Source organism: Vanessa atalanta, chromosome 8 (genome assembly GCF_905147765.1).
Source record: "Vanessa atalanta chromosome 8, ilVanAtal1.2, whole genome shotgun sequence".
NCBI lineage: Eukaryota > Metazoa > Arthropoda > Insecta > Lepidoptera > Nymphalidae > Vanessa > Vanessa atalanta.
In genome coordinates, this window is record NC_061878.1 from 7,846,607 (window position 1) to 7,954,640 (window position 108,034).

Below are 108,034 nucleotides of genomic sequence, written 5' to 3' on the forward strand. Positions count from 1 at the left end.
GATGGTAGGTGGAGTTTTAATGTTAAATTAATCTGTTGATTCAGCTTGATTGTGCAGTCGGAAAAATGTGGATTGAAATTGTTTATATCAATAAATAACATAGGTTATTGTTTCATCAAACAAATTTTATTATTCACTTGTGCTACATTGTACCCATATTTTTGTCGTGTTTTATAATATATTTTTCCTGTTTCTTGATACCTGTTTTTTATTTAACCGACTGACCCACAGGCACACTTAACGAAATTGTTTCCAAGATTGGTGGTGCATTGGAGATTGAAGGAATCCTTAGAATTTCTTACGACGTCAATATCTTAGGGTGGTGGAAAACGAGCCACGTTTTTTGTTTCTTTCATCATTGACTTGACATTAGAAAGATGTAGAACACGATTTTAGCAAAAGTTGCCCATACGTAATTTTTAAATAATGACGATAATTTCCAAGTATGGTTACTTGCACGTTACCGTCATAATTGCCAGACAACCATTAATTACTAAACTGTAAAATTTAGTTACTGGAATGTTGTCTAATAATTTGGTAGATAAGAGAAATGACAGTGTACACTGACATATAGGAATTATATACATGTTTAATGGGTCATATAAAAATAAGATAGGAAACAACTAGTTTGGTAAAATATTTTGGTATTGTTAGCGATTTTAGTGTCATTTTAGTTCAAATATCTGTCAAAACCAGCTTAATAACGTCATATTCTTATAGTCTAAGAGCTAGTGTTCCACATACTTACAATTTAGTAAACTCCATATTTATGCCAATTCTAGTGATTTTGATATTTATTTTTTTACAATAAAAAGTACAACTCGAAATTGAAATGTAGAATAAATAAATTTTACATTGGCTAAATATAATCAAAATGATTCACTGTTCTTTATTAGGTCTGCCGACTTCCGTTGATACAATGCAGCACTCTAAATCTTCCAAGTTTTGGAGATCTTCATCGCCCTCGTTTAACAGGGTTACCACATTCTGTACGAAAATAAAATCATTATACATAATGCCAAGTGTGATTGTATTATTAATAACAGAATATTTTATTGTATTTCATTGATTTACCTGATGGACATTGGACCGAATCGACTGGAAAAGCTGGCAGTTGATCCTCATCAAGAAATATGTGTCTTGATGATTAATTCCCCGTATTCTTAAAATTGTTCGTTGATAGCAACAGCCTTATATGTATCAAGGAACAGCTGAAATCTGGCGTCATTTACGTATTTCTTTAAATTATACATTTCACAAGTAAATTTCTGAATAATATTGAAGATTTCATTCATTCTATTCTCTGTTTAATTATGATCACAATTGCTTGCAACGATGCAGAAGCTTCTTAATAACTAGTGTTTTTCTTTAATCATCTTAGTTTCCAAGGTTGGTGGCGCATTGGCGATGTAAAGAATACTTAATATTTCTTACAGCGCCAATGTCTATGAGCGGTGGTGAGTACTTAAAATCAGGTGACCCATTTGCCAGTTCCCTTATCGAGAGACCAGAACGCATGTGTTCTTGAAAGGAGGCGCACCGCGTCTCTCGTCAATTCTGCCAATGTACTCCGTCTTCGCCTTAGCAATAACTTATTTGAAGGACCTGAGGGCAGGGTTATATTCCTTTCTGAATGCGCTGGTATTTACATCACCAGACGCCGATGCGTTAGCGAAACACCAACTCGAGCACCACCTAAATTAAAAATGATGTCTGATATTTTAATCAAAAGTGTTGATCACACAACTATTTTGAATCCGTCTCTATCTCTTGTAGCTTTGACTAAAAGATCCATTTTTTGTATTAGATTTACCATCTGAATTACAAAGAAGCTCCTTAGATCAAATATTAGAAGATGAAGATAGGGAAAACGTTCCGGATAATATTAAGGACGATAGTGACAGCAGTGACAGCTAGAAGATATTTTCGAAATTGAAAAAATAGAATTGGAATCCTTCTTATTATGTTGTTAATAATCATAACGATTATAAATATTTATATTATAATGGTAAGATTCGCTAAAGTTCTTAGCTTGTGCGTGCGTACGTGCGTGTTAGTTTTTTTTATTATAAGAGACGATAAGCACTGTGCTCGTTTATTACTAAGCTATCTATTAAGTGTTTAATTGCTTATTAAGATTATGAGTGAGGCTGTGCTTCAGTTTATTCAAGAGTAAGATTATGATTATTTCAGAATTATATTTATGTTCCACAATTTCACCGCTTTTTTCCTTATTTTTCAAATTATATCAATTTTATTTAAAAATATTTTCTACGAAAATAATAGCATGTTTTAATGTAATACGACCATTTTTGCATATATTTCCTCATCTGCCTGTAAGTATCTACTTAAGCGGGCACAGTTTTCTAAAAAACCTGGACGCATCTAATTAACCTGACAGCCTTTTCTCATTAGGCTGATCAACAATTTTTTCTGCGTTAGTTTTTTCAAAAAATTATTTCTAGATCATACCTTCCTTTCCCTATATTATCAATCAGGAGATTGTTCTCTATCAATTTGAAAAACTTATTTAAGCAATATCGGAAGTTCGCACTTTTTTTGGCAAATTGGCACTATTTTTGCGGTGCATTTGAATTTTTATTTACTGGTGTTTGTTGACTAAATACAACTGAAAATATACAAAATATTAATCATAAATATGTCCTTTTCCACAACTTAGGCCCCGTTCAATTTCATTATTTGTATAATTCCGGTTTCCGCGCAGGTCAAAGTACGGTCTCTGATTTGGTTAAGGTTACGGATGACATTCGAGCAGCCATGGGTAATAAACAACTCACAATTTTGATTCTTTTGGATTTTAGCAACGCATTTAACTGTGTTGATCATGACCATCAAGGGCCGACTACATAGTATTCGCCATAATGATACTTTCTCCTCATGGTGTGATGTTCAGACAGGGGTTCCTCAAGGTGGCGTCTTATCTCCTTTACTCTTTTCACTTTTCATTAATTTTATCCCTTTAGGCATTTCTTCTCTCTACCATATGTATGCAGACGATATCCATATTTATCGACATGCAACGGTTAAAGATTTTCCTGCAGCGATTGATGCTATTAATGACGATCTTGTTTAAATCTCTGAGTGGAGTAAACAATACGGACTTAACATCAACCCAAGTAAATCGCAGGCAATTATAATTGGTAGTCCAGGCATGATTTCAAAGGCAGATTTATTAAATTTACCAGCTGTTGAATACAGAGGCACTACAATACCCTACTACTCCAACGTTAAAAATCTTGGTGTATTTAGATCAGACATTATCATGGTCAGTACAAAGAAGTCAGTAGGAAAATATTCGCTGCGTTGAGCTCATTACGGCGACTCCAATCTGTACTCCCAGTTCCTACCAAAATTATGCTAGCAAACTCTCTCCTTTTATCAATTCTAGATTACGCAGATGCAAGCTATCCTGATCTGACCGAGGACCAACTGAATAAACTTGAGCGACTTCAAAATATTGCTATTCGATTCATATTTTGCCTGCGAAAATATGACCATGTCTCCGAATATCGTTCGAGACTCAAGTGGCTTCCTATTCGTATTCGCCGGAACCTGCATATTCTTTCCCTTCTGTACTGTGCGCTATTTCAAAAGTCAAAGTCAAAAATCTTTATTCAATATAGAAGTGTTTGCACTTGCTTATTGATTGTCAAAAATCTACCACCGGTTCGGAATTTAGCACCTCGGACCTGAGAAGAAAATTAAACTATAAAATTAATTTAACTATAAAATATGAATTTCTTGGGGATCCTTTTTTATTAAGATCTAAGCGGTACCTAACACTCAAAATGCCTGTTCACAAAACAATATTCCTAAACAATTCGTTTACTGTACAGGTCATAAAGTTATGGAATGCCCTTCCGGTAGATGTAATAAAGCTCCATCAATTTCAGCTTTTAAAAAAGCCGTTAAAAACTAATACCTAAACAATAATTTAGACGACTTTAATTAATTTCCTTTATAAAATATTTTATTATCTTAAATATGTATTAGTGTATAATAGAGACATATATTATATATACATATTTTTATATGTAGTAAGTATAAGTAGTAGTGTGTAAATATTTATATGTAAGCTTAAGACTGCACCGCCTGCGCCGATGGTTTTAAAAATCTCTCTCAGATTGGGTTGTCTGAAAGAGATGGCTATTTAGCCATAAGTCCGCCCATTGTACAATACTCGTAATCAACATTTATTTTTTATTTTTAGTTTTTGTATTTTACTAACTTTGTTTTACTTTTTTTTCTGTGTGTTTCTTTATTTCTGTTTGTGGTGTACAATAAAGTATATTTCATTCATTTCATTCAATTCCAGTGCATAGTTGAGACTTTTTATCATTATATTGCACGAGCTGTTTTATCTGCTTTTTTTAGACTACCTTCAGATATTGTGCTCTAATCATTGATACTATCATCTCGTTACTGTTGCGTATTTTAGTGAACTTCAGTTTTTGCCATGTGATTCAGATAATATAACTAAAACGTGGATTATTATTAAACACATATAGTTATCTCAATCATTTAATATTTTTACAATTGCATAAGATATATTTCGTAGCTAGACATTTTTTATTTTATAAGTTCGGCGTTGTGACGAGTGCTCAGTTTTAGTTCGATTATATTTTGAACGGAGAGTTTGATACAACAAATATAATAATAAAAGGTGACATGACGCTCAAAGGATGGCGGCTAGTATTAAACAAAGGTAGGACACTTAAGGGTATTAAATATATTTGTCAATAATTAAATTAAAGTATGGGAAAGGGAACATCCCATTGCTGCCAAGTTGTCGCCTCATGTTCAATCAGAAGGAGGAAGGCTATGGTACCACTACATTGCGCTTGTATACGTGTTCATTTCTGTTCCATATATAGATCCACCTGGGACAATTGTTGGAGTTTAAAAGAGTTTAGATCCTGTGCTTTCCGTATTTTTAACATATTTTATTGATAGTTCAAATTAACATAATTAATTCATTAATTAACATTGGCAAATTACTTTCTCGAAACCGTATGTAAATTTAACAAACAAACACGACTAGGCAAACTGTGAGATAGGTATATGTCATGTTGTCAGGCAGGAAATGAACACAAATTAAACCCATGAAAGCCTCAGTGTTGTTTGATCAGATTCGAATCTTCAACCTTCCATTGAAACCTACGAACCATACGTGTACTGAATTATTTGGCCTTGTATGCTGTCATAAAATAATAAAAATTCTTATAATATATATATATATATATATAATTAACAATTTACAATTAGCTCTAGTTTAATAAAAAACTAGAGCTAATTGTTAATTTTTTATAGTATGGGTAGGCGGACCAACAAATGGGCGAATAGCTAGTGGTTACTACTGGCAATAAATGTTGCTACTGTAAGAATTTGGGATCTAAGATGTTATGTCACTTGTGCTTGTAGTTGCACAAGAACACAAAAATATGCGAAGTATTGCTTTTTGGCGGTAGAAATTATGAATGAGTGACAAATGTATGGTAATACCTAAGTAATGCCTTCCTTATTTGGCAGATATTATTATTAACTCACTCGATACTTAGATAATAATTAAAGGTCCAGTATCATAGTACAAGTACATTTTATGAACTAATGTCTATCTATATCGTTTGTTTTCGTGCATGTGTTTTAGTTTTATTTGTACCACAGCGATATATTTTTGGTTTGCTCGGCCTATTTGCATTAGCAAATACATATACGATGAGGATTTGTTTGAGTGTAGCCATCGTTAAGATGGTCAAAAAAGTTTCGTCAGGAGGACATATTGTTGGCAAAACTTGTCCAGATCCAACAAACTATAATATAACGGATTCGGTACTGACAACAAATCCATCAGACCTTTATACGGTAAGAAGTACTTGTCTTTATACAAATATAGTTAATAATAATTATTTGCAAGCCCCAATCCTTCTAATTTGGGCAGCAGTTGGCAAAGTTTTCTCTTTTATTCATCTCTATTCAATCTCATCTCGTTTTATCCTTTCTTGCAATGCAATAGATAATACCCAACGTTTAATGAAAAGTTTGTTATCGGATTTTCAGACTTAAATTGAGAGTATGACATTTTATTTATTTAAATTTACGCCACTTAAATAAGAACTACTTATAAGTTATCATTTTTCTTTATTTTATATGATTAGAAAAAAAATCTATCATCCGAAAATGCACATTTGGTTGAATTGTGTGTTTTTTAATTCCGGTATGACTTGCAGTATTTAAATGTGGAATTCAGTTATTTAGTAATCTCTAATGAAGAACATTGTATACAGACTAATTTGAGATTTACTAGATCCCATAGAGATGATAAGATTTGTCGCACCATCTTACCGGGGGAGTTGTTACATAGTTAATTTTTCTGACCTAGTACCATATCTTTTTTATTATTATATTTGTACCTCCACAGACACCTTGTCCATGCATTTAGTGTATCTATCTTTGATTTGTATTTTTATTTATTCTTGTTTACCTGTATATTTTTATTACCAAGAAGCATCAAAATTTTACCTAGTACCAATGGCAGTTATTGTTTTTTCTTCCTTTTGAAAAAAATTGCTAACAACATTTTGTACACTGGCTCACTGTATAATGCTTAACGATAATGTCAACCTCCAAAACCCTCAACCGCAAAATGAACTATTTTCCTGTAAAATCGACTACCTAACTGGCGGGCTCTGCAGTTATTAATATCCATACGTATAGAACTACTAAGGGAGTCTATGTACAATTTTTTATAGAACATGTCACAAGAAAAATATTTATATTGCTTAAAGTCGAAGAACTCGATCTTTCATCGAGAAGGATTTGTATTTTGTGTACATGATTCACGCACGCCGTTTCTTTTTGGGTTGTATTTATCTCTCGGGATTATAATTCTGTGTATGTTTTACGAAATATCCATCATATGTCTCTTTCCTCACATTTTCCTTGAACCAATGAGCACGAGATGAATTCAAAACAAATATAGGACACCCTTCACTTTTTTTACTTTAGCAAATCACGTCTTGCTATAAAAATCATTTTGCTCTTTAAGACATCGAGACTCGGAATCCAATCACAATGATAGTTTCTGTTTATTATATAATTACAATAAATGATAGGTTCTTTAGACCTTTCTCATAAAAAAAAAAACCATGAAAGAGATGTATTTTATTTTTATTGTATTTACTGTTTGTTAAAAACCTAAAAAGCTACGCTCTTGATTGATTTTGGTTTTGTTGTAGTAAAAATATAAAACATTCCATTTAAATAACATAACGTTCTGTTTTTTTTAATGGCTAGGATATTTTTAGCTTACCATTGAACAATAGAAATAAAGCTAATGAAGTTATCTAATAAAAATGGGCTTAAAATGAAATAGGTATCTTACTTTATTAAAAATATTATAATTATCTTTTAAGATGCCATATTTTAACAATATTATATAAAATGAATATATAAAGATATTATACGGATACTTTGTCCGTATACTTCGACTTTCGAAGTGATTGTATTGCGACATTACATATATTTATGTGTGTAATGTAATGTCATAGTCACACTATCGCACCCGATTAATGTGTAATAGCCGAAAAAGTATAAACGCAATGCGTTCGTTTCCGCTTCACTTCTTATCTCAAGCATTTTATCTCACGTCAAGGACATTTTCTTAAGAGGTAAATTGACAGATTACATGGTCATTATTTAGCATATTTTCTTGCGACAAGTTGCGGTTGGAAAATAAAAAAAAACATTCATCCTTACAATGAATAGAAGTACTGGCTATCAATAAGAGTTTGTGGTTACTTTAATTTATATAACGTGACTGTATGTGAATATATAATGCATTTATATATTCTGCCATTACAAAATCTTATGCTATATATAACAAAATAGTGCTATAATAATGCCACAAACGTTAAGTATAAATTAAATCAATTATTAATAGTAAATATATCTCCTAAGACGTGTACAACGTTAACTGGTGTCATGATTATATTATTGCAAGATTTTTTGCAGTGAAAATTTCCTTACATTAAATAATAAAAAAGTTGATAACTAGATTAATTAAACAAAGACCAGCTTAATATTAATAAATTTAGTCGAGATTTCTTTCTCAAGTGAGCGTTGTATAAAATAAAATACATTAGGCAACCTATACCATTATTCTCATAAGCTTATTATTCGCATATATGCTATGTATACTTACTTGACTCATATATTACTCGATAATATATAATAACAGCAAAAACTACAGATATAATTAGCAATTATGTTAAGAAAATAATCTTGTGCTTTGGTTTTTGCACACAAAGATTGTGACATATTTCCTTTCAATCTAAATGAATATATTGTCGAATATAGATACATATATAGTACATAGTAACATGATGTCGAAGAAAAATATAGACCTATCGATATGCAGTTATTAATGGACATCAATGAGGTTTTTATCAAACAAACGACAAAAATACAATAATTATAAGTGTAGTGTGTATGTGTATTCTAATATCTTAATTGTAGAAAGGTAAATTAAAAATTATTTCAGGGTCGAGATCGATACGACTGGGACGAAAAGACGCAAGGTCTACTGCTAAGTGCGTTTTATTATGGATATGTTGTAACTCACTTGCCTGGTGGACTTCTGGCGGAAAGATTCGGCGGAAAATGGACTATAGGACTTAGTCTTCTGGCTACTTCGATATCTACGTTGCTTACACCATTAATAGTTGGCATGTGGGGAGCTATTGGATTATTCGTAATGAGAGTTATCAGTGGAATGGGAGAGGTAGGTGTAATTTATGATGTGGTTATTTTTTTATGGCGTACTGACAAATGGACCACCTGATCGTAAGTGATCTCCACTGCTTGTAGAATTCACCGTAAATTAAGCATACCTTACATCGCACCAACGTTGGAAACTGAGATGTTATGCGTGAAGATGCAATAACAACATATCTTATAAACATAATCCCTTGTAATCAGTAATCAGTTCTTCTACTGCCAAATAGTAGTTTGGTAAAGTATTGTTGTATTACAGTTTGAATAGTGATAGAGCTAGTGTTATACTAGACATTCTGGGCATAACTTCTTGTGTGCAGTATTTTTCAGCTTATTGACAAAGTAATGGTTATATATGTGTCTTACATTAAAATGTCAAAGCAGTAAAGAGATATAACACCCGTTTACTTTGATGGATTTGTACTATAAGTAAAATATATTGAATGCAATAAAAAATAAATATCTCAACGTGATACTTCTATAAGAATTTCAATATTAAAACTTTCCATTCGGTGCTTTTGTAAAGTCCTCATGGATATACAATTCAACAATATTCACAAAAGTTTCCAATTGCTAAAGATTGAGTTTATTTAAAGAGAATTTTATCGTATGCTTAAAATAAGATCGTTATATTTAGCTTATATTTAAAAGTTCATGAAATAAATAGGTATGACATTATAATTGTATATACAAATATATGAAATGGAATTTTATTTTTATCATGTAATAAATATATTAAATAACAAATCTCAGTACTGTTAATTTCTGCCATTGATATAAATGTATCGAGAAGGTAGTATACTGTATTATGAATATCACTCGAAGTGTGAACTAATTGTCATTGGAAACACTTAAGTTCATTACTGTGTTTTGTAATTATGTTATGGAAAATTTACAAATATAATAAAAAGGGGCTCCCCCTAACAAAAATACATTGAACATTAACGGACTTAACCAACACCTACGGATTATGTCATTATCATTTCGCAATTCCTCAGACGAGCTGACAAACTAGCACAGGCTCTTTACTTGTATTTCACAGTTCCTCCAAATATCAAGCGGAACTCCACACATTGGACAGCAATTGAATTTAATTAATTACATTATACATGATATTTATCAATTTATTGTTTCACGAAACAAGCATCCTTGATACTACTATTCTTAGATACTCCTTATGAAAGTTGAAATATTCCTGGTACAAACTATTTTAAAACAAAGTAGGTTTTATATTTCTAACCACTTCGTTAAATAATTGGTGCAAATTATCCTCGACAGAGTTTCTTCATTTCGTTTAGCTAAAAGGAAAACCGCATGTAAATTGTCTCTATGAGATTATTGTACTTTTATTATTTTTGTAATTACACTAGAAAATATAATAGTGGACACGTTTAAATACATTTACTAAGGAGTATATAAAAATAAGAAACATATAGTATTTGTTAAGGATAGACGTAGAGATATATGATTTGTTGCTGCCCGCAGCTTCGCGTGTGATGTAGGGGGCGGGAAGTAGTTGGATACTATAAGACCTTTTCTATACTCGGTTAAGTATTTAAGTCGTGCAACCGTAACAAACAAATAAACAAAAAAATCTTTTGTATTTATAATATTAGTTAGGATTTACTTGCCATCAAAAATATTACGAAAGATTTTAACGTATGATATAAATGAAATAGATACCATATTAAAAAAAACTTTACAACATAATAATTGTCTATACAAATAAATATGAATGTTATCATTTCAGGGTCCGGTGACTCCAGGATTTGTTCTATTAATGGCACGTTGGGTGCCGCCGGCAGAGCGTTCTCGTTTTGGGGCAATGATCTTTGGAGGGTCCCAAATCGGTAATATCGCGGGTCCCTTCATTACAGGATTGCTCTTGGCAAATGACGGCGACTGGGCCAATGTATTTTATGTGTTCGGTGGAATGGGCATCATTTGGTTTATATTTTTTGTAAGTTACTTATTATATTTCAAAATATAAAATTTATTAAAACTGGCTATAGGTACTCGTATTTAATAGAGCAATTAGGGAATCATGTACCTATATAGCGTTTAACAGTATATATATGTTTCAAGTTGTCGCTAAGGAAATTAAGAAAATAAAATTGGAATGTATGTAATATACTTTATAAATTATTGTTGCTATTCCAATTTATTCCAATTTCTAAATCAACATAAAATATATTTCTGTGCGGAGAAATGAGATGTTTCAGTAATATAATAAAAAAATGATCTCCATGTTCGATATTCACGTCTACGGAATTGCGTGCACGTCTATTTACCATACGTTATTGTACACGTTTGGAATATGTTTTTCGCAATTGTAGACATTTTGATAAAGTTACATATTTGTAATTTTCCCGAATATGGAATTTTTATCGATTTTAATCCATATAATAATAACTTTTTTTTATCGTTATAGTCACTTCTATGCTACAGTTCCCCTAATTCGCATCCATTCATATCGGACGAAGAGAAACTTTACTTAAACACTACTGTCGTTGCCTCGGGCCTGCATAAGAAGCTGGATCCTGTACCGTTCAAAGCTATTTTCAGATCAGCACCAGTCTGGTCCCTAGTGATAGCAGCGGTAAGTCTATTTTGACATTTAGTAAATTCAATACATAAATAATGACACTATGAATTCTTTAAAATGATAATCTAACTTGTATAATGTATTTGAGAGTTTTTTTACTCAACATCCGGCTTAAGATTTTTAAATGAAAAAAGTGTAGACAGTTTGTATCTCATTTGAAATTGATTGTTTTGGCAAATCAAATATATACTTAATAATAAATAAAAAATATACTTACAATTTTCCGAACTCGTGAGTACATTTTATGAACTAACGTATTTTTTCTAAGAAGAGCGAAATACATCCGGCAACTACAAAAATATTGACTTAATAATATAAATACGAACACTTTTATTTATATTGGAGTGACGCCATGTCAATTATTACTTTAGCAAATAATCTAACTGCAGGAAGTTAAAGGAATTGTTTTGATCTAACTGGTTCACTTCCCTGATTTGCACTTTTGACTTAATAAACTGTTTTTCAGATCGGTCACGATTGGGGTTACTTCACAATGATTACTGATTTGCCGAAGTATTTCTCTGATGTCTTAAAGTTTAATATTAAGGAAACTGGACTGATGGCTGCTCTACCTTATGTCGCTATGTATATTTTTTCATTCATATTTGCCAGTATTTGTGATTTTTGCATTCGTAATAAATGGCACAGCATTGCTACTGGCAGGAAGATTTATACAACACTATGTAAGTATATAATATCTATAATTGTAGATTTTATCGTAAACGAATATAAAAAGTAATTACATAGTTATACAAATGAACGAATCAAGGCATTTTTAATTCAATTAATTCATAGTTATTTTATTGAAACTTTGAATATAATAACTTTTGATTTCGAATACAAGCTTATAGAAAGTCACAATTTATAAAATCAATATCAAAATTTTCAATAGAAAAAAAAATAGCAATCTAATTCATTTTTCAAAAAAATCTGAATGTATATTTTGTTTGTTTTAAAATTCTCTCAGATAGACAAATATGTAAATATTTATCGCTTCATCATCATAAATGAATATTTAAACAATATATTTAATATCATTAAATATGTATTAATATAATTGTTAAATTATCAAATAATTTCATATCAAAAAGCACCTTTATCAGCAATTTAGTGCACAAAAAGCGTTAATCAACGTTTTGGAAACCCGACGTCGGTTGATTACGTTAATTACTTTATGTTAATCGAATAATTATTTCCCTAACAAATTTTGAAATTCATTAATTATTGCGCTGAAACCTTAGTATATACTTAGATAATTTTTTTATTATAATTCTTATTGCACGATGAACGTTTGTTTTGAGTTGTTTTTGTTAAGACGTGGCACTCGATATGTGTTTTTGTAAATTAAGATTGTCTTGTAAATAAATATGCAATGAAGTTGTGCTCCAGTGTACCTTCAGGCATAAGGGACATAACATCTTAGTGCCCAATATTGGTGGCGCATTAGTGTTGTAAAATATTTCTTACAACACCCATGTTTTTTATTGTATAGTAGGCATTATAAATGTGGATTTAAATTGCAATGTTTATTTTTTGAATCAACAACAAACAGGAGCAACATACATTTTTTCCTCATAATTTCATTCATTTTTACGACTTACTGCATTAGTAAAATATGTCCCTGAATTAATCACGTTCACGGAAGATGATTTTTTTCCCAGCCTCCGCTGTGCCTGCGATATTTATTATTCTCGCTTCGTACTCGGGTTGTGACCGTATTCAGGCGGTTGGACTTTTCGTGGCATACATGGCTTTTATGGCGGCTTTCTTTAGTAGTGTGATGATCAATGCCATGGACATTGCCCCTAACTACGCCGGGACATGCTCCGCTATTGTTAACGGATTGGCTGCTGTGTCAGGGATGATAACTCCATACATGATTGGTCTATTGACACCTGATGTGAGTATGAATTGCATCTATACAATTTATATCAATATGAGAAATTTAAATGGACTTTTTGATGGTTTATTTATTCCACATTTTTATGAAGTCACTTTGGTCAGTGTCTGTGCAGGTAGAATTGATTTTTAATTAAATTCCTGTGTTAAAGTATAGCTCAGAAATTACAATGCAAGAAAACGGAAAGGAATTTTTGAACTAACTTGAAACTACTACTAACTTGAAATTTAAATATGTATATGAAATAAATATGTATATGAAATAAATATACATTAGCATTAGCATTAGCAGCCCGTAAATGTCCCACTGCAGGGATAAAGGCCTCCTCTCCCTTTGAGGAGAAGGTTTGGAGCATATTCCACCACGCTGCTCCAATGCGGGTTGGCGGAATACACATGTGGCAGAATTTCGTTGAAATGAGACACATGCAGGTTTCCTCACGATGTTTTCCTTCACCGCCAAGCACGAGATGAATTATAAACACAAATTAAGCACATGAAATTTCAGTGGTGGCTGCCTGGGTTTGAACCCGAAATCATCGGTTAAGATGCACGCGTTCTAGCCACTGGGCCATCTCGGCTCTGTAATGTTAAATGTCTGAAATAAATATGTTGACAAGGATATTTTTTTGCATGTATTTTAGTGATATAATCGCGTCTATCAAACATTATGTAAATTTTCATATAACAATTATCTAACTCTTGCTTTTTAATATTTAATGCTCCGTGATTTGACCAAAAATAATGTAGAAAAAACTAGGCATCATTGTGTTTTTGTTGGTATTTGAAGTGGAGGCCAAAAATTCATGCTTGAATGAATTTTGTTTGGTTAAAGGTGAAAATTAAATAAATCAAGCGTTAATTTCATTTAGACGCGTTTTTAAACGAAACAAACTAACATAAAATCTTACTTCCTTCTATCTTTCCTGGTACTCTAATATTATAATATCTAGTACCTAAAGTCCGGCACATACTGAAATGTCGCGTTTATTTTCTTTGTCAACAATTATTCGTGGCCACTCACACGTCATCTTTTGAACTCTGATGTTACTGTGCCAGAAACTTTCATAAAACTATCAGCAGTACAAAGTTTTTTTATAAAGCTTAAAGGTGCTTCTGGAGTTTCCAAAAGCAAGGAGAGGCAAATCTGTTTACGAATACTGACTGCAAAATTAACTAAAATAATGTTTTAAGGTCACGTGTACATGTAGGCATATATTTGAAGTTTATTTTGATTTTATTATCGAAATTATATTTATTTACAAATAAGATCAATTTAAATGTCTAAACCGGAAGTTACAAAAAACTAATTAATAACAGTATACACAGTCATAATTATGTATTATGTAAAGTTTTATCGGACCTAGGATTAAACCAAATCTTATGTTTATGTTGTTAATATACCGATGTTATTTCTTATATCAATAATTATAATAAGCACTCTTGATTTCAGCAAACGATTCAACAATGGCGCCTAGCTTTCTGGACAATATTTGTTGTTCTAATCGCAACAAACATCATATATTTGATATGGGGGTCTGGTGAGCCACAGTGGTGGGACGATGTTGACAAGTATGGCTATCCTCCGAATTGGAAACATGGACCTCTTAGGAAAAGATCAGAAGACTCGGAGAAAAACGCAGTATATCCAAAACACGACCATTCGCCATCTAAAGACTAAAATAAAATAATATCGAACCACTGTGTTTTTTTTTCAATAATATTAGAATTTAAAATTATAATAAGATAACTAGCAGTTTTATATAGCATAGTATAGCACCCAGGTTGTAAGAGGAGGGGAACACGTGCGCTCGTAAGGAGTTCCATTTTTAGGCGGTACGACAAAGAAAACAGTTGCCAAATTTCTTTGTGCGCGATGGGATCGATGTTAGGCGGTTACATAGCGAGCCATCACGCGTAGACCTGTGAAGGAAAGGGGAAGCAGGAATTAGAGAGAATAATTACTCAGAGCATATACATATATTTAGCGTACAGAAGTGAAATAGATTAAAAAAAGACAAGAATATAAACAACAACAAGAAAGGTGTATAATCGTATGATCACCTTCCCTGTTGAATTTCACGTCCGGTATTCGCGTTTGTCCAGTTGTGTCAAATCAAATGTTAAAGCGAAGTCGAGAACAGATCTGCCTGCATGATTGGTAGTGCGTGATCCAAACCATTCGGCATGGTTGGCATAAAATTTACGATCTCTGCGGACGGGATCTGCTGGAGCACGGAATCTGTAGTGATTTGGACGTGCTCAACAGTCGGTCAGTTTTGCCATTACCGCTATGAGATCTATAAAGACACGTGGAGATTCGCGGAAGGTCATCATCGCAGTCTAAACGCAGCTAGATAATCGATAGCATCAGGGTTGCCAAGGCGTCGAGATCAGATATCATCTCTGACGTAAACGCACACCCCAGCTCGTGGTACAAAAAAATGTTCCAATTTGTACCTTGGTTAAGAAAGAGAAGTGGTACAGGCAGGCTGCCGTCTCAAGGTGCAAGTGAACGGCGTTCAAGTTAGAGTTGGGTCCCGTTATGTTGCAGAAGTCCACAGCGAAGGAAGCAAGATGAGCGCAAAATTGCCCCCCACCCAGAATTCGGAGGTTACTCAACTATAGCTTTGGAGAGATCCAGCATGTTTTTTTATGTTATCAAGCAATGTTTAAGTAACAGAAAAAAATTAAATAATATTTGTAATAATTTGGAAAACAAAATTATAAGTAGCAATTTTTTAAATTGCACAATATATTTAATTATTCTAGATAGTAGTTTATTTTCTTATAGATAGTAGTTTCTTTCTTGTACTGATATAATTTACGCTGGCCAACTAATTACTGACTACGTAATGAGTAAATATGAATAAATTTATATGGTCCTCCAAATATGTCTACGAGAGATAAAAATTGTATTGAAATATACAATTGTATGTTTTAAATAATTACTGTAATAAAATTAAAGAGTTGTACCAAAAACACCTAAAAGTTAATCGATTATTTTGAATATGGAAAAGCGTCTGATAAGTGTATAGACGTGTAGTAGTGAAGTGTATTTTATTGGCAATATCCGAATTATTCAAGATAAGTGGGCGTATATTCAAACGATTTTATTTATGAACAATTCACAAATTCAGTAAGTTTTTAATTAAACAAATCAATTACACAGATATATCCACAATAATCATCAATATCGATTCGTTAATAAATCATATACACACATAAATCACTGAACCTATTGCAAAAGAATAAAGATAATGTTGGAAATTAGCGATTCGTCGCATACGTGGTGCGCGGGAAATCTTGAATGTAACTGTCGATCCAAGATGGCTGCCACGCTACCATCGACGCGACGCTTCACTAGAGCGCCGTTCAACTCCCTTTGACACTCTTTTCCAACCAGTATGAATAAACAAGATGGCGCACCATGCGCCGTCAAATGCATTTGAATTTTTATTTACTGTTGTTTGTTTACGAAATGTAACTACAAATATACAAAATATTAATCATAAATATGTCCTTTTCCTCAACTTAGATCCCGTTCAATTTCATTATTTGGAAAATACCATTGGTTAATAGTCGAGACTTTTTATCATTATATTGCACGAACTGTTTTATCTGCTTTTTTTCAGACCACCGTAAGATATTGTGCTCTAATCATTGATAATGTCATCTCGTTACTATTGCGTATTTTAGTACACTTCAATTTTTACCATGTGATTCAGATAATATAACAAAAACGTGGATTATTATTAAACACATATAGTTATCTCAATCATTCAACATATTTACAATTGGATAAGAATATATTTCGTAGATACTTTTATTTTTTATTTTATAAGTTCGGCGTTGTGACGAGTGCTCAGTTTTAGTTCGATTATATTTTGAACGGAGAGTTTGATACAACAAATATAATAATAAAAGGTGACATGACGCTCAAAGGATGGCGGCTAGTATTAAACAAAGGTAGGTACACTTAAGGGTATTAAATATATATGTCAATCATTAAATTAAAGTAGGTGAATGGGATATCCCATTGCTGCCAAGTTGTCGCCTCCTGTTCAATCAGAAGAAAGAAGGCTCATGGTACCATTACATAGTGCTTGTATATGTGTTCATTTCCGTTCAATGTAATTCAAAGCAAATTCATTCAGGGCAATTTGTATTGCCATGTTCGGGCTAAAAGGAGTTTAGATATTATGCTTGGCGTATTATATATTTCTTTCATTGCTAGTTCATATATTAATGAATTGGTCCATTGGCAAACTGCTTCTTCAAAATAATTTAAAAAGAAATAGCATATTAATGAAAATAAACATGCACGACTAGTCAGACTGCGAGATATATAGGTCATATCAGGCAAGAGAAATAAACACAAATTAAACCCATGAAAGCCTCAGTGTTGTTTGATCAGATTTGAATCTTCGACCTTCCATTGAAACCTACGTGTACTGAATCATTTGGCCTTGTCTGTTGTCATAAAATAATAAAAATGCTTATAATAAAAATAAAAAATATTCATTTACACATTTAGAAATGTATTTTTTAGTAGCACTAAAAAGTTATAATGGAGTTAATTGTTTATTTTTTATACTATGGTTAGGTGCACTAACAGATGGGCCTCCTGGTGGCTAGTGGTTACTACTGCCCGTAGAAGTTGCTACTGTAAAAAATGTTAATCATTTCTCTTATCCCTAATATTGCACCACCATTGGGAACTAAGACGTTATGTCACTTGTGCTTATTGTTGCATCAGAACACAACAACTGAAGTACTGCTTTTTGGCGGTAGAAATAATGAGTGAGTGGCACCTTATTTGGCAGATAATATTATTAACTAAATCGACACTTAGATAATAATTAACTGTCAAGTTTCATGGTACAAGTACATTTCATGAAATAATGTCATGACTATAACATTAATTTTCGTGAATGTGTTTTAGTATTATTTATACCACAGCGATATGTTTTTGGTTTGCTCGGCCTATTTGCATTAGCAAATTCATTTACGATGAGAGTTTGTTTGAGTGTAGCCATCGTTAAGATGGTCAAGCAAGTTTCGTCAGAAGGACATATTGTTGGCGAAACTTGTCCAGATCCAACAAACTATAATACAACGGATTCGATACTGACAACAAATTCATCAGACCTTTATACGGTAAGAAGTACTTGTCTGTATACAAATATAGTTAATAATTATTTGCTAGTTCCAATCCTTCTTATTTGGGCAGCAATTGGCAAAGTTTTCTCTTTCATTCATCTCTATTCTATCTAATCTCGCTTTATCCTTTCTTGCAACGTAAAAGATAATACCCAAATATCGATTAGATAGAATCGGATTCAGACTTTGAGAGTATGATATTTTATTTATTTAAATTTACGTCACTAAAATGATAATCACTTATGAGTTAGCATTTTTCTTATTGTAACTGAAAAAATGCTATCATCCGAAGATGCACATTTGGTTGAACTGTAGTTTTTTTATCTTATATTGTTTTTAAGTCCGTTATGACGTGCAATATTTAAATGTGAGTTCAGTTAATTAGTAATCTCTAAGGAAGAACATCGTATACAGAGTATTTTTGAGACCTACTAGATCCCATGGAGATACTAAAATTTGTACCCCACCTTTACCGAGGGAGTTGCTACACTGTAATTTTTTTGACCTAGTACCATCTTTTTTTTATTATCATATTTGTACCTCCACAGACACCTTGTCTATGCATCTAGTGTATATATCTTTGATTGAAATTATTTACTGTGCTTGTAATATTGGAGATAAGTAATCGTAAAAAAAACCCAAAAAAACTACGCTCTTGATTGATTTTGGACAGTATTTTTTTATTAAAAATTTTGTTACGTAGTAAGTATGACTACTGTAAATTTGTCTAAAACGTCGATTCTAAACAAAATAGTGCTCTAATAGCCACGAACGTTAAGTATAAATTAAATCAATTATTAATTGGAAATATATATCTCAAGATGTACACGTTAACTGATGTCATGTTTATAGTATTGCAAGTTTTTTGCAGAGGAAATTCTTTACATTCAATAATAAAAATAGAGAATGAAATGAAATGAGAGTAAATTAACCAAGACCAGAACACAGATTAATATATTTAGTGGAGATTTCGTCTGTTTCTTTCCCAAGTGAGCGTTGTATAAAATAAAGTCCATTAGGGGACCTATACCATTATCCTCGTAAACTTATTATTCGTATATAGGCTATGCATACTTACTTGTCTCTATGTAGGCTATAGTATATAGGCTATGTATACATTATTCCATATTATGTGAAAACAGCAAAAACTGTAGATATCATTAGTAATTCTGTTAAGAAAAACTATTTATCATCTCAAAATTATTGTACCAGTTAGACAATAATCTTGTGTTAGACAATAATCTTGGTTTTTGCACACAAAGATTGTGACACATTTCCTTCCAATCTGAATGAAGTACATAGATTTAACATAATATCAAAGAAAAATATAAACCTATTCATATGCAGTTATTGATAGGCATCAATAACGTTTTTATGAAACAAACGATAAAAATCGAATAATTATAAGTGTAAGTGTTTTAATATCTAAATTGTAGAAACGTAAATTAAAAATTCTTTCAGGGTCGAGATCGATACGACTGGGATGAGAAGACACAAGGTTTACTGCTCAGTGCATTTTATTATGGATATGTTGTAACTCACTTGCCTGGTGGACTTCTTGCGGAAAGATTCGGCGGAAAATGGACTATAGGACTTAGTCTTCTGGCTACTTCAATATCTACGTTGCTTACACCGTTAATAGTTGGAATGTGGGGTGCTTTTGGGTTATTCATAATGAGAGTTATCAGTGGATTGGGAGAGGTAGGTGTGATTTTGATTTTTTTTTAATATTTCTAAAATTTATTTATTTTATGGTATAGGTTTACGGACTGGCAAATGGGTCACCTTAAGGTAAATGATCTTCATTGCCTGTAAACATTGTCGTAAAATAAATTGAGCATACCTTACATCGCCAATGAGCTACCAACGTTGGGAACTGAGATGTTATGTGGGAGATGCAATAACAACATATCTTAAGCATAAAATCCCTTGTATTCAGTAAAATTGCAAAGTGACCATTTTTGATTTATCACTTTTTTTAGTTTTTTTCAAAAAAAGTCAAAAATGCAGCGTTAAAAATGTATTTAAAAAACGTATTATTTTAAATCTCATGTTTTCTTCTGATTTATAAAAACGATTAAACACTGGTTATTTACCAATATTAAATCAATAATTATAGGTCCAAATTTAAAAGTGCGAGATTGAAAACGATATTATTTCAATATTTATTTGTTTTTTTTTTCCACAAAAATGCTTTCAAAACCAAAGAAAACTGTTATGAAACTTGTCTTGCAGATTTTAAAAACATGACATTTGCTTATCTCTTCAAAAATGTATAACAACTAGGAACTTATTTTAAAATAACTGAAAAAAAAAAATGACCACAAAGGACGCTGGTGGGAATGTGTATTTTTTTTTTTTTGAGTTTTTAATGGAGTGTATAGGCGAATCCGGGAAACTAGCAGTGTTCAGAGACGACAAATTAATGTCGGAAGACCCCAGTCCATATTTTTAATTACTAAAAGGAAAAGAATTTATCGATGAACCAACCAATTCGACCAACAACTTTGCCGCACGACTCTCTGTAACACAATGTAAAGCATGGTCCACAGCTCATAATTTAGAATTCCATCCTTACCATTATACTCCTGTGCAAGTTATTCACGAAAAGGTCTCTGAAAGGAGAGTTATTTTTGACCTATTTTGAAAAAGTGATAACTCAAAAATGGTTCACTTTTGGATTAAAATTATCGCAAATAGTCACCCCTATCACCTCCTAAAGGGAATACGTCGAATTACCAATAACCCTGTATATAATTCCTATAAAATAAAAGTTGAAATATTACTGGTACAAACTATTTTATAACAAAGTAGGTTTTATATCTCTAACCACTTCGTTAAATAATTGGTGCAAATTATCCTCGGCAGAGTTTCTTCATTTCGTTTAGCTAAAAGGAAAACCGCATGTAAATTATCTCTATGAGATTATTGTGCTTTTATTATTTTTGTAATTACACTAGAAAATATAATAGTGGACACGTTTAAACACATTTACAAAGGAGTATATAAAAATAAAAAACATACAGTATTTGTTAAGGATAGACGTAGAGAGAAATGTGTATATGAGTAGTACTTTCCCGCAGCTTCGCGTGTGTGATGGGGGCGGGTAGGTGTTGGATATTATGTGACCTTTTCGTTACTCGGTTAAGTAGTTAATAGGCGACACCGAAACAAACAAACAAATGAACAAAAAATACTAAAAAAATATATTAGTATTTATAATATTAGTTAGGATTTACTAGTTTACCATCAATAATATTATGAAAGATTTTAAAGTATTATGATGTAAATGAAATAGGTACAATTTATAAAATACTTTACAACATAATTGTAAATACAAATAAATATGAATATTATCATTTCAGGGTCCAGTGACTCCAGGATTTGTTCTATTAATGGCACGTTGGGTGCCGCCGGCAGAGCGGTCTCGTTTTGGGGCAATGATCTTTGGAGGGGCCCAAATCGGTAATATCGCGGGTCCCTACATTTCAGGATTGCTCTTGGCAAATGACGGCGACTGGGCCAATGTATTTTATGTGTTCGGTGGAATGGGCATCATTTGGTTTATATTTTTTGTAAGTTACTTATTATATTTCAAAATATAAAATTTATTAAAACTGGCTATAGGTACTCGTATTTAATAGAGCAATTAGGGAATCATGTACCTATATAGCGTTTAACAGTAAATGTATGTTTCAAGTTGTTGCTAAGGAAATTAAGAAAATAAAATTGGAATGTATGTAATATACTCTATAAATGATTGTTGCTATTCCAATTTATTCCAATTTCTAAGTCAACATAAAATATATTTCTGTGCGGAGAAATTAGATGTTTCAGTAATATAATAAAAAAATGATCTCCATATTCGATATTCACGTCTACGGAATTGCGTGCACGTCTATTTACCATACGTTATTGTACACGTTTGGAATATATTTTTCGCAATTGTAGACATTTTGATAAAGTTACATATTTGTAATTTTCCCGAAATGGAATTTTTATCGATTTTAATCCATATAATAATAACTTTTTTTATCGTTATAGTCACTTCTATGCTACAGTTCCCCAAATTCGCATCCATTCATATCGGACGAAGAGAAACTTTACTTAAACACTACTGTCGTTGCCTCCGGCCTACATAAGAAGCTGGATCCTGTACCGTTTAAAGCTATTTTCAGATCAGCACCAGTCTGGTCCCTGGTGATAGCTGCAGTAAGTTCTATTTTACCATTTAGTACCTAACTTGTATAATGTCTATGAGAGTTTTGTTTAATCAACATTCGGTTTTAGTTTTTAAATTATAAAAGTGTGGACAGTTTGTATCTAATTTAAAATTGATTGTTCTGTTAAATCAAAGCGAACATAAAAAAATATACTTACAATTTTCCGAATTCATGAGTACAATTTGTCAACTAACGTAATTTTTCTAAGAAGAGCGAAATACATCCGGCAACTACAAAAATATTGACTTAATAATATAAATACGAACACTTTTATTTATATTAGAGCGACGCCATGTCAATTATTACTTTAGCAAATAATCTAACTGCAGGAAGTTAAAGGAATTGTTTTGATTTAACTGGTTCACTCCCCTGATTTGCACTTTTCACTTAATAAACTGTTTTTCAGATCGGTCACGATTGGGGTTACTTCACAATGATCACTGATTTGCCGAAGTATTTCTCTGATGTCTTAAAGTTTAATATTAAGGAAACTGGACTGATGGCTGCTCTACCTTATGTCGCTATGTATATTTGTTCATTCATATTTGCCAGTTTTTGTGATTTTTGCGTTCGTAAAAAATGGCACAGCATTGCTACTGGAAGGAAGATTTATACAACAGTATGTAAGTATATAATATTTGCAATTGAGGATTTTAAAACGAATATGAAAATTAATTCCATTTTAAACGTTATAGTTATACAAATTAACGAATCACGGCATTTTTAATTCAATTAATTAACAGTTATTTTATTGAAAACTTTGAATTTAATAACTTTTGATTTTGATTACAAAAATATATAAAGAAATATAGAAAGTCATAATTTATAAAACCAATAAATTTTTTTTCACAAATATGTAAATATTCATCGCTTCATTATTATAAATGAATATTTTATAATAGTTAGATTAACAAATAATTTCCTATTAAAAAGCATCTTTATCAGCAATTTAGTGCACAAAAAGCGTTATTCAACGTTTTGGAAACCCGACGTCGGTTGATTACGTTAATTACTTTATGTTAATCGAATAATTATTTCCTAAACAAATTTTGAAATTCATGAATTATTGCGTTGTAACTATATACTGTTGTATATATATACTGAGCCGAGATGGCCCAGTGGTTAGAACGCGTGCATCTTAACCGATGATTTCGGGTTCAAACCCAGGCAGGCACCACTGAAATTTCATGTGCTTAATTTGTGTTTATAATTCATCTCGTGCTCGGCGGTGAAGGAAAACATCGTGAGGAAACCTGCATGTGTCTAATTTCAACGAAATTCAGCCACATGTGTATTCCGCCAACCCGCATTGGAGCAGCGTGGTGGAATATGCTCCAAACCTTCTCCTCAAAGGGAGAGGAGGCCTTTATCCCAGCAGTGGGACATTTACGGGCTGCTTATGTTTTATGTTAACTATATACTTAGATAAAATTTCTATCTTAATCCGTATTGCATGCTGAATGTTTGTTTTGATTAATGAAAATAGTTTTCTTGTTTAAAATGCGGCACTCGATATGTGTTTTTGTAAATTGAGATTGTCTTGAAAATAAATATGCAATGAAGGGTTGGAGTAGAGGTTAAGTTATAGATTCAAAGAGATCTGGTCATTAGAAAGATATTGAGATTTTCTGTTGAGTTATACTTCTTACCAGAATGAGATTAAAAGGGTTATGATAGAAGGGGACTAGAGAGTGTACATGGATTTTAAGATGGCACCAAATTTGAGGGTTGTTAAAGAAGAAAACTAATTAGTCGATTTAAAGCACATTATTTACCTAGTGGGATGGCAAGCCCGCCTCGCCAAAAAGCAATACTTAGTATTGTTGTGCTCCGGCTTAAAGCGTGAGCCAATGTAACTACAGGAACAAGGGATATAAAATCTTAGTCCCCCAAGATAAGTGGCGCATTAGCGATATTAGATATGGTTAATATTTGTTGCAACGCCAATGTGTATGGGTTGTGGTCCACGTACCATCAGGCGCCTCGTCAGTGAACGTTTATTAAAAAAATCTTTTAGATTATTATTAAATATGCTGAATTTTCATTTTAATCGATTATATCGATAATTTATATCGATGAGATAGTTTGTCGAAAAATAAACTTTGTGGTTTGATATTCTGTTAACATAATTATGGCATAAATTTATGATTCAGGATTTTATTAAGCCTATAAAATAAAATAAATACATATTTCAAGTTCTTATTCAATATCATTCTTTACTTACATAACGTAATTTAGGAAAAATGTATCAATTTGTATAGGAAAGAAAATAAAGTATTTATTCACTCTAAATTATAAAGAAAAACTTTCATACTTAAAATAGAAAAACTATAAGTGATTGGTCTTACTAAGAAACTTTTCATAAATATTAAATCATTTTTTTTATTTCTCTTGTGTCTTTACTCTTATGTTAGCCATTTTGTAAGCACGTGCGTCACACATACAAATGCACTCTGATAATTTATCATGGAGGGGCACGACTTCGTGAGAGAATATATCACTATTGATTTGATTATCGAAAAAGACAACTTAGCTTAACTAATAACCACATATTGATTTAGCCGTATATATATGAAATAAATAGTTATATAAAGCACATAAAAAAACAACAAATAATTTAAGTCTTTTCTTTTATTGCTTATACTTAGTCGACATTATATTTATGTTTTTAAAATGCAATGTTTATTTTTTTTATCGGAAGCATCAAACATTTTTTCCTCACAATGTCATTCATTTTCACAACTTATTGCATTAGTAAAATATGTCCCTGAATTCATCACGCTCACGGAAGATTATTTTTTCCTCAGCCTCCGCTGTGCCTGCGATATTTATTATTCTCGCTTCGTACTCGGGTTGTGACCGTATTAAGGCGGTCGGATTTTTCGTGGCATCCATGGCCTTTATGGCAGGTTTCTATAGTAGTGTGAAGATCAATGCCATGGACATTGCCCCTAACTACGCCGGGACATGCTCCGCTATTGTTAACGGATTGGCTGCTGTGTCAGGGATGATAACTCCATACATGATTGGTCTATTGACACCTGATGTGAGTATGAATTGAATGTATCTAATTTGTAGCAATAATAAGAAATTTAAATGGTCGTTTTGATCTTTTACTACGTTTTATTCCACATTTTTATCGATATATAAGTCGATTCGAGAAGCCTCCGAGTAGGTGGAATTTTGTAATTATTTTTTAACTTAATTCCTGTTGTGTTCGAAATTTGAAACTTAAAGTATGACTCAGAATTTACAATGCAAAAAAAACGAAAAGGAATTTTTGAACTAAGGAAAAATTAAAAAAAATATATGAAAGAATTATATATATTACGGATATATTTTAGTTCTATATTCAAATATATGACTCATAAAGATAATTTTGCATACAATAAATACATAACTCTTGCATGATAGATAAATAATAATTAATGCTCTATAATTTGATCACAAATAATGTAGAAAAAACTAGCCATCATTGTGTTTTTGCTAGTATTTGAAGTAGAGGCCAAAAATTCATGCTTGAATGAATTTTGTTTGGTTAAAGGTGAAAATGAAATAAATCAAGCGTTGAATACGATTAATTTCCTTTAGTCGGGTTTTTATACGAAACAAACTAAAATAAAATCTTACTTCCTTCTAGCTTACCTGTTGCTCAAATATTATAACATCATAAATTTTATCATATTACAATTATTCGTGGCAACTCGCACGTCATCTTTTGAACTCTGATGTCACTGGGCCAGAAACTTTCATAAAACTATCAGCAGCACAAAGTTTCTTCATAAAGTTTAAAGTTGCTTCTAAAGTTACCCGAAGCAAGGAAAAGCAAATCTGTTTATGAATACTGACTCCAAAATTAACTAAAATGTTTTAAGGTCACGTGTATGTAGGCATATATCTGAAGATTTGATTTTATTATTGAATTTACATTTAATTAAAAATAATATCAAACACAGTATGGTATTTAAAGGCCTGAACCGATAATTCAAAAAAAAAAAATAATAACCGTGTAATTCGATATATACTAATATTTATTGTGTAAAATTTTATCGGACATAGGATTGTACCAAATTATATTTTTATTTTTTTAATATATCGATATTATTTCTTATATCAATAATTATAATAAATATTCTTGATTTCAGCAAACGATTCAGCAATGGCGCCTAGCTTTCTGGACAATATTCGTTGTCCTTGTGGGAACAAACATCATATATTTGATATGGGGATCTGGTGAGCCACAGTGGTGGGACGATGTTGACAAGTATGGCTATCCTCCTAATTGGAAACATGGACCTCTTAGGAAGAGATCAGAAAACTCGGAGAAAAACGTAGTATATCCAAAACACGACCATTCGCCAATTGCTAAAGACTAAATTAAAATAATATCGAACCACTGTGTTTTTTTAAATAATATTACTAGTTATAATTATAATAACTAAGTAGACTTGTCATGTTTAGTTATGCATTAATGTTATATACAATTAGTCGTAACAATGTATATGTTACTGTAAAAGCTCGAACTAAGGTACATCTTAAGACTTTCCAGTAAAACCTAAGATTTACCGACATGAGTTGGTAAATGTAAGAATTTATTATAAAGGGACTAAATTTTTATCGACATCTACCGTTAACTTTTACCATTCACAACCATAATCGGTAAATCTAAGGTTTTACTGGAAAATCTTAAGATTTACCGTAGTTGGACACACACACACACACACACACACACACATACATATATATATATATATATTCATATATTATAGAAATGTTCTGACGGTGAAAGCCTCTTTGGTGTACTGCCTAGTTTATAAGGCTGCATATCTTGAGATCTTGGTTTCCAACCCCGAAAGCCTATTTATTAATCGAAATTGGGACTGTCAAAATTCTCGCGTCCTGGAAAGCAGACAAACCTGTCGGTTCTATGTTACGAATGTTACGCTTAAGAATAACATTTCAGTGGCTCGGAAAATATTTAAAGCAATGCATTTGAATTTATTTTCTCTGGTCGTGTTAGATCTCCGTCCCATCGGATTATGAAAGTTAACCTTGTTTGCGCATACATAATTTAATAAATCATCCACGACTGAAAAGGGCTTGATTGACTTTAATTAGTGAGAAGGCATCATTATACGTGTATATTTTGATAATATATGTTCTGGTCAACAGACTATATAAATAAACAAAAATAAACCGACAAAGAAGGCTCATCATTATTGTTAAATTTAACAGTATTTCTGATACTGTAGTACAAATCGACATCATGTTATTATATTTTCTACAATTTTGAAATTTAGTTAGATTGACTATAATATAACTGTTATAAAGTTTTTTAAATATATTTATTTTTAGTGTTCAACAATAACGCGATAAAATTATCTTTTCTAAGAAAATTAAGGATCGATTAATAAAAGATTTTAATCTAATCGTAATCGATGTACTTCCAATTATGTTAAATTTATTTTTGAAATTAAATACTTGCTAATGTTTTACCAGTCCAGCAGAGATACCCGGTGGAATGTTAAATAAGAATGGTAGCTCGTCTGATGCTGGCCTGCTGCATTTAGGTACAATCATTTCGAGTGATATTTTTATTTACCTTAAAATGACGATAGTAAACAACTGTTTACAACTTATATATTTTAGATTCGTATCATATATATCGTATTTTACGTAGTTTCGTAGGTTATGCACCTGGCGAAAAATAAAAGCAAATACACATCGACTAGAATGGAATTAAATTTTAGAAATAAAATCAGGGGCGAAGATACAAATATGATAACCAATTTTTTTATAACAATCTCTTACAGAAGAAGTAAACTTCTTTGTTTCATTCAACTGATTGAGCTGAAATTTTGCGCATACTTAGATAACAATACACTCTAGTATTTTGTATGTTAGATAATATAATTTGTTCAAAATGCGCGCTTTTACAAATATTATTACAAAAAGTTTTCAATAGTAGATAACCTGTAATTGCTATTTATTATTATCTTATTCATTAAATCGGACTCGATCAAAGTAACAAATATTGTCTATCGGACGGAACAGAAACTACTATACAGGAAATAATATATTATGAATCTAACGAGTGTATCTATTACCAAAATCTTTCATAATGTTGGCGTTAGAATAATTGAAAACTTTTTTTTGTTCCATACACTAAGACCGCTCTTTGTACTAATTGCAATAATTGGTCAATGCTTTTTAAATCTAGGTCTAACTTTTTTAAAAAAAGAACATTTTATAATTAAATAAAAAATATAAGAGTATGTAGTGTTTTACGTATATTACATTTTTCTATTAGTTCTTCTTAACAATATATTTTTTTATAGCAAACAGCCACTAAGGTATGCTATTTCCTTAGACTTAGATTACATTTTAATTGCGTTTGATGTTCATTACTGGGGTGAGCAACAAGATAATTGACTAAAGAACGGGCGTCTTCGCTCACCTTAATCAGACTCTATAAATACTTCCATATTACATCATACATTGCAATCGAGTGAATCGCCAAACTAATCGATGACTTATAAATACCTTAAAACAGCCTTATAAATGGCTCAGTGGGTGAAACACGTGAAAACATCGTCAAGAAACCTGCATATTTAGGATTAAAATCTGCCACATGGGTATTCACCAATTTGCCTTACAGCAGCGTGGTGCAGTATCCAAACTTTTTACTCAAAAGAAGTCTTAACCCAGCTGTAGGTACTTCAAGGCTGGTACTTTTACATGTTTGTTCATGTAACAAAACCATTTTAGAATTTTTACTATTTGTGTTGCCTACTCTGACATACTTGCACAAAATCCTTCCAAAGAAAACTGTACTATATATAAAAAAAATTAAGTAATTTTATTATATATAATAAATTTTTAATTCGCTTACCTTTGTCCCATTAATTGGGGTCAGTTTTTTATATTTTTCTTTCACTTTAAATCTTTTTACTTAACAGCCCAACACGTTATTCCATACACGACAACAGTCTGGTCTGAAAAGGTCTGTTGATAGTTTTATTTTTACACTATATAATAAGAGGAAGTCAGTGTTGTGTAATCCTCACGAACTTTCAATTTCATCGGTCTATTTCACGTAGCGCTCTGTATACGTGAATCGGGGGATTAAAAGTTAGAGCTGCTTACTAACGCATTATCCATTTTGTAGAAAATTATAAGAAATACCGGATAATATATACACTATTTGGCTCTTTATATTTTTAATCCAACCCTTCCTAGATTTCGAAAAGCTTCTTATATAAATCTGGACGTCTATCACACCTTCACCACTGAGAACTAAGCACCTATTAACTTAAAAAACAAGATTTTATGAGGACTATAAATATTAATATGTCATAGAATTACGAGCATAATAAACGCTTTGCGGTGAACTGTTTTTTTCTTTTAAATAAAATGTTATGAATATTTTATATTGCGTAAAATTCCCAAAAATTTAAAACCTTTGCCTTGACCTTTTGCCAAAACTATTATAAAATAATGATTTAATAAATTTATAATTTTACAAGGAAAACATACTAGTGGGAAATCACTTTACGAAAATTTGTAACAAATAAATTAAAAATATATGCAAATAATTTCTTGCGGTTTTCAATTTAGGATAGACAGCTTTATATAATTTTAATCAGATCTAGTTATAGTTGTCGATGATCCAGTTTTAGATAAAGACTGGTGGAATATAAGCTGGTGAAATATAACCTGATGTATAGTGGTCAACACTGCCCATAGACATTGGCGCTGTTAGAAATATTAACCATCCCTTACTTCGCCAATGCGCCACCAACTTTGGGAACTAAGATGTTACGTCACTTGTGCCTGTAGTTACACTGTCTCACTTACCCTTCAAACCGGAACACAGCAATTGTTGTATTGTTGCTTAAACCAAGTATTGCTGCTTGGCGGCAGAATAACTGATGAGTGGGTGAAAACCTTCTAGGTTTTACCTTCTACTACCTACCTAGAAGGTTTTGCACAAATACATTAAGTAACAATAAATATTGAATAAATCTTGGTTTTTTCTTAATAAAATACTAAATAAATATTATATATAATCACTTTTGAAAAAAAAAAACTTATTCCACCTGTTTATGAAAAACCCATTTTTTTTTTCAATAATTTAATTTTATTTATAATCTATACTAATATTATAAATGCAAATAAAAAAGTAACTCTGTCTGTCTGTATAATCTGTCTTTTGGTCTGTTGCTCTTTCACGATCAACCACTGAAACGAATTTGATAAAATTTTTACATGAAGCAAGTTTGAATACCAAGACTACTTTTAAAACCTAACACATGACGACCAATCCATGAAACGTAAGCTACTCTGAGGGAGATAACTAGTAAAATATAAAAATAAAATAATCATCATCCTCCTGCCCTTATCCCAATTTTACTTGGGGTCGGCGCAGCATGTCTTCTTTTTCCATACTTCTCTGTCGGACGTCATCTCACAAGTAACATTCTTTCTAACCATATCGTCTTGCACACAATCCGTCCATCGTTTCTTGGGTCTGATCCATATAGAACAGCAGGTCTGACCATGGTCTTATAGATCTTCCCCTTAAGTTTAAGTGGAATACGGGGATCAAAATAAAAAAATATAAAATAAAATTGAAAAATAAACAACTGATACATTGCACCAGTTAATAATATCGCTAATAGGGACAAACTTAAACAAAACACTGCAATCTAAATGGAAAGATAAAATATTGAAATAATCTCTTATTTACTTGTCTAATATATTTACATATAATAGTTGTCTGGTATTATTGGGTTTCCATTCTTCGTTTGAATATAAAAGCATAAATACATTATTTGTCTGTCGCGCAAAGTGAGTGGATGCATTGTGTTTAAAATGTATTAGTACTTGTGTGATCTACAAGTTCGTTTACACTATTGTTTATTCTTCAAATAGCATTTGTGGTTTTTTTTTAGGCTGAGATGGCCCAGTGGTTGGAACGCGTGCATCGTAATCGATGATTTCGGGTTCAATTTTCATGTGCTTAATTTGTATTTATAATTCATCTCGTATTCAGCGGTGAAGGAAAACATCGTGAGGAAACCTGCATGAGTCTAATTTCAACGAAATTCTGTCACATGTGTATTCCACCAACCCGCATTGGAGCAGCGTGGTGGAACATGCTCCAAACCTTCACCTCAAAGGGACAGGAGGCCTTAACCCAGCAGTGGGAAATTTACAGGCTATTAATGTAAATGTTTTAATGTAACATTTAACATGATAAAAATTTTCAAAAACCGTGAATTTAAAATGAATTTGTTACCAACATTTATTCTGATTCATTTTTTGAATACCTATTATGTAAAACATAGTAAGTACCTTAGAAAACACGGGTCCATGGAACACAACAAAATGAATAAACTACTAAAATAATTTCCCTTTTTTCGTACCGTAGTCGAGTAATGAGTTTTTAATTAGTAATATCTTGTATAGTCTTTACGTTTACGCAATTCAACATGCACAGCGTATTTAAAGTGTTTACTTTGACAGATTAATTTTATCATTAGTGTTAGAGTAACGTATGATAGCTATCTTTCGAAAATTAGTAAACAATACTCAGAGATTATGGAACTGCGTGCTTAGTTATATTAGTTCTCGTATCTATGAAATTCCAACGGAATTTTCGAATTACATACAAACAAAACAAGATAATAAAATCCGGTAAATATGATATATATGTTACTGTAAAAGCTCGAACTAAGGTAAATCTCAAGATTTACCGACATGAGTTGGGAAATGTAAGTATTTATTATAAAGGGACGACTTTTTCAGACTTTTACCATTCCAACCTAACCTAACCTAACATGTAAATCCAAAGATTTACCAAGTGAGTGATGGTAAAAGTTCGAATCCCAAAGTTTGATGGACATTTACCGTAAATAATCGGCAAATCTTAGGTTTTACTGGAAAATCTTAAGATTTAGTTCGAGCTTTACAGTAACATATACATATATATAATAATCGACCATTTAATAATACATTTAAAATAAATATTGACGGACACTTACTAAACAAATTTTTAATTTTAGTTATATACATAAAGATATAATTAAATTCATCAAGAATTCCAAGAATAACTCACTCACACAGTTCTATTTTTACAGTGACAACCCAGGATTTTTTGAGTTTTCCTTTAACATCAGACAAACGGTAACGTCATTCACTTTTCTTTCAAGAATAATATATTATATTTACGACTTTCTTATGTACAACAGATTGTCTGTTTGGTCTCGTGGAAAGGTCTTCGTCCCGCTTCCGAGTCTAATCCGAGTCTAGTCTCATTGGATATTAGAGCTCATCTGAGTTTGCACACACAACCGTGCGGACTATAATATCTTCTGCGCAGTTAGCTCCGATGTAAGTCAGAGGACATAAATGAAATAATCCTTTGCAAAAAGTTAAATTTGTTTAAATCAGTTTAATTATTTTATGTTAAGAACAAATAAGATAAGATATACCGAATGATAAACCATATAAAAAACATACGACACATTTAACTTAAATATATATTTAGCTTATACCCGGCAAGCAATGAATACCTTGTTAATATTCCTTCCAAACAATTATCCGATATATTTTAGTCTCCATCTATAATTGTGGTACTGTGCCAGTATCTAACACTAACAGTTCAAACTGTAATAGGTTTTTATTCAGCCGGAATAATGGTATTGGAATGCATTCGAGATTAACCTAGTATTAATGAAGATAATTAATGATTGCGTAATTTTGTTTATGCTATATTCTTCCGTAACTTATATAGTATGTGATGAATGATTGGCCACTTATAAATCTAATGTCAGAAAAAAAAAAAAAAAACTTCTAGGTCGTTAAACTAAATAAACGAATATAGGAAAAATTCAATTAAAATACAATAATTAATATGGGTTATTATATGAATTATTACTATCTATTTATTACAGATTTCTATCTGTCACTTGCGTAAAAATAATTATAATATTTTTTTAAACTGGCAACTCGAACATTGATAGTAGCTCATCATGACGGGAATTGATTATATTTTTCACTAGGCATCGAATATGACGACATTTATTTATTTATTTATTGAGTTAAGACCAAGTTCTTTCAATAGAATAAAAAAGTAATTACATTAGATGTCTTTATCAATAGCAAATAACACGTGTTGAATATATTTGATCTTGCACATTTCTCGCTTCTTATAATTAAACATCTGCACGTGGTATTCATCTCATATCCAGAATGCATTTATGTGGTATAATTTTAAAATAGATCGTAATCCATTGACATAAAAGTTATTTTAGTTTGTTAATATGTTAATGATGTTTAAGTTTATAAGAAGTTGACGATTCACGTGACCCACTTTTAATCGTGTCATTGTGGGAAAATCTTAGTGTCTGCATAAGTTTTTTATAATAATAAATAGGATATAAGTTGCATGTGTATACGAAAAAGAAAATTAAAATGGATATACCTTGTTTTTATTAAAATAACAGTAATTGAATGTTCCACTAATAAGCTAATGCATTAACAGGAGAAGTCTTGTTTATATTCCACTCTGCTCCAATACGGAGCATACACGTGTGGCAGAATTTCATCCGGAATAGGGCTTGAACCCGCAATCTGTGATCAAGATTCACATATTCTCTGCCATCAGTCGTTACATTTAACGTGAGCAATAACATGTTTTTTTGAGGGTAAATATTTTATTGCAATGGTAATTCCCGTGTAAAGGTTACGAAATCGAAAACTTGCTTTTATTTGCTGGCTAACGATTACGCCCGCTCAGTTAATAATAATAGGGTTTACTTCCAGCGAACTGATTAGACCTCTTATTATATTATGAGAGTAGATTTTAAATTCAATTAGTTATTTTGTTGCCAAACAGCAACCGGATTGCTGTTATTCAATGGAAAGAGTGACTCAATCATGCATGTAATATTAAGTACTTTTACTTGGATGTCAGTGTTACTATTTTCTGTATCATTCCACAAATACACAATAAGATTATTTTTGAGAGGGCCTTTTACCGATTTTAAAATTATTCTATTATTATTATTCTATTTTATTATTATTCAATATTACAATTTGTAATTACATAATTCGAATTCAATCAGTTATTTTTATTGTATCGGTTACTAATAAAGGAAGTTAGTTGCATTGCGAAGAAAATCATAATAGTTTAATTTCAGACAGTTTTGTAATACATATAAAACCTCTTAATAAAAAAATCATTGTGTTACTTTCTCATTATTACAACATTCGTTTTGAAGTCATTTGATATTCAAATATAGTATAGATTAACTTTATTTAAAATAATTTATATTCATATAGAGGTCGCTTACAGAACGGAGTATTAAGTTTACTCCACAGATAATGTATAAATTATAATCGAAGTATTTTATTGGATTTCTCTTGAAGAGAAACAACTTTTTAGAAATAATTACGATGGTTATAAATAAATAAATAAATTATACCAAATTATATAGTGCTATTAAAAGTAACATTTTTGATAGACTTATATAATAATGCACTGATTTCAGATTGTCGTAATTTGTAAAGGTAAACATCAAAACATCGATTGATTTGTATCTGTTTGTGTGGCATTTTAATAAAAAGGTATATTTTAATTAGCTTTTTAGCATTAGCAGCCTGTAAGTTTCCCACTGCTAGGCTAAAGGCCTCCTCTCCCTTGAGGAGAAGGTTTGGAGCATATTCCACCACGCTGCTCCAATGCGGGTTGGTGGAATACACATGTGGCAGAATTTTATTGAAATTAAACACATGCAGGTTTCATCACGATGTTTTCCTTCACCGCCGAGCAAGAGATGAATTATAAAAATTTGGTGGTGCCTGCCTAGGTTTTTCTAACCACTGGGCCATCTCATCAATTTTAATTAGACTAGATATTAATTAATTACTAGGTGCTTAGCGATGGTTCAGCTTTGTGCTTAGTTAAAGTTACACATTAAATAAATCTAGCTTACTCCTTCAAAGTTAAACACAACAATTTAAAATAAGTGACGTAGGGCGGTAACTAGCCAGACGGGCTTGCACAAAGCCCTACCGCAAAGTTGGTTTATGTGTAAATTACGGATACACCTAAATATCTAAAATAAGGCGACATATGCATGTCTCTCCTAGTCACGGTCGTTCCGTTTCATAATATCTAAACTAACCCATAATATATTAATTGATTTTAATGATACTATAAGTGTTGTTTGCATTTATTTGTTTTATTTTTTTTTTGTATATATTAGATGTAGTTGTTAGTAAATGTATATTTTATAACTATAAATAACTAATTTTATTTAAATGAAAAAAAAATAAGCTTAACTGTACAAAAAAAAATATTATTCGTTAAGTTTTTTTTATGCTTATTTTGATGATTCTTTAAAATATAACGTAACGCTTGAGATTAACAAAAGCGTATTATGAGTTTTTCCACGGTGATTAGACACTGCTAATTGGCTGTGTCAATTACAGGTAAGGAATATGCCAAAAAGATGATTCGATTTTTAAATTAAAAATTTGCGATCGCATTTTGTTCACCCGAACTGTCTTCAGTTACAATATTAGATGCAATATTTGTATACATTTTAGGTATTTATCTACACTTGAATTGCGAAATTGTCGAGTGTGCTTCACTGTGTGCTTCACAGGCGTTACATGGGTCTTTGCTATATAGTTGACATCAAATCTTCTCAGCACTCTTAGTAGTACTTTAAATACATTTTATTAATTAATATATTTAGCCTTACATCATCACATCATAGTTATACGATCATATCATTATTTGTAAATGAGATAATTTGTTGTTTTTATACATATTCTTATATTCTTCAACAAATAGATAAAAAGGAAGTTTATAAAGAAGTATAACTTGATTAAATAACATCAAATATCTCAACTATAATCAAATTACATAGTGATATTTTATAGTATAAAATGTATAGCTAAGTTAGCAAATGATAGGATACGAAAAGCGAGATTTTAAAAATGTTAATATTTGCCTTGTTTACCGTAAATAAAAAAATGGTAAAATAGTTGTTCTGTATCAACAATGTTGTTTGAATATAAAATGGGTTTTATATAGTTTTTTTATTATGACATTCGTTTGACTTGACCAATTTTTGGAGTTTTCCTTATTTAGTTTAAATTATCTTAATTCGAATCCGCATCGCCGATGTATGTTTTGGAGTTATCGTTAATCTGTTTTGAAGACTATGTTTTGTATTGTGTGATGTAAATTTTTTAATGTTACATTTATATTGTAGTCATTCTCACATGTTGCAGCTAAACGAGCATTTAAGTACCAATTTACTTAGTGGTAGGTAGGGCTTTGTCCAAGCCTGTCTGGGTAGGTACCACCCACTTTAACAGCAGTACTCAGTATTGTTGTGTTCCGGCTTGAAGGGTGTTAGAGCCAGTGTAACTACAGGCACAAGGAAAGTAACATCTTAGTTCCCAAGGTTGGTGGCGCATTGGTGATGTAAGGAATAGTTAATTTTTCTTACAGCGCCCTTGTCTATGGGCGGTGGTGACCATTTATCATCAGGTGGCCCATTTGCTCGTTCACATACCTATACCATAAAATATTTTTTTTTTAATAAAAATTGTACTACTGTCAGTAATGCACTATGCGATTTAATATAAACGATGAGCTTAATATCCGTAAATGAGCCACAGCTGGGCAAACTCTTAAGAAGATCTAGTATCCCAGGTTTAATGCCATGTTGGTATTGCCATCATTTTCCTATGAAATATGATAGGGTATTAGTTTCAAAATTATCTAAATATACTTTTTTTTAAATGATCTAATTAAATTGGTGGCAATTTTATTTATAGCTTTAAAGAAAACTAATATAATAAATTTTGTTAGAAACAGTGAAGTGAAAATTTTTCAAATATTTTGATATTATTTTATACTTACATTTTGATATAAATTTGATAGTGTTCGGTAGTGTTTGTAAGTAAGAATTTTGTAAAGGTATACAAAATTTACTTTCCTTAACATATTGGATCTGTTCGCCATAAAGTTAAATATATCATAATCGTGGAAGTTCCATGTGAATTGGCTTAGTTTTTTTTAAATAATTTATAAATGTTTCATGTCTTCGTTAAAAATACCTAATTTTATATAATTATACTTAATCAAGTATTGTAGAAAACAAATGAATATATAAATATTTATTGTAAGTAATTTTAATGATGTGTAAAAGTTGAAATACCGTGCTATAAAGTCAATGGAATTCGCTTCGATACCATGCAATGCACGTTTGATGTGTAAAGGTGCGCACACGTCGGCTTGATGACTTACCGCGGGAATTAATCTGACACTGCGCATGAGTCGAGCCGCGCGGTCGCGTGGCTGTCCCCGAATAGTGGCTACTCGTGCTTATATTGTGTTTAATGTGAATAATAATACCATTGGATAAGGAGTGCCTTTAAAAAGGTAAGCATTTTTTAAAATTATTCATTATGAATATTCAAAATTTTCAATGAGAAATCGATTAGTTTATTGTAATTTTCTTTTGCGTTTGTTACCGTACTACATTTTTCACATCGATTTTCACCATCAACTCGAAGATTATTATTTAATTAACTTAATGACAAACAATAGTTGTTTTAATTGTTATTTATAAATAATTAGTAGGAATTAATGGAGCATTTCTTTTGTATATTTATTGATATTAAATTAACAAGTCATTTATAATTATTTTCAATTTAATTATTGATAAAAAATGTTAATCTATATTTTAACTTTAGTTAAAATATAGATTAACTAGTACTGTAACAGAAACTTATATCGACAAGTTATTTCGAAAGAATTTGCAATAATAGTTAGGTAGTCATTAAATTTAATAAAACAGTTATGAGGCTGAGTCTGCACATGAAATATTTCTTGATAAGAGCAATAATTATGATCATTATAAGCGGCAAAAATGTAGACGGAAAACGTAATTTATTAAACAATTCTTAAACAAGTAATCTCCTTTTTATCGTTTTTATTTATATATATACGAGTACATCACACAGAACCAATTCAGTTCTAACACTTGTCTTGATGAAAATAGCCTGGGCTAAATTTACAATTAAACTACTATTAATATATAAGGCGGAATAAAGTAAAAATATTGTTATATCGTTGTGGAAAGTCCAAGCGAATGAATTTCCAGAGTAAACGCAAGATGTTGAAATCTTTGCTTAAATTTAATGTAATATAAACAGAAAGAGTTTTATGATCTTTTATTACGAGTACATACTTAACGATGAGTGTTTTTTATATTCACATATTATCGTGAAAATGTAGAAGAAATTTCTTCATTAAATGCGTGGATTGTAAATAAATATTTGTCTATAAACTGTAACCGCGCTGTAATAAGCCTATCGTGTATTAAAAAGATTAAATTATATTTTTCTCAGAACGATTATATAAGAAATTTTGTATTCGTGTATTATTGAAGCTTGTTTCATAAACTAGTTTCGGAAATCATACAACATTGTATGGCTATGATCAGTCGCTACTAAATCGCTACTAACATGTAAAGGACAGCCATCAGAAAGCTAAATAAGCTTGAAATCATCAAAGAAGAAGGTTAAATGATGATTGTTTTATAAAAATAGTTATTTATATCATAAAGTCTAGATTTCATTTCATGAGAAAAGATAAAATAGAATAATTACAGTTCAGTTATAGTCTGTAAATAACCTAATGTATTAGCCGTGTATGTGTGTAATGTTAATACCCCTTGGAGAGGGTTTTGAGCTTATTACAGTTTGGTATATACTCGTGGTTACAAGTTTAATTTGTAATTTAACGCATAATCTTTTGTTGACACTACAAGACTATCTTAACAGCCAAAAAAATATACATATTAATTTTATTACACTGTTAGTAAATGTGATACAGGGTTAACAAGTGACAAAAAAAATTACCAGTTTATACCAGTTTACTACACTCAACTATAATTTTTATTAAAAAACTGCTGTAATTAGTTGAAAATTCAATGCCTTTTCATTTGTGTCAATATAAAAAATAAATTTCCTACCGCTAGGCTAAGGTCACATATATCTGTAAGGAGATAATTTGTAACATATTCCATCCCGGTTTTCCACTGCAGTTTAGTGAACAACATATGTGGCAAGCTTTTACAAATCCAACAAGCAAGTGTCATCACGAGATGAATTATGAACACAAACTAAGCACGTGAAAGTGCTTGCCCGGGCTTAAAACAATCTTCGGTTAAGATTCAAGTTAATTGACATTCAGTAAATGACCCCAATCAAATGGCTGTCTCGACTCTGTCGACATGTCTGTATCATGTTCCTAATACATACCAGACAACGTAAACATCCCTCTTAAATCGAATTTAACAATTTATTCTAGACCAAATGGGATCCATACAACGGTTTTCTAATAGGAAGTTTACATCAGTTATTAGAGGCCTGGAGAACAACTGGCGAAACGGATTACAGAGGATTTTTATTTAGAATCAATTAACGTATTGAAATAAGATCTAAAATAAATAAACCGACCTGTTCCTTGTCAGCATTAAATTTGGCAGAGAGGCAAAATGAAGCACGCAGGATCGCGAATGTATGGCAATCGAACATGAGTTTTGTGTGCACTGCTCGTAATGTTATCTGCGTTGCCATTCGTCAGATTACAGTTTCTGTACTTTCAAAGTAGGATCACTGAAAAAAAAAATCAACGTAATCAATACAAATTGTCGCTTAAAAGTGATTTTATTGATAGACGAGTACGAATTTATGTACGAATTTCGTAAATTAACGCGCAGTAGGTTTCTCGTAAAAAACATTTTCTCATTATATTTTACGGATCCGTATAATTATGGAGACTCAAGGAATTTCATTATGTTTTTAAATGTGTAGGTGTCCTCAAATTGTTTTCCTTTCCGCAAAGTATGTCATGAATTATAAGCACAGATTTAGCATCGACTTATTAACGGCGGCTCTAATAAAAATTATATTTTTATTTGTATAATAAAATTGTAAAAACAGAAAGTTTAATATAAATATTAAATTAAAGTCTCTAATTATATTAAATTTAATTGAATATATTGTAATTTCTTTAATATGGATTGCACGTAGATATTATCCGATTTCTGTCTTAGCGATTTTTGAAAGACACCAGCGATCATTGGCATAACATTAATTTATTCTATTTAATCTATTTTTTACATATAAGTTAAAACAAAAGGTTGACAATATTTGCCTATTTTTTTGGATGACCCAATAATGCAGTTATATATTATCAAGGAACCAATAAAATTATTATCTGCATATTCGAATATGTTTTGTACTGAATAAAATTATAAAATACCTGTATTAATTGATCCATACATTTTATTTGTTGAGAGTTTGTATGTGTGTGTTTCTATAACGTTGTAAAACTTCGTGTGTATGTATTTATAAATAAAATACATACATTTATATCGGTACAGTTCTTTTGCCTTGCATTTTGAATGCAAAAATTTTGTGATATAAACTTGAGCCAATTTCTGGCGACGAAACAGTGTAACGAGCATTTGATTAAGTTTACATTCAATTAAAATCAATCGGTTACACGAGTCGATTGCATGATGGTGAGAATTAAAAAAAAAAAGACTCTAAATGCTGTTTAAATAAAATTATACAGTGTAAACTAGCTTAAAGGAGAAGCTTATTTTGTGGTCTGACCAAATCACACTAAAACCAATTTATTTTTACGGCGAGATTTCCTTATCTGTCCACAATCCGATCCCAGCTTATATATCTTAAGGAACGTTTTCTTTCCTTGGCGCTAATTCATTTCTTATCCTTTATAAACTTCGCTCACTATCCACCAACTATTCACCAAGTATCTGTAAGCCATTCATACTGCTACAGAGATTCCTTTAGTGTAAGACTTCACCATGAGGTCATCGACTTGTAATTTTATTTTATTTTTATAATATTTGAGTTCAGTAACATTTATTGCTACTGCAATGTAGAAACTTTTTAAACTAGCTTCGGCCATGATAGTTTACGCTTTGTTCAATTCATAATTAAATTTTCGATCGAAAATAAAGTAGAATTAATTAATCATAAAAATAATCGTAACGAGGATATATGGATGACCTCGTTTACACTGCTTACTTCAAGAACACTGACCTTTGTTGATTTCGTTTCTATGGATCAATGGATCGGTTGTATTTGTTGTTGTTACAATATATATGATACAATACTTACCAAGGTCTTACAAACAGAATTGCATAAATATACTTAAATATATGATCTATTTCAATGTAAATGGTAGTAAGTACCGTCAGTGTCAGACTTTCATAGTGGTTAATGATTAAATATAGTTAGTATTTAATATGTAAATACAAATATATATTAAGAAAACGTTGATTATGTATTTCTATAAATACACTCAAGCTGTTAACCTTCTATAAGTTATATATACTTTTATAGCATAATATAATAAAAATATAAAGAGAAACTTTTGTCTGTTTTTGAATGAATTGCTTTTATTATTTTTACATTTACTGAATGTCTAACGTCTTTGTTAATTTTCTATTCCGTTCATGTAAAATAACTCTCTTTTGAGCATAAAAATTATGTAAAGCTTGTCTGGCATTTGCTTTATTTTTAAATTAGAACTAGGTGTGCACGCGAATTTAACAAAAAAGTTATTGCTGTAGCCTAAAGACATACACCAGCTATCTCCGTGTGAAAGTTTTGTCAAAATCGATACAGCCGACAGACAGATAAAAATTGAAAAAAAAAAGTTTTGGTATATGTACCGTGTACACATACAATACATTAAGTAAAAAGCGGTTATTTTAATATTACAAACAGACACTCCAATTTTATTATAAGTATGTATAGATAATTTACCTGTAATGCAATTTTAGAGAATATAAAAGACGGTGAACTCGGAAAGTATATACAATACATTGAATAAAGTGGATTCTTAAGCATCTTCCTTATTTTTCACTGACATATATAAATATATATATATATATATATATATATATATATATATATATATATATATATATATATATATATATATATATATATATATATAAACACTACTATCCTCCATCGTAAGTGTTTACAGGTACCTACAGGTCTAGTGGCCGTTATTGGGATTTAATGCGAGTACAAAATAAAGTATAAACATTTCGAACAATTTAATTAAAAATTTACAATGTTTAATCACGTCACACTTACTAATATAAAACATCAATCAAACAGCTACAATCGAGTAGCGGATTCGTGACATCGATCCAACTCCACTCGAAACCAATATTATTTAATAATAATTTTTGAATGAACCACCTCCATCCAGCTTCCTGAGATTTGGTTTTTCCTATTAACCAAATTCCCGCCACAGACTACATAGCCACTACAAACATATTTCCCGCCAAAACGTTAAAATGGCGCCCCGACCCCGCTCAAGGACTATCCTCGACTCTGATTGGTTGTGACGTATCATGCAATATTATAATAGTAACTCTGGATGTATTATTAAGATTAAACATAACAATACAAATACAATTTAAGAAACTATTCTAAATGTAAACAATAAACTATTACGCGACTTCATGCGTTTCATATATGTAGTATGGCATTGGAGAGATAAATAATTTTTATATAAGTATTATTGAATAAACTTGTTACTCCAAGTACCCGATTACACAGGGTTAGTAACTCTTTTTTGGGGCAATGTATACGTTTTTACAACAGGATCCCAGAAAACGTTCAAAATTATTCAATTATAAAATTCAAAAGAGTCGTTAAAGAGCGTTTGTGTGCTAAAGGATATTACAACACTTTTAGTTGACTTTTTAGTTGACTGCACACCTTGGGAATGAAATGATCGCCTCCAGGCGGTTTCAAACAACTAATATATACTTATCATTGTACCTACATGGAAAATGGTTAAAAAAAATGAAAAAAAAAAATATATCCCGCTGAGTTTCTTTCGCCGGTTCTTCTCAGGTCCGAGGTGCTAAATTCCGAACCGGTGATAGATTTTTGACAATCAATAAGCAAGTGCAAACACTTCTATATTGAATAAAGATTTTTGACTTTGACTTTGATTGTATGATTTTTTTTTTATTAACATAAGAATTTATATCATTAAGTTCTTAAATATATGCAAATATGAATTAAAATTAGTTATATACCTACCTTGTCAAATCTTGACCGCGTGGAATGGTGGCAAGAATGCCAGCAGCATTTCCCTGTTGAATCGCAATTTCAATCCTCTGGGCTAAAAACGAACCAGCCCTCCTGTCACCAGTGGCAACAAGGCGAGGTGTTATACTTTGATGTAGTTTTTTGCACCATTACTCCAAGGGCCAAGTGTTTCGAAATGGGATAAAAAAGTAATTTGAAATAAGACACGAATATTTCGATCTTTTTATTTGCTTCAGTTTTTTCCGCTGATAAATTAAATTAAATAAATTATTTATAGAAAACAAATAGTCATAAGAGACATCTTAAATGTACACCATAATGTCTGTGATAACTTGATATAAAAAATCATGTTGAAATTTTCTGATAACCTAAAATGTGGCATAATTTTATGATATGCTCGTACGTAAAGTTTATGACGCGTAAAACAAAGTCTTTTGTTACACTTTATGCTCGTGAAACATATTATATTCTAAAGCATATAAACCCTTGTATTGTATTAGTCTTATTCAGATATGATCCATGTAAATCCTTCACACTTCTTATATAATACAATAACATTTCTTGTAATAGTCTAAAATCACAGTCTTTTTTATGCACAGATAAAATGGTCATGTATATTATAATTATTGTAATTAAATAAAACCTTTTCTTTTTTTTTATTCTACTATTTTAAGAGGCGTTTACAGGTAGCCTATATGTCGGCCCAAAAACTTTTCATATAAAATAATATTATTTTGAATTACTTAAATGAACAAAATTTAAATTATTTAAAAATTTAAATGCTTGCTGACCGGTGTGAAATGTAGATTCTACCGAGAAGAACCAAAAATAACTCATTAATAACATGTTTTAGTTACAGCGATATTAGTTTTTAACATGTTCAATAGTTGGGAAAAGGTATATTATGTCCAACAAATGCAGGCTACCTTACGATGTTTTTCGTCACAGTCATGTATGAGATATCAAATTAAAAACAATATTTTCGCCCTGGCTCATTCAACTTTCAAACCAGAACACATTAATAAGTATTTCTGTTTGACGGTAAAGGTGATGAGAGGAACCTACCCAAATGGACTAGCATAGAGCCTACCACCAAGTAAAAGTTGAATGCTCAAGTTTGAACCCGCAGTTCATCCTTCCATTTCAGCTCTATGTCGTAACTAATAACTCAAGATTAATACAGGAGCCGTTCAAATGCGTTAGATACGGTCGTGGTATATTACAGTTAAATATATCGTTTACATTAACATATTTTTGTTGAAATGGCTTTAAAATTAAATATTTAATAATGCTTTTAGTGGCGTTACTGAGAATCCGTGTGTTAACTTATGTTAATCACACGTTCACATCTTTTTGCTTATTTAAAACGATGACAGTATTATGAAAACAAAAAATATTTTTACAATATCTATAATACGTAAACTATATTTACCGGTTATCGTACTTTGTTAAATATGTAAAATAAATAAGACATTATAAATTAAAATTAGTTATTTGTGTTTGTCCTTAAATAAAGACTGCCGGGACAGAATGCTATTTGTATATAAAAGTTCCTTCAGAAATGACATTTAAATAGATGTGATAAACATAATAATAATGAAGCTGTTTATCACGAATTACAAAATGTGTACCTATGATCTGCTTGCGATGAAAGATACAGGTATTATTTTAAAATATATGGTTTCTACTAAACTACATTGGTTTCTACCCACGCGAATTCAAAACCGAGCCGTCTTCGGTTGACCTAGGGTCAACATAAAACGGTTATATTGAAGGACATTAAAAAAAAAATTGTGGTTCTTTTGGGGATTTTAAATTAACTTTCATGCATTAGTAAAGAGTTTTTATATAAATTTATAAATAAATAAGATATATATTAATTTCGTCTAATTAAGTAGTAAATACAGAGTTAGGAAATGGATAGTTTATTTATTTAATAAAAAAGAACTGACACGATCTATCAATATAAGTATATGACTAATTTAAAAACCTATACGTTTTTCTATTGAATGGCATGATCGACTTATATTCAATACTTAAAATCCGTTCACTCGTTTGGAAGCGGTTGAGCAACATTTCCATTCATTTCATTCCCAATAATATATATTCCATTTTCTTTCTTATTCAAAGGATATGAGGAAAGGAAGGAAGTCGTTACGTTTACTATCCTCACTGACGAATCGTTTTCCAATACACAATTTTAAAAAAATATATTCCGTGCCATTTTATTTTTATTTATTTAAACGGCTTTAACTTTGGAAAATTCCGGTTTAATGAATACTGAAATACGAACTTCGTTTTAATTAATGAAGTTGTTACTTCCGTTTTCATTATAGTTCCGTTTTACCCTTAAAAGGATCAATTTACTCCTCGATATATAACGGGTCAGAGATAATTTAATTAAAGACTACGCTACGTCTAGTTTAATAGCGGCATCTACATACATAAATATGTGAGCAAAGTTCAACTGCAATTAGCTGATCGAATGTCGATATTTAAAGTGTGGGAAAATGAAACATCGAAATTGACGGCTATTGAAAGAAATTATAATCAAACAAAACTAATAAATAATGCTATTGAGTTTCGTTAACGAAATAAATATGTTTTTCATAATATAATATATTTCTATTATAGTAATAATATGGCGCAAAATATTAAAAAAAAAAACAGTGATGGCATAAGCGACTGTCTTAACGTTTGCCGCCACGGCACACGATTCGGTCTTATCGCTAAGACGCACCAATGATGAAAAATGAAAAAAATTAACATCAAAATATTTGAATGTATGTGTTTCTTTGCTGTATAGATTCTATTCTTTCACGAAAGCGCGCCTTTTATATATCTATTCACTCGTACATACAAGATGTCTAAGTGTGCGTGAGACAACTAAATACTACGACTGAAAAGTAAAGAATGCAAAAAAATGCATATTAAATGATACTTATTAAGTTTATTTTATTAAATGATTTTATTTTAGAGTGGAGGGGCGCGCCTTCGTGAGTGAATAGATCAGTAATCAGTATCTGTTTATTTTGTTCCAGCTGGGGACTCATATATTTTTATTTTCAAGTTTAGTTTTGTGGGTGTAAATCAGGTTTTTTTATTATTTAATTGTTAATGCTTGTAATAGAATATCACGCTTAAAAGATTAATATTAAAATACAAAGAAGTGCAATTTAATTTTTATACAGAATTCATCATAACACATCGAGCGATTTTTTCAATTATTCCATATATCTTACAGAAAGGATTATGTACCTAATGATCTATACTTTTCTAAAAAAAAAAACCTTTGCTATATATAGTTTGAGCCTTACGCTGTTAACAATACGGCTTCTATTTAAATGAACCTTTGTTTCGCACGTATTGTATATAATTTTGCTATGAATTTGAATAGATAATTCACGCTCATTAGAATTCTTCCTAGATAATAACTCTGTATTTTTATTTACTTCTGATAGTATGTCATCTTTTTAGTTATCTTTGTGATGTGTTATTGTTTCGGTTTTAATTTATATTTAAAACAATAATATGGTTTTAAATGGTTTTCGCCATACGTCAAATAAAATGAAGTTACAGAATTAATACTTTGTTCAATTATGCTGTTATATGCACTTTTGAATCGGTGTGTTACAGAAATCAATTAAATATATGGTAGTTCAGGTTGGCCTATACAATTCACTATATACTTATAAGCAAATCGAGCAGTAATCTCAGTGCCTGCGATCTTTCGTATATTCACTAGTGATACCCATTGTCATGTCGGATGTATTTTTTTTTTTAATTTAAATGATGTAAACAGATTAGCGCCTGATGTTAAGTGGTCATAATCATAGAAATTTTCATTGTAGGTAATATTAACAGTCTCTTACATCGTTAGTGTCATCAACCTTGAGAGCTAAGATTTTTCAAATATAACTAAGTTAATTTTATTATTTTTTGGAAGAAATTAACAGATATATAAATATGTATCTCAGAATTTTTTTGTTATATGATTTGGCAAAGATTTGCGTTTCTATTAATTTGTACTAATGATGTTATTTAATATTTAATGATTGTTCAATGAATCTAATACACCGATAGTATACTCGTTGTTGAATTTTGTTTTGTATACAATTAATAAAATAATTAAAATTAACAAATAATAATATGCCGTCACGGGAAACCCCTCAGTTTTAAAACGTATAAATTGATGGTTATTGAAACTATTTGTAAATAAAGAAAACCAAAATGTGTTAAATAAAAATATCACATTTTTTCATGGCATTTCCTTCACTTAAAGTGGGGGAGTATATGGAATGCGCCCATTCCATTGCGTCGAAATATATATTAAAAAACCAGTGGTACCCACTCTGTCTCTTTAGGGCGGTTGGTCTAGTATAGAGAAAGCCCCTAGTGCCGACGGCGGGGGTAAAATGAGCTTATAGCACCGACGGCTTCTCTCTGGTCTTCTTCGGTGCAGCAGGTCAGCAGAGGTCCTTTTCTCGCGCTCTTGCTGCTGCTTTCTGCGATATATGTAATATTTCCACAGAAGGAGACCTCTCTTTTCAGCGCCTCTCACTATTGGGCATATCGTTTACGACACCCTTAATTAGACAAACAAATAAAAAATACAAATAAGTGTTTATTTAATATACATGTATGCATGATATTTATATTTAAATTTATTAAAAAAATAGAAAAAATCAAAAACTTGAAACATAACATAACAGCTTTGACTATATCGATTTTTGTAGCTTCAATTCGTTTGAAATCTGTTCAGACGATTCAAATCGCTTTCGATTACAGTTGGCTGTCTAAAATATACGAGAACGCTTTAGTTAAATATTTGCCGCTAACGGAACCCATGCATATTTCGTCATACTCGGTATTGATGTCTAATTCTTGAAGTATTTTATAATAGTAAGTAATTCAACCGTAAACACAATCGTGCGACTGACCTCGATGTCCAACCACTCGACTGAAGGCTGTTTAGTTATTAAAAATCTCATTATACACCATTTATTAAATAACGCACAGATTGCTTTTTGGGGCTATATTCAATTGCAACAATTTGTTTTTATTGTATTTTGACAATCAATTTCAAAGATATTGCGTGTAAATTAATTCTTTAGTCAAAGATAGCAGTAACACTTGCGTATATTAGCATTCACGAGTATGAGCAAGGCTATTTCCTTGTATAATTTCTATCCGTGATAATAAAATGTATTAATTGTATCAGTATCAACAAGGACTGCTATATCTCTTCATATTGTTCGTTCTCCATCTCATTGTTTACTTCAGTTATTGCATTAAAGATTGCAAGTGATAAAATATCTTAAAGTAGATTTAATTGATAAAATAATAAATGATACTTTTAAAGATATAATAAGTCTATGAGAACAATACAAGATCTTAAATATGCAAAATAACATTTACCACGCCCATAGACATTGGCGCTGTAAGAAATTTTAACCAATTCTTCATGATGCCAATGTGCCAACAACCTTGGGAGCTAAGATGTTATATCCCTTGTGCTTGTAATTCATGCCGAAAAACATCAATACTAAGTACTGATTTGATGAGTAGGTATATCTACTTAGACAAAGCCCTATCATCAATTAAAATCTATTTTATATCTAGTAATACGTCAGTACATATTATATAGCCTTTCTTATACATTGATGTACTTAAAAATAATGAATAATATTTTTAATTATTTTGCTATTTATACAAGTCTTTAATTAAATCTAAAAATACAATATTTCACGACATATCGTTTACACAGTTTTCAAATGTATAATTTTAATATTTTCATATCGAATATTTGAATGAGAGTGAAGATTGAATTTCGAATGACGTAAAAAATATTTAAATCATCTAATACGACAACATTGAATCGATGTTGAGTAAAGACACCATTACATAGTGTTTTACTATTGTCTAACAAAAGCCGATGTTATTATTTCATGCCAAAATGGTATCCTATATTTTGAACAGGAATACGTTCAATAGCATCCAAATCCAGCCATTGATTTTCATCTCATGTTTATAGAGATAGATATAAGGATATCTACGAGTAACTTGCTCGTTTATCCGAGGCTTCGTTCGCTTGGATTTTTGCTTCTGACAAAAAGTTTTTGCTAAGCATTTTTTAGGAGGGGTTTTTTTTGTCAACATTTATTTAATTATGATATTATTACACGAGATAATCCGATTAAGTTTAATAAATGCGATATTTATCATAATTAATATGATTATATAATCATTTCAGAAATGACACAATATATCGTTTTGAGAATTATTGCAATATAACATAAGTTTTAAAATACTTTAATGAACATATTGTATTCAATAAATCAATGAATATTGTATTTTTTTTATAGTTTTATCGTGACGTGACTACTAGGTTTGCCTGAATCACGCTATCAATATTTTCTGTGACAAAGTAAGCTAGTGTAAAAAAAAAATAATATCATCTCTTACTAAAGTTGTCTAAAATATATGCATTCTCTGTATAAATTCCTATAATATTATATCCTAAATATATAACTAAAAACAGATAAGTTTCGCTTGTTTGTTTTGTTACCGGCTTAATGTAAAAACTATTAACGATTAATATGGAACCAAAATAATTCTAATTTTTCGTTTATTCTGACTACGTCAGCTAACCGACTAAGTCGAAGAAAATGGGTCAGGCCCGATAGAACATATAAAGAAATAAATTAATATCAAAAATTTGTAGGTCTTTAAAATGTCTACAAAAAAGTCAACGATAAAGTATGTTAAACTTTTTATAGACAAAGCACAGTTAATTATGTTAGCAACTTATTAATAATATCTAATTTTGAAATTGGAACCAAAGGTTTTAGATATATTATGAAAAATTTCAACAAACGCGACATAAAACGCGCTTTGTATAGTACAATACATTAGCATAGAACAGGCGAATATATCGATTGGCAAAAATTATTAAGATATTTCATTGGTTGAGAAATATCTCGAATAAAAAACTTATTACCCATATGAAGTCAGGACGCGTAGCCAGTGTTTTATAATTTTACCGCTGAACCCTACAAAGTAATAAACTCATACAACGTTGATAATCCTTTACTATTTACTTGCTGGCTTTATAGAAATATATTTATTTTCAAATCGTTGGTGGAAGTTAAAACACTATTTATTTAACCGATAAATTTGTGCTTAAATATATTTTATTTAAAACCCATCGTAAAAATAGCGTCAAATTTATGAAATTACGTGTACAGTCGTGTCTCGGTGACGTCAGAGAGTCAGATTGCCAGTTGTCTGCATAATTTAGTGTCTAGTGTAATATAAATAATGGCAAAAGGAAAAAGACCGCTAGATACGGGAGTTACCCAATATCAGAACAAGTAAGTAGGTGAACCGAACAATTATATCACGTCGGTTATTTTTTCAATGTCATTCATCACAAATTGTGAATCGACATCGTGAAATAAGAAACGACTTCTTATATAAATAGTAACAAGGTAAATCGTATAAAGTGAACTGTTTTACTGTATGTGGATTACATTGCTCTCCTCCTAATAATAAGTCCACCATGATGCGCCAGTGCGGGTATATGATGTATATATACGTGTATTTTTATCAGTCATGTTACGTCACGAAGTTTTCTTTCCATGAATAGCTCGAAATTAATTATATTCACAGTTTAAGCATAAAAAACATTGAGTATGTGACTGGATTTAAACTTGGATTGATCTTCTTATTCAATCCATTGACTCTTTGAGAATCTTATGGTGGATTCATGCCCTACGTCTATATTATTGGTAGCCTTTTTCTTTACTCGTGAAATTATTATCTGTAATTCAGAGGTTTGCTGTCTTTTGTTTTATTTACTTGTGTATCTTTTTGGATAGATACTATTATTATTAAGTTTATTTAAAAGTTAATCGATACTAAAACTTATGTAATATTTTGTCAGTTTTCAAAATTAATACAAATGCTAACCGACTTCTGAATTTAAATACATAATATGTCTTTATATAAAGCGTTATTTAATATTCTTTGTAGAAATATTTTCGGTGAGGAAACAAAAACATTTTCGTATTACGTTAGTAATTTAAAAAGTATATTAAGTGTGGCACATTTATATTCAAAGTTAGTTGACATTGGAGCGTCATTGTTCAGCCTTAATGTTTTTCGTGATAAGAGTAGGAATTTCATAATTATACATAATTTTTTTCTGGTTTCATTTTAATTTACTAACAAAATAAACGCAAAATAAAAGTGTTGCTAAACTTTATTCTATTTATTGTGTTTACTTCGTTTATTATAATTATGGGTTATATCTTGCTGATAAGTTGATAGAAGTTGCTTTTTTAAATATTTAAAAATAGATCGTCGATCATCGATAATATTAGTTTGTTAAGTCCAGAAAATCAGACAGAATCCAATCATTAGTTTGTCATCTCATCCACTGATTGAATCATCACAATTCGAAAATATAGTTCCGATTGACTTCAAATTAAAATTACTCCTTACGTGACGTAGACGTTCAGAGAGAGATTTATTGAAAATTTAAATTTTAAGGGGTTAGAAACTTTTTATGAATTTTGTTCGTGTGATGTCGGGACGGACAACTTGTATATATATGTATGCGTATATATGACACTTGAGTATTTTCCACGACCATGACCAGAAGATTGTTTAACAGCTGATCTATTAGTTGCTAATACGTAGTCGCTACAATAATTTATAAGTTAAGTTTCATATTATAGGAATATACGGTTTCTTTTGATATATAAGGTTCTCTCTGCTTTAATACTCAAACGGTCACAATTACTGCACGGAGATATGTGCACAAGTACGCACACAGATACAGGCGTACTTTAAAATTTACAAAATATCCTTTAATCTTGACATACTTTTTTTTATTAATACTCGTAATGCTATTAATAAATTTGATTATAAGTTATATTTAGAAATAATCAGGGGCTGCGATTCGGGAAATTTGATAATACCCTTTATTTTTTTTTGTAACTTAAAAAAACTTTTGGCGCTCACCGTACGTCACCCATACTAATTCTTAATTCAGACACACTGCTGTGCTGTTGGGACGAGAGGAGGACAATATTTTTTGACAGCGCATTGAATTAATCTTTATAATATTATAGTTAAAAAAAACTATATCATAACCTTAAGAAACATTTCTAAAAAGATAGAACAAAAAAATAATTAATTAAAATAAAATATGTGCTGTTGGTCATTGTAGATAGAAAAAGGATAGAAAAGAAAAGAAATAAGGTCGTATATCTAAAGGGGTACGCAAGGGAGTCTGTTGGCTTAGGCGCGCTCTTAACTATTTAGACCAAATATTTTCGTCAATCTGAGTACAAGGATAATTTTATTTGTATTTGAAATTTACCTTATTTGACAAGCCGTACGAACATGTTTGTTTGTCCAGTTGAGTATGTGATTATGTACATGTATTTGCACTACCAATTATTTCGTAGTCTCTAATATTGTACAATAATATCAGATTTACCTTAACTGAAAGCTTGCTCTACCCATTTGAGTTTAACTATGAGAGATTGAGAGATTTTAATGATTAATATATAAATATATAAATAGGGAAAATTTCCGTACCTTCCTCTGTTTTGTTTGTCAATGGATTTTCTATTTTCCCTTACTGGAATGATTTTACTTACTGGAACGAAGTTCTTTTGCGCGACTTAAAATAGAGTGAAGGAACGTAAAGAAAAAACGTTATGCTCCTCTCCAGGAGACCTTTCCTCCTCTTTCTCTCTTTCTATTGTATACGGTTTTTTTTAAAGCTATTTTTACGTTTCAAGGGAATTTGAACTATTATATCTCTTGTCATTTAATTATTTTCAAATATTGTTAATTTGTTTCAAATAATATATAGCAAAATCAACTTCTTCTTCCTCTGTTTCTCAACACACACCTTGTTTTATTTTTGTAGCTGTTGAGTGGCTTTAGTGTTAATAATAAAAAATAATAGAAATAAGAGTAAAAAATAGCTCATCTACTATGTGCACACTAGTATTTCTTATTAGCTTTACATACTTGCTAGTAGAAGTTTGCACAAGCCCGTCTGGGTAGCAATACTTAGTACTTTTGTATTCCAGCTTGAAAGCCAGCCAGCCAGTTGAACTATAGATACAAGGGACATCACATTTCAGTTTCCAAGTCTGGTGGCGCATCAGGTAAATAATCATTAAAATTACTTACGGTACCAATGTCTGTGGACGGTGGTGACCACTTACAAGCAGTTTTTTTTTCTGCTAGTCCATCCACCAACGCTATAAAAAAAATATCGTTTTGTATCAGAGTTCTAAATTTGAATTTAAATTTAAACTAATTATTCAAGTTCAAAGTAGGAAATTGGAGTGATCCGATTATTTTTAATGTCAATTTTCGTATTAATGTATAAAACATAGTAAACATTCCTTTGTTCAAATTCAGCGCTAATGCATTTGCGAGGTGAATTTGGGTTTTGTATCGTAAACGCACACTAGTAGAAAGTAGTCGACCTCAGTGCTTATCGATCGACTCGAGCTGTTTGTCGGTTGCTCAACACCATCCGAATAAAATCGCTTTTTGCTAACATTACCAAAAACTTTTTGAAACGAATCGTAATTATTTACTCGGTTCGTTTGGAATTGTTTTGCCTCTTGTTTATTCTAGAAGTAAATATTAATAGTAATAGAAAATAATAATTACAAGATATAATTTTTTATGGTATAGGTTGGCGGACGAGCATATGAGCCACATGATGGTAAGTGGCCTCCACCGCCCATAGACAATGGTGCTGTAAGAAATATTAACCATTCCTTGGGAACTGCGATGTTATGTCCCTTGTGTCTGTAGTTACACTGGCTCACTCACTCTTCAAACAGAACAATACTGAATACTGTTGTTTGGCGGTAGAATAATAATAATAGCGGTGGGTGGTAGCTACCCAGACAGGCCTGCACAAAGCCCTACCACTAATAAAAACAATGAAGAGAAAAAAATAGGACAATGAACTATTAAAACGACATATTTGAAACAATAAATGACAAAACAAAGAATAAGAAAAATTAAAGGTATGTCGGATAAAAATAAAAGTTATTATTTAAATTTCTTAATGAATTGTAAACCATAGTATATTTATCACAAACACAGTAGAAGAGCCCTTAAATATTCCACTGATAATCAAAGACCTTCGACCTTGCTAAAAAGAAGACTGAATATTTTTCCCATCGGTGGCATGAATGAATATAAAATAAAAAGCTCTTGGTAAAATGGATGCTCGAAATAAAATGGACGCTTTTCGTTAAATTCAAATCATCGGAGTCATCTCGGCTTTCAAACATCTGTTTTTCATACAAAATTAAAACATGGGTTATTCTAATTGGAAATTTACTGTTTTTTTTGTGTCGAACTTCGAAATAATTAGAAGATTTTTATACATAGCTGTTGAATTTCAGGCAAAATATATAATACATATAATTTTATAACATAACTTTGCATTTTAAATGATGGGAAAGAGTAAGTACATTCTCTCTTGCCAGTTCTTGTCGGTAGAGTCTTCATTCCGCACCGGTGGTAGCTTTTTTAGTATAGTTCTGTAAAATTACGATTCAAAAATGCTTGTAAAAGCATACTTGAATAAAGTATATTTTGTTTTTGATTAAAAATTAGAAAACAGTTAAAATACAGAATATAGAGTAAGGGTTTAAATTTAATAAGTACATATATATAAGGCTAGAATCATTTATGTATAGGTAAGGTATGTTATTATTTGTTCGTTTGTGATCTTGGCAGACAAATTCATTCTCAGATTTTTATTTTTAATAAAAATAATGAGAATGTATGGAAAACATAATCTTTTTATTTTCATTTCAATGTAAAGATTCAGTATTTTTAAAATTAATTGCATTATAGACTTTCCTCATTAGAGAAAACAATCATCAGTTTTAATACTTATCCACGCGTTTAACCCGAATTATGACAGATTGATAGCAAGCCACAGACAATAAATTCAAGATGGATTTGACCTCGGTAGTGGTAATAATGTTTTCAAAAATGTATGTTTTATGCACATACATGGCGTCGTTAATGTTTTATTATGTTTATTGAATATCTAATACATGTAATAAGATATTTTAAATAATTGCCTCTTTGTCAAATTTAAACCTTCTTGGCTTACATTAATGTCATCATAGTTTATCAAAATCAAAATCCAAATATACTCTATTCGAGTAGGCATTTACAAGATTATATTAAACTAGTTGTCGCTCTCGGCTTTGCTTATGATTTATATGTAAAATTACATTCAAATACAGTTCAGTGCTTGGTTATGAAAGAGCAACATATAGAAAGACAGAGTTACTCTCGCATTTATAATACTAGTACAGATGTGCTATTACCGGTTCGAAATAAAAATCTCAAATTCAGTTCCAACATTTCAATGACAAAGTTGATCATTGCTCAAGTACAATTTTTATATACATCCATATAAGTGGGGAACAAATGAAAGACGTTTATAGACTGAAGGTACTTTAATCCGTCAAGACTTCCAGAAGCACTGTTAATTCCTTAACTCTAGCCTACTGGGAATTCCTTACTAGCTAGGTACTCGTTATAAGAGGTTAAACGAGATAGTCGTTTTAAGAGGTACAAAGTAAATACGAATCTAATCCTTATGCTTATCAATACCAAATATATGACATGACCTACCGTTGCTGAAAAGGAAAATAAGCACGTTAATATTAATATTAGTGTAGTCAAATAGGTATGGTTAGCTTGAACATTATTGCATTGAAAAAAATATATTTTAAAACAGTAACACAAATGGTACGTACTTCAAATAGATCAAAGTCAATATAATTATGATAAGGATTATAAATAAAAAAAATACCGTGTCACTTTGCAAATATATATTTATAAAGCAACATAAATGATAATTAGTCTAAGTAACATAAAAAACTATTTTTAAATTATTCTTGCAATCATAACTTACAATTTAATATACATAGTTAATAAAATAATATTGATGATAATAGTGATACTTAATACTAATACTCACCCAGAGTAAGACCGTTTATTTACAAGCACAAGGAACGTTACATCTTTGTTCCCACGGGTGGTGAGGCATTGGCATTGTAAGGGGTGGATGATGTAGATACTGGATCTATGGTCAGTGGTAATCAATTTCTATTAGCTGGAATATTTTCCAGTCCGCCTAACTATTTAAATTAAAAAAAAAATGCCACGTTTAAGAGTTATGTGCGAAGTAATTAATTTCATGTCGACATTAAAATTACTGTTTTATTTCACCGTGAAATAAAAAACAGCTCGTCTCTGTAATTACATCGTCGTTGCAAAATCATTATCCGAGTACGGAAGATCAAGTAAATTCGCTTGATGTTTCAAAAATACCCTATAAGGCTATGTGACATGTATCACTGACATGATTGTTTCATATTAATATCTGTCTTTACCAACCGGTTCCAGTGGTTTAGGGCATCAACGGATTGCTCTTTTGCAACGCTTTAGGGGCACTCCACTCCACAGGCCTGTTGAAAAGAAGTTATTTAAATGTCATTAGTTTAGTGACGGGTTCGTATCCCGGATTTGAAATGTAAAAGCTATTTTGTTTTTAATTATTTTAGTTTACAACATCCACGGGCTCATTGTTGCCCGACTTTTTTACATTTTAATTTAAGACATTTTGGCGTTTAAATGTTTTATTTTATTACTGAACACCAGCAGATCTTAGCTGGACTTTGAACTAGTCGTCTTCTTGGAAAACGTAGCCAACACTATCTTTAAATACAATTTTTTTTATATTTATTATAAATTGTATATGGTATAAATTACGACAAGTGTTTATAAATATTTGGTCCCACATCTTAAAAACTTTAGGAAATGATAATTATTTTGCCGTGGTGCGGTAAAACATGATGGTCTTGCCTTTGATCTTATTCCGGTCATGTCAGAGATCGGCATCGTATTGGATTATGAAAGAGAAGAAATAGACAGTGTACCTGTATCACTACTGTTAGTGTAAATGGTCGTATGAAAATAAAAAAAAAAACAACTACTACTATTCTATCAGTAAAAATATTTAATATACCTTTGAGAGCATTAAAGACGTAAGTAAAAATTAACATATACATTTTTGTAGTTTTGATTTGAGACATGTTTGAACATGTGCCTATTTGCAATTAGAATAAGTGCGAACGTCAATATCATAATGTCAATTAATGGATATAGTCATTGCATAGATCAAATTTTAGCTTAAATAATTTCGTCAATATTTCCATGATTGATAAAAAATATTAAAAAAGTATAGTATGATTCTTACTAAAATATTCCAACGGGTGGTGAGCGTTAGATGCCCATTATGTAATATTATTATTTGTATGTATTATTTAATGTCATTATATGTAAAAATATTTACTATGTCTACTATGACATAATGTTTCCTTAAATACCGATGCTTAAAAGCAAATCTCACCTCATTTTTTAAATCATCCATTTACATATTAAATGGACTTGAAAAGAACCTTATAAATTGTTAAAATGACTTCTCAAGTATTGAAAAGAAGTCCATAAATCATAAGGTTTGGAAAGAAGATTTTCTTCTTTGTTTGCGGTAATTGTGTAATAATTAAATGAGACCAGCCAAAAAAGCCATTTATCAACAATAGCGGCTACGGCACGACAAAGACGAACAGTCAAAAACCTTTTTAAGGGCAATAATAATTTAGTCAAATTACCTCCTTATTGCGCAAGATAGGCCAGTGGTTCAATCAAGTCAGTACACTGGGGATTGCGGGCTTAAATCCGAACAAGCAATAATGAATTAATTTGCGTATAATAAATCTCTGGCTGGTAGTAAATAAATACATTGCAAGGCAACTTTTGTATGAAATTCTTCCACATTTGTATCAACCACAGCAGTTTTTTGAAGTAATCTCCAAATCAAATCAACCAAAATGGATGCGAGGTCTTAGCCCAACAGTGGGACATTCTCATGCTGTTACTTTAGCTCCTTATTGATACCACGTTGGTTCTAAACTACTACAAAAAATATACTCGCGAACGTCGTGCAAACAATATTTACCTTCGCTTAAGAAATTGACTTTTTGTACAAATATTTAATTTATCAATTTGTACATGACGTGAATTGAATAAATTTTTCGCATAAGTACAGCAATTTAAATAAATTTGTTTACTTTTTATAAAACGGCTCGAACGAATTTTTATCATTATACATTTTATATTTCTTATTGAATAATAGCAATCAAGTACTATTATATGACAAGTGCTTCATACTTTATACACGTGTTATAATTATTCTTACAAAAGATTAGAGAAGCAATGAAGATTTATTTTAGTAAAAAAAAAAAACTAAATAAAATTCTTAGAATAAAGATAATTTAAAAGTTCATTACTATTATAATTGAATAATAATAGGATAAAACGAATGTATTTAAATTACTTTAAACTAATTATAATTCATGAAATAACTCATATGGTATAATTTCCACAAATAAATTTGATTAAAAAATTATTTTGTACAGCTCCGTATTTTTTTTTGTGTCGAACCTTCGCACGCACGCCGATATATGCATATATCTATTTCATAGATTTTTACCCAAATATTATATACATTTTAGCATTTAAGAGGTAATCTCTTAATATATATTAGATGTTGTTCTAACATAGAAACACTTTGATTTTTATTTTTCAAATTTGGATTGTTTTGAAATTAGATTGAGTACAATTTTTTTATATTGGATTCTTATTAGATACTTATAATTTTTTATGTCTGTCTACTGTCTACTGTCTATATGTCTACAAAATCCAAGAGAAAATTTTCGGTACAGCTGCTTTCCACGCAACATTGCCCGATTTAAACCAGACGTAAGAAAGGATTGTGTGAAAGATTTGTAGATCTCATAAAGTAGACAGATAAGTGCCGTTGCCTCTAACAGCGAACCTTTTTACACTCAGAAAAGGTTCTTTACTACAATCTCAATTCAATTTATATATCACACATTATTAGCCATTATTAATAAAAAAAACATTTTCGATTAACGTTTCGCAACTGACACCAGTAACTTAAGAGATCTAACACGGTTGTACACTTTAGACTTTCGCATTGTGTTATATTAATTTTTAATATTACATTAAGGTTATTTTAGAGTTTTTTACAGGCTAAGTGAATACTATATAGATAAATAATTAAATTACATATATAAACATACATTTCAGTTTTATTAGTCAGTTGCTTCGATTTGAATAGCGTACCTCAGGTGCAATAACAGGTAAAGTAATAGCTTAGATGCAACGATGTATGGAATTACATTTTATACTTATTACTTTTACTTTTAGATAACAAGAGGTTCCCATATTAATAATCTGACCACTTACTAACACATGATTTTTTTTTCTTTGGACAAAAAAAATATACCTAATTATATATTTGGTTCAGCTTATTTATTGTCGTCATAAAAATGCAGTCGGATATTTAATGTTTTATAACGGTTTCTCAACGTTCACGATTATAAAGCACGACACTACTGATATTCAAAGTCACGGTATAATCGTCTATCCTTTCACTATGTGATATGGCATTGGTAGTATTTATTACCAATTAGGTATACGATAAAAATAATCATATAATTATTCGCATGCCTGAATAACGCTTACATAACATCTTTATGTTGCTTCTAAGTTATTTTAGTCAACACTAGACGTAAAATTAATGAAAAATCATGCTAATAACTAATCTAACGACTTACGGCCCTTAAACTTTATTTGACGCGAGTTTAGTTAAACATTGATTCCTCTCTTTCTGTTAACATAGATTTGATATAGAATAGAAAAAGATGGCATGATTTAACTGATAACCTCCTAAGCAATATTAATTTATATACATAGTTTTTGTTACGTCATCATCATTTTTTATAAAGGTGCATATTTTTATTTATTACTAACGCTTGCGTATATTCATATCACGGGCTAATTACGATTATAAGTCCGATTTGCATTAGATTGCACGTTAATTGTGGATGTTCATAAGCTAGATCTTCACGCTACGCTTACGAACGGAGCAATAAGCATAAATATCTTACAATTGGATACTCGACTCATATATTTGTATAAAACAGTTATATATCACCAAATTTAACGCTGGTATAATCTTGCTTTTAAATGCTGACCCGAGATGGTCCAGTGGTTAGAACGCGTCCAACGTAACCGATGATTTCGGGTTCAAACCCAGGCAAACACCACTCAATTTTCATGTGCTTAATTTGTGTCTTTATAATTCATCTCGTGCTCGGCGGTGAAGGAAAACATCGCGAGGAAACATGCATGTGTCTAATTTAAATTCTGCCACATGTGTTTTCCACCAACCCGCATTGGAGCAGCGTGGTGGAATATGCTCCAACCCTTCTCCTCAAAGGAGAGGAGGCCTTAGACCAGCAGTGAGAAATTTACAGGGTGTTAATGTAATAAAAAATGTAAATGTAATAAACTTGTTGCATAGCTAATGATGGTGTTCTCTTGACTAATCTCGGTCAAATTTTATAATATGTGTGTTCAGGTATGTATGGAAAACTATCTGTGTTGTCATTATTCCCTATTCCCTTAATCTCCGATTAAGGGAATGAGAATGGCTAGAGAATTCAGACGCAGCACCAACGGCTTTATGTGCATTTCCAACTTCCAAACGTTAGATTTCTGCTATTTTTTATAGAAAAAAAAATAATAAATAATAATTAATATATCAGAACAGTCCTGTATGCTTGTAAGATAATACCTAGTATATGAAGTAAGTGAGTATCATATATTAATATAATTTGAAGAAGATATCTATTATCTTAAACCTGTCACTGTTTATGATGTACAATCATGACATGCGCTGAGATGTTAAACGTGATTACATATTATTTAATAGTTTCCTGGAATAATTACAAATTCAAACGATTCAATCGTATAGATGTTGTTTTTAATTGTAGATTAAATATTTAAATATAGCCAGTAATATATTACATAAATACCAACATCTTAATAAACAAATACATAAAAATATGTAGTTGTTAGGAATAAGATTTTTTTTTTTTGTTTTATTTGGCACTAACTTGAAATTTTTATTCAAAGATGGTAAAAATATATATTCTGATTTATGGAGTAACAGCTCAATAACTTAGTGTCATTTGTATTTGTCATAGGCTATGAATATTGCTGGTGATATATCGGAATATACTTAAAACCTGTTGTTTCATACTCTACTACAAATAAGTGTTTTTAGTTTGTGTATTTGTTATATCAAGTACATCTTTTAAAGTTGGAATATCCATTTTCATATAGAGTGCCTTGCTAATCAGATTACATTTGAATATACTAATAAAACCTACACATGTAACTTTTGACTTTATAAAACGAATGAAGTCGCGTTTAAAGTCTATTAATTAAATGAATAATTTAACAAAAATGTAGCCCTTCCGGCCTGATGTGAAAAGTCGTAATTTTTAGTAATAATAATAAATGAAAAGAAATAAATAAATATACAATAAAATAAATGTAAATACAGTCACATTAATTAAATAGATATATTTTCTGATAGTGCTGGGCAGAACATTATAAAAAGCGTCATATCGAATACCGTCAGGGTATAGGTACGAGTCTGTCGTACATAATATTTTTGATTTGAAATAATATATATATATATATATATGTATATAGTTCTAGATATATATTACGTAAAAGCAACATCTGTCTGTAACCACTTGATACTTTGATGTTTCAAATATTCAATCCAAGATCAAATAAGATAAAGATGTCAAACGATATTTGTTACGATAAAACAGCCGTAAACACCTTATCGATAACTGAAGTGATTGACGTATTGTTCAATGATCACTTTACAATAAAATGAACCAGTATATTTTCTATTGTCGACAAGGTATTCAATTTAAAGCTATTTAAAATCTCCTTAGTCTACTATTAAATCGTTTTAAATTGGTTTGGTTTCGAAAAATACATTGGATTATTCCATGTTAATTATGCGTAAGTAGAAATTTAACTGTAATTGAGTTTAAATGAACCTGTTTTATTAATGTAACTGTTATCTTAGTTTTATGTGCATTTAAAATAAATTAATTAAACTTTTTAAAATAGAAGCGGAATTGTTCCAAGGGATGAAACATAACTTATTTGAACCGAGATGACCCAATGGTTAGAACACGTACACCGATGATTGTGGGTTCAAACAAAGGCAAGCACCGATATGCAATGGGCAATTTTCATGGGCTTAATTTGTGAATTCATCTCGTGTTCAGCGGTGAAGGAAAACATCGTGAGGAAACCTGCTTGTGTCTAATTTCAACGAAATTCTGCCTCATGGAGCAGCGTGGTGGAATATGCTCCTAACCTTCTCCTCAAAGGGAGAGGAGGACTTAGCCCAGCAGTGGGAAATTTAAAGGTTGCACGTGTTGATGTTTATATGTCGAAGAAACTTATGTATAAATTTGTTTTTAATTTTTTTGTTTTTTAGTTTGTTGCTAAATTGATGTTTCCTAATTAATTTTTTGTGAATATACGTTGTACAAATAATCTGTATCTCGGAAGGCAGTCTATCCTAATATGTTTAACCAGTGATGGATGAGCTCGGTGGATAAAATTCATATCCATCTAGTTAACAGTCCTTTGCCCAGTAAAGGGACATTTTATAGGCTGTTACTTTTACTCACGAAATACGTCCCTTTATATCTTTTCGTCGGGATTTAAGTATAAACGTGAAAAATAAAACTCTTTTTCCATTTTTTTTTGTGACGACAGAAAACAGAGATGAAATAGAATAGAATTCTATCACATCAATACTAAATAAAAGTGCTCGGAAATCGTGAAAAATATTCGTTTTGAAACTTTTTACGTTTGCGTCATATTAGTATGGAATGTAAAAAGTCTGTGTGCATTCGCAATCACATTCCGATCGAGTCAAGGTCTATTGCTATAAATCATATACCTTCGTCTAAAACTAAGAAAAAGTATCTGACATTGGAATATAATATTGCGTCTCTTATTTTTGTTGAATACAATGTTAAGATTATAAAATTTGAAAAGAAACAATGATAAAAAATTTACTTAAATTGATACAAATCTTCATGAATCAAAACTGATAAGTTATTTATTAGAACTAGTATTTTACTTCTGGGGACAAGGTTTGGTACTTATTCTATAACGGACATAAAACGTGGATGGGTTAATATTCAAGTGATACGTGCATTTTTCCACTGAGTTGGTTAAGATTCATGTGTTTAAAGTGGTCGAAGTTAGTGGGCCATCTCGAGTCTTTAATAAAATTGCATATATATTATACTGTATACATATACTAGCTGAACCTGCGGCTTTATCCACCTTCATCCTCATTTTACCTTCTCGAGGAATGAATTAAAAAAGTAGCCTATGTCCATTCGCGGTACTCGAACTATCCCCTTTTTAAATTTCATGTGAATCGTTTCAAATACAGCGTTTTAAGCATCTTGAGGTAATAAACAGAGCTACACACGCATTTATAATATTAGTAGAGATGTATGTTATAAAAGTATAGTTTGACTTTGTTGAAAGCCTTGTATTACTTTGTTTTATTTTCAACGAGCCATTGACCTCAATGATCATTATCATACAAAAAAGTGTTTTTGTATTTTTTCGTAATAATATTGATGATTTTTTGTTAAAACATTAAGAATACTTTTAGTAACTTTCATTTTTACAATTTTAACCAATTGTGTCTAAGCAAATATTACTTAATGTAGTACGATACAGTACTTTTACGATAAATATATCTATGTCAAGTGTAGTTAGGTAATTACTGTACACTACGCAAAAGACAAGAAAATGTTATTTTATCGATCGAATTTGATTGGTGATCACAATTCTGAATCATAATTTCTGACCAATCACGACTATGGTTATAGTAAATTTTAGCTATTGTTTCTCATTAAATTATAGTTTCGTTTATTTAGGCTGAAAGTCAAATAGTCAGTTGAATAAAATGAGGTATAACATTGTTTAGAGGTTGTTTTAGGATTTTTCACAATAACTTCGTCTCCTAACATCCGTCCGTTAGTTTGTTATAAAAAATAATCGTTATTTTGTATCACTGATAGTCAGTTATATCTTTAAAATGGTTTGAGTTTATTCACAAACAATCAGACGTAAAGATTGACAATTGAAGGATAAAGATATCGATTGAGTAATAAAGTATTCAGAGCAGCGAGGTTCTTCTGTCACCAGTTGGTTAAGATTAGATCGTAATATTAAGTATTGAAACTGTGTCAATGAAATGTTAAAGGTCGTGTCGTCAAAAATAATATCTTTATGAAAAAAATCAGCTTTTAGTCAATATGTATTGAATTTATAAACATTTCTTTCGACGGTAACAACTAAAGTTACTCTTGAAAAAAACAATTCAATTACTTTTACGAATATTCTAGTCAGGATTGAGTATAATTAATTAAAATTATTAAATTAATGAATCCTTAAACATCCTCTCTCCCTAAATTAACATAGTCATTATAATATAATGAGATCATAATTTTATCGCTTGAGAATACTCGATCCTGTTACCTTTTATAATTTCTTGGTGGTAGGGCTTTGTGCAAGCCCGTTTGGGTAGGTACCACCCATTCATCAGATATTCTACAGCCAAATAACAGTACTCTGTATTGTTGTGTTCCGGTTAGAAGGTGAGTGAGCCAGTGTAATCACAGGCACAAGGGACATAACATCTTTGTTCCCAAGGTAGGTGGCGCATAGGTGATGTAAGGAATGGTTAATATTTCTTACGGCGCCTTTGTCTATGGGCGTTGGTGACCACTTACCATCAGATGGCCCATATGCTCGTCCCCCAAACAATGCCGTGAAAAAAAATATCTAGAATTTATTATTTGCAGTCCTATTTTGTTAAGTTATTGAAATATAAAATAAAATTTTATGTTATTGTTTAACTTTTTCTTTTGTTTTAGGTCAAAATTTCCATTAGCTGCATTCATATTTGTATTCTACGTGGCAATGTTACAAGGATGGCGGTTAAGGGTGTCGAAGCGTAAGTATATACCGAAGCGTATGTTTTAAAGATAAACATCTAATTTTACTATGCACATTCAAAATTATTGTACTTATTTTACGGACTTGACGACCCAGTCGCTATCTTATGAAGCTACAGATCCTGAACGTTTGGGTTCAGTACACTAACAAAATATATATAATTTAGTGTAGGTCATTCTATTTGTTTATTTTTTAGACTTAATTTTATATAAAAATGAAAAAAGATCTACTCATGTCAATGTAAAGTGATCGATTGAAAGATTAAATTATTTATATGTAGATATAATTTATAAATGCAATACTTTAAAAGATCTGCTAAAATAATTTCTATTTCATGAGGTTAAAGTAAAAATATTCTTAATTGACGTATATTACTTACATTTTCAAACTGACTAGATAGCTTTAAACTACCTACAGTATTTTAAGCCTTGTTAGTTGTAGACATTTTGTGAAACTTCTACTAATGTATATGCGGGTTGACTGTTGCAACCGAACTTTAATTCAGTTTCATCCATCCGTTTTTTTCGCATAATGATACAATCTATCATACAAGTACTGAAGTTTCTCTATCACAGACATACATTGAAATTCTTACAATAATCTACATTAAGTTTTTTTTTATTTTTATTTGTAAATTGTTAAATATTGTAATACGAATGCCAAGACTATATGTAATAATTTTCTTTGCTCAGTGTTCCTAATTCCTCAGCGGTATGTCCTCGGTATCATGGGACTGCTGGCTGTATGCAACGCGTATACTATGCGCGTGTGCTTGAACCTCGCTGTGACCCAGATGGTGAATAATACCAAGAACGATGATTCGCACTTTGATCCCGATGCATGTCCTGATGACAGCGAATTATTAATTAATGGAACAGTTTCGCTTAAACCTGTAAGTTGTAATTTTTTTCTCATAAAAATTGTCTTACGTTTACTTTTCATAACATAAATAACTTTATATCAAACGATTCATTAAAACTTATATTAAACATATATTTGAATTTGAGTTTATCGTATAAATTTTACATTGTAATTTTTGTAAATGTAATCCCATTTTTATTTCAGCACGCCATCTTCGACTGGTCTGAGTCTACCCAAGGGCTTATTCTAAGTGCATTTTACTATGGATACGCTATTACTCACGTCCCTGGTGGGTACTTAGCCGAAAGATACGGTGGCAAATGGACTCTTGGAATCGGTCTTTTGAGTACAGCCATATTTACTTTATTAACTCCTATTGTTGTAAAGGCTGGAGGTGCTACATGGCTGTTTGTACTTCGAGTCTTACAAGGCATGGGCGAGGTGAGGAGTTTCGAATACCATATCAAATGAAGTTACGGTTAAGATACTACAAATTAATTAATTGATATTTTTTTAGTAATGATTTGTAAAATGCATGAATGTTTAATTAACGCGTCGTTTGTTTTTTTAATTGGTATCGAATTTGATAAAAATCCGTATTTAATACTTTTATATAAAGCTACAAACATACTAATCCGTTTTAAAGAAATATTTTCCATTTATTAAGAAAGGTTGTGTTGGGTTACGACCCACAGGGGCAGTTATAGCGTATAATTTCGTTAAACTAATTGAAACTATATAGCTGAATTTTAAGCTCTTAAGTACTAAAAGTGAAAAAAATACAAGTTTTAAAGCTACAATGTTATTATTCCAGGGTCCAACGATGCCCGCTCTGATGATTGTGTTAGCTCGATGGGTCCCACCGCATGAAAGGTCACGACAAGGCGCTCTTGTGTTCGGTGGCGCTCAAATAGGCAATATCTTCGGTTCATTTATGTCGGGTGTTTTAATGGCGGGAGGCGGAGATTGGGCTAATGTTTTCTACTTCTTCGGTTGTTTTGGAATATTATGGTTTATTGCTTGGGTAAGTTGGTTCAATTTACTGTGTCTTTTTTTTATTCATATACCGTTAATGCGATACCAACAACGGAATCCTAAATAATATGTCCCTTGTATGTACTGTCCATTGGACACTTACTACCATTCTAACCTGAAAACACATGGATAAAATATAAATCACCTGTGATTGTTGATATAAGGATGAGCCTGACCTCAGGAGATATTTAATAATCTGTATATTATTGAAAAAATAGAGTTTTGTTATTTTTTTTTAATTCCCTAAGACACTATAATAATATGGAACCCTACTGGATGAACTTAAACAATATGTTCTGCCTGTTATGTTATAGTTTGTTCTAAATAATGAAATTAAAAACATAATTTTCAGAGTATATTCTGCTACAGCACTCCAAACACACATCCATTCATATCAGACGAAGAATTAAAATATCTAAATGAAACTGTCACTAGCGCCGAAAAGGCTAACATAAGGGATCCTGTACCGTGGAAAGCCATTGTCAGGTCTGTTCCGGTTTGGGCACTTTTATTTGCTGCGGTAAGATTCTTTTACTTTATAATAACCAACAAAAAATATATTTGACATTGTAACCAAAAAACAATTTTTTTTATGTAATGAAAACAATTAAAATTGTTTAATTTATTGTTATATTTTAAATTTCACATTTCAATCTCAGAGTTTTTTCTTTTTTAATACATTTCAACCATGATATGTCCTCTATTGATCTATTTCTTCTCTTGATAAAATTATTATTTTGTTCTTATGTTAATAGAATAGATAGAATTTAAATGATTATGTTTAATATGTTGACAGGTTGGTCACGATTGGGGCTACTACACAATGGTAACAGACCTGCCCAAGTACATGACAGATGTTCTTAAGTTCAACATCGCAACAACTGGAACACTGACATCTATCCCTTATCTGGCCATGTGGATCAGCGCCTTTATATTCGGCTGGGCTTGCGATTTCTGTGTTAAACGAAAATGGCACACAATTAAGACAGGAAGAATCATCCATACAACTATAGGTAGAGTTCCGTAATAATAATAATAATCATGATTAATATTCTATTTTTAACTAATTGCTGTATAAGACTAATTGTGTTAACTCAAATATTAACACATTCATTACTTTCTTACTTCATTATTTTATGAATTAATTGTCTATAAATTAAATTTAAGTGAATAGATATGTATTATTGACAAAATAATAACAATCGTAAACCATCATTACTCTAGAGAAGAAATCATTACATTTTGATAATATTAATTTAATTATTATATTGTATACAATGCATTTATTAAAACAGTTATGTGTAGGTACGTGTACGTGTATCCCATTTAATGGAAAATTATTTAAAGACATTTAAAGAAACGAATTGTATAAAATATCAGCAACTCGCATGGAAATTATTTGAACGACGAAATCGTATTGCTCAAATGTACATTACGAAATTTTTACAGCTGCAACTGGTCCCGCCATCTGTATCATATTAGCTTCCTACGCTGGATGTGATCGCTTTGCAGCTGTCGCGTATTTTATCGCATCGATGGCTTTAATGGGCGGCTTCTATAGTGGCATGAAGGTTTGATACCTGCTATTTCCATCAAATTTTTCATAGTGCTTTTATGTTTTTAGAAGCAATTTTTGCTTAAAGAGAATTTGCTAATATGAAAAGTTGAGATGAATTCTATTTTTATCGAGTTTTGTATTCATATACTTTAACCCTTAAAATAAATTAAGACCAAATGAAAATTTTAAATTTGTTATAATAATATTTTATCATTTTGCTGAGATATCATAATTCTGTGATTTTTTTTAAAGTTGAGATTTAATAAAGACCTTCAATTAGTTATAGCGAAGTCATGAAAACAGTGTTGATTAATACGTTGATGATTTTTCTTTAAGGTGAATGCGCTGGACTTGGCACCTAACTACGCTGGTTCGTTGACTGCTATGATCAACGGAACATCGACCATATCAGGGATTATCACTCCTTATCTAATAGGGCTATTAACACCCGACGTAAGTATCTGAAAAGTTAACTAAATATTATGTTTCATTATAATACTTGCGACCCGCCCCGGCTTCATACGGGTGCAGTGATGATACTAAATATACTACAGAATGTCTTACAACGTTCACAGCTTTTTTGTCATTAGACAATACAAGCCGCTATGTAACTGCATTTAAAATCTGTAATATCTTCGAAAATATTCATTTAAGTTACACGCTGTAAAGGGCCATTGATCTATATTAAATACACAATGTTTTTAAGGTATAATATAATATTTAAGGTATAGTATAATTGGATAAGGAATAATGCTGTATTGCTTAAAATCGCTTCGAGTTAAAAAGTTAAAAATAGTTATTGTGGGTTATCCCTAGGAGATAGACATACCGCTGTGCAATTTTAAAGATGAAAGCATACACAGGTACAGACAGTGGTGAGCGACTTTGTTCATACTGTTAAGGATGCGTAATATTTGTTCAAGTATGTAGGTACGTGAGTAAGCAGCATTATAGGGATTATTGTTCAAATACAATTATGGTACATCGTTATTGTAACATAACAACCTAGTGATAGCTTTAAACTTTCTTGAAACTCTATAACCGCTGATAACTTAAATATTTTGCTTAACCGTTAAGATTACATCGAATTTTATACATAAACGGGATTTAATAAATATAGTACCACCCAGCGTTAGACATCTAAATATAAATTTCTTAATTAACAACATCGATGTCTCAGTTAATTACCAATTAGCAGTTCACAAAATATAGAAATTCTATATTGCGTTGCGGATTATAATAATTATATAAGGCAAGTTGATATTAACACAAATCAGGCCAATTTTACTATACGAATTTAATTTGTTTGAATCGGATATCGTGAGCAAGATAAATGTTGTTCGCTAAACTAATGTCTTGCACATTTAATCTTATTTGTAGGCTAGCTTATAGGCTGGTTATCTTAAGATTCTGACTGGTCTTTTAAAACTTTGGATTTTCTTTAGAAATTTGACACTTTTATATTCTTATGCTACTTAGTTGTAAACTTTTGGGTCGTATAGAATTACTGTACTGACGGCTACATAACAGAGCTAAAAGGCATACAGTACTACTATAATTATATGAAGTAAGATACTCCTATAGATTAGTTTCTTATCTATCTTTTATCAGTAGCTCGCAGATAAAAGCTGGATTTGAAATGAGATATTTGTCATATCTATACTAATATTATAAATGCAAAACTAACTCCGTCTGATAGTTCTTCACGCTTAAAGTACTAAACCGATATGGATTAAATTCGGTGTGGAGATAGTTTGAGTCCGGGGGAAGGACTTGGTACTTTTTCAAATTTACCCCTCGAGAGCTAAAAAATACAATATGTTTGCTATAAGGAAAGTTTTATAAATTTCCACCGGAAAAACCACTGATTTAGCTAGTATTGTATATATATGTATAAGTTACGAGTACCATATGGTGTGACAGTTTCCTGTTGTCTTGAAATATAATAGTCAAATCATTGGCCTAAGCTATTTAAGCTTTGGCCTTAATTCTTCCGTGTAAAGCTTAAATTTGTTAACCGTGCAAAGGATTTTTTGTGTTTACAAACAGTTTCAGGCAGTAATTTACGCTGTAATGGTTATAGATGTGCAGCTCTGTTTTTTCACGACCCATGTTTATCCATCTTTATTCGGTTGAAACCAATATTTATTGTCCAAATGGACAGTAAATAAACGTGGACGTTTTACTATTTCGTTAAAAGTATAATACATTTCCGTACGGTTTGGAAAAGTAAATAAGTAAATGCATTGTTAATGGATAAGTAAAAACGTCTGATTCGAAGTTAGAGTAAAGTCATTAATTTTTTCAGTCAACATTAGTTCAATGGCGATTGGCATTCTGGGTGTGCTTCGCGGTGCTCGTTGGGACCAACGTGATATACTGTATATGGGCTGATGGAAAACAACAATGGTGGGATGATGTACGTCAATACGGATACCCCGAAGGCTGGAAACATGGTCCTCTCAAAACTGCTAATGAAGACAAGGAGCGAAGCAAAAAGAAAGAAGCAGAAGGAACAGCGTTATAGGAAAATATATTTTTGAGTGCTAATAATAGAGTCCATAATACTTATGTATTATATCTTCCTTTAAACATTAAATAGCATTACGCTAGAATGTTTTTAAAAGCTTAAGACAAGAATGAGCGGAAGTTTGAACGTTTCGCACGTTTTTAATTAAGTGGGGTTAAGTTAAATGGAAGACAAAGGACGCAAGGATATCTAGGCCCTGTTGTATTTATATTATAAGTTATACTTTGTTAGAAGTTTAAGAATGTACCTACCTTTTTAAATAATAGTTAATAAACGCAATGTGTACAATTCTCATAGTGCCATTTTGTGATAACGAGATTAATGGTGCTTTTAAGTTGATTTTAAAAATATACAAAATGAAGAGAATTTAATAAGAGACACAGTGAAAATAGTCTTCGTATAATATCTGTCAAAAAGGAGAATTTTAATATGAAAATTGTTGTTTGTATTAAGATTAAATTATACCATAATTTCCAATTGGTAACCAACCAACTTAACCGGTAAATAATAGATGTATTGTATGTATTGCATCTTATATATAAATTATATATAGATTCTTGTTATAATAATATCATTTTATCCCCAGGTGTAGATTTTATCTGTATAATAGTAATCATTTATATCAAAATAAATGATATGTTATATACAAAAAAGTCTATAGCAATATGTATTGGGTAGGTAGATAGTTGTATTCTTTGTAAATATCTGACTTATATTTAATTTAATTGGTCCAAATTTATGAAAAAAAAAAAAAAATTATAGAAAGTCTCACCGAATTTATCAAAACGTTTTTATAAATATATAATCTGTGTAGTAATTAAATTATTTCCGTTAACGTATTTATATTAGATATTTGAGCATTGAAGTATTATTGTTCTCAATTTAAATTTACGTTTGCTTAATTTAAGCCGAAATACCAGTGAGTAGAACACGTCTAATCGAAGAAGAGCGGTTCAAATAAGGAAAAATGCCAGTCTCTTCATATTAGTGGCGTGTGTGTGAGAGGAGGCCATTGCCAAGCTGTAGAACATTATTGGCTGTTATTAGTTATAAACATAATCGATATATTTTAAACATATAATAGTATTTTACTATAATTTTTTTTGTAATCGCTTATTTTGTAATAACGGTTACTTAATTTACAAACACTTCTTTATAATTTGAATTTATGAAAAATATTTATTAAATCTGTTAATAATATTATAATGTGTTAAACGCAATCCTGAAAACGTATTAAAGTGTGTGATAGATTTATTCTTTTAGAAAGCTATTGTGATTGAAAGATAATAAAATATAATATAAATTTTATATGTTTTATTCACGTTTTATAAATGAATCGAAATGATACTGTATTGTATTACTTACCTCTAGTCCTTCTATGTGTAAAGTAAATGCACACATTGAATAAGAGACAGCACAAAAGTCCACATATCTAACGGATCGAACTGAATAGAATTTTATAAAGCACCAGTGACCCACTTAGACCATTTTGTTTTCTTTTTTAAATAAAACCGGGCTTTGGATTGAAAGTATTACCTTTCTGCATTTGAATTTAATTTTTGCCATTTTCATTTCATTTTAAGACTATATGCATTAAAAATGGCAGAGAAAAACTGATTATACTTAGAATGAGAAATGTCGCCGACTGCAAGAACTTCTCCATATTTTTAACGACTACAGGAGCTATTAATACAAAAAAAATATTGTATAATTCATTAATTTACTAAATATATATTAAATATGAAAGATAAAATATAATAATAAAATTTATATATATATTATAAACTGTTAATATTTGTAGAAGAATTAGTATTCAGAACAGCTAAGCGCAGTTGTCATACATTTGACAATTACAAAGACACGTGAATACGGATATGTTTAAATCAAGTTTTAATCCGTAAAAACACGCAGACTATATTTTACGAATTAAGGGCATCAGGAAAAAATCCACACTTGGAAACATACTGTATACACAAGAATGTACTTTAGATAAAGCAGTGATCTATATACAACACTGTTCACTGAAAGAGAGAGGCCCTTTTCATCTCGCTGGAAATCGCGTTTACGCGTTTCCTCTAAAGGTATGGAGTATGTTGGGTCTCTGGAATCGCCGACGCCGGAATACCCGCTCATTCATCGCATTATTGAGTTACTCTTTACTGAATTACTATAGTGAATTTAAATTTGTAGGTCAGGTTAGGTAAGAAGGAAGTTTACAAAATTGTTATATAGATTGCTGGAAATTACATAAAATACTAGGAGCGTGATATGGATAAGATCGGAAGTAGATTTTTTGTGTCGTGTTGATGTTCTAGTAATGCAAACAATGTTTTAAAAATGGCCGATAACGATTGAGTTTTGTTTAAAGATAGTATGGGATAAGAACTACGAAAAAAAGTAAATAGATATATTTATAATAGTAAAAGAGTGCAAATCTGTTATATTTTATACTCTGTGGCGATTACCGTTCACAATTCACAATGCGTTGCACGTAAATTAGATGCAGACTGTTCAGTTGCTGCTCATTCTGTTAAAACATGATTTATATAGATTATTATCTGTATTATTTCCATTTTGACGAGCAAGCTATCACATATACCACAATTAAGTTACAAATATAAATTATAATGCAGATTATACTTTTTGGGTTCAAAAGTCAACAAGCCAAAACAACGAAGGATATAGCAAAGCATAGTATATTAAGATCAAATGAATAATGAACCAGAATAATTTGTATGGATGGTGGTACAATTTTCTAAATTCTTATTACATATATAAAGTACCAATATGTCACTTTGTCCATGCCGTACAAAGTCCAGCGGCCAAAGATCATAAATTTTGCGAAGCAAGTGAAATAGCATTTGCATATATAGTGTGTAGCATATTGTGGTTTCGTTGAGCATGATGGAAGGATAACAGTAACTTTGATAGCCACTAAATCATGTGTGATACTATCTAGGCCAATAACAATACCATGTCCGGAATCTATGACCGACATACTTGGACCTAGTTTATCCCATTCCAATATTAGAGACTGGAGAGCATATATTGAATATTAATGGACTGATTCTTCAATTGTTTATATTTAAATAGCTGGAGATTAAAAGACATCTGTTTCCAATCGCTTATGTGTTATTGCAGAGTTACCTGAAATAATTGGATCGAAATGTTTATCTACTGAACTAAATATTTCTGAAGAATAACCTAAATACACATATATACATACATACATACATACATACATACATACGTACATACATACATACATACATACATACATACATACATTAACAGCCTGTAAATTTCCTACTGCTGGGATAAGGCCTCCTCTCCCTTCGAGGAGAAGGTTTGGAGCATATTCCATCACGCTGCTCCAATGCGGGTTGGTGGAATACACATGTGGCAGAATTTCGTTGAAATTAGACACATGCATGTTTCCTTACGATGTTTTCCTTTACCGCCGAGCACGAGATGAATTATAAACACAAATTAAGCATATTAAAATTCAGTGGTGCTTGCCTGTGTTTGAACCCGAAATCATCGGTTAAAATGCACGCGATCTAACCACTGGGCCATCTCGGCTTAACCTAACTGAAAGAGACAACAGCTAAAATATTAATTAACTTTAGTATGGATACCTTCATTTTTCTTCGACCTACAGCGTTAAGATCAATTTTACGTAAGTAACAAAACAAAATTAAAAACAGACCACAATTTGACATTTAGTCTGCCGAGTAAGATAACGTAGATATTTGCAACGTTTCCATTTTGATACTTTGGAAACTCAGTAAAAAGTTTTCGTTCTTGATTGGAACGGTTAAGATATACATTGGTTAACCCCTATTAATGGTTCTCTGTTGGACAAAGATCTCTAAAAGACGCTTGGAATCTATTTCACCACACTTTTCCACGGTTCTAAAAATCACTGAGACCTGAAAATATGAACCAACGATAGGAACTCAGTTCACATTATAAATGTTTAATGTAATAATTATTATCGGCTTATGCACGAGTTACTACTAACGATCGGCAATGATATATTTACATATATATGGACGTGTGGTGAATACGAATCTGTGGATTAGCCTTGTATCCACTTAATTATATATAATTGTACGTTATGTTAGTGCATGCACGTCAGTCACCTGTGCATTGTTTTAGTAGTAATTAATACAATATTATTAATATCCGAATAATTAATTTATCCATTACTATACTATATACAACTCAGAGCAACCAAATATGTTGGCAAATAAAGTTTAGATGTATCACATACATAAAAGAGATAGCTCAGTGGCTAGAACGCGTGCATCTTAACAATGATTGCGGATTCAAAGCCAGGTAGCCCCACTGAATTTACAAGTGCCTAATTTTTGTTTATTATTCATCTCGTGCTTGGCGGTGCAGTTTTTAATGCATTTTTATATAACTATAACAATTTAATAAATTTTAGAAATGTTTTAAGCTAATTTCCGCGCTCGGCTTTACTGGTCGGTTTGAGTGTTATGTATTCCCAATTCAAATTTACTCCACCTCCATCGAGTAAAAATTAAACATATATACGTTTATAATATAAGTATAATCCGTGGTTATATATTATAGCAGTGTGAATATGTTTTAAAATTTTCTACCTGATGTGCAAAGTATCCATGTGATTTTGTGTGTCCTTTACCAGTTGTACGCTTCCTAGCGAGGTTAAATTCGTAAGTTCGAACCTAGTCCCTTAGTCCTCTAAATTAATGTCATTTTCACTCACAGTCATTACGATTTAAAAATCAAAATAATTGTTTGAAATTTTAGTTATCATTGAATAAAATCATCGCATAGCTAATAAAATATGTGTTATTTTAAATATATTATGTACATTTATATATATATACATATATGCTAGCTGCTCGTCCTGACACTGCTCAGCTATATTACAAATTCTGTCATACATGATTTTTGTGAAACTTTAAAACCGTTTACGCAACAGAAGCTCTTAAAAGACATCATTTTTGCCCGTTTTGTAACATACTTCATATATACTCCGCTCCATCGATCTCTCTCTTACGATCTCTTACGATCGTAACGTAATATAACATATAATCTTCCTGGATAAATGGGCTATTTAACACATAAGTCATGTTTCAAATTGAATCAGTAGTTGCCTGATTTTAGCGCGTTTAACCAAACAAACAAACTCTTATATAAAAGCTTTATAATATATTTTTAATTTGATGTAAAATATTACTATAAGAAACTAAGATCTCGAACGCCTTATTATCGCCGTTAAACTGGGTGAACCTGGTACATTTAAGTACCTATAAAATACAATCTTATGTATTGCATTACTCAAGACATGAACTTCCATGCAGTATATTATTGCGTAATCGTGTCGCGTAAGACGTGGCGCCGCTTAACGACTTATTGAAAATGCAGTCACTCAGTGCGATTGCATTTATGTACTATGTATTCAACGTTTCTTTGCTTAGAATGTTTATCAGGTTTCTTAGCCATGATATAATGCTATATAGGTATATATATATGACGCCCGTGGTCGAGTAGTGTGTATACCGGTTTTCATGGGTACGCCACTCCGAGGTCCCGGGTTTGATTCCCGGCCGAGTCGATGTAGAAAAAGTTCATTAGTTTTCTATGTTGTCCTGAGTCCGGGTGTATGTGGTACCGTCGTTAATTCTGATTTTCCATAACACAAGTGCTTTAGCTACTTACATTGGGATCAGAGTAATGTATGTGATGTTGTCCAATATTTATTTATTATTTATTTATATAACTAGTTATCGCCCGCGGCTTAGCTCGCTTTTAGACCAACTAGGTCGTCAGGTTCAGGTCGTTCATTTTCTATCGCGATAATAATATTAGTATAAATAAAATACAAGCAAATACAACATACTACGAATGAAACACTTGAGATTAGATTTCGATCGACGTCTCGACTAATAAATCCTAGTTGATAGACAGATACCAACTTATTTTTTCAGTTTATATTATATTCCATTAAATAACAAAATATAAATGCAGTTTAGACTAAAACGATGAGATATATTATGACCGTGACTAAAATTACTATCAATTAAATATAGCATTTTTTTATTGCCACTGGTGACAGGAGGGCTGGTTCTTTTTTAGCCCAGAGGATCAGAATTGCGATTCAACGGGGAAATGCTGCTAGCATTCTTGCCACCATTCCACGCGGTCAAGATTTATACAGTAACTATTTTTAATTCATATTTAAATATATATTAGCACTTAATGTTATTAATTCTTATGTTAAAAAATCTTATTTCTTATCATCAAAGAATAATTCTAACATCAAGAAATAGGACCCACACACAGAAAAATATTGTTAAATGGACATACAAGTCGTGTTTATTGTGCATGTATATGTTTAATGTAATGAGTATTGCGTTGAAAGATTAACCTCGTTTGAATTTCTATTAATCAGTTTATTGGGTCTCGTTTAATGAAACATTAACAACGTTACAAAAGGTGATGAATTGTATTTCCAGTTATTTTGCATCCATCGGACAATTTTCATAAAGAGTTTTATTGTTATAAATGCAGCTATCTGTAATCCAAAACAAATTATTATGTATATTTTCGAACTAAATTGCTGTTTATTAATAGTCATAACCATACATATATACGCTTGCATCTTAGTGATACAGCCTTTGTAATGAACTATAAGGACGAAATTAAAGGAAGAAACTTTTAGTTTTAGTCAGCTCCTCAAACACTTTGTGTATCTTTACTTACTTTGCATGGCTTTGGAAATCTATTCATTATTTGTGTGCCATTTGCTCTTGAAGATATATCTTGCTTAATATTTCAACGTAAACAGAGACCTTATCAAAATAAATAAGATATTATCTATACACATACTATAAATAGTTTCGTCTGGTAGGTAGTTCTTGTTATCATTAAAATCAGGAACAAAAGAAACTAAGAATCTTCTCTAAGATTTAAAGTTTTTTTTTAAACAGAATGATAAAAGGTTTTGAAAAGTATTTTAAATATAAAATTTCCAGCTTAAAAAAGAGGTCTATCTACGATCAAATGAAAAAGTAATGCATATGCGAAAAATGCTTCGAAATATGTTACGGAGATTATAAATTAGTATCCACATTCTATGATAATGATACCTCAGAACATTACGTATAATTTAACTGATACCTACCAAGTAGTAAACGAAGTTAAATGTTTAATTGTCTTCAAGAAAATTAATCATTCCAATTGATAAGTGTAATAAAAAATAAAAAAACATGGTGACGTCACGATTCTAATGATACTTCGTAAATCAAAGAGGTTTTGTATAAATATAAATGGACAAATTATTTCACCTTTTTTGTGACACAGGCAGCTCTCAATCCTAAAACAATTTAACAGTCGAAAAAGTACCGTATTACCGAACGTTCTTTGACATGGAAGCTTTTTTATAGATAAAAGAAAATCGCCCACCTGAAGCTGAGTTATTCGATATAATATGGTAAAAGGCATATAATATTCACAATGGGTATGTTTATGTTTTAATGCTACCAAATTGTAAAGTATATAGTTAGATATTTATTCCTATCTAATTTTTATACACTTCAATGCAGAGAATAAGATAATATATGTTACGTTATGAAATAAGCCTGAAATGGAACTATCAATAGTTTTTATGTTGTCTTTATTATATTAGACAACGTTATATATCATCAGCGTTACTTCAGGAACCATTGCTTTTTTAATTGTTTTTTTTTTTAATTATTATTATTAATATAAAATATTTGTCCGCACATAGAATTAGTTTCGATTAGATCTATATTAATTCTATTTTTAAAATTAATAAATTTCCATACTTATCCTCACCCACTTTTAAGCACGCTACAGGTTGAGTTTTCATAAATTCTATTTTATTGCTTGCTAACGTTTATATTTTATTAAACAGTTATGTCACTTGGTGGTAAGGCTTTGTGCAAGCCCGTCAGGGCAGGTGCCGCCTACTCATCAGATATTCTGCCGCCAAGCAGCAATACTTGGTAGTGTTGTGTTCGGGTTTTATAGGTGAGTGAGCCAGTGTAACTACACGCACAAGGGAGATAGGTTGATGGCGCGTTGGCGAATTAAGGGATGGTTAATATCTCTAACAGCAAATATGTCTATGAGCGGTGGTTACCACTTAACAACAGGTGGCTCATTTGACTGTCCGCCTACTTATTACATAAAAAAAGATATCAAATCCCATAAAATAATAATTTTCAAAATAATAAGTTCTTAATATTAATTAAATATGTTCGGAATTATTGTCTTTTCTTCCCTTTATATGTGTAGATACGCCTTGCCTGCCAAAAGTTATGGTTGAGGAAGACCAATTTATGTCGGACGTGTTTCTGAAGGAGGTAATACTCAAGTTCATGGTTTATAAGCTGTTTGCCAATACATATGTATTACCCATAGTATGATAATATTGAAAAATATTATATAAACTACGAACGACCTCAAAGTCCCAGACTTCTGACCAACTTTCGTATTTCTGGACCCTTTATGTGATGCGTTGCTGCCTTTTAGCCAGTCAGTCAGTCAGTGAGTGAGTGAGTTTTGTAAAATTGGGCATTATTCATCAGCAAGTCAGATAGGTGTTAGAATTTTATTTAGTAGATCAAAAATACAGTAATACTTTTTATTAAAAAAAAAAATATCTTATTAAAATGTACTGTAAAATACGTTTAAACTAAAGTATAGAATTTGGACAGTAGGTTTGCATTAAGAGTTAAGCTGAAAAGGTAGCTCAGCTCACTTTGAAAGGATTACCAGAAAAGCTACTTTTAACTAGGATAGGAAAATTGAGATTGTAATATAGAAGTTTGTCAGAGATATCAAAGTAGACAAGCTTATAGTAAAATTCGTTCAGAGCGAGTAATAGCTTTATGTATGGATTATTTTCTGTTAAGTCATTATATTTAAAAACATTAATTTCAGTAATTAAAATGACAAAGAATATTAACATAACATTTAACTGGATGTGTTAGGTCAATTGACATTAATAAGCGGTATTTTTTCGCACGACTGTTATCCTTTATAGCTGTTGTACTCTTAGGAAATTTGTAAAGACTCGTTAATAGGTATTTGTATATACGCTTGCAAGTGTAAAATAAACATTGAATGATATTACGAAACTGTATGTATATTCAGTAGATGTTCTCAGTAAATCCTTGTTCTAAAGTGTATTTAAATTTCAACCTTATATAAATAACTTGGCTTTTAACCTGGTTGTGTTCGTATAGATTTTTAATTTCTTGTTTAAAATTATTGCATTTTTATAAAACTTTAAAGTATTAAAAAATATATGTTTATTTAATTTACAAATATTTATTATAATAAATTGAGAAGTAACAGCTTTTATAGATCCCATTGTTGGGCTTCGGTTTCTCTTATGATATTTGCTGATATATACAATATATGCGTAGATACAAATTAGTTAACCGTTTTAAAACGTTTGGCATAAAAATAGTCAATATGTTTAAGTTTATATTTTATGAATTCCGAAAAGTCAAATAGCCGAGATCTTAGTGTAATAAAGAATGGTTAATCTTAATTTTTACAAATCCCAAGTTTTAAATGTACTGTTTTTACTAAGATCTTTATTAATATACCATCATGTTATTTATGTGTAAAACAATATCGATATTTTATACCGAAATGTTAAGATGTCGGAAGTAGTTATAAGAGTCATACATATCACCGGTCAGTAAAGTATTACAGTTGATAAGGCTTTACAGAATGAGACTTTTGCCTCAGAAGTTTATTAAGGTAAAAAAAAAATTGTGATGGAAGCAAAATATACATCCCTAATAAATGTACATGCATCATGTGTCAGATGATTTTGTATATTTGCGAAGCTATAATATATTTTGTAATTAAATTTAATAGATAACCTTTTACTTTTATGACTTCTTAGTATTTTATGATGATAAAACAAAAATATATTATTTATTATGTCGTATAAAGAACTTTGCATTAATTTTAAGCAACTATTTTATTATATTGCTAATTAGTTCGAATTTTAATGACTTTTATAATAATTAGGTCCTCACACAGTTATATTAATATTACGGATATATACCGTATAACCAAAAAACTATTAAAAATGTATAACGAATAAAATAATAAATATATAAAAGATTTTTTTTTGGTTTTGTGTTGTATTTTATTTGTAACGTGAATTTTTTCTCGTTGAATTCTCGTTGAAATTTAACGTGAATTTCAAAAAGTTGCTCAATAAAAATATTTTTTATAATTTGTAGTCTCATTTATGTACCATATGTGAAACCCCTTAGTTTACAGCTCGCTACTTGTGTCTAAAAAAACTGCTAGTTACCGAAGTACAATAACGATTCCTTAAATATTAGGTCTTGACAATAATATTTATCGGCTTAGTGACATTTATCGTAAATTCAGACGGCAGACATCTTGTCTTCAAAGTTAAGTATGATAAAATAAAAATAGAACTTCGGCATCAACATCATTCGTTGAAATGAAGTAAAATCTATTATTTTGATATTATTATCGACAATCTTAAAGTCAGTCAAGATCGAAGAAGAAATCGATTAAAAGTTTGGAGAAATAGAATGTCGATTTTACAGTTGACCAATTATAATTGATTGGTGTTAAGAAGTGGCTGAGTAATTACTTTGATACATTAAATCAAAAGCTTCTGGATTTGTTCTGGAAACATCCATCACTATTGTGTATACAGGGTATTCGTTATCAAAAAAGATTTTTATCTTTTTTGATAACGAATACCCTGTATGTATACCCTGTACATGTCCTCGACTTAATTCAATGTTTACTTACCTATTTGAAGGGTTATCGGATTGATATTTCAATTCAAACTATTTTGATTCGATTGACTTTGGTACTACATAAATAGTTACTAAATACTCTTTTGTGACATTTGCTTTTTTATTTTTTATTCATTAAATTACAAAATAAATGTAAATGAAATTATATTTTACTTGAATATATCAGTGTTAATTATATTAATACCTTATAATAATGGACTTCTTATATAACTAGGAGAGTTGGATAGAAGAAAAGAAAACATTTCATATAATTTATATTACTACAGTTTAAATATTCGTATCTGATTGCAAATGATATATTTGTACCTTAAAGTGATAGAGCCTTTCTAAAAATTATAAGAGCCTTTATTGCTCCCACTGGTGACAGGAAGCTCTGTTCATCATTCGCCCAGAGTATTGGAATTGTGATTAACGGAGATGTTGCTAGATCGGGTGTTTCCACCATACCGCTCGGTCTAATTTTATACAGTAGACAATATTACAGACAGTAGATAATTTTGAATGGTACATATATAAGTATTTAAACCTTCAATGGTAATAAGATATGCGAGTCCTTAAGTCAAGTGCTGAGAAAGAAAGCCAGTACCACTTTTTAAAAAAAATAATGTACTTAAGTTGTGTTTTTAATTCATCTCGTGCTCGATGGTGAGAGAAAATATTTCACGTGTGTCGGATATAAGGGTATCCATGTATTCTTAGAGCAGCGTGGTAGAAAAGGCTCTACTCCTCAAAAACTAAGAAAGGAGTCCTTAGCCCAAGAGTGAAAAATTTACGGGATGTTCCTGTATTTATTGAACAATATAGATAATTATATTTTTTTTTTACAGAGATGATGTACTTTTCATGCAAATATTATACATATCGGTTATATTTATAGTGTGTTTGTAGAATTGCCGTGGAACAGGGTCAAGCGATAATGGGTATGGCGCGACGGCCGCCACGAGGATGAGGATGGCTAAGACATTAATTACAACTAAAAATTAATAAAACTCACTAACAATTAACTTTTTTTCTATCGTAATGTAACGTACTATACGTTAACATTTTATTATATAACTGTTTCCTCACCTAACCACATAAAGTAAATAAGAATTGTCATGACGTAAAAATTTTTATAGTATTAAAATCATTTCCCCATTTCATTACTAATATTTAATGGCAATATACATTTTTTAACTGGCAACAACAATCAGTAATTTTTCTGTTTCATGACTAATGTATGATATTATACATTTTTATACAAAATGTAAGAAAAACGACGAATTATCGCCATGCTTTTTTAACATGTACTTGTTGTACAGAATTAAATCGCTTATTAATATTATTAAAAACATAATTAACACGTAGTCATTGTTCGTTTACTTATAAATCATTCATGTGTTTTTCTCTTTTATTATCTTTTATTTATTTCACTGGCTAATCCTTTCCGCAATTCTAAATAAATAAATATTGGACAACATCACATACATTACTCTTATCACAATGTAAGCACTCGTAGCCAAAGCACTTGTGTTATGGAAACATCAGCAGTAACGACGGCACCACAAACACTCAGACCCAAGACAACATAGAACTACAACTAATGAACTTTTTCTACATCGACTCGGCCGGGAATCGAACCCGAGACCTCGGAGTGGTGACCCATGAAAATAGGTGTACACACTACTCGATCAAGGAGGTCGTCCGACCGACGAGATTCTCTTTAACTCCCTCTGACCCCAACCATATCTTATAATTATCTCTTATGAAACTCATCTTGTAATATGTCGCCAAAAACCGTGTCTATATCATGACCTTATTATTTTTACATATTATACAAAAAATCGCAGTCACTTCTCGCCCTCTGCACGCTTAGATCTTTTAAAATACGTAACGAATTTTGATGCGGTTCTCATCAGTAAATGAATTGATTGTGTGATTCAAGATGAAGGTTTATTTGTATATTGTAGTATAGAAAAGTCGAGAATTTCCACTTTAACAAGCCGAAAAAACAAATGAACAAACATTTTTTTTAAATGTTTGTTGTTCAATCTATAAGTTAGTATATTGACTCCTATTGACCCCGTGTGAAGCCGTTACGGGTAGCCAGTAAATAATAATATAAAATATTAGAACAGTAGCTATTTTCAATGTTGACTTGTTTATAATTTAAGAGACATTAATATATTTACATTGCAATAAAAATGTTTGCAAGCATAATAAGATTCAACGCCCTAATCATTCTAAATTCTTAAAACACATGAAGGACATTTCGGTCATTTGTTTAAAGGTTGTCAATACGTACGATATTACTAGGTACTTATAGCAATTTTAAGTTAGGGTTCCCAAAAGCTAAGTTTAACTAGGAAAGGTCCTTATAAGCCAAAGTCCTAACAATACTTGTCTTCTCTTGTTTGTTTATTACTTAAACATTTTTTATTTCTAGGCAAGACAATTATTCAATTCTGTAATGCAAAAAAATTCATGAATTATACTAATGATACTTATACAATTAAATGTTTAATCGGTTACATGATCTGTCCTAATTTTAAATATTTGTAGATGGATACCCTACTTAAATTACAACAATTATAATTTATAATATAGAACATACTAATCTTAATTTAAAAAAAAAAACGGTTGAACGAGTTAACTGAGAATGACGTCATATATTTTGTCTTAATACATGAATGTTACTTTAAAATGATATGGTAATATACGTTCTTTAGTATAGTATATCTGTTGTTCAGTTTTTATGACTTTTTTAATTTACGATGTTGAATCAAGGTCATAGCTGGCGTTCTAATCGCGGTTGATGCGTGTACTTTTAATTGCTTTTATCGTTTCATTTACCATTATGATACTGTTATTCAACGCGATGACATGTTCAAAGATGACGTGACTATATTTTTCTAAATATAATATTTATAGTCACAAAAAACCGACACAAAAAGAAACATCTCCAGGCTAAAAAATGAGTTGTCGTGGAACATTTTGATGGAACGAAGTTTCTCTCGCTATAATCTATAAAATAAAAGACACCAAAAATAAATTAACAACGTTTGAGAATAATTAAATAACAAGAAAGAAAATGGTTATGAAAACTCTGTGTGAATACATGGTGGTAGGGCTTTGCAAGCCCGTCGTGGTAGGTACCACCCACTCATCAGATATTCTACCGCCAAATAACAGTACTCTGCATTGTTGTGTTCCGGCTAGAAGGGTGAGTGAGCCAGTGTAATCACAGGCACAAGGGACATAACATCTTTGTTCCCAAGGTTGGTGGCGCATAGGTGATGTAAGGAATGGTTAATATTTCTTACAGCGCCTTTGTCAATGGGCGGTAGTGACCACTTACCATCAGGTGGCCCATATGCTTGTCCGCCAACCAATGCCATAAAAAAAAGAATTAAAACATTAATAAAAAATAAATTTAAAATATATTTTATAAAACTGTACATGATAGAAAGAGACAGAGAGAAAGAGGAAAAGGTCGGCTGGAGGGGGTAACACGTTTTCCTTGCGTGAAGATTTATGCCAATTCACTCTACTTCAAGCCGAGTAATAGAACTTCCGATTAAAATATATATGTATATATATATATATAAGTCTACTTTCAACACATCCATTATCCATATAAAACATTCTCTACCCAATATTATATATGTGGATGTTGTATAAGTTAGTGGCTGATTTTACTTTATATAAATATATATGTTACGCACAGGAAACTACATGTCAATTAAGTTATGCGGATCGTCTAACGATGAATGGATCGATCATCTTGGCGGATGACGTCCTCTCTCCTAGTACAAACTAGACTTATTATAGATGTAAGTAGGAATATTAATTATTCCCTGAAAATAGATATCAATAGTAGCTTTCATTAATGATAATTATCATAATTGAATCGTGCAGTATAACGTTTAAAAAGTTCTTATATCCATTCAAATAGACAGTCTATTGATATAAGATTAATCATATATTTGTATGTTTATTTATTTAAGAGTCTCCAACAAAATGTACACATTAAATATATATTCTTAATATTATTCAATGTAAAGCTTATAAGTCCTGTGATCCTTAAATATTAGGGGACCACACCATGCACTATTAATATACGAAAGATAAGTATTTTGTCTATGGTTACAAATATAGGTATTCTTAAATTTAATGAACAAATAACTTTATTTCAAAAAATCTGATTAAAATCCATTCTATTCATATTTTTATTAAAAAAAAACGTATGTTTAATTAATAGGATAAAAACGATATACGTGCGATCCGAGTATTTTGCTGACTAAAACTGGCTTTGTTTTTACGACTATTGCTATATATCCGTTTTTCCTTTGTATTTTTCATGTTCCAATTCCATTTTCACACAGATTAAAAACGTTGAAATGTATCCGAATGTTCCATGTCATACTTTTAACAATATGTCAGCGTCAATATATGATGTATCAGAGATGGTTTCAGTCTGTTTTCACGATGTTTGCCTAGAGAGAGGCAAATAGCGTGAATTACCTAGCTACTACGAAAGTAACTCTGTCTGTCTGTCTGTCGCTCTTTCAAGGCCAATCAACTGAATCGAATTTAATAAATTTTGGTTCGAATCAAGCTTGGACTAGAAAATAATGAATTAATTAATGACGGCGCAACAGTAGTAATAGTTTACGCATGATGGTACAATGGAGTTTTGTTTATTTTAAAAATCAAGAGTTCATCATGTATCGTCCTTGCTTAATAACATATTTATATTTTACACAATTTGAAGTTTCGTTGTCGTAGTTTGTTTTGTAAACACAACGGCGTTCAGAAGTTCAATTTCTTCTCAACAGCAAATTGTTTACCGAAAAATGAACTATTTGTAATTATTATTTGTAGTATTGTAGTAGTTGTTCCTTCTAGGTAGCTTAAATGCTTTTAAAATGTATTAAATTGCTTACACAGCCTTAAGATAGTTGTAGTAGTATCTTAATTATTGTCTGAAATTAAGACTACTCATATACCTACAAATATTTCACGTAATATGCAGCTTCCTACGAATTTCCTACGAAAATTATCGCACCGTTTATTTGATGCCTGGTTATAAGCAAATTATTTTTACCCGGTCGTAAATATCTACCAAAGGGCCCTAAATTCGTGGGTACCCATGGGCCCCACCATAGCTTGAGACGGCTCTGGTTATATGCTTGCTGACTATTCCGGCTAATTTCTGGCTGATAGGATAGATAGAACAAGTTTGAGGTAGTCACTACCGTAGATTTGATTGACACAATATGACGTAAATCGCGAATGCGCCACCGTCTTGGGCTTATATTAAGATGTTGTGTCTCATGTGCCAGTAATAACACTGGCTCACTCATCCTTCAAAACGGAATACAACGATACATTGCTGTTTGGCGGTAGAATATTCATACATTATCAGATATTTAAATTATTTATTGTTTTGTTTTATATTTAAGAGTAATCATTCAAATAAATATTATTATAAAAAAAACAAATTGTGGCTTTTAAATTAATTAGATTTAAACCAAATGTTTTTATTACCTATACAGTCAAAAACTATTTTGGTTACATAATTTATGGAGTATTTTATTGATAGGAGTTTTTTTTATGGATTTGTTAGGTTACTCTTGAAATAAATTATAAATGCCGGCTTGGATTTTTTAACATGTTAATAATAACAAATAATAATCAAATTCACTATCTATATACATTGTCAGAATATGCTCGAAATCGAATAATTATTATGTAAATAATAATATAAGTATAAATAAAATCACTTATATTAGATAACAGAGTTTTTACTTTTTTATGTTGATTCTTCGAAATCGTTAGCGATATATTAAGTATACTATAAAAATAAATGAATTTCAAATGATAATAAATTAATTTTTTATGAGTTTATTTGTATTATTAGTATATACTATAACGTGGGCTTATATTTGAGAAAAACGATTTTTTTATTCCAATTGTTTGTTGACGAAAATCGAACTATTATTATTAGACAGCAGGTTAAATATAAGCTTTTTATTAGGTTTAAATATAATAGAAAAATCTAGCAATACATTTGGTAATTTCCGACTGTCGCTTTTTAATGAATCCGACTCATATTTAGACAAGTGTACTCACAAGTGCACAGGTAGATTTATAATCTATTTCTTACTCCCGTAATCTAATGATTATATATATATAAATATATGTGTGTTAATCTGACACAAAGAAAGAGAGTATAAGATTTACGTACTTACCGAGACGAGGGAGTGAAAATACTATAAAACATTGGGATGCTACTGAGATTGTTCTAAGCATTCTCAGTAACAGCTCAGAAAAAGTCATGATTTTTTATTGGCCCGATTTGTAACGAGATGTAAGCCAATTAGATAAAGAGATTTCATATTTATAATATAACACCACAAATCTCTATAATATTCTCTCTCTATTTATCTGTAAAGGTTACATGTTAAGTCAAGACGTTTGATTGTGTTGATATATTTCTACGTGAACGAAATAGTGATAAACTGCTTGGGTATCATATTTTTACTAAAAAGATTCTCTCTTTCTTCAAATCTTATAATTCTTCTTCTTAATATCTTCTTAAAAATCTTCAACCTCTTATAAACCTATCATTATCAATATTAATAATTTCCGATTTTTACCAACTCTCCGTATATAGAAATGACGTTACAGCTGTTCTTTTTAAGTGAATATTTTCACATTCAGAACGAGTTATATCGCGTAATGGCTTCAATACGATTCAATTACAATGGCAAATGAGTAAAATGTTGCGCAAAATTGATCTTTGACATTATTCGAATTGATAAAAGATTTATATAATTTATGTTATAAATTTCACAACTACTTAAAATCACGTTGCTACGCTATCGTACAAAGAATACTACGGAATTAATTAAAACGTTATAATATATAATACTTATGTTGAATGTCGGAAACATTATAATTGATTCAAGGAAAATGTAACGAATATTTCGGCCTATAAATAATACACCTATGTACAAATTGCCTAACCATTTACATTCCTTGCTAGGAAATCGTTTATTATTTAACTTAAAGTTTTTATTTGGTTCAAAGATTCTATTTCCTATAGAAAGGTATTCCTATTAGTTATTCAGTTTGATATAGGTTACTATAACTATGTAGGTTTCCAGCATATGTTATATATTATACAAAATGGTCTAAATTAATGATTGAAAATGACCGATTCGGAATCGTTTTTGATTAAGAATAAAACATGACGTCACAAATAAACCGAGCAATAATAACCTGTTATTTTCGCATTAATTAACAAAATTATAAAAAGATGAAGTCCATATTATTAAAATTCCATAAGATTTAATTTTGGAACATTTAGTATTATTAGGAAAAAAAGAAAAGAAACAAGTGAACACGTTCTTTATATGTATTCTCATCTTGACGTTACTAATACATACATAATACATAATGCAAAAAAGTGTCATTATTAAACATCATTGGAATCACTAGAAAAATAAATAATAATCAATTAATTTTATCAGAATAAGGATACACAATAAAACATAGAGTTGATCGTATATAAATAATTAATTTTGATGCATTCATGTGATTAATATTTTATTTCCATTGTATAAGTATGTCATCATCATAATAAATTAATAATTGTAAACATCTGGATCGTAAATTAAATCATATCTTTGATTAAAGAAATTATTTACGTATCTTTCTTTTCAAAAATTTTGAATAGTTTGAAATTCATACTAACAGTATAAAGAACTTAGCTTTGTAAGTATATAATGTCTTCTAAACAAAAGGGGTAACTCTCTTTCGGGTATGAATTGTCGATTCGAAATTTATTCACAGTCGAAGCATGTGCGAGATTGTCGTATCAATTTCCCGATTTGCTTATACTGTAACTGGTATCGGTTCTCGTACCGGGTAAACGATTGACTCGGCTCAAGGCCGACAACCTATGTAGTCGGTTTTAGCGTGGGTAATCGGCCTAAGAGCTATGACAATATTCGCCATGTGCTCTAGCGATACGCGCGTACGCAAGCTTCGTTAGACATTGACAGAGATTGCGAACACATGACAGACAGTCATATACATTGTTCTCGTGACGTGAATGTGATGTGTTTTTGAATTAAAACCACAATGTAAATTAATGCTGATTGACTATTGTGTTCGATATTGAGGTAAATAAATAAATCTCGAAATGAAGTGACATAGTTTATTTATATGTATATATATTTTTATAGCTACTTAAATCTGCAAATAAAGTTATAACTATAACTTTATTTGCTTCCAATTGAACCATTAATAATAATTAATTCGTTGTAAACGTAAAAAATAATTTATATAAAATAAAATTATATTATTAATATTAAAAATTATTAAATTTAAATACCGACATTGTTTAGAATATAAAAACAAAATTTACTTATTAAAAATATGTAAGGATTTTGAAAAAAATTTAATACATCTTTGTGTATTTTTATAAAATAATTCAAAAATAAAAGTGTACAAGCCGGAGTCATGACTACGTTTAAAATAATTACTAATTAATTAGTATTTCGTATTAAATAAATATATTTTATATGTCATTAAAGCGGTTATGTACATTCCGCGAATGCGTTACAGTTATAAAAATAGCATTGATTGTTATTCTAAATGATAAAATATAATAACAACGGAATAAAAATACGCTACGTAAATATGTGATCCGAAAAAACACGTTCATTTTAATTGATATAAATTATGGTTTTTACAGCAGTGATAAATCGAATAAAAATTAGGTGCCAAGGAAAATTTTATAAGGAAACTTTATAAAGGTTTTTTATTATAATAAAAAAAATGGACGAAATGAATCAAGTGCAGGCGCATAATTTGCTAGGCCTGAAAACTCAGACACCAAAGAGGAAAGACAATGCTCTAACACGAACATTACGATCATGTAAGTACATATATATATCTTAATGTAAATAATATATTATTAAATGTTAAGAGGTCACCTCTATTTCAAGAAACATTAGACGTGCCTTGCAATGTCAATGTGCAGCCAACCGCGGGATTTTAACTGTTATGCCTCTACAATTACACTGGCTCACTGACCTTTCACACGGGAATACGTTTAAAAGCACTGTCGTTTAGCGTGGAATATTTACTTAGTGATACCTCACTTGGAACTACACATAAATAACTAATATGAATTAAATTAAATTCCATCTTGTATGTTTAAATAGCCCGTTATAAAACTTACATTTATAGGCTATACCTCGAGATTACCTAGAGGTAAAATCAACTCATAGTCTATTTAATATTAGATATACTAAATTGAAAAAAAAAACAAAAGTTTATGAACGCTTGAGTGCGGTAGGTATTATAAAATTAGTGAGTTCATGGTTGATAGCACACCTTGGGAATAAAGCGATTGCCTCCTGTCTATTTCTTTTTTGATATTGAATATTTGTAAATAATCAAAAATTGTAAAAAAAAAAAGAAACCCGCTGAGTTTATTTCGCCGGCTCTTCTCAGCTCATAGTATTTTCTTTTCGGAACTGATGTTAGTGTTTGGTTTTACAATCAATAAGTAAGTGTAATGCTTCTATATTGAATAAAGGAATTTGATTTGATTTGATACTTATTGAATTAAAATTAATAATATTTTATTATTAGTTATATATGTATAATGTATATGTATATGTATTCTTGCATAGTGAAATATGATTTGCAACAGTTGTTCACTATATCAATGATATGTTAGTTTATTATGTAGATAAACGAGTGATACACGCTTATTGGGCCACCTGGTGTTAAGCAATGACCTCGACTTTGGTAGGCATATGTCGATTTGTTGATTTCTTTCATATAAATATGTATTACTATGATTATAGAAATTTTGGCAATGAGTAATTCAAGTTAAACTTCAAGTTTAGAACTATATCTTGAAGTTAGTTTCCACTTGGTGTTGTCTCTCATAAAGTCCCAAGCTATCCTAGAATGATATAACATTTACATATATTAAGAACTTCTCAAATATATATATATCTACAGCGGTATATAGTTTACTTGGAATTGGTATAAATAAACCAATATGTTTGTATTATGATAAAACAATTTGTCATGTAAGATGTCATTATAGAGCTATTCTATAAGAACTAATTCGAACCTCACCGCAGACCACGGTCGTAAAATACACCACCACTGGAAGTCAATTTTTAAACTTCGTGAGTGAGATACGCGCGAGTTTCCACCTTATTATTCAAACGCACACTTTGAAAACTTAACAGTTTGACATTGTTTAACATCACGCAAAAACTATTACGAATCGATTCTGATAAAACGTTTTGTGTTTATAATCTTTTGATTAAATTTATCAGCTTATGTATTAACAAGCTGTGCTCATAATATAACTACTTATGAGTACGAGATTGATCCATCACAAGGACTTCGTTATAATCTATAATCAGCTCTGGCGAGAACCGAATATTCTATCTAGTAGAGGGATAATATTATTCAGTTGAATATGTATTATTGTTTCAGAAACAATATTTGTTATACATAATTAGTTCTATTTAGACTATGTATTTATATTTGTATCACAGAATTGCTGCGGCTGAGCGAATCGTATTGTATTCCGTTCATGATGAAATGTTAAAGTGTTTCGTTTGATATCCATATCAGTTAATGGCTGTGATAATTGAGCTATATAATTTATTTGTTATTTTAATGATATACTTATCGACTCTAGAGTTAGAATCTCGGGCCAGGCTAGTATCTTTTTAATATACAGTATACAGTTTTAGAAATCCGTCCCATGAATATAATAATATAATTAAAGCTGTTGGTTGCTTTATCTATCTCTGGTTGTGTCAGATTGTTATCCCAAAAATAATAAGAAAATAGATAGTTTACTAAATCTCACCTACGAAGATTACTAATCTCCCTTGAGAATGGTTGCCGTGCCAGATACCAGGAGAACATAATCCCGATGAATGTATACGTAAAATATAATATTTATGAGTAATCTATTTTATTTTATTACAAATCTTGTAGAACGAGCGTGCCTTATCACGTGGTTTTAGGTAAGAGTTTAGAGAAAATAAATCTAAAATTCTAGTATCAGTTATCCTAAATGTTCAACTAGGTTTATACAAAGGCATTGAAGTGAAAGATAAGTTATATAAATAACTACGCATGGAATTTTCTAGAAAATATAAACACAAGTATAAGACATTTATATCAATTTAAATTTCGAATGTCTAAATTTGATTTTTATTGCATTGGATAGACTATTTATTCAGAAGGAATTATATATCATAAAAACTAACATTACGATTCACGAGGAAACGCCTTGTACAAATATGTTAATGTAGTTTTTAAACAACTAGAATATTTATATTCTAAATAAAACTACTTAAAAATGAACAAAGTAATTCGTCTTATATTAATTATAATATGTATGTGTTGAGTTTTCAAGTTAAATGAATAATCTATCGAGACCTTGGCCTTTAACATTAGTGTTTAATAGCCTAATTACGACGCGAGGCAATGTGTCTAAAATGTAATAAAATCAAAACATTTATTCATTTCAAACTAGTTTAACTACCCGACGGTCGTTGCCCTGTAAAATTTTTAACTTTATACAAAAATTTCATACAAGAAGTATTATTAGTTCTTCCTAAATTTCCCATTTGCCGACTCATTTTTAATTTTTTTTTTGATTTTCTTACCAACGAATTGCGTTTGTTTTTTTAAATTTATTGTTGTATAAATTCATACAAAGTTACAAATGAAGTTTTTAATTTATAGGAATTAATTCTTAGGAATAAGAGAGAGAAGAAGTAACTATGCTAAATTTTAGTCATACTTATAGTTTCGGAGATCTCGTGATAATTCAAGAGGTTCAAGTCAAAGTACTCAAGGTACTCAGATCAATGGCCGACGCTTAAATTGTTAACAAAAACAAGAATACAATTATGAGTACCATATAATTATGTGGTTTACGCACATTTTTTCCCATTTATACTAAACTAGTTTTCTCCTACAGCTACGCTTGCGTGGCTTCATTATAGGATTTAGGTATAAAAAAGTAGCCTACGTCCTTTCTTGGGAATCAAGTTTGCTTCATACCAAATTTTCGCCTATTCATTCCTTAAAGGTCAGCAACGCACGTGTAACCCCCATTGTTGCAGCAGGGCGGTGCTGCTCGTTTGCCGCCTATTCCATAAAAAAACATTAAATTTGATTCAACGGCTTCGCCATGAATGAGTAACAGACAGACAGTTACTTTCGCATTTATAATGTTAGAATAGATAAGATAGAATGTTCGATTACCTACATAAATAACATGATTATATATAGCATAAATATAACATATTCTTCAACATACATCGGTTTTTGTGTGAGATAACCTTTTATTTGTCTGTCGTAAAGCAGAGATAAAAAATAAGTAGCAGTAGAATAGAAGCGAACTATTCGATATTGTACACCCAGACATTTTTCATTGGCTAATAAAACTCAAGTTACCTTGTTTTATAGAACTGATCAAACTCTTCGATATCTTGGAGCCCTATTCATTGGATAATAAAATTGAACGTGCCTATCTTTACTCATTTGGGATTTTTTATATTATGTATGTAGGCGGTAAATGGGCCACCTAATGGGAAATAGTCAGCAACCTTGAAAACTTGATGTTATGTCTCATGCGCCTGTACACCGGCTCACTCACAATTAAAACTGGAACACAACAATACTAAGTACTGTCGTTTGCCAGTAGAATATATGACGAGTGAGTGGTACCTACCCAGACTTGCACTAAGCCCTACCACTAAGTACTTTCTATAATTCATATTATATATATTAAAAATTATATTTAAATAAATGTAAGGTATCTTATGATAATAAATAAACAAAAACACTATCTGTTAGGATCTTAATATGAAACTATTTAATTTCGAGTTAAAGTCTCGGTTCACAGAAATAAAAGAAGTTGAGTAGTTGGAGTTGTTATAATCTCGTGGCTCGAAAAATACGTAAATCTAACGCTCGATCTCCCTTCAGTTCAGTCGGATAACGTCGCATTGAATTATGAGATTGGCAGAATAGAGAGAGCAAATATGTTTGGGCACATACTTTTTTTATATATATAAGATTATTTCTAGTATTCTTTTTATTAGGACGACACAGTTAATGAAACACGATTGAGTTTCTCTGTAAAAAGAGATTTATTTGTTTAATTTTACAATAAGAAAGAATAAAATAAAATTTTGTATTTACCTACGCATTTTTTACAAAAATAATATTTACACACCTGTAAAAAGAGAAACGACATTTAATGTTTATTTACTAATAACGTTTGTTCCTAAATCACAAGATTTTCTTTACATATGTATATCTATCGTTGAAGAGCGTTTGTGTGCTAAAGGATATTACAACACTAACGACTTCTTAGTTGATTGCACACCTTGGGAATGAGACGATCGCCTCCAGGCTGTTTCAAATAAAGAAAATATGTTTATTTTTATTGTACATGAAATCAATACTTGTTAAAATGAAATTATAATCAAATCAAAAATATATATCCCGCTGAGTTTCTTTCGCCGGTTCTTCTCAGGTCCGAGGTGTTAATTTCCGAACGGGTCGTAGTTTTTAGACTATCAATAAGCAAGCGTAACACTTCCATATGGAATAAAGATTTTTGAATTTTACTCTGACTTTCATTGATAGCTATAAGAAAATTATTATATTTATCGTTATATTGTCAGCTGTTTGTTGTAAGTTTTGTAATATTGTTTAGTATCGAGATGAAAATGTGCCATGTTTGTACGATATGTTTAGATAAGGTGATATGAGTTGCAAACGGACGTTCGCGGCTCAAATCAAAGGCTTATCAATATTTTAATAACCTTATCAAGATATTATATAAAGGAAGAAGGTTTTTCTTACGATAAATATTACTAGCAATTACTGTATGAGAGTTCATAAAATCGATTCGATTCCAATGTCTTGTAACAAATTTAGTGAATATTTGTGTAAATACCCAATTTAAGAATACAATGTATTTACATTTATTGTAAACACAATGAACTCCATGTGTTATTTACTTTTGAAATAATACTATTTGTTTGTTTGTAGTTTTACAATTTAATGCGAAAATCGATCGTTAACTTCCTTAAATACATACACATGGACACAAACTAACAAATCTATTTATTTCAACATTAAATGAAAAATCGTTTGGAACACGAAAAGTCCAAATATTTTAATATAATATACCAATCTTTATCCTAGTAAAGACTAGTAATAATAATAGTACTAGAAAAAATAAAAAACGATTACCTACATAATAGAAAATTTTAAGTCAGTACAGCTAATCATTGGTTAGAGAGGGAGAGACAATCAATACATTATATGTTTCTTCTCTGTCTACTGAGGAGTTTTATTACTTATTTGACATACATAACTGGTTACAGTCAGTAAAAGCAATATATTATTATTTATTATACAAAAGGCTAGACTATAATAGTATATATAATAACACATTCGAAGTAGATATTAGTTAAATTTAATTTAATAAATATTATAAATAAAATAAAAAATTACGATTGCGCCAGTCATTCAGAAAACAAAAAATACTACATTGTAGTATAGTTTAAGTATTTAGTAAAATATTGCTTTCATGTCCTTAAACCTTAACAATTTAGTTCGTATGTCTGATAGATGGAAAAAATAAAATGTCTTTAATGTTATTATTTTATTTATTATAAAAAAAATCGAATAAGGTAGAAAAAATATATGTTAGATAGTGATTATGGAATGGAATTTCAACCACCGGACAATCACTAATCTTATTAAAACTACAAAACCAACTTCGTACGGGTAAAGCGGTCTATTTAATACTAAGCATTAGCGTATAAGTAAATATAATATCTTAACATTACTTAACTGAATTGAATAAAAATAAATTCAATTAAACTATTACTTATCGTTTTCCCAAAAGTTACTCGGAAATAATAGCATATTTGCAATAAACAATACAATATATATCTATGTTGCTTGAAACGTTCTTCAACGAAACTCTTATACGAAACTCAGATTTGACAGCATTCGTTTGGTATACGTCCGGTCCGACAGTTTTCTTATCGACGTTGATGTTATAACCTATCTCACAGTATACCTAACAACACACATACAATTTAATGTCTACCTACAAACTATCAGTAGTTTTTGCGTCATTCAATAAATAATACACAAAAACAAATCTTGATATTTTATAATATTAGTTTTTATAAATAGCAACACTTTAAAGTAACGACTTTGTTAAACTAATAGTTTGTCAAATTATTTTATAATTAATAAGAAAAATGTGTATAATAATTTTCAGGTTGCTTTATACCACAGCGTTATATTCTGGGAGTGATGGGTCTCCTTGGTGTATGCAATGCGTATACAATGAGAGTATGTCTTAATTTAGCAATAACACAAATGGTAAATCGAACGAAGAATGGAATGGAACACTTTGACCCGAACGCCTGCCCTAATGACGAGGAAATTGGCGGAAATGCAACAACTATTCTTCGACCAGTAAGCGATAACTTTGTTTTAAACAAAGTGTACAATTTTATTAAAGACATATTTTGATTGCACCGTTTTAACAGAGTACTCTTTTTAGAAACAACTATTCATATTTACTTAGTACCTTAACGCTTTATTTGAATTTCTGATGGACAAACTGTCTGCAAGTTCCAATATAAGCTTCTAAATAAAACAGTGTAAATTTAATAAAATTCAAACGTCAAGTCGCTATTTATACCACTTTTATTACTTCGCAGTACGCAACATTTGACTGGGATGAGAAAACGCAAGGATTAATCCTGAGCGGGTTCTACTATGGATATGCGGCTACTCAAGTACCTGGAGGTTATTTGGCTGAAAAATTCGGAGGCAAATGGACCCTGGGAATCGGTCTACTTAGCACTGCTCTCTTCACATTCCTAACGCCAATCGTCATTAGAGCAGGGGGAGCTACTTGGCTCTTTATTCTACGCGTTCTTCAAGGAATGGGAGAGGTATCTTAGATTTTAGATATTGAAAAATCCTCTTACCATATTATATAACAATTTACTTTGCTAAATTAAAAAAATATATATTGTTCTATATATAATACATATTTACATTTACAGGGTCCAACGATGCCAGCTCTCATGATAATGTTGGCGAGATGGGTACCACCACATGAAAGGTCCTTCCAAGGCGCGTTAGTGTTTGGTGGAGCTCAAATAGGAAATATTTTCGGGTCTTTTATGTCTGGAGTTCTATTATCCGATGGTAGAGACTGGGCGTACGTATTTTATTTCTTTGGTGGATTCGGCCTTTTGTGGTTTACATTGTGGGTAAGTTTTACAAATGCGGTTTCTTTTCATTCGAAATGTATTCATACTTGAATAAATAATAAATATTTAAATTTATCCTGTGTACCGCAAGTGGATAATGAAAATTGTGTATGCCTTATTGCTGAGATAAGCCTTCCCGAATTACTAAATATACAAATATTATATATATTTCAAACCGAAGAAATACTTGCCTCCGATTTATTTTTGTTCCATTATTTTCTTGTGATATTTTCACTCGCTGATAAACATACTAGCGACTTGCAAAATTCAGTGAATCTTGGCTTGAACCAGCTTGATTTAAAACTTACTAAGCTACCTCCGTTCTAAAGTTAATAAATAATAATGCTTTATTCAGCAATATTAAAGCTAAAATGTTACATCTATCCACAGATTATATTTGTACCTATTTATGAACTATGATAATAAACCTAAATTACACATATATATGTATATATGTAGAGCACAGTAAGCATTAATTAATAATAACAAATTTAATTTTTAGAGTCTTCTGTGCTACAGTACACCAAATACTCATCCCTATATATCGAAAAAGGAACTGAACTATTTAAACAAAAATGTCACGACTGCAGAAAATAGTACAACAAAGGACCCTGTGCCTTGGAAAGGAATATTGAGATCGGCTTCAGTATGGGCGCTTGTGTTTGCCGCTGTAAGATATGTTATTTTTTTTTGTCATGGAAAAATTTACACTGAAATGCGATTGTTTTTATTTTTTTATTATCGTACTTTAGTGTTGATTAAATATGACGCATATTACACAACTTGTAGCAATATTATGAATGTGGTTTATTTATTTATTATATTTATTTATTGCAAGAGCCGAGATGGCCCAGTGGTAAGAACGCGTGCATCTTAACCGATGATTTCGGGTTCAAACCCAGGCATGCACCACTGAAATTTCATGTGCTTAATTTATGTTTATAATTCATTTCGTGCTCGGCGGTGAAGGAAAACATCGTGAGGAAACCTGCATGTGTCTAATTTCAACGAAATTCAGCCACATGTGTATTCCGCCAACCCGCATTGGAGCAGCGTGGTGGAATATGCTCCAAACCTTCGCCTCAAAGGGAGAGGAGGCCTTTATCCCAGCAGTGGGACATTTACGGGCTGCTAATTGCAAACCAATATTTAAAACTAAATTTGACATTTGGATTATCAAACAGTACATGAGGTGAAACAGGTTTAGTATTTATTAAATACGAGATGAACTCGTGGCTTTACCCGTGCGAATTTTATAAAACTTTATACTACATTAGCCAACATTGGTTCGAAATACAAAAATCTTATTTTAGTTGATGAAAAGTTAAAATATTATTCGTTTTATATTCTTTACTTATAATAAAATCATTAATTTCCCCAAATAAATTTCCAACTCTTGATTCATGCCAAGGGTCTATTTCTGCAATAAAAACTAACCTATGTTTTATTACAGAAATAGTGAAACTATCACCATACCATATTTTCCATCTAAATCGGTTCAGTGGTTTATGCGTGAAGAGGTAACAGACAGAGTTACTTTCGCATTTATAATATTAGTGGGGACATAATTCGAAAATTTATACATAATATGTATGTAAGACTGATTAGAGCTTAGTACTTATTGAGATTAACTTAACTTGCGAAACTAACGAAATAAAAACAGAATAATGATATGTTATTTTGTTTTTCACCGCATTTTATCTTCAAAATGTATGTTTAATAAAACATTGTAATACGTGTAGTTGGGTTACGTTTCATGTCTAATATAATATTCATACCGAAATAAACGAAAAGTCGGACATCTTAGTAAATTCCATCACATACGAATAGTAGTAGTTAGTAATGCAAAAGTGTTCTTAATTTTAAAGATCAAACAATTTCGAGTTCTATTTTAAAGCATTTAAGTATATTTTGCTTTGTTTGTATAAAACACGTACACTTAAGGTGTGGTACAGGATTTAATACGGCTGTATTTTGCTTTGGAATGGCTTTAGTTATACAATATCCACGCTTGTACGTTTGTTTTAGCCTTTACAGAACTCTACAGTGCAAAAGTTTTGTATGCTCGAAGCTCGTTGAACTTAGCATTGTAATTTTACATATTTCGCTTATTTGCTTGCGGCCATGTTTAGCCCTGTGCACAGTTGTTAGAGCAAGTGAAATAAATTGAAAATAAGAACATGTTTAGTAATTTTAGTGTATTGCCTTGAATACGTTTAACTTTATGTTAATGTTTAGAATATTAAATTAGTTTGATTATTTTCTTTATTATATATTTTAAATTATAGAAATATTTTTATTAATTAATAATAATATGTCCATAAATTACAAAGTACATAGCTGGACTTAACTCTATACGTAGTCTCATACATTTATTATTTTAGTATTATACCGAAATGAGTCCTCTTAGTAATGTTCAAATTTCGATAAATTTTAGTTCAGTAATATTCTTGAAAACTTAACTGTCTCTTTGTCTACTGGCTAGCTCATGATGTTACAGATATGGAAGTCTTGGGTTCGAGCCGATAAATACTTACTAGGTTTTTCTGAAAAAAAAAAAAAAAATCTCAGTAACAACCCGAAGTTCGAATGTTCGCCTTGGGTCCTGCGACTTCTGCGCCATGCTCTCCGGTGTTGGCGAATTATCGTTTCGTCGGTTTATGAGAGTGATAGAATAGGGAGCGCTACTGTGTTTGCGCACACACTCGAGTACTTTGATATCTCCTGATTAAATTAGTAAAATTTTCATAATATCAATCAAGTATGGATGCGCCTGATATTAGGGAGACTCGATACTCTTAAAACTTACAACCACTTGATTTTTATTTTTTAATTTTTTATTAATACGAATGGATTAAATGTAGTTTTATTAACGTATATCCTTTAAAAGACAATAATTATAGGCAGAGTCGCTATATAGGAGGGAAGCGAAATTAACGAAACTGATCACACCGCTAGATAATCGCCTTGAAATAGTCATTACCTATTTAGAAGACATCCTGTATTTATAGGGCCTTATTATGTATTCTAAAAGTGTTTCACACAAGCCTTTACATTCAGAGACTAGGAGTTTATTTTGTTGTTAATTCGCCGGCTTATTACGGGTATTACGTAATGATTTTTATAGCTCGCTTACGATGAGAGACCTTGGCTTGTACATTGTATGCACATTAATTGCACGATGTAACTTGAAAAGCCTAGGGTTTTGAACTAACCATATAATGAATACTGGTTTGAACCGGATATTTTTTGTATAGATTTTTCGCTTATTTTTATTTAATATTAAATATACATAATACATAGTTTATTTGTCAACCAATGACAAGTTTCATAAGAAATAATTCCATTTAACATAAAGAAATAATTCCAAAATTGAGTCCTTTTTATTTTATTACCGCGTTACGATGACGTAAGAACAAAAATATCTATAAAAGAAAATGACTTTGAAAAACGGTTGGAAAAATATACATTCATATATTCTTTACCAGAGTTCAATAAAACGTTAAGCGAGCAAAAGAACGAAGCAATTTACATAATACACGCTCGGTTTTCTCAATACAGTGTATGCTGTAGGATATTCACCTTGTCACAAATATATTTAGAATTCGTGGGAGATAAAAAGTACAATTAACTAGGCTCTAATTGAATTTTCTTAAAGGTTTTAAATGTATCGATGATAGAGACAATTCAGATCCCGGGATTGTTAATAAAAGTCATTGGATTATTCCGCCGATAAATTCTCGATAGCTGCTCGGATTTAAGAAGGTTGAAGTAATATAGTGTCTACTCTGAAGCTGTTAGCTCTGCACCTGATCTCTTCGGCCAAGCAGTGTTTTCGTCCGATTTACCTTTTAGAGTTGTAGTACTAGAATGAGGGAATTGATATTCCAGCTGTGTTTCACACACACACTTGTGTACGATGTCGATATATGAGACCAGTCCGTGAGACTCGCATTATTTTGCTTGTCCAAGTCTTTAAAAGTGAACCAATTTTATTTATTTATTTTCGGGAAACAGTACAATAGAACAGTAATATGAAAAACCAATAAAATAATACATAAACCAATCAAGTTTCCACTGATATCTATTACAAATTAGAAGCAGGAAGTAATAAGGACTAGATTAGTTATTTAAAGATATAAAAAAAAAATTACAAAAACAAAAGTCAATTAATATTAGTAATTAAAAAAATTAAAACATAAAAAAAAATATTAACATTCATTGATTTAACAATTAATTGATGTTCTTTTTAAAACTTAAGAGGGTACATGAAAATATATCTATAGTACAATTTTTTTTATTATTTATGTTACACGACCGATAGATAAAGTTTTTATATATTTAACTCGCATGTGATTTGTTCTTAGAACCGAATAGAAAATAAATGCTTCGTTACTAAGAAACCATTATAATAATTATCACTTACCGGCACAGTTTTATGATATATCAAGGGAAATTATTTGGCAGTCTTGTGATACCACAGGGGTTTTAAAACTGCTAATGCTCTATTGACAACGGTATTAATACGGTTGATAGATTGATGGATGTTTCCCCTAAGCATCGTTTACGGTATGCACGAGCTTGGGTGGGCTGGCTCTATTCTACTGGAAAATACACAGCTTAAAGCTTGCTTAATTAAGTTATATGTATCTTCTTGTACAAAATTTATGTTTTTGATAGTTTTTTTTTTAGTTAGGCAACACAGTATAAAAATCTTATAATACATTTATATAATACTTATAATACATTTTTATATTTTGCCTATGTATATGATCGATGGTGACCACCTACCATCAGGTAAATGCAAGTCCACCTAAACTTAGCAGCTACAAAATTATGTGTTTATAAAATAGTATAAATTCTTATAAATACGACATGCATATATATGTATAAGAGATCTGTATGTGTGTATATTTGATGTCTGTTATACCTACCTTTGACTTTTGTAATAGAGCGAGATAAAAAATCAACTATTTTTCTCAGCGATATTGATATTAAAGTCTGGAACATTTTGGCAGCCAAGTAATTGAAATCATAAATCAAAAATATCGAATATATTTTCAACTAGATAGCTTCAATAAATTGCAGTCACATATACTATATATTATAACTGTATGAGAATGATTTCGTAACTTGAAATACTATTTCATTTTATTAAAATTTCTATTCGTAAGCCATTTCTACCTGATAGCCATAACGTCAAATAATTTAAGGAAACTGTGGAAAATGCCTTTTCTACTGGAACAAGAACAAGGCTTGTAGCCTATTCCATACTTTGCAGAGTAAATATTATCCCACATTTAAACGCTTATTCAAAACAATTTATCTAAACGTGGAAAGCCATATGAATAACAAAGACGTGAAAACTCCTTGGTTGAAATTAAACCCGGGATTTAATCTTTGCTTGTTTCTATTGACGATGGTGATTATGTTCTCCTGGTAAATTTGACGGCTGTTAAATTTGTATTAAAAAATTACCTATCGACAATAAAATACTCTGTGACATTCATAAATAATGTTTCCGAATATAGAACTTTTAAAATATTTATAAATTATTCATAGACACATCAGAAACTAATAAATTACATTAAAATCAATATTAGAAATCGACTCTGAGGTGTTTAAGGCTGTATAACATAAATTTATAGCACCAAAACTTCGTGGGTTCGTTTGTGAAATTTATTAGTTATATAAACATTTCAGGTTGGTCACGACTGGGGATACTATACAATGGTGACAGATTTACCGAAGTACTCCCACGATGTTCTCAAATTCAATATTGCAACAACGGGTACCCTCACCGCGCTACCTTATATAGCGATGTGGGTATCTTCTTTCCTCTTCGGGTTCGTTTGTGACCTTTGCATCAAGAAAGGATGGCATACGATTAAAACTGGAAGGATCATTCATACTACTATAGGTTAGTTATTTAAAAATATATTTTAATAATTGCACCTGCGTACTGTACTTTACTGACCTTATGCTTGCAGTAATATCGAATTATTATTCGAATAGAATAAATAATTAAAAATATGCTTTATTAATCGCCATGCACTGGTGGTAGGGATTTGTGCAAGCTCGCCTGAATACCTGGTGGGTACCAGGTATCAACGTCTTTGTTTTTATATTACCATCGAACAGCGATTATTTTTCAATAATCCAAAGCAATAAACTGACTAGGTCTATAAACTATTTCTTTTTTAATGGCAAATGTATTAAAGTCGTCCGCCAGGACAGCTTTTTCGCGCCTATCTCGGAAACTCCTGTTTTAATTTTGTTTTGTCATTAAACACTTCGTTTTACGATGAAGGCATAAGTATACGAAGTGTGGGCTATTCGTTTAGATAAGTTATATCAAAATAACGAATCTACAATGCATTACGAAAGTAGATTTTTTTTTTAAGTCCCAATATACGTACATATGTGAAAGTTAGTCTTCGTATTGTAAATATTAAAACAAATTTTATTTTATGTAATCGAAATTTAAATATTTAATTATTTCAGCCGCGACTGGACCCGCAATTTGTATTATCTTAGCGTCCTACGCCGGATGCGACCGAGTCGCTGCAATGGTTTATTTCATTCTATCTATGGCTCTCATGGGAGGATTTTACAGTGGAATGAAGGTAATAATGTGATTGTGTGTATATAATGTATGTCCGGACTGACCCAAAAACTGTTAAATATAAATTGCCAATAGATTACTAAAATGTCTCCTGTATATAACATTTATTTCATTGAAAAAACTGAGTAAGTGTATAATATCATGTATAATCTCAAAAGTAGGAGCTACTGATATCTCAACTTATTATGATGCTGACTATACATATTTAAACCTCACATTACACCTTACGTCCTCCCCACCTCTCGTAATCGAACAAAGCCACGGCGAGAAATTAGTTATTAATAAGTGTAATATCTGCGTAGGTGAACGCGTTGGATCTTGCGCCGAATTATGCCGGTTCGCTCACATCGCTCGTTAATACAACATCTACCTTCGCTGGAATTGTGACACCGTACCTTATTGGGTTATTGACACCTGACGTAAGCATCACATCTATATTTAGATCGTCTTCTAATGATAGCGTTGGAGGAAAGTTATATTGCGATTCTTGATTTGAATTTTATTGTCTGTAAAATAAAATGCTAACGATATATTGTTTATAATTTTTGTATCTTGTAATAAGATTTTTTAGCTTGTTAGCGCTGATAATTTTTCACATAATGAGTAAATGTTGCCTTTAAGTTAAAAATATAGCATTCAGTTTATTGGCATAATAATCAATATTCTTGTTAAAAAACAAAAAGTAACAAAAAAATGTATTGAATTTTGCTTATTAATATTTATGCTAAAAGTTTTATAATTAAACAATTGCGAACACTTTTTTTACAGTCAACTCTGGTACAATGGCGTGTAGCATTCTGGGTGTGCTTCGCGGTACTCGTGGGAACAAACGTGGTTTATTGTATCTGGGCAGACGGTGAACAACAATGGTGGGATGACGTCCGTAAATTCGGCTATCCACAGGGCTGGAAACATGGACCCCTCATACCTGACGAGCCTGAACAGCCTGAGTCCGTGAGATTGTCTAGTAAAAAGGCTACCGATGACGCGTTTTAGTCCTGAAGACTTATAGTGCCACTGACATATCATAGTTATTTTATTACCTAATATTTTATAAGAACAACCATCTATAGATGCTTTTATTGTACATTATTGACTGATATCATTTTTATCTGAAGATGATAAAGTATGAGAAAGAAGAAATTCTTAACACTAGGTTTTTCAGATTTTTGGTAGCAAAAAAATTTATCAAATTGATATTGTCGATGATACCACCGATGTTATGAATGATGAATAAATTTTTTAATTGTTATAATATTGTTAAATCAATAATACATATAAAAGCAGTACAAATAGCAATTAAGTTGAATTAGTATTTGCTAGTCAGGATTTCATTGATAATAATAAAGTGTTAAAATATTCGACATTTTTTTGACAACTCTAGCAGTTGATAATGTCACATAGCTGTTAACGTTGATCAAAAATGTTTGCACGTAAACTGATCTTCGTATTGTTGTTTAAACTTTATAAGTTTTTTAGCATCACTTCACTATATTCGTGCATTGTGCTTTTCATTAAACATTCCAAGATATTTATGTCGTCTGATTGGAAACAAAATATTGTAACTATTTTATTCGTATCGAACTCAGTTTTGGTTTTAGACAATGATTAATTTTTTTGGTCAATTTGAATTATTACGTTTAATGGCCTTTCGAAAACGCAAGTTTGGTTAGATGCGCAATGTATGATGAGTCTTAAATACTCCTAGAGTACAATGTAAAGATACCAACTGGAAAAACATGTACCTATATAGTGTTAAAAAAACATTATTGGATTTAAAAAAAATTGTAATACTCGCTAAAATATACAAAATATGATAGAATAAATAGTTTTATTTATTATTACGATATTTTTCAATACTATAAATAAAAAAAGAGATATGTGTGCTTATGTGGCGTTAATAAAAATAGTTTATAATTACATGCAATTAATTAATTACAATATAATAATAATAATATACTGAAAAAAAATATTATTAAGATATAGGTAATTTCTTAATTTTTTTACGTTTTAAAATTCACAATATAAATTTGTAATAATATAAATAGTCTAAATTTTAAAGTAAGATAAGATGTAAAGTTGTCTATTTAATTGGTGGTCAATAACTTCATTATGTAGTTTTCATGTCTCACTTAAAATATTAAGAACATTTAATAGCAAGAGGCTTATTCCTATTTTCGAATCTTGGAGCTTAATGATTCACTCTACTGCATCTTG

The 108,034-nt window shown here is 30.8% G+C and overlaps 4 protein-coding genes across 7 annotated transcripts; all 4 read left to right on the plus strand.

The window, feature by feature from the left end:
- The first annotated feature begins 4,689 nt into the window (after positions 1–4,689).
- On the plus strand, positions 4,690–14,978 carry LOC125065760 (putative inorganic phosphate cotransporter). The gene is made up of 8 exons (XM_047673566.1): positions 4,690–4,726; positions 5,669–5,883; positions 8,561–8,800; positions 10,544–10,753; positions 11,225–11,392; positions 11,865–12,081; positions 13,060–13,298; positions 14,751–14,978. Exons 1-8 carry the CDS (start codon positions 4,690–4,692, stop codon positions 14,976–14,978), a joined length of 1,554 nt encoding a protein of 517 aa, XP_047529522.1.
- Positions 14,979–17,229: 2,251 nt separating this feature from the next.
- On the plus strand, positions 17,230–27,059 carry LOC125065913 (putative inorganic phosphate cotransporter). The gene is made up of 8 exons (XM_047673771.1): positions 17,230–17,266; positions 18,243–18,457; positions 19,922–20,161; positions 21,826–22,035; positions 22,505–22,672; positions 23,090–23,306; positions 25,491–25,729; positions 26,829–27,059. The coding sequence occupies exons 1-8, from the start codon at positions 17,230–17,232 to the stop codon at positions 27,057–27,059; spliced, it is 1,557 nt and encodes a 518-aa protein (XP_047529727.1).
- A 10,923-nt stretch (positions 27,060–37,982) lies between these two features.
- LOC125065754 (putative inorganic phosphate cotransporter) lies at positions 37,983–73,278 on the plus strand. 4 transcript variants are annotated; one of them, XM_047673554.1, is made up of 10 exons: positions 37,983–38,152; positions 65,910–65,989; positions 66,684–66,883; positions 67,057–67,293; positions 67,667–67,876; positions 68,240–68,407; positions 68,684–68,900; positions 69,337–69,458; positions 69,782–69,898; positions 71,754–73,278. In XM_047673554.1, the coding sequence occupies exons 2-10, from the start codon at positions 65,956–65,958 to the stop codon at positions 71,970–71,972; spliced, it is 1,524 nt and encodes a 507-aa protein (XP_047529510.1). In that variant the 5' UTR covers positions 37,983–38,152; positions 65,910–65,955; the 3' UTR covers positions 71,973–73,278. The 4 variants fall into 4 exon arrangements, with proteins under 4 accessions (XP_047529510.1, XP_047529509.1, XP_047529512.1 ...); XM_047673553.1 differs by lacking the exon at positions 37,983–38,152 and adding an exon at positions 51,125–51,266; XM_047673556.1 differs by lacking the exon at positions 37,983–38,152 and adding an exon at positions 54,065–54,083.
- A 17,534-nt stretch (positions 73,279–90,812) lies between these two features.
- On the plus strand, positions 90,813–107,619 carry LOC125065870 (putative inorganic phosphate cotransporter). The gene is made up of 10 exons (XM_047673718.1): positions 90,813–90,993; positions 91,569–91,751; positions 98,184–98,383; positions 98,632–98,868; positions 98,983–99,192; positions 99,695–99,862; positions 104,896–105,112; positions 105,697–105,818; positions 106,120–106,236; positions 106,586–107,619. The coding sequence occupies exons 2-10, from the start codon at positions 91,652–91,654 to the stop codon at positions 106,811–106,813; spliced, it is 1,599 nt and encodes a 532-aa protein (XP_047529674.1). The 5' UTR covers positions 90,813–90,993; positions 91,569–91,651; the 3' UTR covers positions 106,814–107,619.
- The last annotated feature ends 415 nt before the right edge of the window (positions 107,620–108,034 follow it).

What these genes read in the sequence shown, in the direction of transcription:
- LOC125065760 (XM_047673566.1), top strand. Translation starts at nt 4,690, where the DNA reads ATGACGCTCAAAGGATGGCGGCTAGTATTAAACAAAG. An exon ending in ATCCATCAGACCTTTATACG is followed by an intron (nt 5,884 to 8,560) that starts GTAAGAAGTACT and finishes AAATTATTTCAG; the next exon opens with GGTCGAGATCGATACGACTG. An exon ending in GAAGATTTATACAACACTAT is followed by an intron (nt 12,082 to 13,059) that starts GTAAGTATATAA and finishes TTTTTTTCCCAG; the next exon opens with CCTCCGCTGTGCCTGCGATA.
- LOC125065754 (XM_047673553.1), top strand. Translation starts at nt 51,214, where the DNA reads ATGGCAAAAGGAAAAAGACCGCTAGATACGGGAGTTACCCAATATCAG. An exon ending in GAACAGTTTCGCTTAAACCT is followed by an intron (nt 66,884 to 67,056) that starts GTAAGTTGTAAT and finishes TTTTTATTTCAG; the next exon opens with CACGCCATCTTCGACTGGTC. An exon ending in AATCATCCATACAACTATAG is followed by an intron (nt 68,901 to 69,336) that starts GTAGAGTTCCGT and finishes AAATTTTTACAG; the next exon opens with CTGCAACTGGTCCCGCCATC.
- LOC125065870 (XM_047673718.1), top strand. Translation starts at nt 91,652, where the DNA reads ATGGACGAAATGAATCAAGTGCAGGCGCATAATTTGCTAGGCCTGAAA. An exon ending in GATCATTCATACTACTATAG is followed by an intron (nt 105,113 to 105,696) that starts GTTAGTTATTTA and finishes TAATTATTTCAG; the next exon opens with CCGCGACTGGACCCGCAATT. An exon ending in GATTTTACAGTGGAATGAAG is followed by an intron (nt 105,819 to 106,119) that starts GTAATAATGTGA and finishes ATATCTGCGTAG; the next exon opens with GTGAACGCGTTGGATCTTGC.
- LOC125065913 (XM_047673771.1), top strand. Translation starts at nt 17,230, where the DNA reads ATGACGCTCAAAGGATGGCGGCTAGTATTAAACAAAG. An exon ending in ATTCATCAGACCTTTATACG is followed by an intron (nt 18,458 to 19,921) that starts GTAAGAAGTACT and finishes AAATTCTTTCAG; the next exon opens with GGTCGAGATCGATACGACTG. An exon ending in TCATTTGGTTTATATTTTTT is followed by an intron (nt 22,036 to 22,504) that starts GTAAGTTACTTA and finishes TTATCGTTATAG; the next exon opens with TCACTTCTATGCTACAGTTC.